At 44.7% G+C, this 136,269-nt stretch overlaps 1 protein-coding gene and 2 long non-coding RNA genes across 5 annotated transcripts; 2 read left to right on the forward strand and 1 right to left on the reverse strand.

The window, feature by feature from the left end:
- Window positions 1-25,855: 25,855 nt before the first annotated feature.
- On the forward strand, window positions 25,856-35,100 carry LOC144311855 (uncharacterized). Of its 3 annotated transcripts, XR_013377354.1 has the most exons (4): window positions 25,856-26,013; window positions 31,757-31,985; window positions 32,510-32,697; window positions 34,314-35,100. It is a non-coding gene; the product is annotated as an uncharacterized LOC144311855 (long non-coding RNA). The 3 variants fall into 3 exon arrangements; XR_013377353.1 differs by having other exon boundaries at window positions 31,757-32,697; XR_013377355.1 differs by having other exon boundaries at window positions 31,757-32,697; window positions 34,564-35,100.
- A 23,077-nt stretch (window positions 35,101-58,177) lies between these two features.
- Window positions 58,178-117,048, reverse strand: NSG2 (neuronal vesicle trafficking associated 2). Its single transcript, XM_077895500.1, has 5 exons — window positions 116,884-117,048; window positions 115,822-115,972; window positions 99,234-99,317; window positions 62,571-62,681; window positions 58,178-59,994 (listed from the first exon to the last, which is right to left on the reverse strand). The coding sequence occupies exons 2-5, from the start codon at window positions 115,948-115,950 to the stop codon at window positions 59,803-59,805; spliced, it is 516 nt and encodes a 171-aa protein (XP_077751626.1). The 5' UTR covers window positions 115,951-115,972; window positions 116,884-117,048; the 3' UTR covers window positions 58,178-59,802.
- LOC144311856 (uncharacterized) lies at window positions 108,959-109,796 on the forward strand. The gene is made up of 2 exons (XR_013377356.1): window positions 108,959-109,015; window positions 109,504-109,796. It is a non-coding gene; the product is annotated as an uncharacterized LOC144311856 (long non-coding RNA).
- Window positions 117,049-136,269: the final 19,221 nt, after the last annotated feature.

The raw sequence follows: 136,269 nt of genomic DNA on the forward strand, positions 1-136,269 counted from the left end.
CCCACTGCACTTCAACAGCTGAATGGCACTGGCATAATTAAGCCATGTTGGGCGTATTTCCAGAAGAGACCCAGCCAAGGCCAACGAAAACTGTGATTCTATTAGAGTCTCAGATTTCTTTCAGACTCAGAAATTCTACTTTTCCTCATTTTCGCCTAAGAAACAAAACACAGTCCGCCTGTAATTACGCTCCGTGGGATGTGGGGTGTGGGGTATTCGTGGGCTACAGTGATCTCTCTGGCACACCAATGGGGCTTCCTTGGAGGATGCTATCTGAATGCCCTAAAGAGAGGGTGCCACCCTGGCTGCCCTTCTTGATACAGGAAGACTCTGGACAGAGGAGAAGCAAGGAGTGGACAGATGGGGAGCATGACGCCAGGACAGACTGCTCTCAAGGCAAACTGTCTTCATCCGCATCTTACTGGTACACATCCTGCCTGCCGAGAGGTTCAGGGTTCAGTCCCCTGATCTGACCTTGGGCCAAAGGCCCGGTCTCATCCTGGCTTCTGTGGGTGGAGGAGGCTATCAGTTGTGAGACCCTCTGCCAGGCCCTCTGAGGGTGTTAGGATAACCCCAGACTCTTTGAACATAAAGTCTGCAAACAGATGCTTAGGAATTATCTGGGACGTGTCGTGGTGGCAAAGCCTGGAGCAGGGTAGTAATGCATGGTTACCCTAAGTCCCCACTAGCCCCCACACTTGCTCTCGTCCACCCCTGCTCCACCCTGACCCCTAGCAGGTCCACTGTCCTCTCCACCAGCTCACTGTGCTGCACCTGTCCCGAGCCTGCCGTGGTCCACACGCCGGCTGGACTGGGAGCCCACGTGGCTGCTGGCCCCAGGAAGGAAACTACCCACGATGCTGGGGCCAAGGCAGCACTGGGGGCTCGGAGATGGGGCAGGAGGGTTGAGGGAAGCTTCCAGTCCAAACGGACAAACCTGGTTGCCCTACTGTTTGCTCAGCTTACTGTTCCCTCTGCCCCAAACCATTCTTCCCCGAGAAATCCAGACGCTCCCTCCTCCTCCTCCTCCTCCTCCTCATTCCTTCTGCTCCACTTCCTCTTCTCTTCTCCTCTCTCAGATCATGACTCAAATGTTCCCTTCTCTGTAAAACACTCCCTGACCACCCTATTCAAAAATGAACACCCCCTCCCTGAAAATGAGCACCCCCGTCACTTGCGCACACACCCACGCACCCACAAGCATGCACACGCTCCCAAGAACTCCTCCTTATCACTGCCTTTCCTGCTTTATTTGTCTCCTTAGCATTTGCCGGCGATATATAAACACACATACATCATGTATACACACATTTTTTTTTTTATGACGACAACTGCTCTTTATTTGTCGCTCACAGTGTTCTAGCACCTTCACTGGTCACTGTGCTTGCAGACTGATCCCCCTGACGACCTCAGGAGACAGCTGCCATAGCTGCATGAGCTGTTCCCTGCCACATCACTAAGGACCAACAAGTCTACAGGGCAGAGGTTAGGCCCAACTTAGCTGGAGCTTCTGCTCAAGATCTCCAGAGACTGAGCTTAAGAGTGTCAGCTGGGGTCTTGTCGGAGGCCTGTGGCTGTTAATAGAATCCATTTCATGGTGATGGTAGCACTGAGGTCCTTATTGGTCTGCTGGCTATTGGCTGGGAGCTGCTCTCAGTTCCTGGGGGTCATTCTCATGTCCTTGCCACATGACCCCTCCCCAGACGCTCTCACAACACATACAGAGATATTCTCAGACTCACTCATTCATGCTACCTCCCCACTGCTCCCCTAGAACACAGATTCTGGGTGGGCAAGGATTTGTGTTGGTTCTGTTCACTGCCATATTCCCTAGGGCCTGAAACAGCACCTGATACATAGTAGCTGCTTAACACATGTTGATTGAATAAATGGCTATAGTGATGAAGAACGTAGACACTAGAGATAGGCAGAGAGAGTTCAAATTTTAGCATTAGCGTCTACTGGTTGCATGGCATGTTGTTTGACCTCTCTGGGCTCAGCTCTCTTATCTACAAACAGCGGTGGTTGTCATCATAGTCCCTTCCTCATAGTTCCCCCCAGAGTAGTTGAGCAGATTCAGTGAGATCATGCTTGAAAAGTGGGTGACATGTGCATGGCTCTGTGAGCACAGAGTACATGTTAACCACTGGTGTCATAATTTCCTTCTAAGTGTTGGGTAAGTGGCCACTTTCTTACTGGAGCTGTCCACACGTAAACAAAGAAAGTAGCATTTTAGAAAGGTCCAGCAGTTTTCTCAAGGTCAACAGTACGGGGCCAACAGAGCTAGAACCCAGGACTGTGTTACTCAGGGACAGACACCAGTAGGGAGGGAGGAATGTGAGGGGCAATGGGAAGTGTGAGGCTGCCATGGGACATTGAGGAGGAGAGGTGACCTTTTGTCCCATAGGCATACTTCAGGCGATCATGTGTGGCACAAGGTTGGAAGATGGGCTCTTCCTTCACAGGCTCAGTGGGAGAAAGCACACACCAGGATGTTCTTTTTTTTTTTTTTAAGATTTTACTTATTTATTCATGAGACACACACACACAGAGGCAGAGACACAAGCAGAGGGAGAAGCAGGCTCCCTGTGGGGAGCCTGATGTGGGACTCGATCCCAGGTCCCCAGGATCACACCCTGAACTGAAGGCAGACGTTCAACCACTGAGCCACCCAGACGTCCCTAGGATGTTCTTGTACAAGTGTCTACACATGTAACTAACTGCACACTGATTCTGCTTCTATCTACCGTGTATACATCTGATTCTGCCCACCTAGCATCCATTCCTACTCCTCTGGTTCCAGCACCCTGATTTTGCTTTGGAAAGCAATTGTGGCCCATCCTCAGTCCCTGTGGTTCTAGTGAGACTGACCATACCTCTCTGCCTCCAAAGTGCATCTTGACAGTGATTGGGTCATGTGACCCAGGCAGTGGCAGTGAAAGTCAGTCCTAGGGCTATTGGCTAGAGGTTTTGAAAAACATACTGTCTTAGGGTTGCTAAGAGATGTAAGCAAGATCTGAGCAGTGTTCCAATATGGAAAGAGTACAAATGGGAAACCGAAAAAGCTAAAACAGAAGAAAAACAATGGGTAGACATGAAGATAAAGGACAAGCAGGAGAAAGAAAACAATTAGTTGACATCATTTGAGTCTCTGGATCCAGCCATACCTGAGGCTAGTCCTATCCCTGGACTAGCTTCATTTCATTTCATTTCATTTCATTTCATTTCATTTCATTTCATTTCATTTCATTTGTATGATTCAATACATTTCTTATTTGCTGTGTCAGTTGGCACTGAGTTGCTGTCACCTACCACCAAAAAACTTCTGGTTAATGTACCTATTCTCACCCTCATGTAGCTATTAAGCATCTTATAGTCTGTTCAGAGGCTTAAGAACTCTAGGGAGAAGGAAAGTTTACTAGTCTACCATCTACTGAGGGCTAATCATGTCTCAAGCTTTTGCTGGAATCATCTAATCCTTCCCAAACCCTAGGAGCTAGAAGCTATTACCCTGACATTACTGATGGAGAAACTGTAGCTCAAGAAAATGATTTCCAGAGCCAGCTTGCAAAGCAGAGCTTCAAATCCATCACCTTCCTCTTTCTAATGCAGGCTTCCATGGATTAGGGAGGAAGATCCTTTAAGAGATGGGACTTTAGGGGATGGCCATAAAGAATGAACATGGTCCTGTTAGGCCAAGATTGGGTAGGAAAGGAGATCTAAGCAGAGGGAGCAACACAAACTGAACTCAATAGCAAGACTACCAAGAACTGTTTTAGAAAACAGCATGGAGTCCAAATGGACCAGAGGCTAGAGCTCACGGAGGGGCCAGGAGGAAGGAAAGATCTGAGAGATGGGCGGTGACCAGACTGCAGAGGCCTGAAGGCCTTGACTGTAACCTCTGACTTCAGGGAGCTTTGAAAGGTTCAGCATTTTGGTAAGATCCTTCTGAAGCCGCTGGGTGGGGTGAGATGGGGATCAGGAGGCCTGGGCCAGGCAAGGTGACGAGGATGCCTATGGGGAAAAGAGTGTAAAGGAAAAAAATATCAGTATAACCTAACAATGAATGGATAGAAAGAGGAGTCAGAGAGACCTCAAGTTTGGAGCTATTTACAGGAAACACGATGAGGTTTTCCAGACCTCAGGAAGTCAGGTGAGGTACGATCAGGCAACAAAGATGGTGATTCCCTCAAGCAGCACTAAGAGTCTGGTGAGGGGAGGTGCAGACTGTCAGGTAAGCTGTGGGATGCGCAGCTGTTGAACAGATGGACTCAGGAAGGAAGGTCAGGGCCGTGGAGACAGCCCTGGAAAGCCAATGACCTGAAAGTGGTCCCATGACTCCTGCCCCCTCCCACATCACTGGCAGATTGAAGAAGACAGCGTGGAGAAAGGAACGAGGGGTACCCTGTCTTTAGGGTCAGGTAGCAGGGCAAAGGCTTCAGCCTTCCCACTAATGAGTTTCAGTCCCGATCCTGCTATATGATCTTGGATGAGTCACTTCCCCTCTGTGAGTCTGTTTCCTCCTCCACAAAATGGGAGATCGAAGCCCTCACCTCCAAGGGTTGCTATGAGAAGAGAGGAGCACATCGTACAATCACAGCTCTTGGAAGACCGTTCCTCTCAGCTTTGCCCCCGAGGAAAGAAGAGATGTTTATTCGAGGACTGAAACTTACCTGCCGACTCAGTCCCGTCAAAACAGCATTTTTATGGCCTCATTCCTCTTACCGCCAGGACAGGAAAGGCATTTTATGGTGCAAGAACATTTTTGCTCAGTTCTTTTAAATCTTCCTTGCAAGGCTCTGCACAAAATCACTCAGACCATAAACAGAATTGAACAAATGGCTGAGGCAATTTCCCCCGACATCCTGAGCCTCCCACTCACCTTTGCACAGTGTTCACATTTCTCCAACAGCCCATGGAAGAGTGCTTCCGGAAGCCTGAGGTCCTGGATGGTCCAGCCCATGAGGACTGATGCAGACATACATGGTTAAAAAAAATCGCCAGTTATCTGCACAGGGTTTGTTTCTGACCAGTTATCAGCCGATGGCTTTGACCTTCCAAGGAGTTTGCTGTACTTTGCCAGCTAAGCCCATTTAATATGCCAATTTCAAAATATATTTCTCATTGTTGCAATGTGAGCCCTAGAGCAAGGGTCACAAATTCTAATTTCTGCAGGGACCAAATGGAGACGTGAATAGTGCTTGCTGGGCATGGAACAATAGGGCACAGCGAGGCCTCCGGTAAGTACTGAGCTGCTCAAAAGGACACAGCTGCCCCTTGACCACCCCCCCCCACCCCCCGCAACCATGTGCACAGTGATTCTAGCACTGACAGAGCATTCCCGTTCAAGAGAGACTGGAAACCAGTATTTTCACTTGACCATGTGCTATTGGGTAGGTGCTGTGTTGTTAAATTAATGCTTGTAACAGCCCTTTGAAGTAATTGCTATTATTAGGACCGTTTGATAGGTAAAGAAATTGAGGCTCAAAGAGGTAAAGTGACCCACCCACCAGGAAGCAGAGGGACCAGGATTCAAACCTAGGATGTCTGATTCAATGGGGCATTCTCAGCCACCACATTTGACAGACTCCGGGGACCAAAGCCCGAGCCGAAGGAGATCACAGTGGTCCTCCTGGGAAGCCTGCAGAACGGCAGCAGTGCGGCACTGATGTCAGCTGACCTATGTTTGAACCCCCGGTGTGTGACCTTGAGCAAGTCACCGCACCTCTCTGATGTTCCGGTTTCTCACCTATGAGAAGAGAAAATAATGGCCAATTGCTCTTTTAGAGACCCAGCCAGTCCATGTGCACGTCGTCCAGTTTCTGGAACATATGTGGCCCTCAGAAAGCGGCAGCCCTTGTCACACATTGTGAGAATGTAGCCATTCGGCCGGGCATCGGAGGGTCCCGAGATCACCAGAGTCACCTGTGTGACTTAAGTAAGGGCTTCCTTAAGTAAGGGTAGGAAGTCACCCCCCCGATCTTTCACTAATAGCCATCCAGATCTTTTATAACCTTGGAAGAGTATCAGACAGGTCCATCTTCTACCAATAGATTGTCGCCCCTCAATCGTGAAAGGACTTCCCTTCCCCGAGACTTGGTGCTTGCAGGTGCACAGCTGGTGAGGAGCTGGATCTGTTAGCCATAAGAAATCAAAGGGAAAGGCTCATCTACCCTAAACCCAGGTCCCCTGCCCCCATCTGGGGATGCCTTAGCAAGAGAGATACCAAAAGTGAATTCGTAAAACACATTTTCTGTGCTTCCTTTTGGCTTCGGTTGGAGTGAGCAGAACCACCTTGGGTTTCCAGCCAGAATCAGGAAGCAGCCATCACCCGGGAGCGGGAGCGCACGCACAGAGGGCCGCAGCTTAACCACTCGGCCTATAAATGCCCCTCCTCTAACTTGGTACCGCCGGCTCCCTCCCTACCCGCAAGCAAACTCTGAACCCAGTTCAACAGACCCTCCCTGCGCACCTGTCCAAACCCTGGCCTCTGCCTGCCGTACGGCCTTTCAGGGGCAGTTCTGAACAGCCAGGCCTGCCCTCGAGGAGTGCACAGGCTCAGGCAGGTCAGATCTGGTCGGTCCTCCACTGAAAACCTCGCAGGGTGTCACGGAGCCTGCTGACTGTTCACCCAGTAGGTCTCCTCGTCTTGCTGGCACACGCCTGAACCACATTTCCCACCCCCTTTGCAGTGAGGTATTACTCTGTGCTAAGTGATGAACTATATCCCATAAAAATTCATAGGTCGACGAGTTGAGACTTACCCCCAATACCTCAGAGTGTGACCTGATTTGGAAATAGGGTCATCATGGGCACAAGCAGTTGTGAGGAAGCAGGGTGGGTCCATGATCCCATGTGACAGGTGTCCTTAGGGAAAGGAGAAATTTGGGCACAGACACCATGCAAGGAGGACACCACATGGGGATGAAGGCAGGGACTGGTGGCAACGCCAAAGGTTGTGGGCAAATCACCGAAAGCTAGGACATGGGAGACATGGCACACAAACATAGAATGTGGACGGGAGCACGGAACACACTCCGTCACAGCCCTGGGAAACAGCCAACATGCCAGCACCTTGGTCATGTACTTCCAGGCTCCAGACTGTGAGACAGTCCATTTCTGTCACGTGAGCCACCGGGTCTGTGGCACTCGGTCACGGCAACCCCGGCAAACTGACCATGTGACTGCGTGGGACCCCATGAACGTGATGTGATGCCAAACTCTGTGGGCCCTGGAGAGGGCGTGCCCAGGGACACGTCCACCCTCTGTCCTTCTCCCCGAAGCGGACACACAGACGACTTGGAATCTGCCTGTTGGAAGGTGTCGAGGCCTCTGCTGGCCTGGGTCTCTGCATGATCACATGGAGCACAGCCACCACCCCCCGTGGTGACTGGATCTGATGTAATAGAGAATCGGACTTGGGGGTTGTCTCACAGCCCTATTTAAAGTAGCCGCCCTCATTTCCCTTCCCAGAATTCAGCACAATTTCTGTGATGCTCTTGGTTTGCTGACTTGCCTATTTTCCGCCTCTGCCACCAGATCCTAAGTTTTACGGAGGCAGAGGGTCTGCTTGTTACGTGCTGTTCGGCCGGTGCCCGGCCAGCTGCCTGGTGCCCAGCGAGCCCTGCTTCCATACTTCTGGATGGAATTAAGTCTGGTGGGACAAAAGGGCAGGGTCGCACAGACAAGTGCTGCTCACAGTGACATAAAATGATCAGCGTGTGAACAGGTCTGGGGAAACAATGTCTTTAGCAGAAGGAAGAGAAGGACAGAAAAACTTCAGAGTGGGCCCTTTAGGAGACAGTGGTGCGGTAGAGGGGGGGCATGTGTGGCCACGGGTAGACAGAGAAGCTCTGCAGGATGAGGCACAGCTCAGACGATGGTGGGGGGAGCCAGGACCCCTGAAGTTTCTGTAGCTGAACAAGTGGTGCCCCGGCCGCCTGTGTGGCAGTGATTCCAGGGGGTGCAGCTGGACAAGTCGGCAGGAGCTGGACCAGGAAAGCTGGGATGAATTTTCATTTAATCCACCAACTTTCAAACCTCTCAGACCACATGCCAGAGAAGGAAATGCATCTTACACCACCATCTAGGACCCACACCTTCATGTCTGAATATAACAGAAATAAGTGTCTCGATAAATAATACTGGCCCTTAAATTTTAAAAAAATGTCTTTAATTTCCTATTCTATTCCATGTTATCTATTTTTAAAATACTGATCTCTTATGCTAAATGGATTTCATAGTAACTGTTGTGTTGTGACCCAGAATTCGAACATCTCTGTTGCTAGTGTGAGGAACTCTTTTAGGGGGACTCAGAACCAGGGAGGGGGCTGATGAGAGGATGGAGGGGGGTGGGGAGACAGGATGGACAGCCCTACAGCAGAGAGGCAGCAACCCAGGCCAGGGGGCTCTGCACAGAGCGGGGCTATAGCAGGCAGGACGATGGATGAGATCCCACAAGCAGGTGGGTGCCTGGGGATTGGCAGGAACCCAAGTACAGGAAATGGCTCTAACTCTTTCTGAGGGCTTGGCTGAGCACTGTGGAGTGAGTCTCAGGCCAGGGTGGGGAACCCATGTGCCCTGAAGAGGACTTGCTGGCTGACACTTGAATAGCTTCTTTGGAGAGGAGGGTCTACAGAGGGACTGGGAGTTGGAGCCGGAGATGCAAGGAGGAGGGAGGGTGTCGAGGGGACATGGGCACATTTGTGTCTCGAGAGTGGCCAGCAAACCCTCAACACGAAACAGGGCTGGGGGTGTGAGTGAGTGTGCATGGATGAGTGTGTGAGTGAATTGTGCATGAGAGTAAGTATGTACGTGCAAGAGTGCTGTGAGAGTTGCATGTGCATGCGTAAGAGTGCGTGTGTATGAATGTGAGTGTGGGAGTGTGTGTACGAGTGTGCATGCATGAGAGAGTGTGAGAAAGTACGAGAGTGTGCATGAGAGCCAGACTGCATGTATGCAGGGGTTCTCCTCTAGCCACGGGATGTCAGCCTCAGGTCACCCCTCATCACCCCTCAGCTGGTGGCCTAACCCAGCATGGAGAGTCAGATAGGGTCCTTAGTCAAATTCTGACTGTGCCATCCTCACACGTGACTTGAGCCATGTTGCTTCTCTCTGGGCCTCAGTTCCCACCCCTAGGAAGTGGGTATAGAAATCCCACCCCAGCAAGGGGGCTTTGTGAAGCTTTTCAAAGTAAGGTGTGGCATGTGGCTGGCATCTTCAAAGCAGATGGAGAAAGGTTCTGGGTTTTATTTTTTTTCCGCTGGGACCTCTCAGTCCCATACCTGAGGCAATTTGCCTCCTCTGGAACCTCTCTCACCGTGAAGGCTGCTGGGTTAACTATATGCAACCTTCGGAGCCTTTCCTCACTCTCGCTGGCGGCCCCGCCCCCATTCTGGAGACTGATGCATCCTTAAGTGACAGACTTCAGGACAAAGGGTTCACCTCTGCCTTCCTGAGCAAGCCTTCTGGTCTGCATCTGTGCAATGGGTGCAAGCCTCAACCCTCCCTCTGCAGGGCTGTTTTGAAGAGCTGATGAATTACACATTTGGAAAGGTTTGTCAACTGTGAAGCAGCTTGGGTGGTGACGAGATAATCGGAGATGTTGGCATCTCAGACGAGCCCCTGGCACAGTCCCTGCAGAGAGCTGGGAGCCCAGAACAACTTGGGTCCGCTCACGGTGCTGGGTGTGGGTGCAGGCTGCCAGAGGCTGCAGAGAGAATTCCCTCCTTCCTCACTGCTCCCTGCTCCTCCCCCATCTCCTTGTTATATTTGGGTTTGGATGTGATTCAAAGGAAGGGGAACAGAGATGGCTCTGAAGAGGGCCCTGGGTCCCCCCTGACAACAGCTTAGGCCCCCTAGTACCTTCTTCGCCTCCCAGGGCTGGGGCCTTGGAAAGACATAGAGCAGCATCTCCGCCACCCCCACCCCCAATCTTTGCAGCCAGCCCTGCTTCCTGAGCAACGGGGGATAAATCTGCAGCCTTCCAAGGGCTAGAATTCTCGGTTCTCGCTGGCACCCGGTTCCCATGGCAACCCGAAGCTCTCCTTTGCCACCTTCGGGAATGTCATTAGGATGCATGCAAGGGGGAGCAGCAAACAAAGGGAGACTTGTCGGGCTGAGGCAGTGTCTGCTCAGAGCAGAAGTCCCGTGTGTAGCAGGGGCTTTTTCTTTCCTCGTAAAGAAAATAATACAAACCATTTCATTACATCAGATCCACCAAGGCTTTTCTTTCTTAAGCAGAAAAAAAAAAAAAAAACCAAAAAACAACAACAACAAAACTAATAAAATGTACCTCTGAGCCCAGTCTGAGAACTGGAAAATACATGCTGATATATCAACCACAACAGCAATACAGACACAATAAGGACTTTACATGAAACCTACCCAACCTCCTCCTCACAGACGAGGAAACTGAGCTCAGGAAGGGCCAACAGCCCCCTGGGGCACAGAACCAGGGAGGGGAGGGCAGGGATGCCAGCCCAGCTCCGGGCCTGCTCCATCAGCACCAGCTGCCTCGCCAGCACGCCCTCCTGGGACCCTGTGATGATGTCATCAGTGCCTGATTTAGGAGCCAGTGGCCATGGAGGAAAGGAAGGGATGTTGAATGTCTTCTTGGCCCTCCACCCACAGGTGTGCCGATGCAAACCTGGACATAGACCAGATTCCAGATATCTCTGGAATCCACCCTCATGCCGTCTTCCAGCTGGATGCCTTGAGTTTCCTTCACTTTGGTCTCCCTAACTTCTACCTCTTCATTCCAAGCCCCCCTTCACCGAGGCCTCAGAATCTGTGCAAACATACTCTGGTCATATCCTCCCACCTCTGCCTAGACAGCACAAGGTGAAGTCCAGTCTCCTTAGCATCAGCCTCTGGGTACCCCAGCGCATTCACCACAGACCTCCCGGTATCACACTCCCACCCCCCATCCCCCCCAAGAAATGAGCACATTGCTCCAGCCACACTGAGCTCCATGTGGCTAACCAAATGGTTCCTGTTCCTTTTGACCTCTTTTCCTTTTATTTAAGTTGATTCCTCTGCCTGGAACAGTACCCTTCCCTATGAGCCACATATACTCCTGGTTGAACATCTAGTTTGCTTATGCAAGCCTATGCCATTTTCCTGGGGAGATCTTCCCTAATTTCTGGTCTCCTCTACCTCCATACAGACTTAAGTCCATCTTTCCTCTCAGCCCTTAAAATATTTTGACTCCTAGCACCTTCTTCATTTACTGAGATTACCTACTTAGATATCTACCCTGCCCCATGACTGAACAATTTGAGGCCAGGGACTACAGCTGCTGCACGACTGGCATTTATTTCGGCATGCTGTACACACTGAGGGATTTGTAAATGCCCGACTGGCACCTCCCTGGACACGAACATGCAGACAGACAGTAGAGAAAGGCAAGCACGCAAACATGACTAAAACCAACAAGAGGTAGGGCTGGAATGAGCTACTTTGTGATTTGAAACTCTCTTTGCAGTTGTTGGAACATGATTTGCATGATATAAACAAGTCTGATCTAATGCCGACCAACCACTCAGCTCACGGCATGGTTATCCAGGCAAGTGCAAAAATTAGCAGAATTAATTTTATCTTGTTCAGCATCGTTAACATCTCTGGCCAGTCAAACCAATGAGAGAAAAATCTATGGCCTTAAATGCATTTATGAAGAATTGCAAAGTTGGACAAGTAAAGGACTTAGCTTGCATCTAAGAAAGGCAGAAAAGAACAAAACAACTCACTCCCTAAACTGAAGGAAACAATTAAGAAAGATGACAGCAGAAATTAATAAAGCAGAATACAAGCAAAATGAAATTAGTATATTCGATCAATACAAGTTGACATGTTTTTTTGAAAGGACCAGTATAATAAACAAATTTCTGGCAACTCTTATCAAGACAATCAGAGAGAAGATACTAAAAAATGACTTTGGAAATGAAAGAAGTCAAAGAACTGTAGATAAGAGTGATAAAAAAATACATTTAGGAATGCTAGGAACAAGTTCATATCCATGAATGTGAGTCTCTCCATGAAATGAATGATGTTTTAAGAAAATATAAATTATTAAAATTGATTCAAGAAGAGGTAGAAAATCTAAATAGATCAACCAACAGAAGAAAAGCTTAAAGTAACCTAAGGCCTGTCCCTTAAAAAAAAAATAAACTCAAGTGGTTTATGATGAGTTCCACCAAATTAAAAAAAATGTTATCTATGATAGACAAACTGTTCTAGAACATAGACTAAGAGGCAAATTATTTCTCCTTAGTCTCTAAACAAACCCTGATATTAATATTTTGAAAAGGAAATAGTAGGCCATACTCATTCCGAAATGTACATATAAATGTACTGAATAAAATATTAGCAAATCAAATCTGGCATATTAATAATTCCAAAGATATTTTACTATTCACTATCTATTCAATACTAGAAAATCTATTAATATATTTTATCAGCTTAACAGATAAGAGAAGAAAATCGTATATGATTGTTTTAATAGATGCTACAAAAGCACAATAAAATTAAACACCTGTTTCTGCTGAAATAAAGTAATGATGTAATAGTTGATGTTTCACAAACATCAAAACTCTAAACAAAGAAACTTGTCATTATTTGTAGGCAATATTATTATCTCCCTAGAAAATCAGCTAATAAAATAACAGAACAAGAGACATCAATAGGGGAATAGGTAGATATTACACAGCATTTAGAAATTAACAATTTCCTTTACTACATAATAATCAACTCTAAGATGTAATTAAGCTTCCCATTCATAACAAAAAACAAAGACATAAAATATCTAGGAATAAACCTGATAAGAGCTGTGCAAAACCTACATAAAGAACATTATTAAACCTAATTAATTAAGTGCTAACAACAATGAAAAGCCCTATATAATGGAGATTCATGCCATGATCCTGGATAAAAGACAAATCTAAAGATGTCAATTCTCTCCATATAATCTTCATATTTAATGTAATCCCAACATAATTTCAGCATGATGTTTAATGAAACTTGTAGGTAGATTCTGAACTTGACATAGAAAATGCATAAGACTATAAGGAAACTTTTCAAAAAGAACAATGATACAGAATTTGCTATACCACAGATTAAAACACTCTGTAAAGTTATACTTTTTAAAACAGTGTGTTTAGTGGCTCTGAAATAGACAATAAATAGAACAAAATAGAAAATATGAAGACCAACCTATACACACTTGTCCATATGATAACATGTGGATTACTCAACAAACAAGTTGTCTTTCACAGTAGGAAAAAGTGAGGATGATATTTAAAAATTTATGGAATGTAATCATTAAAAAATAATGAAAAAGATACTTATGGATATGGAGGATTTCCAATACATATTGTAAAGCAAAACAAGGTAAGTTATGGAACAATATACCTGCTTTAATTGAATTTCTGATTTAAGATGCAGGTCATGTTGGAACATAAAAGCACAGAAGAGTCTAGAAGATGGATGCGAGCCTGTTCACAGCAGAGACTTTGAGGGAGGGAATTGGATTGGGGAAGGGGAGTGTGAAATAATTTCCCATTTTGTTCTGTTTTCTAGATTATTTTAATCTTTCGTGATGAAAATGTATTCATGCATTTCTTGATTCTATGCATTCAATAATAAGTGTTCAGGAAATTCTTTTTAAAAGAACAACTCCATCATACACCATAGAAAAAACCCTAGAGCCAGCAAAATAGATCTGGAACTCTGGGGAGCTCAGGAAGCTCTCCCCCAAGCCTGCCAGCTGTCTGCTGCGCAATAGGCATGGCCTATTGCCTCTGGAGACAGTTCCAAGTCTCTGCCTGGCATTCTTAAATTTGGGCCTCACACAGACCACCACCCCGTTCCTGGAACTGCCTTCACCCCTGGGCTCCATTCTTCTGGCATCCCTTAGGTTTATTTCCCACTCCTAAGCTGCTCCTACCTCATCCAGCCTAAGAGGGGGAATGCAGAGCCTCTCAACTGAAGTGTGTGTAAAGTGGATGCCAAAGCCACTGAGCCTCAGACACTGTCCCTTGAGGAGAAGCAAGAAGCCACACAGCAACCTCGGAGCATCCATCTACTGCGTGCTTCCCTTCCCCCTCCTCGACTTTTATGGCACCATTATTTAATACACCAAACTCTATGTTGCCTGCTGGAGTGAGGGAGTGCAAGGACTGCATTTTGTTCACTGTCTGCCCTCTCTCCAGCACCCAGAAGTGTGCCCGGCCCCGTAGGCACTCAATAAATAGCCACTGGATGACTGTTCCTGTTAACTTGCCTGTTCGGGACACTTCCTTCCAATTGGTGACTTCCCAGGGTCAGAGGCAGACTCCCTTCTCTCCCCTGCAAGGCAAGGCTCATCTCTTCCTCCCAGAAGTTCTCAGCAATTCTTGAACCACCTAACGTGTGAGCCTGGGGCCATTTTTTTCCCTCTGGGTCTCAGTTTCTACTTCCTGAATAATGTAATCCCCAAATCCCCGCATCAAGAACAAGTCAGGACTGTGCAGCCAGCACCGTTCATGGCTTCTGGGACAGCAGTGATGGAATTTGCATTGTTCTGCAAGCTTGATCTCATAAATTCCCCCCGCACTCCCTGGCTGAAGATTCTTCAGACTAAAGATTTTCTATATCTCCTTTCCACAACCAAACTCAAGGAGAATTTCTAATTTTCTGCAGAGTGCCAGTGCTCAGTGGGGTTCTTCCCCAGGGTTTGGTCTCACCAAAAATATTGATTCTGATTTCTTGAGGAAAAGCCAAAGTTGATCCAGCCTTCCCAAAGGCATTAATGAGAAGTGCTTCTGTCAACCTGAGCCGCTGTCGTTCTATGTCCCTGCAGGAATTTAGGAGAACTTTGTCACAGGATATGGCCAAACACAGTCTCCCAGGTGAGAGACTGGTTAACTGGCTCTCTGGTTAACTGGTTCCCTTTGCGCTGAGGTGACAAGGGAGGTGGGTAAACATGGAGAGAAGGCCAGGCATTTAGACTAGAGAATAGAATAAGGAAACTGAGGCACGCACCCAGCCCTCAGGCAAGGAGGCACTGCTGGCTGTAATCCTCAGAGGGATTTGCAAGGACCTGCATGCATTTAACTCCACTGCTTAAAGATTAGGACCATAATTTCATAAACCATGACCAGCAGTGATAATCATGATCACAGCTAACATTTCGGAGCATTTGCAGCATGCCAGCCATTCATGGGTTTTATCGTCTTTAACCCTTCCTGCAGTTCTGTTGTCGCAGGCATGATCACTTTGCCTACTGCACAGATTCGGAAGTGAGGTCAGCTCGAGTGCCCAGATCACCTGCCATGCCCCAGGTTCCACTCTTTACACCCAAAGGACTTCGAATGGGGGAGGCATGTGCCTCCACATGAAGCTCTCTCACCTGAAGAAGGAAGAGAACGTGCCAGGGAGACCAGCACCCAGGCCCACAGTTGAGTGTACACTGAGACACATTGGAATCAAACGCTTGCCTTCAGCACCAACTGTATTCAGTGAAATCCAATCTAAAATTTAGCCTTGCCTAGGCTTTTCTGTGTTTAGTTATAGTCACTAAAAGTAAGAACAAAACAAAACAAAACAAAACAAAAACCTAGCTGGAAAGCCATTGGCCATACGCTCCACATCCCCCAGGCCCTGAAGGCATGTTTTTGCATTTTGCATTTTCCCCAGTTCAGTTAAAATAGTTGTTTCCGACAGTTGGTAAAGAACTTTCCCTCATCCTCAGAAATCCATTTTTTCCCCTTTGTATCTCCATGAAAACAGGGTGTGTAATTATAAGAATCTAATTATCCGCTTTTTCAAAAGAGTCAAGCTGCTCAGGCTGTTTGCAATGTTGGACTTCACTGCCCTGAAAACTCTACTTGCGCAATATTATAATTTTCATAATCAATCCCGCTACCCTCAAGGCACTAAGTGGGAACTTTTTTCTGGAAGAAGACAGATGAAACCCTTTCTCAATGACAAATAAGTAGCAGAACAGGAGGCAGTTAGCTCAGTGGTCTGACTCCCCCAGATGACAGTTCCAGTCCCGGTCCTGTCCTGACCAGCTTTGTGACCTTGGACAAGTCATGTGACTTTTGAGTCTGTTTCCTTATCTGTAGAATGGGGACCAAACAGCTTCTTTCGTACCATCCTAGGAGGTTAACCAAATAACTCATGACAAAGCACGTCCTGGCATGTCTGGCACAAGATAAACATTCACTCAATGGTAGCATTATTTCTACCTCACATCTTTGTGTTTGTATTAGCCCATCAAATTAAGATGATAAATTATGCATGCTCTGGGTACATTGTCAACTCCTCTCCACATGCTCTCCCCCAGGGTCCAGATAAGGTCACGTCTTGGACTTGGAAGTCACTCCCTTTGCCTGGGAGAGACTCAGATTATAAAGCACGAAGAGGCACGGAAAGACCATCAGCCTAGACTCCCAGACCTCAGATTTCCGTCTGTAAAATTGGCTGGTCACCTCTAGCTACCTCACCGCTTTGTTGCGGCTATAGTGAAAATATATGAAATGTCCTCCTCAGTTGCCAGCACGTGGTAACTGTGGCATAAATGAGTTTTCTTCCTTCTGGCACCCACTAAGCAGTGTACTCTGCACTTCTGGGAGGGAAGCAGGCAAGGATCTGCGTTCCCACTGGAGCACAGAGAGACGCTGGCCCATCTGTGGTCACTCGGCTGGAAAAGGCTGGAACGTGAACTCTGTCTCTGGGTTTCACTCCTGTGCTCTTTCCACTGCTCCACTCACTGACTCAGTAGAAGTCCACTGAGTGCCTCCTCCATGTCAGGCCTTGGACTGGGCTACTGCAAAGGTCCAGGCTTGATGTAAAGAGGGCCTGACCAAGGCCAGTGCAGGAGAGAAGGGCAGGGGGGCAGCTTCTGTGCCTCCTCCTCTCTCTTCCCTCTTCATGCCTCCTCTCATTTTCTTCTCTCCAGGGCTTCACCACCCACACAGCCAGCCCCATTCTCATGAAGTTAATAATCAGGGTGTCAGCTTTAAATACCAGTTAACTCAAGGGAGAAATCCTAATGCCAAAAAAAAAAAAACTTAAGAAGAAAATTCCAATTGAGCTAACCCATTACCACAGCTCACGCTGCCAGGTCTATATTACATGGTTACGTGCCATTCATTCACTCATTCATTCGTTCACTTATTCTTAAAACAAGTAGTTACCAGCATCTAGCACTGTTCTAGGACAGGAGTCAGCAAACTTTTTCTGTAAATGGCAAGATAGTGAATTTTGAAGGCTTTGTGGGTCATATGGTTTCTTGGCAACCACTCACGGCTGCAGTCATAGTGCAGACACTACAGAAACACAGGGGGGTGGCTGCGTCCCAGTCGGACTTTATTTACAGAAACGAGAGGAGGTGGGAGTGTGCACACCCCCCCTCCACGCACTGGGAGGCAACGCGGAAGACCCGGGTGCCCTCACAGAGGTGTGAGCGAGGACATGAGGACAGACCGTGGTGCACTGTGGTAAGAGGGAGCGTAAAGGAGGGAAGCATGGTGATGAGGAGTAGCTTGTTATGTACGGAGCACCTACTATGTGCCAGAAACTTTACCTAAGCCATTCAATGTATCCCCCAACAGCCCTGAGAAGGAGGTATGGTCCTTGCAAAAAGCGAGGCTCCGATGGAGGAAACGCCTGCCCGGACCACACGGCAGTGGCCAGGCACAGGGCCAAGACTGAAGACAGGCACATCTGACTCCAAGGTCACCCTCCTGGGCACTGCCTCTCTTGGGGGCTTCATGGAGGAAGGAGTCTGCTGATTTGGGCAGGTCATGGGAAGCTTGCCCAGGTAGGTGATACTTAACATCTTCAAAGACTTGTTGAATGTTCCCAGACAGGAGGGCACAAGGAGTGGAGAGAGTAGACCAAGCCTCCAATGGTGAGGTACTTTTTTAATGTTACCTACCATGTACCAGGCTCTATTCAGAGAACAATATAGCAGTGAACAAAACAAAGTACCTGCCCTTGTGGAGCTAATACTCTTGTGGTGAGGGACATACAACAAATGAGTACAAATAAAATAGGTGAGAGGGTGGCACGTGCTTGTCAAAGGCAAAATAAAACTGGTAAGGAGGCAGAAAGTAATCAGAGAGAGCCTCTAGGAAGGGCTGACACTGGAGACACAACATGAGAAGGAGACACCTAATCCAGGCAGTGAAAACAGCATGTGTGAAGGTCCTGAGGTAGAAGCATGCTTGAGTACTTGAGCAGCCAGGAAGGGTCAGAGATGAGCCTGACCTTCCACTGCCCAGAGTTTAATCACGAAACCATGCTGCCTCCACCTCCAATACCCAAGGATACGCCAGCTGAGTTGGGCACAGCCAGGAATGGCAAGTGGCCCCAGCACTTCCCTGGACATCCCTCCACTACCCACAGGGTGCTGAGAGGGGAGCAGCCTTCATGGAAGCCCAAGGCAGAGGAGAGGCAGACGTGTGGGCCCTGCCCTCAGGACTAAAGGCTGTATCTTGGTTCCCCTTGAGAGGGGCCAGGAGCAGGGCAAGTAGCCTGCATCAGTCTCTGCAGCCTTAGCACAGCTGTCAGAAGAGAGGGCTAGGGAGGGAAAGGAGACACACACACACACGCACACATGAACACACACACCAGAACATTCATTTCCTAGTAAATCCTAACTGGTAAAAGCCAAGTCAGCCAACACTTCCGTAAATAAAACATCACATTTGTCTTCTGTGGATCCATTCTGGCTTCACTCTTCCCCAGGACTACACACAGATTTGCATATAGTAGAAATAACCTTCTAGGTCTGCTTATTCCCTTACTTTAAAAAAATGTGCAAGGCACCTGGGTGGCTCAGTGGTTGAACGTCTACTTTTGGTTCAGGGCATGATCCTGGGGTCCTGGGATCGAGTCCCGCATCGGGCCCCCTGCAGGGAGCCTGCTTCTCCCTCTGCCTGTGTCTCTGCCTCTCTCTGTGTGTCTCTCATGAATAAATAAATAAAATCTTCAACAAAAATATGCAGAAACACAGGAGCCTGGGAGGCTCAGTTGGTTAAGCATCCCACTCTTGATTTCAGCTCAGGTCCTGATCTCAGGGTCATGGGATCAAGCCCTGCATGTAACTCTGCCTCAAGCCTGTTGTTGGGCTCCACACTCAGCAAGTCGGCTTGTCCCTTTCCCTCTGCTTCAGCCCTGCCCTAAAATAAATAAATAAAATCTTTTTTAAAAAAAATGAGCAGAAACAGTAATCAATTTTTTTACCAATTAGAAATTTAGCCTTCAAAAATTATCTTCACTAAGGTCAGAAATGAATGAGTCAGGTGAAATTACTTGTTTTTTTGTTTGTTTGTTTGTTTTTTCTGTTTTTCACCCTGCAAGGGCACATTTGTGAGTTTCCTAGGCATGAAATGGAGTACCCTCGGGTCCCATTTCCAGCCCACGGCATTGATTATGGCGGAGACTGCTTTCCTGAGGCATGTGCCGTGTTGGGGTGAGTAGAGAGATATGCAGGAAGGGGGGGCGGTGTCTAAAGAGGGACACATTTTAAATCATTGACTTTGAGCTTGCTGCCAATCTGTTTCTGGATAAATTCATGTATATGTCACAGAAATCTGCAAGGAATTTTAAGAAGATAGAAGATGCTATATTCCTTTTGACAGTATCTGAATGCCAGAAATAAGTTTCTGGACCTTGTCTCAAGCAATGGGCCCGAAATATATCATTACCCTTCAGGACTCTTAGCTAAAGGGCTGTGTGCAAGAGCATGTGTGTGGTAGGATTTGGTCTGTATTCAGAAAGAAGAATGTAATGCATTCATTATCTCAATTCTTCTCTCTAGGGGAAAAGCAGGCTGTAGGGATGCCAAAAACTGGAGCTGTATCTGCTTGCGAGCCTTTTCTCTTGCATATTTATCCACGGAAAGCTATCGTGAAGGAGCCCTGAGCTTATCACATTTTCTCCCTCATTCTTTTGTACCCGGGGATGCTTTTCCCTCCAATGCTCTTTCCCTCCATTTGTACATAAAGATCTTTTCCTTTTCTTAGAAAATCCAGCTCAGAATTCTGTCTAGATTACAGTGAGTTAATTCCTAGTGGACATCAGTCCCCACAGAAATAGTAACTTTAGGCTGTGGACACAATACAAAAGCTATTCGACACTGAAGATCCTGGGGGTGGTCAAAGCAGCCAGTTTGGGAGAGGAGCCAAAGTGTAGCAAGGACAGGCACAGGGTGAGATCCTCGTGTTTGCAGCTTTGGTCTGAGGATAGGCTGGAATCTTAGAGTGGTCTGGGGCAACTGTAGCTCTGATTTAAAAACAAAAAACAAAAAACAACAACAACAACAAAAAACACAGGTACCCGGGTGGCTCAGCGGTTGAGTGTATGCCTTTGGCCCAGGGCGTGATCCTGGGGTACTGGGATCGAGTCCCATGTCGGACTCCCTGCATGGAGCCTGCTTCTCCCTCTGCCTGTGTCTCTGCCTCTCTCTGTGTGCCTCTCATGAATAAATAAATAAAATATTTTTGAAAACAAATAAACATAAGCACCATCTTTATGGCCTGAGGAACAAGAAGACAGAGCCTAGGGTGGCCACAGCCACCAGAATGTGAGGGGAAAGTCAGGAAAGCAGGGAGCTAGGGAAGGGGAGCCCCCAGTTCTGTGTTTAACTGGAACCAACCAGGTGTCTGACCAACCCACGTGGACGAGACTTGAAGCAGCTCAGATGAGGCTTTGATATGGATGTGAGGATGGAGCAGCCACTGCCACAGACAAGCCCCCCTCTGCCTCCCCCCGCCCCCCCCATGTGTGCAGGCATGTGTGTGTGTGTGTGTGTGGCGATCACCCCGTCCACCATGGTCAGAACCCTGTCCTTGGCTTAGCAACCAGAAACATGAGCCATTGAGAGTACCTGCAGCCCTGGGCTCGAATCCATCAGACCCACCAGGGCTGGAGGTGTAGACCACCAGTACTCTGTCATCTCCTGAGACAGAGGGGCTGGGCCACTTGTGAAGAGACTCTTGAGGGTCATCAGAAGCCAACTTAAGGCACAGCAGGGCCAGAGAATGGACCGATCTCAGCAGTAGAGCAAGAGGAGAAAAAGGGCGAGCCGCACAGTGAACATGTGTGGAAGCCCTCCTAGGGCAGGAGCCCTTTCCACAGATTTCCTCACTGTTCCCTCACTCCAACTTTAGGAGGTGAGTGCTATTCTTTTTTTTTTTTTTTAATTTTATTTATTTATTCATGAGAGGCACACAGAGAGAGGCAGAGACACAGGCAGAGGGAGAAGCAGGCTCCCTGCAGGGAGCCCGAGGTGGGACTCGATCCCGGACCCCAGGATCACGCCCTGAGCTGAAGGCAGCCGCTCAACCACTGAGCCCCCCAGGTGTCCCTGTGAGTGCTATTCTTATCAACATCCAGGAGCACAGATGAGGAGTCTGGGGGCTCCGAGGGGTGTGTCCTGCTTCCCGCCGAGTGCCCCTCGTGGGTTCAGAGTGTGCTGAGATCGTCATGATGCCCTCCGTGCAGGCGATAGTCCGAGTCCACGCCTGGGCGCAAACTCATCTGTCCTCCCCAGGGTGACAAACAGATCTGAATTTTCTCCGTGGGGCCTTGATATGGGAATTGGCGGGAAGCAGCAGGGCAGTTTGTTCCCTTGAGGTCACTCACCAGCCGCGGTGGAGGGGATTCAAAGCACAGCGGGGCTCCCAGGCCCACCCTCCAGGGCTGTGTGCGCACAAGCCCGGCCCCAGGCTCTCTCCATGACTACTCAAGTCTCCTTGCCTCCGGCGGGAGAGGATAGTCAGCCACGACCCCCTCAGCCTTCGCACAGGCCCGGTGGGCCAGACGGGATCCCACTTGCTATGCAGACCAGGACACTGGGATGAGGGCACCCCCTCTCCCCACACACAGAACTTTGTTCTATGCTTTCTCTGCCTACCTGGGGCAGGGCGGTAGGGTTGAGTAGCTGATCCTTGATTCCAGAACCTCCTGGGGCCTTCAGTCAGAAGCTACCCCCTCACCCAGTCTCCCAGGTGAGGCTCAAATGTCAGACCCCTTTGTCTCACCATGGAAAGAGCTAGTGATTCTCTCCTCGCACCCATGCTCCTTCGCAGCAGCTCCCCCTGGAATTACACCTGGCTATGTGCCAGCAGCATCACCTCTTAGAAGGAGCGCAAGACCTGCAGGATGGGGGCCAGGCACAGGGCCGGGCCTCACTGGGAGCAGGATGCACAGAATGCGGAGATGAAGTAGACGTGGGATGCTGGAGGAAAGAGGCCTGAATGCTCCCAGCTGCGTGGTATAAGTTAAGGTGCAAGAAGCTGCCATTTGCTGAGATGAGGTGAAAAAAGGCAGCTGAGAAGGGGACAACTTGAAGCCCCCTAAAGGCAGGAGTCCTGGCATCAGTGACTGCCGACAATCTCACAGCAGAGAGATCTGGACAAGTACGCAAAACCTTTGGAGGCGGAGTCACCCCCCTGTCCCCTTGCGCTCATGTCCAGGCTATTACGTTTCCAGGACCCTCACTGAGATGGTGGAAGCACCTGGAAAGAAGTGGAAACAAGGCTTATGGGAGCCCTCAGCTGGCCTCAGATGGCTGGGAAATCACCCTCCTTTTTGATCCCAGCCAATGTCTAGTGAGAGCCCAGGAAGGCGGAGAGATGAATATTTCAAACACCCGGGGCCCTGGACAAAGCAAGGCCATCCTCGAAGTCAGGGGTCTGGGCTCTGGTCCAGAGCCACCCCTAATGATCCTGGAGTCACCTTCTCTAGGCCCGTCCCCCAGAGTGCCCCCAGCCTGCCTGGAATCTCTGCTTGTTCCAAGGCCATTTTCTGTGACTCCCGTCCTGCTCTCAGCAGAGGTAGATGTTTTCGGCCTCATTCTTCAGCATCCTGCTCGTTCCTCAGTTACAGCAACTGCCCCACTTAGTTATGGTCATTCCCGGTCATTGTCACAAAGGAGAGAAAAGCAGATGAGATGGTTTGGGGCTCCCTTTCCTAGCGCTACACTACCTCTCAGTACGCATGACCTTGGGCAAGTCCCCTTTCTTCCTTGAGTCTCTGTCCCCAATTGTTGTGAGGTTTCAGATGTGAGAAGAAAATATACATAAACTGCTTGTCATCATGACTGACACATGTGGACTGCACAGATCAGGCCCCTGCCCCAAGAAGATGGCGAGCTCTGTGAGGACAGGGGCCCTCTCTCTTGTGCATCTCTAAGGACTTGGACTTTGTCATCAGACCAACGTGTGCTCATCTCCTAGCTCTGCCCCTGACTAGACAGGTGACCTTAAGAGAGACCATTTTACTTCTCTGAGCCTCCATTTCCTAATTTGTAAAAGGGTGGCTTTTGTTAGGAAAAATGTGGATTATATATATGTGAAGTGTCTGTTAGTGTCTGGTACTTGGTATCATAAAAGGCTCAGATTGTTGAATTTGGCCCATTAAACTGTACGGTGTGTGACATCAGGAATTGTTTCTTTCTTTTTCAGTAACGTATGCCCAGGCCTGCCAAATACAGTTGTATAAGTTGTGCACTGCACTATGCCAGAGCATCTTTCATACAGACTTTGATGTGAATCATGCTCCCTGGAGTTATACAGTCTATCAGCCCTGCCTGCGTAGTGCCTGGCATTGTTCTAAATGCTGTAAACAGGGCCAATTCCTGCTCTCATGGAGCTTATATCACAGTAGAGAAGGGGACTAATAAAGACAATAAGTAAATTCCCAATAAATAAAATAGGTCTATGTAATAGTTCCTAGGATAGGAATGCCCTCATGGCTACAGTGATACGAGCTGAGACATCAGTGTCAGCTGTGCGAAGATTGGGTGGTGTGTTACAGGAAGAACACAAAAGCACGGGCTCTGGGGCAGGCATGAGTGTGCCAGGAGGTAGTCAGAAGGCAAGGCATCAGGGCACGCAGGCCTGGATGAGGACAGCACGCCTTTCTAAGTGCTTCCTGGAGCCATGGAAGATTTCCACCAGTGGCTGGACATGATTTGTGATCTCTAAAGGGGTGGGAGGAGGCAGAGGCCAATCGGGGGACCGATGCAGTCCCCTTGGCTGGGGATAGAAGCCACCGAGTGCAGGGAGGGGGTTTTGGATTCAGGGAGAATGAATCCAGGCCTTCAGGATATCAGACGTAGAGGGAGCCGTAGAGGCGAAGGGGCTGAGTGTGGAAGAATGACGAGCGGCCCTCAATCCTGGGGTTCAGATGGAGAGCTATGTGCGGAGCCCAGAAGACTGGCAGTGGGACAGGTTGGGGGAAGAGTCTGCAGTGAGCAGAAGGCACCTGAGTGGAGATGCCCAGTTGTCAACTCATGTTCAGTAGACTTGTCAGATGCATGAATGAGTGATCAGATGAGGCTCCGGGTCCTCTGCAAATAGGAATAATAGGGTTTCTTTGGCGAAATTAAATGAGCTCATGGAGATGTTGGAGAGAGGAGTTGCCTCTTGATGCTGCCCTGAAGAGGCACAAAAGGTCCCTGTGGTCTGACCCATCCCCCTCTCCTCGTCCACCCACCCCTCCCCCCGCAGAGCCCCCTGGCCATCCCAGAGCCCCCCACCCCGAAACACACATAGACATGCTTCCCAGGCACCAGGCATCTCTGGCCCCACTTTCTGAGAACAGCTCCTGCAGCCCAGGGATGGCTTCTCAGCCGGGGTGGCCCTTCTCCATTCCTGGGGTGCAGGGTCAGAGGGCCTGAGGCTGCACAAGCAAAAACAGTGGCGCCAGGCCCGTTGATGGATCGTTGTGTGGCACATTTTCGTTGGGGTCCCACTGAGTGTGCTGGGTGGGAGGAGGAGGGTGCTCCTGGGATCTTGGGGAGGGCCAGCCCCATGCAGGGCCAAGCTGCACTTGCCACGCTTTTCCCAGAATCCCTCACCCTGCTCTTCTCCACACTCCCCTGCTCCCACCCTCAGCTGGCCTTTTCATTCCTGGCAGGTGTTGTCTCTAAATGGAAGGTGTCTGGGAATACCAGGGAGATATGAATATGTCAAGGCTCTTATTTCTGCACCGTTGCATTTTAAATGCTCTTCAGAGGCCTGGAACTTCACAGCCGAGCTATGGGACCAGATCCACTGGAGCTTGGATCCCCGGCTCTTTTAATCAAAAGCTGTGCTGTCTTGGGCAAGTGGCTTCCAGTCTCTGAGCCTCAGGTTCCTTGCCTGCAAAATGGGCTATTTGTGAGGCGTGAGTGCTTATCTAGGGATGTGCCCAGCACAAAGCCTGGCTCTAAACAGAGGCAGATTAACATTAATGCTCTGCTTTTTCCCAAAGGAAGATAAGACCAAAGACAGAGGTTGGGGTGGGGGCGGGGGCGGGGGTGGAGAGTCATTTCAGAATCAAATATCCACTTTTCATGTGTTAATTCTTTCTGAAAGGACTTTATTGGGTCAGGTGTCAGTAGATAAAGTAGAAATCAAGGTGGGGAATCCCAGTGCCTGGTGGAGCAGAATTGCGCATGGCAGAGAGGGTAAGAGGGGAGCAGATGTCCCCAGGCCTGGCCACAGGGAAGGCTGCTGGAGGAGAGAAGGGGGTCCAAGCTACAACCTGAGGAATGATTCCCAAGGTCAAGGTGGGGGATGTCACCTGCTTTGAGACAATAGAGTTTGAAGCCTAGAGGAAAGACACGTACAAGAAGGAAGGAGCAAAGAACACCCGGTGGCTCACGCAATTTCACGCATCTGCCTTCTGCTCAGGTCATGATCCCGTGGTCCTGGGATCGAGCCCCTCATCGGGCTCCCTGCTTCTCCCTCTCCCTCTGCCTCTGCTGCTCCCCTGCTTGTGTGCGCTCTCTCTCTGTTAAATAAATAAAATCTTAAAAAAAAAAAAAAAAAAAGGAAGGAACAGGAAGCATGGTGGGGAGGGGAAGCGATGCCACGGGGTGGCTGGGCTGCGTCAGGCAGCTGAAGGAGTGCGCTGAGGGCACCGGGCAGCATGGGTGGGCTGTAGCAGAAGCACGTGATCTGATTTCTGGTGGCTTTGCAGAGAATGAATTGCAGTGGACAATGGATGAAACAGGCGATGCTGAAATCAAATCAGGTGAGAAATCAAAGCCGAATCCCACTTCCTCTCTTGGGCCTGGATCAGAGAGGCCCGGGTTCAAGTCTCAGCCACACCGCTTAGCATTTGGGTGGACTCGGATACGCCACTTTCCCTCTTTAGGTTTTGAGTTTCTCATCTATAAAGTGGGAGTAGTTAGAACATGCATCTTGGGGTTATTATAAAAATTAAATGAGCTAATTCATGGACAGAGGGTAGCATAGAGCAAGCACCCAATAAATGCAAACCATCACCGCTGCTGCCTTTTCACCCCTATCGTACAGGAAAACGCCCATAGCCCTAATATACCCTTGGACTTGCAGATTAACCCCTCCCTGTTTTTATAGCCCATTTCAAATCAACCACCGTCAGCAGCTCTGGGTGGAGGGGTGAGTGGCATAGAGGCCTCGGAGGATTTGTGCTGTAGCTCGGTTGCCTAGCAACAGCATCAGCATCTGCATCACTGCAGAGCCAGGCCACATCAGGCACTAGTCAAAACAAAGGCAGCAGCGATGACTCACAGCCAGTCCTGGGAACTGGTGGCAGAGGGGCCTTGTTTTGGCAGGGATCAGGGATACCCAGAATCTAGCTCTAGGCCGGGCCTAGCCCCCTCCTTCTCTCCTGCGAGGCCCAGCCCCTCACAATCCCCAGGGCCTTCTGGGGCAAGGAGGGGACCTGGGGTTGATTGTGTGCCCACTGTATGCCAGAGACACTTTGCAACATGCCAAGCATTCCTGCCCCCTCCCCTCAGCTGAGCCGTGGGCCCCTCCCTCAGGATGACCAGAGCTGGCCTCCTCATTCCCCCCTCATCCAGGTCCTCCTCCACCTGGGCCTTCTTCTCTGTAGTGGCACCGACACTACCACGTGGTGCCTAGTGAAGAAGCTGCTATTCTGGGCCCTTCCCATCCTCCTCGGCCTCAAAGCCAAATGGTCACGAAATCTCAGCAACTGAAGGCACCTGGGTGGCTCAGTGGTTGAGCGTCTGCCTTTGACTCAGATCATGATCCGGGGGTCCTGGGATCGAGTCCCACATCGGGCTCTGCATGGAGCCTGCTTCTCCCTTTGCCTTTCTCTGTGTGCCTCTCATGAATAAATAAGTAAACCTTTAGAAAAAAATCCCAGCAACCGTCCCCTTCCCTTGCTCTCCTACCAGGCCTTCTGTGCAACTCAGGCCTGAGCTGTGGCTTTCCAGGCAGAGTGCACTTGCCCCAGCCTCACCCACTGTCCTCCATGCAGTAACTTCCAAATGCTACACGAGACCTCAGTGCAGGACTCCTGGCTTCGACCCCTATGTGGCTCCACCTACCACAACCCAAAGCCTGATTTTTTCCAGGGCCTTACAAGGCCTCACACAACCCAGTCCCCATGGCTATCGCTCATCACATGCACACACACACACACACACACACACTCACACAGACACACAGCACAACCTCACCCTCAAAGACACACGTGCACACACACACACACCTTTCCCTCTTGACAGCAGGTGACAGAGCTTCTCTTTGCTCCCTGGTGATAGAAGAGCTGAGCATAGCGGGGAAGCCTAGTGGCCACAGCCCAGCAGTCTTACAGTGAAAACATGTCCTAGGTTCCAGATCAGGGGCAGCTCCTCCCTGATTCTGGACCCTCCTGTCACACTCAGAGCAATCATTACCCTACTTACCCCAGTGAGACTGGCCACCAGTGTCACATATGTTCTGTGGGGGTGGAGGTGAAGAAGGACCTCAGGCTTGGGGGCCCGTGATGACTTAGGCTTGAGTCCCAGTGAAGCAACTTGCAGGTACTGAGGACACTGTTGGTTTTAACATTCTTTGATAGTCCTTCAGAAGTGGGAACCGAATGCCCCTCCCCTAGTATGTGGGCTGGACTTAGTGATCTGCTCTAAGAAACAGAAGAATAAAAATAAAGAGGAAATGACAAGATGTGACTTCTGGGACTAGGGCATCAGAGGTGCTCCAGTTTTGCCCCATCCTTGGTCTTGGGTCACTTATGCCAGAGAAAGATAGCTGCCATGTCATGAGCACAGTCAGTGTCCTGAGAAGAAGTCCCTTGAGCAGACGCTGAGGCCTCCTGCCAACAGCCATGTGAGTGAGCCACCCTGGAAGCGGCTCCTCTGCTCCATCAATCCTTCAGATGATGAACGTTGATGACCGCCTTAGGAGAGACCCAGCTCAGACCCACCACCCAGCTTAAGCCAGTCTGGGACTCTTGACCCAAAGAAACTGTGGGATAGTAGACGTTTGTTGTCAGCTGTCAAGTGAGGGGCAAGGCGGGGCGATTGGTCTCGCAGCAGCAGATAACTCACTCCTACGGTGTCTGAGAGTAAATCTCTTAACCTCACCCTAGTTCCATTTCCTCAGCTGGAAGATGGTTCAGTAAGAACATGTGTTCAGTGTCATTGAAAAGATGAAATGCGTTAACAATCAAGAAGTGGTTAGCACGGTGCCTGGCATGTATTAAATATTCAATAAATATCAGCTATTATTATTATTATTTCCTATAAATAATAATTTATTTTTTCTTTTTCATTTTCAAGTTTTTTCAAGTTTCTTTTTCATTTCCAGAAACTTGAAATTCAACCAAAACATCAAGGGCTTGCCCTGTATCAGCTGATTACGCCTGCTGCAAGAAGCTAGGTGCTGTGATCACTGCAAGTCAATGTGCTTGCTTTGTTAGTGAAGAATTTCAGCCTCATGATTCCCAAAGCTGTAGAGTCCAGAATCACAGTACTCCCCAATAACAACAGCAATAATCACAGGTAGCCACTACCAGGCACCACGCTCCTATGCTGCTGAGAGCCCAATGTACACGGATCCTCGCATACAGGAACATCGGGTCTGGTGACAGATGCGGAACAGGAGCCCAGAAGGCAGAGCGCTATGGCCAAGGTCCCCAGTGAGTAAGCAATGGAGCCAGGGCACAAACCTGCTCTGTCGCAGCCACTGCTAGGAATTGCTTGGAGAGTGAATACCCTCCTCTCACCTCCCACCTCAGGGATGTCCAGAAAGGCGAGTGCTGGCTGTGGCAGGAGCTGAAAGCCTGCCCTAAGGGTCCCACATCTGTAGAACACTCTCCTACCTGCATTTCAGGGTCATGGAGACTCAGGGACCCCCAGACGCCAGGGGTCCTGTGTTGCTGTAGGGTGCCAGCACATGGGGGTGCTGCAGTCTCCCCGATCCCCATGCCACCCACTGCCCTGTATTCATGGGAAGGCCTCCAGATCTGAGTAAGGCCAAAGGCCCCGAAGTGAGTGAGAGCACCATTCGGTTATCTCTGGGTGACGCTGGTGCCTACCTCACTGAGATGTCACGATGGCCCGTGGAAGAGGGAAGCACCAGAGGGGCCTGCCTTCGTGGCTCTGTTCTTCCCATTCAGAGCACTACAGTGGCCACCCTCCCTGAACATACTTGTGTGACCAGTTCCACTACCCACCCCACCCCCCAGACGTCCCCAGAGGTGGCAGTCTGTAGCTGGGACTCAAATGGTGGCCAAGAAATCTGTCTCTTCTGGCCCTTTGTCCTGGGTCTTACCAGTGCAAGGATGATGGGATATGCTAGATTAACATGCCATCATCTGTGTGAGGCACATCAAACTCGAAAATTCAAAGGCTTCGGGTCCAGCTGCCAAAATGTGGATTGGTTTTCATAGACGTTATTAGTCCCAGCAGAAGGCCCGAGTGCCCCTCCGCCAGAGGTTGGCAAGGGGCAGGCTCGCTTTTTGGTTGATCTCCAGAAAGCAAGGGAAGGGTGGGGGGGTGCATTTTATGCACCTGGTGATACATTCTTTGCAGTGTCTTGGGATGAAAAAGCCAGCATCTGAGCAGGGTCAGAGAGGGCACAAGTCCCACCTCCTCTGTCTCCTTGGTGAAGGGATGCTCAGCCTCTCCTTACATACTTTTACTGATGGAAGTGATTACTCACCTCCCAAGACAAACCTTTCTAGAACCAGATTCTGGAATTTGAGCCCTGGGTTGGCCATCCAGTATAGTGTGTGACCCTGGAAATTCTGCTTCCCTCCTGTGAGCTTCAGCTTCCTTTTCCATAAATAGAGCTCATGATCTCACAGGTCCACAGGGAGATTCAAATAGGATATTGGCTGTGGATGTAATTTTTAGATGGCAAGCTGCATGCGGATGGTGAGGGTTATTTTTGTCATAATTGCCATTATTATGAGGTTGTCACACTAATTGTTCCGGAGCTTTCTCTGAAATTGAATCCATATTTGCTCCCCTCCGGTGCCTGCCTGTGCACTAGGTCTTCCCACCCATGGGCTAATCACAGTGGTTGTGGTGAGAAGGAGAAGCCTTTGTCAGCTTTATTAAGACTCAAATCCACACTGAGAAAAATATTGACCAAGGGCGCACTCAGCACCCATGACTCCCCACTAATGAACTTGCTGCTGGTCTCAGGGCCATGGGCATCAAAAAGAGGGACGTGCTCCCATCCTCCCTCCCCCTCCTCTTGCTTTCTGTCCACAAGCATTCCAGTGCCTTCTATGGAGGATGCAGAGAGGCTTTACCAGCTTGCCCAACACCCCTCTCTACTCTATCTCCTACCGGCATATTTCTATCTCCGGTGCCTATCACCATCAGACACTTCTTACTCAGTCATTTGTTTACTATCTGCACTTCCCTGCTAGAACAGGGGCCTTCTCCATTCACCCAGTGCCAGCGCCAGCCCAGGGCCATGAGATGTTGAATCCATGTCTATTGAATGAATTTATAAATAAATGGTGAGCAAAGTGCAGCTTCCACCCCAAAGAACTTCTGCCTGACGGGGAACAACAGTCAAGTCTAAGGATGGTATCCATTCCCTGTGATCAGTGCTGTGATAACAGATGAACAAGGAATGGTAGGAACAAAACAAAAAGAGGTAGGAATGCTGCTTCAGTGGGGTCCAGGAAGGCTTCCCTCGGGAAGAAGTTGAAATGGGCCTTGAGGGGTGCATAGGAGTTAGCCAGGTGGATGAGGAAGCTGTGTGTACAGAGGAGCAGTGTTGAATGGCAAATGCATTTGTGGTAGGACACATTCTGGAGCATAGGGTTCCCAGGATCCCACTGGGAGAGGAGAGGCTGGAGGGCTCATCTGAAATCAGGTCAGCACTTCAGCATGAGAGCCATAGGGAGCTCTGAGAGCTGGGCAGGAGCGTGGTGGGGTCAGATGGCCGGAAGACCACTTCCGGGAAAAAACTGTCCAAGTTTTTACACGTAGGCCAGGACTCAAACCCGGTTCTTTCTGACTCCAAAACTCAATTTCCTTACCATAGATCACCTCCCTCCCAGAAGACTCAAGAGGGACGGGTGTGAAAAGGAGGGAAAGAGAAGAGAATAGCAAGGGGGCAAAAACACGCTGCCTCCTATGGTCAGGATGTGTTCCCCCAAATTCATGTGCTGAGTTCCTAATGTCAACAGTAAAGAGAACAGGTTATCTTTTTTCTTCCATGCTGATTATGGTAACATCAAAGATTTTAAATTCTTCATTCCTGGGTTCAGGCACTATTTTCCTTTTTGTGCCTGTAAAATGAGTTCGTGAAGACCTAAGCTTTGACTGGCTTTGATCCCTCCCTTCTGGCTCCAATTGTTAGAAAAAGCTTTGGATTTAAAATGAGGATTGCAGAGCAGAGGTCCACACTTCTTAGGAAGGAAAAGCCCAGTAACTGAACCCCCAAGAGAGCGCTACCTCTCGAGGTGCCTTCTGTGCAAGATTGCTGAATTGTGACGTATAATCATCTTCATTTTACAGACGAGAAAGCTGAGAGTCAGAGGTGGACTTTTTCACACAAGCATCACACTAGGAAGTGAAGACCTAGCGGATCAGATCCATCATTTGGGTCCATGTCACCATGTGGCACAGCCCATGGCAATTTCTTCATCACTGGGCCCAGCATGGGTACTCAACAAATGTTTGCAAAACACGTGTTGAGAGATGGATGAGCGTGATCCTGTTCACTGTGACATCAGCTTCTATGCCTGTATGTTCATTCCAAGTATTGTGTCTGATTGCCCAACGCTTACCCCATAGAAGTTGATCGAGAAGACTGAACAATCCTGCCCTCGCAGTGCAGAGTGGCAGTACCCTCTCATGCTTGCCCCCACTGACAGACCCAGAAATGAATTGTCCCAGTCCAGCAGGACACAATTGACAGAGGGTCAGTGTTGTCAAGGTAGGCTGCATAGTGCCACTGTGGAGAAGACAGGCTGGGGGCTCCCCAGACCCTTTTCTCCCTTGTCCCAGGGTATGTAGGGAGGCCATTTGCACCCAAGCAGCATTATGTGACTGGAAGGGGGCACGACAGGGACAAAGATCGCAGAAATTAGCAGTATGGGTGTTTGAGGTACAATAAGAAGGACAGTGTGGCTGGAGTCTATATAGAAGTATCATGATTTTTTTTTTTTTTTAACCTGACAAGGCTTTTGTGAGGGTGAGACAAGGGCAGAAAAGAAAGAAACTTCAGGCATCAGGCTTCTCTTTGCTTCCCTCTTGGACCTCTCACAGAAGGATGGACTGCCTAAAAGGATGGGCAAGAGCTTGAGCCCAATGGGAAGTTGAGGATGATGACATTGGACATGACTCTCAACAAGCACCCCACTGAGTGGCTTCCAGCTGAAGTGACAGAAAGCCGTATTGGCCGTGGCTCCCACACTGAGGACATTGATATCTCTCTCATTAGAGGAAGTCGGAAGGTAAGTGGCTCGGGGTTGATGCATCAGCTCCACAATGTTAGTGAGCTACTACACCAATATCCCTTTGTTTCTCTTGTCCTCCTCATGGTTGCAAAACAACTGCCATGTACTAAGCATCATGGCCTCAGTTGACCATAGACAGAAGGCAGAGAGCAGTGGCGGCAGGGGCCAAAGAGTTTACCCCCACGTGCCTCCTTCTTGTTATGGAGAATATACTCTGCAGGAGCTCCCCAGCAGATTGACCAGACCTGGGTCTGGTCAGACATAGGGAAGGGAAAAGGTGAAGCAGCGGTGGTCACGATGCCTGTGAGGTCACTGCTCAGCCTCTAGAGTGATTGGTTGATGGAGGAGAAGCAAACAAAAGACACATTTTTGAACTAATCAATCAGCTCTCAGGAGTGACAACTCACCTTTGAATGACACCTCACGATTACAGAAAGATTTACGTGCACTGGCTCATTATACTCTCCCAGCTGACTTCCAAGGAGAGAGTATCATCCGCCTTTTGTAGATGAGAATAGGGAGGCTCAGGGAGGCAGTGACTAGCACGTGGCAGAGCTAGGGTAGCCTGTTTTAAAATTCCCCCACCGCACCTACTCTTCTTCCTCCAGCCAAGCCCACAGCCCTACTGACTGAAAGAAGTGCTTGGTTCATGGTCCCCAGAAATCTCGGAAGCACGGGGAGGGGGTCACAGGTTGTTGATCCCCTACTGTGTGCAGACAGCAGGGACACAGGGAGCAACCAAGTGATGTGTCTGAACAGCCATTCGGGGTGAGCTGACGCTCTGGACACCACAGGCCTTCCCCCAGACAGTGAGACGCCTCCACGTTGTCTCAAGGGGAACTGGGCTTGTTGGAGCAGGACACCCCAGAGAGCACCATGCTCCATGTGCACTTGATTCCCTCCCCAAATGGGCACCCAGGAACCAGCAGAAGAGGCCCTGTAGGAAGCTTGGTGCAGAGTTTATGGACTGAGATTTGGGACAGAGCAAGGAGGGACATCTAAGCCTCACCTGCCCCTGCCTGGGCCCCCAGCCCAGTGGGAGGGTCTGGAAGGGCGTGGAAGGTAAGGCGGAGTGCAGCCCTTAAACGGCTCAAAATGGAGGAAGATGCTGAGGCCCATCTGTTAAATTTTCTTCCCTTGGAAAGACTATTCTGAAATCACAGCATGCTCTTCTCATATCATCCATTTTACTTATTTATCATTATTTTCATCAATTATATATCATTGTGACTATATCTTCTTCACTTTACAGAGTAGTGGTCTTCCTTCAGGAATTAGGATATGCCAAAAAGCAAAGATACAGAGGAGAATAATCCAGTTTGCCTTCCTTTTCCCTAAATAGACTCTCAATCCTCAAACTCTTGAGGAAAGACCCAGAAGCCTGGGGGCGGGGACCACCTTCGTCTACAGCTGCCACGGCTGGATTCCTGCCCTTTGCAGCCTCCTCCCCTGGGGGAATGGCATTAATAATCTACTTTCTTTCAAATAAGAAAAACACACCAGCCTTGTGGCCAAACAGCGAAGTGTATTTTATCTGACAACCAAGTGGGTGAGCAAGATGGCCTCCGACTGCGCGCGCAGATCCAAAACACCCTCCGCCTCTTGCTTTTCAGGAGATGATCTTTGGACATCGAAGCTGACACCAGCCTCCCGTTCCTTTCCCTGCTCCCTGCCCTCAGACCCTGGTCGGCCTCAGGGACCAAACCCAGTGCCTAAGACAGAGAAAAGGAGCTTCCTTCTGGTCTTTAGCTTCCAACTTTCAAAAACCTAAACCCCCAGGGGAAGGGAAATCTCACAGCGCGGACCAAGTATTTAGGAGGAAACTTGAGGCTGTAATGAACAAGGTGTCCCATTTCTTTGTAGCTTGCCACCCCTCAGAGCTGAAGAACTGATTTCTTCAGACTGGGGTTGTCTCTCCCCCAGAGGGAAGATCTCAGAGGAGGAACACAATGCTTTGGCTGGGTCCTAAAGAAAGAGCCCTGATACCTCTCCAGGCTGAGCACCGCATCCCAACCAGGGTGGCAAAATCCCTACGGGATTTGCAGAGAGACAACACCTGCCCTGGCTTCGCATCAGAAACCCTAGAGAGGTCAGAGAAGCCACAGGACGGGATGCGGGCATGTCTTAGAAACAAGGCTGTGGACTCCTCACATGGACATGCCAGTGACCAGGAGCTGTGGAAGCAATGAGATGACCTCCAAGCATCCAAAGACATAAGGCTGAGCCAGGAGCCCAGCAGATCTGGCACAACTGAAAGAAAGCAGCCTTAACTCCCCTTCTCCCTCCCCATCTCTACCTCTCTGTCTGTCTGTCTCTCTCTTATACACACACACACACACACACACACACAATCAGTAAATCTTGCCTTGATCCTTAAAAACATAAATAAAAAAAGGATTGTCCCACCAGTATTATAATTTCTCTGTTGCTTTTCTCGCCATCCTCACACCCCGGACCCTACCACCATCTCTCACCTGACCTGCTACAGTAGTCTCCTAACTTACTTCCACCCTTACACTACTCCAGTTCTTTCTACCCACAACAGTCAGGGTGATTTTTTCGAAACACAGTTTAGATCATGACAGCCCTCTCCTGCTCAGGATCCTACAGCAAATACTCAGTTCACTCAGTACAAAATGCAGATTCCCTCCTCTGTAACATGCAAGGTCTTACCTGGCCACCCCTTGGACCTCATCCCCTAGTCATCTCCTTCTGGGGAATGAGGATCATGTCCTTCTTTCAACACACTGAGCTTATAGCCCACCTCAGGGCCTTTGCACATGAGTGAGAATATTTCCAGCTGACATGGGGCTTGCTCCTTTAATTCATTCCTTCTCAAACCCTACCTGAGCACCTGATCAGAGAGTATGACTTTATCTTTCTTCCATATCTGTATCCCCGATACTTAGGACAGCACTTGACATTCCATCCATGTGACTGATGGATATTGATGGAATGAATACATTTCCCACGTTGACAGCTAACCAAGGGCTCATCGAGTGGAGTCCTGAGTCTTGATGGATGTTATCAAAGACCAGAGGAGCAGCTCCTCCACCCCTATATTTGAGTTCTCCAGACTTTGAGTACCATTCGAGGAAAAAGTCGGGGAACACTGATTGTGGCCACCATCCTAGAAAGGGAGCTAAAAATAGAATTAATACAAATGATAAAAAGTGAAATTATGTTTTGTGCACCGAGTTTGTGGCCTGGCATTCACAGTCGGCCCACCTTCCTTGAAACAGAAACCCCCAGCTCGTTTGAGGTGACCCATCCACATCTTCAATGACTTTGCTGCTGGACAAGCTCACCTGCTTCCTTCAGCCCTGGGCATTCTTAAATAGCAGTCCATCCTTTCTCTGTGCTGCACCTGGGCTGGTGGTCACTCGGTTACAATGAATAATAACCGTTAATATTTATGGGGCATTTACAGTTCCAGAAATTGTGCTTAAGTCTTTATCTGGATGATCTCCTTAATCTTCCCAATGACCAGGTGAGGTTTGCAAGGTTTGCACTATTACCAACCGCATGTTACAGATGGTCCCTGACCTAGAGGCACTGCGAGGCCTGTGGGGGAGCCAAAGACATGAATCAATAATTACCATATGGCACAAACTGGAACAGAAGCAAGCACAGTGCTGTGGGAACACAGATGGGAAGCTGGTTCGTTCTCTACAGGGTGGGGCTCAGGGAATTCGGCCTTCTACAGCTACCAGGACCCTCTCAGACTCTTCCTTTTTGGGATCTCCCAACCTATAGTTCTCCTCTCTGGACACCCTGCCCTTGGCTCTTCACGCAGCTGGCCCTTCCTCCTTCAGCTCCAGGCACCCTCCAACACCTCCCAACAAAGTAGGGTCCCCGTTGCCCTGCTGGAATGTCAGCTCCCCGAGAGCAGGAATCCTGCCGCTCTTGCCCATCGCTGCATGCCCAGCCCCGGAGGGGCGTTTGACACAGCAGAGCTGCTAGATAAATATTTGTCGAACAAATGCCTGTAGGAGCATGTGAGTTAAGTCATTGAAATCAAGAAAGGCAGGATGCCTGGGTGGCTTAGCAGTGGAGCGTCTGCCTTCCACTCAGGGTGTGATCTTAGGGTCCTGGGATCGAGTCCCACATTGGGCTCCCTGCAGGGAGCCTGCTTCTTCCTTTGCCTGTGTCTCTACCTCACTCTCTCTCTGTCTCTCATGAAAGAATAAATAAAATATTTTTTAATCCCCTTATTTAAAGAAAAAAGAAAAGAAATCAAGAGAGCAAGAGAGGCTCGGTATGCTGGAAGGGAGGAAGGGAGGAAAAAGAGCAGTCCAGACAAAAGAGATGTCATGGGCAGAGCAAAAAGTTTGCCAGAACTGGTGGCAGCAGGGAGCACAGGGACCGTCGGAGACATCCTCTGCCTCGCTCTGCTTAGAGAACCTCCTGCTCTGCATCTCCCCGCAGCTCTCCCCCAGGTCACCCCCCAGCAGAGTTCTTAGGACACACTAGGTTCTCCTGGATGTCTGATGAATGAGCGAACGACTGGGCATCACCCCAGCTGAGCAAATATGTAGCTGAATGAGGTGGTGCTGGCTGTCCCTCGTGTTCCCTCCTCAGCGAGTAGCGGTCGCTCCACTGTTTATCTGCATGGCTCCTTCACTGGAGGTGTTCGTGTCAAGCAGATCTGGACTGGAACCCTACCTCCACCACGCTGCCCGAACCCCTGCGCTCCCCAATCCGAGTGCGAGCACCTGTACTGAAAATGACAACATCTCCGTGCTGGCTGCCAGGATTGCAGGAGAGGGGTCTGCATAGTGGCTGCTACAGAGTATGGGCTCCGCAAATAACCTGTCAATGAATGAGTAAATCAGCGGATGAATGAATGAATGACAAAATAAATAGGTATTTTTGGTGAGATCTTGGAACTTGATAAATTTAGTGAATTTGAGACTTCCAGATGCAAGATAGGCTGCAAATTCTCTTCTCCAAACATCCAGAGAATTCACAGACATGAGCCCTGCTAGAGCTTTACCCCTACACCTATCCCCGCAGTGGTTTAGAGGGTGTGGGCCAGGGAAGCTTGTGTGATGGTCACCACACACGACCTGAGCTGTCCTGTCCCCATGCCCATGAGGGAATAGCCAGTACAGCCAGAAGGGCCCCTTGGCACATGGGAAAGGGGCCCCCCACAGGGGCTGGGAGCTTGAGGCAGGTCCCAGAGAGCTTGTTGGACCTTTCCAGACACAGCTTAGTAGCTGATATTACTATGAACCCAGCTGTCTAGGTTCAAAAGTCAACCTGCTTCTTATTAATTGAGCGGCCCTAGTCAAGTCCCACGAGCTCTGTCCGCCTGGGCTTCCGAATCTATAGACTAAAAATGGTAACAGCATCTGCCCCACTGACTTATGGGGGTTACAGAATCGCTGGGTAGGAAACATGAGAGCAGTACCTGGCCCACAGTGGGTTCCCAGTAGAGGTTGCCGGGAAGTGGAAATAAAGAAATTCTAGCTTTATCACCCTTACTTAATGTCTGCCCTGTTCTGGGTTCTGGACAGGGAGGACATAGAGATGAACAGGGTGTGACCCCAGCCTCCCTGGTGCTCCTAGTCTGGTGAGGGAGGCAGCTGTGTCAGCAGGCAGTGGCTCCCAGTGACATCACTGCTGTGACAGAAGCATAGGTGACAGGCTGAGTCCCCACAGCAAGGACACCCAAGCCAACCTGGGACGCCAGAGAGCCCTTCTTGGAGGACGGGATGAACTTCTAGGGGCAAGGGAGACTGAGCCAGGGGGAGGGGAGGCAAAAGGCTGTGTGTGGCGCGGCCCAGGGGCAAGTGAGCCCGGGACAGCCCGGGTACCGGAGGCTGAGAAACCCACGGGCTAGGTGAGAAAGGATCACCGTCAGAGATTTGCAAGGCTCACCCTGTGCGCCGGGCCCCAGGCCCAGCACTGAAGGTAGGAAAAGCAGACAGGAGCAGCTCTCAAGGGGCAGACATTCTGGGAAGAGAGACGGAGACCTAGATAAGCAGTGACCCGGTGATGCTAGTAGTGCCGCGGAGGGTGCCCGGCCTGCCCGGGGGTGGAGGAAGCCCCGGGTGAGCGCTGGAGGCGTGTTTTGAAAGACTGTCAAAGGACACAGTGACTGCCACAATGTTCCTTCTCCCCTGCCTTCCACCAAGACGTAGTATGGGGTGGTGGGTGAGAGGGCCAGCTCTCGGCTCAAATCCCCTCTCTGCCACTGAGCCGCTGTGTGACCTTCGGCCAAGCCTCTTAACGTCTCTGCGTCCTCACGGGGTTGCTATGAGGATTAAACAAGCTAACACATTTATTTATTTATTTATTTTATTTTATTTATTTATTTATTTTTTAAGGTAACACATTTAAAGCACTTGCAACCATGCTTCACACAGAAATAAATGCTCTATGTGTTGGATACGGTAGACCCACTTATTCAGTAAATGGATTAAGTGTCTTAAGCTCCCCTGGGTGCCAGGCATTGTTCTAGTCCCTGGAGACATCACAGTGGCCTAAGCAGCAGTGCCTTCACTTGCCTTCCCAGGATGTGGGGTTCTCAGGGTTAAAGCTGGAACAGTCCTGGACAAACAGAGGCAGCTGGTCACCCTACTGTGAGCTGTGGAGCCTCAGGAGATGATTTTCCCTTTCTGAGCCTTCTCCTAAAAGCCCTTCCTGAGCCCATTGTCCGAGTCACCCTTTCCTGCCTACTGGCCACCTTCCTACTTTTTAAAAATTTCTGTCCTAGCACTTACTGCTAGCACACTCTGCATTGCCTCATTCGTTTGTTTGTCTGCCCACGCTGGAAGGCAAGCTGCATGCCTTATACTTTCTTCACTTAGAAAGCGAGCCATCGCCCTGTACGCGCGACCTTACAGATGTGACAAGTGATCAAGGGAGACCATAACAGGGAAATTCTTTGTAAAGGACAGCACGCATGTGAGTCAATTTCGGACACAATTTTAGCACAGAAGGTTAGGGTACAGCAGAAAGAACTGGAGTCAAGTTGGGGGAAATCCCGGACACCTTAGTGTTGAACAGGCATATCCTGTAAATGAGGAAACAGGAAACTCAGGGGACTGCAGGGAGGAGGTGACTTGCCATGAACACTGGAGGTTCACAGCAGACCTGGAACCTAAACCTCTTAGCAGTGAGCTCAGAGCCCTTCCCCTGCTTCTCATGCAACTTCCCCTTTGCTACCCACCATCCAGCAAGACCCTTGTGGGGTCCAGGATATCATCAAAAGATGAGTCCTCCTTGTGGGGGAGGCCATTCTTATGGGGGGATTCCTTGCAAATGGTCAAGTTCATGTCCCCCAGGCTCTCAGCCCTAGCTGTCACCAACTGCTACAGGGATTGAGAATTTGGGCAATGAACTTCTGATCACTGTCATGAGTATTTATTTCCTTCAGTAAACTCTGGCTTTATAATAGGAAAGCTCTAAAATATTGATATTCCTCATGATTTGGAGTCAACGGGGAATAAAATACTTTGCACAAATCACAAACTCTGAGATTTAAAGATCAACCCCAGCATCTCTGTTTACACTTGAAATGAAAATCTCTTACTCGTCCTGGCCTGCCCAATTTCTAACCTTCACTGGAGTATAAATACTATTTGGTTTCTTCTTGAGTCCAGAAATTTGTTTTACTAAGTCGTCCTAACCAGTTCTTTAAAAGGCTAATTTAGCACGGCAACATGTGTAGTATTAGACAGGGAATCTGCTCCAATGTGCTGCCCAAATGTTTACCCGCAATAAAACATTTAGGCACTTCGTCATGGACCATCATGTATTGACAACCAAAAGGGAATTCATTCTTTCCACTCCAAACCTGGTTCTCCTTCTGGTTTCCTGTCCTCATCATGCCAGGATAGTTCCCTTTGGTGTCCAGAAACCAAAAACTATTCTAGACTCTTCCCTCCCCCTCACCCACCACATCCAATTTGTTCTGTGTCCCATCATTTCTACTTTTTCCCATATACCTCTTGAATCAATTGCCATCGCTCCAACCTTACTATTTACTTAGTTGGAGTCTTCTTTTCCTTCATCTGGACTATTGTCATGGCACCCTGACTGGCTTCTCTGTCCCAGCCCCTGTCCATACACCACTTAATTCATACACCGCCCAGGCCAGGGGTTGGACATCTTGCTGATTGTCTACTTTTTCTTGATTTTCCTTTTCTCTCTTTCTTCCTGATTCTTTATGAACATTACTTATCTTGGCACCAGCCTGATGTTTCTCATATACGGCCTTAACTATGCATCAATTCTTATCAGCTAAGTAATGTTGCTCTGTAGGGAAAGTGTTTTAACTTAAATAAATAGTATTATGCTATTAACACCACTGGGCTTCCCTTCTCTCCCTCAGTTTTGTTGCACAGAGATCTTTCGATGCAGCTGTATATGCACCTGTTCTGTGGCATCTGGCTCCCATATCATATGCCACAGTACACATCCACCACACTTTCTATTTGCACTGGCCCCTCATGGGCACTCAAGATCCTCTCCTCCCCTTCTGCACAGAGCCTAGCAATGACTATCTTAGTACATGTTCCCCTGCAGACCTTGGAAAGAACCCATCTGAGCCATACACCGAGGAACCTACTAACTGGAACATATGGCACATGCAGTCCTTAATTTTGCTCCATGCTGCAGATCACTTTCCAGGACTCTGCCAACATACGCTCTTGCTTCCAAACACAAGTGTTCTGGTCTCCCCACATCCTCACGGGCACATGGAATTACTCACTTACCAACGCCTGCTGCACTAATACACACACTGATTCTCACAGTGTTCTTCTCACTTCCATTTCCCTCATTGCTAGTGAGGTAGAGTGGAGCCCTCCTTCACATACTGCTCAGCCATTTGGATTCCCGTTCTATGAAGGAAATGTTCATCTTTGTCCTATGTCCTCAGTTCTGTATTTTCACTTTAATGGGTTTGTAGGAGTTCTTTGCATAACACAGGTACAGTAATTTGTTGACATGGGATACTGCAAAAATCTTTACTCAGCCTGTCATCAGTGACATTTCTGGTGAAATTCTTCATTGAGGGAGCAGCCTCCATTTTAAACCCAAATTCATCCACTTTTGCCCTTGGTTTGTTAGGACCTCCTTTGAGCCCCTCAACTAACTCCTGGCCCCATGTGACTTCAGCTGAGACAGCCACATGCCTCCAGCATCATCCTGCCTAGGGAACATAAGTGATTGGCACACAGACTGGCAGGCACCTGACCCCCCTGCACCAAAGATCCCATTCCCGGGGAAGGTGATGTGCGCCTGAGCACAAATTAACCAGTGGTGGTCAGATTTGGGAGCTGTTGATGACTACCTTCTATTGTGAGAGAGCTGGCCTGCAGGCAGACACCAACAGAAGGAGAGACAGACAGGGGGAGAGCAGCAGAAAGAGGACAGAACCTGAGGCTGTCAAGATTTCCCTTCTTATCCTCTGGCTCCTGAAGCTCAGCCCCTCCCCCCGCACCCCTGCCCCCCTCCAACACAGCTCAGCAGCTGCCAGACCTGGTTCCCCAATTACCTTACAAAAGGCAATGTTGTTGGGCATTCAAACACTATCTTTATCTTGCCGTATCCTTCGACCCCGTCCACTACTGCATACTTAATACTTCACATTCAGTGGAGCAGATAGTTCGGCTTACAACTTTGCCATTTCAAGGGAAAACTTTGTATAGAGACTGTGAACAAAAAATAAGCACCACTCACTGTACCTTGAGTTTCTCTGGGAGCATATTTCTTTTTTTTTTTTAAGATTTTATTTATTTATTCATGAAAGACACAGAGAGAGAGAGGCAGAGACACAGGCAGAGGGAGAAGCAGGCCCCATGCAGGGAGCCTGACGCAGGACTCGATCCCGAGTCTCCAGGATCACATCGTGGCCTGAAGGCGGCGCTAAACCACTGAGCCACCCGGGCTGCCCTGGGAGCATATTTCTAAGCCATATCATCTTCAAGAGCTCAACTAAACATCCGGTATCACACACTGGGGTGTGCGTGTGAGCTGGTTATCAAAACCAGTCACAGAATAAAATGGCCTGGCACTGAGAATTACTTGGATGTGGTCTGAGTTTCCGAAGGCTGCTGTAACAAAGTACCACACACTGGTGGGGACTTACACAACAGAGATATATTGTCTTATAGTTCTGGAGGTCGGAAGTCTGAGACCAAGATGTTGGTGGGGCTCATTCCATCTGTCGGCTCGAGGAAGAACCTGTTCTTTTCATATGCCTCTCTCCTGGCTTCTGGGTGTTTTGCTGATAATCTTTGGCATTCCTTGATCTCTATGTACATCCTTCTGATTACTGCTTCATGTTCACATGGCATGCTCCCTAGGGACATGTCTGTCTCTGTGTCCAAATTCTCCTTTTTATTGGGACAACCAGTCATATTGGATTAAGCCCACTCTAATGACCTCATTTTAACTTGATCATCTGTAGAGAGCCTATTTCCAAATAAGGTCACATTCCAAGATTCTAGAGTTTAGGGCTGCAACACACGAGCTTGTGGGCAACACAGTTTAACCCTTAAGAGTCATTGTCTCAAAATCAGAATGTTCAAAAGAGAAACAGCAGGGGCCATGTTAGGGAACATAATGCATGCACCAAAGTCAACCAGCCTCTGTGAAGTCCTCACAGTCCATAGCTAGAGAGCAGGAAACACGTTTTGATTTATCCAACTTTCTTTCCCAGAACTTAAAATAGCTACTGACCTCTAAAAGAATGGGCTTAGTGAGATGACTAGAACATGGGTGCCAGAGGCAGAGCCCCGCACTGCAATCCAGGCTTACATCTGACCAACTCTATGACTTGATACATGAACCTCTGTGTTCTCATCTGTAACCTCAGGTGGTACATGCCTTATAAGATGGTTAGGATGACTCAATGAGCAAAATGCCAGATAAGTAGCTCATAGCAGGCATCGTGCTAAGCCCTGGCTATAGAATGATAGACAAGTGTACCTTAAAGGAGTTGCATGGGATCCCTGGGTGGCACAGCGGTTTGGCGCCTGCCTTTGGCCCAGGGCGCGATCCTGGAGACCCGGGATCGAATCCCACGTTGGGCTCCCAGTGCATGGAGCCTGCTTCTCCCTCTGCCTATTTCTCTGCCTCTCTCTCTCTCTGTGTGACAATCAAAAATAAATAAAAATTAAAAAAAAAAAAGGAGTTGCATGGTAGACAGCCACACACCCACTCTCTAGAGGTAACCAGCCCTTTGCTACATTTCCTTTCTCACGTATCTCTCCAGCCAGCCATCCTCTCCATCCAGTCATTATTCCATCTTGTTTTTTATGCATTTTGAAGTACACTTCCTCCTAAACATTTCAGTGTGCATATCAATAACCAGTGTTCAGTATCTATTTATACTCATTTTTTTTTATTGCGAGGTAAATTTTCATATGGTGAAATGTACAGGTCTGAAAAGTCCCTGTTGATGGGTTTTGACAAATGGTACTGTCGTGAAACTTAAGCAACTGTCACGACACAGAACATGTCCATCACCCCAGAAGCTTCCATTATTCTCCTTCCCAGTCAGTCTCCATTTCCACACACCCACCCACCCTCCAAGGCAGCCATTATCCTAAATTTTCATTAGGGACTAGTTTGAGCTCTTGAAAAACTTTATATAAATAGATGAGGCAAGTTACTTTGATTCAGCGTAATGCTTCTGTGATTCCTCCATGTTATCATGTAGGCCAATGTTCCCTCCTTTGGCTTCCTGGAAGTGTCCCACCGTGTTCCTCCACCAGCTATCCCACTGATACACACCTGGGCTCTTCCTTGTGTCTTGGTTACTGTGAAAGGTGCTGCTGTGGAGAATCTTGCATGGCTCTTTGTGTGGATGTGTGGCTTTGTATTTCTTAAGAGCACCATTGCTTGCCCTAGGGTAGGGTTATGTTTAGTTTCATTTAAAAAGTTCCAGAACTTTTTCCAAAGTAGTTATATTATTCTATAGTCCCACCAAGAATTTCCTGGAAAAAAAAAAAAAAAAAAAGGAAGATCACTCTGGTGGCCTCTGAGGAAGATGGACTGGAAGAAGAGAGAGTCCAGACCAGGCAGATGACCAGCTGGGAAGATTTTGCGATGTTCTGGGGCAGGGTGACAGAGGCTGGACAAGTGCTGGTTAAGGGACAGGTGGGGCTTGGTAGGGAGAGATAGATAGGGGGCTATGGGATCAGGCTCACAGAAATCCCAAAAATGCTGAGGTGTAAGGAAACCAGAGATAAGGGAACAAACCCAATCACCCTGCCCTAGGTGTGGGTGGGGAGTATGTCTTTTTTTATGACAGACATTTGTGGCCAACAAAGAGTAATCAGACCCTAAAAAGAAGGAAGCCATTAAAGATGTTATCACCAGTCCTTACTCAAACCAAGACAGCCCAAGAATGATAAGGCCACAAGCATCCTGGTCAGGTCTAAATAAAAGGCTGTCAGTGGGGGCCTGAGTTGGCAACCCTGTCGGGACCCCTCTCACTCCTGACAGCTTTTTCTGTTTCCTTGCTTAATAAACTTCTATCGCTTACTCACTCCTCTGTCTTCAAGATTCATTCTTCGACTCTGTGAGACAAGAACCAAGCTCTCCAGCTTCAGTACCTCCCAAATCACCAAACCTATGTTAAAAAAAAAATTAAGATTTTATTTATATTCATGAGAGACACAGAGAGAGAGAGGCAGGGACACAGACAGAGGAAGAAGCAGGCCCCATGCAGGGAGCCCGACACAGGACTCGATCCCAGGACTCCGGGATCATGCCCTGAGCCAAAGGCAGATGCCCAATTGCTGAGTCACCCAGGTGTCCCTGTTTAAAAAAAAAAAGAGTATAAGGCAGCATAACCTTGATCTTCCGTGTATGTTCTAAATAACCCCAAACTACTACCAGAACACCAGACACAGCCCAGAGAGAGAAAGCTCCATTCTTGCTTTAGACAGTAATTTCTTGGAACAAAAAAAAAAAAAAAAGGCTTACAAATGTGGAATATTTTAACATCCATGCCAGCACATTCTTTTATTAACTCTAAAAATGTTTGACCTATTTAATACGGGGTCGGAACAGTCCAGGCTGAGAGCTGAAGGTCTTTCACTGCTGTTTCTGCATCCCCCCTGCCTTGCAGCTGTCACAGTGAACTGAGTCCCTGGCATCTGGCCTCCCTATCGGTGCCCCCACCAGTAGCATGATTTTGAGTGCTGTCCAGAGAGCTAAGCCTGGAGTTGGGGTCTCCAGGTCTCTCAATGAATCTGTGAACCTCTTAGCAAATGGTAAGCAATCCCTTTTTTCAAACTCCTTTTACTATCTGGGAACCTTCAAACTGGGGTAGCAGGCCCTGGGTGGGTGCACAAAGACTTGAGTGTGTTGGAGGGAATCAGTTGCCAGATCTTCTGTTTGCAAAAGCCCGTGCTTCTAAATTGGGCCCTCTGCCAGCCTCTAGGGTCTCTGCTCCCCTTTTCTGAACACAGTCCTGCGCCTTGCAGAAGAAAGGCTCGCTTCCCCTCCAGCCTGTTACTGTTAGTGCTTTGCCACAAGGGGCCAAGGTTCCCAGGCCCAAAGAAAGGGATAGATTGGAGAAGGAACAGCTGCAGAGGGAGAGTCCCTTAGTGAAGAACACTGGAACAAATTCCTTACAGAGCTCCCTTCTGACTTCATGCAACGGTCTCTCTGTCTATTTGGTCTATCTTTCTGGCTGGCTGGCTGGCTGGCTGTCCAACTTAGAATTGGAGTTCAGAAGGGGGATAGTTGTGTCCAGGTCAAGTTTTTTTAACTAAGTCATGAAGTCAGGTGTTTTCTGATAGTTTGATTTGGCCGAGAGTTTAAATAAGTGGCCTTGCCGTTTAAGCAAGGTGGCAGATATTTTCAAACCTGGAAGAGCATAAATGTGCCGCTTCAAGGTACCGAAGAAAATATATTTTAAAGTGTGTACTTAGCATACAATAAACAGTAAGCTGCATCTTTTGCAATCATTCAAATTTGTGATTTACATATCAACCTAAAAAGTTACAAGGGAACATCAAGTTTTTAAAATTATTATTGTCCTAGGGGGACTTGGAGTAAAATACTTTGAAACCCTCTGCCTTGGGATGTCACCCTTCATCCATCTGAGCTGTTTGCTCAAGGTGTTTCTTCCAAATAAATACAGCGCTCTTCTTAGAAGGAAATCTGGCAAATTGACTTCTCCCTATCTCATTGTAGTTGGAGAGAAAAAAATAACAAAACTGTCCCTTTGCTTTTGGAAAAAGAAATTCATTTGCAAAAGATTCAATCAGCCACAGCAAAGCTGCCTGACAGGCCAGATGAAAGACAGACCTATCACAGAGGCACAGACTCACAGGGCTCACCTCTGGGCTATACGTCTTTTCCAGGCCTCAGTTGAAAGAGGCTTTCTTCCCAGCACCGCAGGAAGGGGCTACAGGCTGAAGCCCAAGCCAAAAGCAGATACAGAGTCTCAAGCCCCTGGCCATCTTCCCTTGGAGAGCCCGCTCTTCCTTCCTCCTCCCCAGGTGACAGCCCCTGCACCTGCTAGGGAAGCTCAGAGGAGATGGGGCTGCCGGGGTTAGGGGAGCTGGCTTGAGCCCAGCCCCACCAGGTTGCTGAGGACAGAGCCAAAGAACAGCTAATTAAAAGCATCACTACTCATGCTGGAGAAAATGCAATAATGACTTTAAAAGATTTTCCTGTGTTTTCTTTCCAAGCGCAATTAGATGCCAACTACCTTTGCTGATTTCAAGCCCAAATTGCTGATGCTATTTTATCTAACTCATGATTGCCAAGGCATCAGAGAGCTAACGGCAAATATGTGAAAGAGAGGGTTCGTTTTCAGCTCATCTAGTCCAAATGAAGTTTCGCTATTTTTTCCCCCCGGCCAGCGGCGGGTTGGCTGCTGTGGGTGTGCCTGCCGGCACGATAACAGTTGCTGTCATCTGGGGGCTGTGTTCCCTGTCACGACACTGTGAAGCCCCTGGCACCGGAGGGCGTGGTGGAGGCCGGGTCCTCCCCTCCATGAGTTCCCAGCAGCTGCTCCAGGCAGCATGGGCACTGCTTCAGTGGTTGTGGGGGATCGAAAAGAATGCGGGCATCACTGGGGAGCTGGACGTGGGGTGATACATTTTTAGGAGGGGTGGGGTATGCATTTTTAGGAGGCCCTGCCTCCCCAGTTCCTAGCAGAGGTCCGGCACGTGGTTCGGCGGACTGAATAGACTCACTCAAGCCTACATTTGTTTATTAGAACAGCCACCCAAGGAGGAGCTGTTGCACCCCGCTCAGAGAAAGGGCACAGCCTTGAGGTCTGTGTTAGTTGGCTAGGGCTGCTGTCCACAATTCCGCAGACAAAGTGGCTGGAAATAACAGGAGTGCGTCTCACAGCTCTGGAGCAGGAGTGTGGGGTCAAGGTGCTGGCGAGGCGGTCGCCTTGGGAGGGCCCGCGGGGAGGGTGCCCAGGCCTCTCCCCGGCTTCCGCTGGCTTGTAGGTGCTCCAAACCTGTGCCTTCGCGACGTGCTCGCCCTCTGCCTGTGCTTCTGTATCTAAATTCCCCCTTTTTAGAAGGACACTAGTCACACTGGAGTAGGGTCCCCTTTAATGACCTCATTTTAACTTGATTATCTCTGTACAGACCGGATTTCCCAAAAGGATCACATTCTGAGGGCCAGGGGCTGAGGTTTCAGCATATCATTTTGGTGGGGGACACACTTCAAGCCACAACATAGTCTAAGAGACCCGCGTGAGGTCATGACTCTGAGTTTCTAGCAGCGTGACCATAAGCTCTAGAGTCTTTATGAGGAGGCACAGACCATGTGTAGGTTTTTCTGCAATTTAACATGAGGGGCTCTTCTCCTTGAACTTCTACTTCCATAGTGTCTTGGAGTCCCCAAAACATTTGCACCATACTTTCTCAAATAACCTTCCCAGCAACCCCAAGAAGTAGGGATTAAACCCTCTCTCCATAGGTAAGGAAAGTGAGACTGGTGCTGTTCAAGGTCCCAAGGGCAGGAATCACTAGAGCGGGGATTCACACCCAAGCCCAGGACTGTCTGGATGCCACCGATTTGCTGACCGCTCCTTCATTTTCTCTTTTCAAGAGCTCACTGGTGTGAATTGTGTTGGTTTTTTTTTTTCTTTATTAGTTAGTTGGACAATTTGCAGAGAAGGGAATACATGCTAACATGGAGAGACACATTCTCCTAATTAAATGTGTTTGTTTAAAGCTGCCGGGGCGGGGGGGGGGGGGGGGGGGCGGGGATCCCAGCCCCTGACAAGGTCAGGGGATGCACTCCATCCTGCAGGAGAGCAGGACCAGGGGGCCTCCAAGCCAGATGGCAGAGGGCCATGAGGAGGATGGATGATGGCACGGGTGGGCACCAACGACACCCCACAAGGGTGCCAAGGCCCGCACCCATGAGCTGAAGCAGCAGTGCAGTTCAAACCCCACACTTTACCTCTCTGAGCCTCCATTTCTTCATCTATAAACTGAAATCCTAATGATAATAGCTACCGCATATTCTGTTAAGTGAATAAACAATTATAAAATAAGGAATACACTAGAAGGATAGATGAGATGCAGTGGGGACACAGAGGAGGGGCTCACACAGAAAACACCTGTCCCCAGTGGGCCCTGCAGAGTGAGCATGGAAGCGATGAAGAGCTGGAAGAAGTGAGATGGCCCAAAAGAGTGTGAGCCTCACTCTGGACATTCAGGTGGGCAACATCGCTCTTTTTTGTCCTCCAACCCAATTAAATCCCTATCCAAGCCCCCATTCTGCTAAGCCAACAGGAGAGGTAATGTCAGTCCTTTGAGGAATTTGGTTCTGGAATCTCAGGTATCTCTAGGGCCTCTTCCAGTCTGCTTCTGAGCCACCAGTGGGCGCCTAGAGTCTTCAGGAGCCCATCCATTCTCACCGACATGCTGTAGCCATTTCTCTCTGGGGCCTGCTGCTCCTTGGTGGGGGTCCTCCCTTGGCTGGGGTGAGCAGCACACCCAGCTCTCTCCTCTCCATGACCCACAGAACTGTCTGTTCTATCCCCTGCTCCCTTCAGCCCAGAGGATCCTTTCTGGAATAAGGTAAATCTTTCTCCGTGTTTCTTCAAGACACTTCATCTGTATGCAGTAATTATCTCCCCTCTGTGGTAGAGATTTTGGAAACAAAAGCAAGAAGGCCAGGAAGGCACTTTCTGCTTTACGCCAGGCTATATCTCTTTCTCATACAGTGAACACAAAGGCCATTATCTATTTCCATCAGGCATGGTGAGGAGGTTGGAGAAAGGGGACAAAATGAAACCTTAATCTCCAAAACATGATCCCAGCTCTTAGGGCATTTGAAGCTGTGGGTGGGAAAGGCCAGCTTGGTGGGACTGAGTATGGGTGGGAGGGGGGCTTGTCCATGGAAAACATGAGAGAGTAGGAGGAGACAGGGTTCACACTGCGATGGGATTCTGATGACAAGGCAAAGAGGCTGGATTTAATCCTGAGAGCCAGGAGAAGCCAATGAGACACCGTAGCCAGGAGAATGACAGGATCGATGTGAACCCTTGAGAAGGGCAGAGGGAGACTGGGAGGCTGTGCCAGGGAGAGGTAAGCAGGACCTGAATGCAGGTTGCATCAGAAGAAGGGGCATACCTGAGTCACACTTTGAAAGTGGAATGGGAAGAACTTAGCAGCGACCAGATATTGGCTGATCTGGGTGTGGGGGCGTGGAATCTAAAATGACACGCAGGTTTTCAGCCTGGAAAACTTAGTAGTCGATGAAGTCATCACTCAATTTAAGAGACATGAAGAATGAATAATTTTGTAAAATATGATGAAGGTTTTAGGGGGGCATGTTGAGTTTGAGGTGCAGGCAAGGGTATTCAGTTAGAGATGGGCAACAGGAAGAGGCATACATGGGTGTGATTCTCAGGGGGAAGATCTGAACTGGAGTTGGACATTTAGGAGTTACTGACATGGAGACTTTTTTCATCCATTGATTTAACCATCCCCTCCCCCCCCCAGGAGCTCACAGACAAGTAATCTGATGATAAAAATAGATTGTGTACCTCTGTGATACAGGCATGCACGGGATTTGGCGGCATTGCAGTGGAGGATCCAACCCATTTGGGGAGGGATAGGAAGACTTCACAGAACAAGTAGGTCTGAAATGCTTCCTGAAGCATAAACTAGAATGTGCCTGATGGGTGAGAGAGCTTGGAGGCTGAGGAGCTTTCTGGAGAGAGCTCACCTGAGGGATCATGGAGCTGGTATTAGGAGCCTAGCCCAGTGTAAGGCTCAGCCACTGTTGCAATTAATCCTAAACAAGGTATGGTGTGCAGGTGGAAAATTGATTTCATTTGTGTATTGGTCTGGGCAATTCTTTCTATCATAACAAATAAAACCTAGAACTTTATTAATATCACCATAAAACTTGTTTTTCATATGTAATAACCCAATGTAGGCAGGTGGCTCTCCTCCACATGGAGATACAGGAATCCAAGCCTTAAGACGTTCCAGAGTAGAGAAGAGTGCGAAGGAAGAGAGTAGAGAAGCCCTGTCACTTGCTTCAAAGTGCCAACTTAGGGGCACCTGGATGGCTCAGTGGTTGAGCGCCTGTCTTTGGCTCAGGATATGGTCCTGGAGTCCCAGGATCGAGTGCCACATTGGGCTGCCCCTCTGCCTAAGGTCTTTGCCTCTCTCTGTGTGTCTCTCATGAATAAACTAATAAAATCTTTTTTAAAAAGTGCCAACCTAGAAGTGACACACATCACTTCTACTTATATTTGAATGGTGAAAACTAGTATGTAATCAAGCTTGGATATGAAAAGGGCTGGGAAAGATGATCCCTGACCAGTCAATCCCCTCTCCCCCCCGCCCAGTGATAACTCCATGCTCTGGGAGGGGATCATGGGACGTTTTAGAAAGCCAGCAATCTCTGTCACTAACAACATCAAGTCAAGCAGTAGAGGTAGTGTAGAACCACTGCAGGGAAAGATTCCTTAGCTGCAGCAGAGTCCCATGAGAAAGAGCAACACAAATGATTCACAGTCTGCCATGGGTGCAGACAGGAGCAGCTATGGTGGTGGCCATCCACCTAGCACCCAAGCACACTACTCCCATTTGTCTTTCAGTGCAGATACAGTGGATTCACATAGTGGTCCCACATAGAGCACAGAAGAGGTGGGAGTGCTGAGATTACAATAAAAGAATAAAAAGAATTGTTTTGGTTAAAGCTCTGTAGGGCTTTGGAGGCACAAGCAGTCCTGCAGTAGGCCCCTGATAATAGGGTGAAATTCAAAGTCAGAGAACACTGTCTCCCCTTACTTCACCAGAGCCTGAGGAAACAAAACCACATGGACTCTAGGGTGTGTGTGACACTGCCCATCAATGTCTCAGAACATCTGGGGCATCCATGGAGCTCAGCAGAGCAGCAGAACCCAGCAGGTTCACATCTGTCCTTAAGCACACAGGAGGCTCCACCTGGGTTGAGGAGGAAGGTCTTGAGAAGGACCTGAATCCTCCATGAGAAGATGGAGGCATGTGTTTATGACATTTAAGGTACTGTTGTTAATAAGATCCCATTATTCCTCTCAGTGGTGAGGCCTTGGGAAACTCAGCTTAAATATAACACAATGCATTGACCTCCAAAAGTGCTAACCTTCAGAAAACAAATAGCTCTACCTGTGAGTCTTTATAAATAAAGCACAAAAGAAAGTGATATACTCTAAAACACAAAGTTAATGATTCAAAAATTGTCTTTAGTGATGTCAGAAATTCCAAACCTCAAAAAAATGCATGTACCTGAAACACCTTTACCTGTATACTAGAGACAAATCAGTAAATATATGGTAGATAATGGAGTCATATTTCCCACTGTCGGAGATAGAGGTTACAAGCAACTAAAGAAGGGACACTAGCATGAACCCTTTGGTTTTGCGTTGGAAAGACAGGTATCAAAATAAATTCATGTTTGTTTTATTTTTATAGATGGACAGATGACAGATGATAGGTAGATGGTAGATAGACGAAAGGAGACAGAGAGAGAGAGATACACATGAGTTACTATACATTTATAGTTTCCTGACTCTGCCCACTGAGAGGGTCTGAAAGGAATGGCACCCCCACCCCCCCAGCAATACACACACCTAATACACAGACCTTGGCTTCTAAATATCATTCCTCAAGAGGGGAACCAGGACTCCTTGGCAACATGGTTGATTCCAGGTCTAGGAAAGGGAATACAAGATGGGTGTGGAATATCCCGTGGTGCCAGAAAACAAGGAAGTGCTCCCACCCCCAAAAGGACATGTGTAAAAGAACGCAGGAGCTAACCTGAAAGCACTCCCAATGACAAAAACTGAAACAGTTAGAGAAACAAAATAATGACAGTATTGGATTCTAACAAGTACAAATAAATATACCATTATAGTATATACTAATATATACTATATTAACATATAAATGATTGAATCAGCAAATAAATGAGGAGAAGGGACAACTCTTCTTTACAGAAGAATTCCAATTAATAAACATAGAAGAAATGGGGGAAATAGAAAATGACTATGAGAACACTACAGTAGTAATTGCTGCAGGCGAGATCTACTGATGAATGCTAAAATTAGTCTATGCAAATGTAAGGAGAAATGGGTATTTGTACATTCTCAAAGTACCTTCCCTAAATTTTTACTAATTAGTAAAACAGAAAAATAGTAATATCGCAATGGAGAAACCTGGCAAACAAATACCACCTAATGTGAAGGTCAGGGTTAACATCACCAAGAACAAGATCAGTGTCATGCACCCTCTGATGTGATGCTCTGAGAACAGTAAATCACCCCGGTGCAATTCTTCCCCCAAATCCATATTCTCAGTGTAATCATGGGAAACGTTAGACAAACCCACACAGAGGGACAATCTACCAAACACCTGACCTACACTCTTCAGAAAGGTCAAAGTTGTGAAAGGCAGGGGTAAGACTGAGGAACTGTCACAAATCAAAGGAGACTATGGAGACATTGAATGCAATGTGGGGTCCTGGGACAGACCCTGAAACAGAAAAAGAATATTCATAAAAAACTGGTGAAATCTGAATAAAGTCTGTAGTATGGTATTGTTTTAAAAATACGTATAAAGAGTTTGATCAAAGTTGCCAAAATGAATGTTATCATTAAAAATGACACATTTGTGTGACTACATTTACAAATGAAAAATTGTTGGAAGACATGAGGAAAATGGGCACCTGTGGTCTGTGTTAGGGCACCTGGGGTGACAAGGTAAGGGATGTCAGGAATGAAGGGGCGGGGCCCAAGGGCTTCCTAAGGGCAGGTGGGAGGTAACCAATTTCTGTGTCATGGGCACTTCACAGCACTGCCTCATTTTTTTTCCTATTTTCTGAAATATTATTTATTTATTTATTTATTTTTATTGGAGTTCAATTTGCCAACATATAGCATAACACCCAGTGCTCATCCCATCAAGTGCCCCCCTCAGTGCCCACCACCCAGTCACCCCCACCCCTTGCCCACCTCCCCTTCCACCACCCCTAGTTCATTTCCCAGAGTTAGGAGTCTTTATGTTCTGTCTCCCTTTCTGATATTTCCCACTCATTTTTCTCTCCTTTCCCCTTTATTCCCTTTCACTATTTTTTATATTCCCCAAATGAATGAGACCATATAATGTTTGTCCTTCTCCGACTGACTTACTTCACTCAGCATAATACCCTCCAGTTCCATCCATGTCGAAGCAAATGGTGGGTATTTGTCGTTTCTAATGGCTGAGGAATATTCCATTGTATACATATACCACATCTTCTTTATCCATCATCTGTCGATGGACACCGAGGGTCCTCCCACAGTTGGCTATTGTGGACATTGCTGCTAGAAACATTGGGGTGCAGGTGTCCCGCACTGCCTCATTTTAAACCACATCAATCCTATGGGGGGGGGTTAAATAAATAATTCCAATTGATAAATAAGGAAACTGAGCCTGAGGAAGCCATATTCAAGATATGGTAGCTATAATTTGTTGAATGCTGCCCACAGGTAAATCTTTAAATACTATTTCATTGAATTCTGACAAAATAAGGTAGGTACAATTATTGTCCCCATGTTAAAGATGGGGAGGCTGAAGCTGAGAGTGGGGAAAGGGAGTTAGCCAAGGCCACAGATCCAGGAGGGGCGGTTCCAGGAGAGTGTGCCCCCCAGGGACTCGGTCTCCCAGTCTGCCACATGCTCACCCACGCTCAGCACTGTGCTCACCTGGGGCCTTGGATTGATACAAAAATTACATCAATTCAGTCCACAGCCTCCAGACATCCTTTCCTTGGATGGAGACTAAGAGGCAGAGACAGAGAAAGACAAAGACAGAGAGAAGAGAGAGATGCAGAGTGTCCAGAGAGGGGATGGCCACCTTGGAGGGCAACTTTGACTAATGAACTCTGGGTCTGGGTTCTCAGAAGCAGATCACTTCTGACAAAAGGACAGAATCAGATGAACACCCTGCTGTGCCAGATTTGAGTCTGATCTATGGGGAATGACATTGATGTTGCCATGGAAACCAGTCTTGTTCCCTCTACTGTTCAGGAGTGCAGTTTTTTTCTCAAGAGATGGTGATGGGCACTTCTTGGGAAAATTATCGGGAACTTATTTCTCCTCCTCCTCCTCCTCCTCCTCCTTCTCCTCCTTCTCCTCCTCCTTCTCCTCCTCCTCCTCCTCCTTCTTCTTCCACATGACTTCCCAGTCAGATTAGAACACAATGTAGGGTGAGGGGGGCAGGATAAATTGATCAACAGCAGCTCTGGCGGGTAGTCTTTTGATTTTCCAAGGAAAATGTACATCTCGCTAAATATCTCCGGACCTGCTTGCCTGCTGGGGTAACCCTGGGGCCAGCAGGACATCTCCGAGGAGCAGCAATGGTGTCTCCAGGCCTCTCCCTCCCCACACCCCCTGGACCCAGAGCCCCAGGGGGACAGCAGCTGCATCCTGTGCGTGTTTGATCTTTGCACCCCGCACAGGCCCAGAGAGGACATCCCAGGAGCATGTGTGAGGAGCAGCCCTGGGTCCTCTCCCCTCCGCACCTCGGTGATGCTGTTCCGCTCACCTGGGAGTGCTATCTGCTCTGAGCTATCTTTTCTCCACCCCCGAATTCTCCCTTTCCAAACACAAGCTGTTTTTAAAGGCCCAGCTCTAAGGCCCGGTCCTCCAAGGACCCGGCGCTGGCCCCCATACGCCATGCCTTCCATCTGTCTTATCTCCCTATCTACTGTGAGCCCCTCAAGAAAGCCGTTCCCAGTGTCTGCAAGTATGTTTTAAAAGGGTGGGAACCAAGGTGCTGTTTTATAATGATTTCCTGCCTTCCCCTGACTCTCCATCAGCCAGCAGTGCTCTGCAAAACCCTATCCTCCAAAACCAGAGCAGCTTTTCCCTGACCAAACCCTCTCTGGTTAAGCTCTTCTAGAACTAATCTTCCACTCCTTGGGTATTGTGGGAAGAGTTAGGTATCCTCTTCTTTTCTGCTGGGAGAGATTTGACTCTACCAAGAAGAGCACATGGCCCCAGGGGTGCCCCTGAAAACAGAGGTGTCCGTTGTCCATCACCTATTCCCTACCACTTCCTTCTTTCTGGTCGCACTCCCATAGCCTGTTCATTCCAGAGAAAAGATGACTTTGGTCTATTTTTTGAGGCAATGGAGTGGCAAATCCATTTATGACAGAATGTTTGAACATGTGTTCATTAAGCCTTTAGTGGACTTTGTGTAATTGAAAAAAATAGTGGGTGTTTACACGTTGGCCATATGGATCAGTCTGTCTCAACGAGTGGGCTGCCAGCCCAGATCCCTGCCCTGGCTTCACCGCGCCCTGAAGAGAGGCTGAATTCCTGGGCTCTGTGGGTATGGGTGGGATTGCCTAATGCCAGAGCTCAGCAGCATGGGTCTCCCCAAAGGACCGGAGCTATCTTCCTTCTCCTTCCCACCAGGCGTACATGAATGGCCACAATCCCCAGAGCAGCAACAAACCTGGAGCCTCAGCCTCCAACTCTGTCCAAAGTCAATCCCAGTCTTTCCCTCAAACATTCTGTCATCTAAGTTTGAGAAGAACTGTGAACACAACCCATAAACTACCAAGCAAAATATAGGGATGAGCAGTTACTGCTGAATGGAACCATGGTTGGGACACTGATACCAAAACCTATGGGTTGGAATCATGGGTCGGCCACTGCCTAACCACGTGACCTTTGTACAGGCTGCTGCACTGCTCCATGCCTCTGTTCCTCCATTCCAAAGTGGGGGTGAGGATGACAGCATGACGGCAGTGACACTGATGATGATACTTATCTTATGGAGCTGATGGAGGGTTATACATCACGCTTAGTACTCGGCACATAGCAAGGGGCATTCACGTGTTTGCTATTCTTTTTTGGGACAGGGCTCAAAATCACAACCCCAAGATCAAGAGTCGCATGCTCTTCCGACTTTCGCCAGCCAGGCACCCCACATGTTTGCTATTATTAACATTAACAATTGATACTGAGTTCTGGTGGGGAATAAGCTAGTTTGCTTTTATGACAATTGACTTGACTTTAGGGTGGAATGAACTATAACCTTGACAGGGTTGCCCAGGGTCTTAGAGAAGCAGACTGGGAGGCAAGGAGCCATACGTACCTGGGTTTGAACCCCAGCTCATCTGCTATGGCCCTAGGGCCCCTCTCCATCCCTCTGGGCCTCAGTCTCCTTACCTATAAAACGGAGTCAGTTAATACCCCCTGCCATGGCTATAATAAACCTTAAAGCTACTTACGAAGGGAATCCCACTGATCACTCATCACCTTCCTCCTCAAGCTTTTGGCTAACAGCCAATTGTATTATACCGGTGGCATCCTCACACTCTTCTTTGCCAACATCTGTGTCCACGTCCAACTCCATCTCCAGATGTCAGGATGGTGACTATGCATCATTCATCACTGAATGCTGTGTGCCCAGCACCTCCTGGCCCTCCATGGCTGCTCAGGAAATACTCATGGTATTAAGGACATTGCACTGCAAGATAAATGGCTAGGTGTATCTCTTAGTCCTTGATTTTTTTAAATTAATTTTATTTATTTATTTATTTATTTATTTATTTATTTATTTATTTATTTATTTGAGAGATAAAGACTGCAAGAGAGAACACAAGTGGGAAGGAGAGGAGAAAAACAGGCTCCCCTCTGAGCAGGGAGCCTGACACAGGGCTCAATCCTAGGACCCCAGGATCATGACCTGAGCCGAAGGGAGACGCTCTACTGATTGAGCCACCCAGGCGCCCCCTTAGTCCTTGTTTCTGACCCTCCCCACACCCCCGACCGGGAGCCCCAGGGGGTGGGGCATCGTTTCAGGCCCCACCTGCCTAAGGATGGAGGTCTCCCAACAGCCCAATTCCAGCCCTGGCCTAATGAGACCCTCTGTCCCCAGAGCCCACCCTATGCTCAGGAACCAATCCCGGCCCCCAGCATCTTCCCACCAAGCTCACTGAGCAAAAGATCAGGAAAGTTGCAAAGGAAGGTCAAGAATTTCAGACACATCTATCTTTATTTGTTTCCTGTCAGAAAAATTCAAGAATTACACCAAAAAATACTTCAGCCTCTGCTACCTACTGACAAAAATACACCACAAAATTATAAAGCGCTCAGCAGTTTTGCTAGGGACAATTTGTTATTCCGCTTCGGATGACAAATGAATTTACAGGTGACTCGAGGTGGTGGGGTGGGAGGAGGAAAGTCAGATGATAGCATTTGGCAGGATAGTTTGAGCTATGATAGTCTTATTACCCAGCTGTTGTGTATGATAATTTCGGCAACATAGCAAGCCAGGAGAAAATGTCCTTTAAACAGCCTGTCTCAGCTTTGTGGGGAAACGGTACTACATATCAAATAACCAACTTTCCCAGCCAGTTCTGGCCTGCAGGCCTGGAGCCACATCCCACAGAGTGGGCCTCCTGGGCACCTTTGCAGGAGAGCCGTGTGGGAGTACCTGGTGTGGTCCCAGGACAGCAGGAGCCCTGGTCAATGCCAGATGCTGCCCCCTAGTCAGGGGCTTCTAGAACTAGATTGGGGACTTTGGGTGCTTGGCTGACAGCTGTCAGTACAACAGGTGGGCAAAAGACCATCACGTTTTTCAGCTTCCTTTAGGAGTGATTTGGCATTGTTGCAGCTCCAATCTTAAAGTCTCCCTGGCTGTCACCTGAGGTTCCTGGTTATGGCCCTTATCACTCTTCCAATTGTTATTAGTACTTTAGGAAACAAACAAACAAGAATTTTAAAAAGTGGTGCCTGTGCTTATAGCTTGGCCACATGTGATATGCCTGTCCTGTGCCTTGCTTCGTCCTGCATCCTGTCCTCTCCTCTCTCCCTTCCTACTCCTGTTGTCTCTTAAATACAGGCAGTATCCAGGTGTAGATCTAGAAACTCAGGAGAAAGTCTGCCTGCTGCTCAGTGTTTGCTTGTACCTATACATCCCCAGGCAGCCACATGGGTCGGCCCAAGCCCCAGCTCAGATTCTCATATGAATAATTTGTGCTAACTTGGTAAAACACACCCGTGGTGGGTGCTCTTCACTTTGGGTTGTGTGTGTCCAGGCTTCACAATGCCAAAATCAGCCCTCCTCTCCAACTATGCTGGTTCTGACTTCTTGTCTTTCTCTCCTGCAGGGCAGAGGCCAACCACATAGCCCCAGCCTGCCTCACTCACATTTCCTGTACCTTCCAAACCCCCCAACTGAAGCTACAGCTTCTCATCTAAGAAGTCCAGAGTCTGTGTTCTCTACTGCCTGTCAACGTCTTCCAGGTGCAGCCAGTTTAATCCTTCTTTGTTCATTTTGTTTCTTTTCCATTTTTAAATTTTCCTAACAAGTAATAAGCAGTGGCTTTGAAAATATCTTACATGGGAACAATCAACACGAAACATGCCTTTGTACATAATCCTGACTTGGGGACGAATCAACAATACCAAAGGACAAAAAGAAATATCAATTCAGACAACTCCAGTGCACAATATTTTCGGTGAGTTCCCCACCCACCCACCCCGGCCCCACCCCCACCCCCATATCCCAGGAGTACAGTGGTGTCTTATAACTGGAGCTTGGCTTAGCCAACAGGGGGTCCCCCTGTGTGCCCCCCATTCTGGCTGGGGGTGGGCCTCTAATGGCCCTGGGTCTTGGGAGGCTTGGGCTCATGGATGACAGCAGCCGCCGACAGCCATGGCCCAATGGCCCGAGCAGTGCTCTGCTTGGCCACGCTGTAGTGGCTGATGACCGTGTAGAAGCGGCTTCTGGAGTTGGGGTCCTGGGATGAGTAGTAAGCATCCAGGGAGGCCGGGATACAACGCTTGTGCTGAGGAAGAGAAAGACATAGTCAGGGGAGCTCAACAGACTACTTCCAACCCAACCTGTACCACGGCCACCCCATCTGGGGGCCACAGCCACAAGAGGCTCTCAGCCAAAGGGCAGGTGATGTCACCTGGCCTGGGCCTGGTACTCAGCACTCTTTGCCCAACATCATCATTATCACCATATCAAAGCTGCCACCTACTCAAAATCAGAAAAAAACAATGCTAGACTGGTGGTTGCTAGAGGCTGGGGGATGGGGTGAGGGTGAAGGTCGTAAAAGTGGTTAAAAGGCACAAACTTCCAGTTATAAAATAAATAAGCCCTGTGGATGTAATAGACAATGATGACTCTAACTAATAACACTGTATTGTATATTTGAAAGTTGCTAAGAGAGTTGATCTTAAACATGCTTCTCATAAGAAAAAAGACTTTTGTAACTGTGTAGTGATGGATGTTACCTAGACTTTTTAAAAAAGATTTTATTTATTTGAGAGAGAGAAAGAGCAAGAAAGCGGGAGAGCATGAGCAGGGGTGGGGGCCATGGGGAGAAGCAGACTCCCCACTGAGCAGGGAGCTGGATGATGGGCTCAGTCTCAAGAACCTGGGATCATTACCTGAGCTGAAGGGTTGACGTTTAACCAAGTGAGCCACCAAGGAGCCCCTGATGTTACCTAGACTTACATTCAAAAATATATGCAAATATTGAATCATCATGCTGATTCTTGAAACTAACCTAATGTTATTACATCAGTTATCCCTCCATTTACAAAAAGAAAGAGAAAGAAACCTGATGCTGATACCAATCCAAGGTCCTCTGTTCACTGACTGAGGCTATAGAGGCCACTACTAACAGCCCACCAGACCTCTCAATCCACTCATTCACCCATCTCCTGGTTGCTGCTCTGGGTCATTACTCCAGCCTATGGCTGTCTATTTTATTTCTTTGATTTTATATTTGTAACTCCTCTCTCTTTTATCAAAATCTTTCATGCCCAACATTGATTGAATTTCCTATTTGCATTATCCTATAATATATATCAAATGGTCACAAAATAACACTAATACTATGCCCAAAAGTTAGATTATTGAATAAACTTTAAGATATCTCTTCAACTTTCTGTATCCTTAGAATATATTCCACTGAGGGTGTACAGTCAATACACTGTACTCATTTGGAATATTTTCTTTTGTACGTTTATGCCCCCAAATTGATATAGAGCTAAGTTTCTTGTTAAACTTGTTTTTAATTTTCAGGAATGACTTCTTCTTCTTTATTTTTTAGATCTGTCAGACATTTACAGATACCAAGGATAAATGGATACATCTTGCTCCTCTTCCCTGTCCCCTCTACTCCCTTCCCTTCCACCCATTTTCCTAGTTTTTTCATTTATCCTTCTAGAATTCCTTTCTGAAAATATAAGCAAATATCTTTCCCCTCCCCTTTTCTCACACAAAGGCAGTGCCTTTTTTTCTTCATTACTATCCTGGGGGATATTCCAGATCCAGGTCTGGAGACCTCCCTCGCCTGTTTTCATGGTTGCACAGAAATCCCTTGTGTGAGCGCGGCATCATTCATTCAACTGTTCCCTCCTGAGACTTTTGCCTTTTTGAGAATCTCAGTTTTTAACTACTAGGAATGTAGTCTGAGAAAGTCACATTGTAGACTGAAGGACATGTGTTTCCAAGGCAGAACATTCCCCATTTGACTCCTTCACTTAGGAATGTAATGTGATGATATAGAAAACTCTCTTACCCTACACATTCTTACCCTATTTCCTCATATGTAAAATGGGAGCAAGAAAACCTATTTTTCAGAATGCATGTGCAGCTCAATTGAGATAATATTTATGAAAATATCTAGGAAAGGGTGTGACTTAGATGCTCAGTAATGCTCAGTAATGGCAATTTATAAATACTTGTATCACCTGTTTTTGCTGTAGAATAGATTCTGTCTTTATTACAACTAATATTCATTGAGAGCCCATTGTCTAGTAGGTCCTCTGCTAACTTAAATTCTCTCCCTAAGGCCTCACAAAAATCCTGCAGGAAGGTATTACCAGTGCCCATTTTGCAGGTAAGAGAACTGAGGTTCAGAGGGATAAGGAGATGCCCCAAAGTCATGCAGCTGGTTGGGTTCTTCAAGGGAAGGAGATCCGAGCAGAGTTCAGTAGAAAAGGCCCAACAGAAGGACTCAGGACACCTCTAAAGCACACACTCCTACCACAGGAGCTGGGAATCAGACATCAAGCCAGGAAGAATGGTGCCAAAGCAGAGCCTTGTGAAGATGGACCCACCTATGTCAAGCAGAGGCAAGCTCTCCCTGACTCCTGACCTCCAGCCTGAAGCTGGACAACCTCCTGACTCCTGACTCTGGAGGGCACCATTTGGGAGGAGGAACTCTACTGCCTACTGGAAGGACACCAAGTCCTTTGTGAAAGTCCTTGCCTGACACATACTACATCTTAAATAGTCTGCAGGAGGTTGCCTGAATTTGGATTCCAGTGAAAAGAAGACACTGATAAACCCTTCAATTGAAGTTGGCCATCACCTGGGGCCACTCACCTGCCAGAAGCCCCTTACCTTATAGACAAATCCCTCTGGGCAGCTGTGGTCATAGGTGAAGGCTTTGTAAACCACCAGAAACACGATGCAGGCAAGGAAAGCGAGGGCCAGGCTGACAAGAATGGTGACCTGGAGGAAAACAGAGTTGAGAGTCATCCAGCCTCAGCCCTACCTGCCTTCAGCCTGGCACACAGGCAGGCTTGGAATTGTGGAGCTGGTAGGCAATGTGGTAGGTCAGAAAGAACAGGAGCAGCCTGGGGCCAGAAAAACTGGCTGTCTCACTCTGTCACTAACTTGGGGTATGACCTGGAGCAAAGCACCTGTACTCTTTAGGCCTCAGTTTCCCCCTTCTGCTACATACTTTCTGAAGCTCTCTCTTGGCCAATGTGTGATTTCCCCCCTCGTTTAGTTTTCCTGATTTTGTTTTCCTGATTTTGTTCACTTTTCCTGTTAAGTGTGTGTGTGCTCAGGTGCAAAGGCTGCGGGGGTGGGGTTGGGGTGGGGGGAAATCATTAATCTGTCACTGTAATCATCTGTCACTTCCAGAGTTTCTGCCTTCCATCACCACCTCCCTCCCTACACTACTGAATTCCAATCTCAGATGCAACTGCCTCTTTCACCTCCACTTGGACATGCAGTAGTTACCTTAGACACATTACCAAACCAATCCCCTGCTCCTCGCCATCCCACATCTGTTCCATCTACATTTTTTACCCACCTCCACCTTTACAGTCACTCAGGCCAAAAATCTTGGAGTCATCCTTGACTCTTTTTCTCATATTCTACACCCAATCTGCAGTGGATGCTATGGTTTCTGCCTTCAAATACATCCACAGCTCCCGGCCATCTTCAACCCAGCCGAGTCATCCCCACCTCTCACCTGCAGTCCCAAAGCAGCCTCTGACTAGCAGCCTTCTCAACCCCTACAATGTGGTCACATGCAGCAGCGACCCAGGAGGTTCTTTCAAAATCTAAGTCAGGGCATGTCTCTTCTCCCCTCAAAAGCACCTCATGGTCTTCAAATTGCTCACAGTGAAAGCCTGGCTCCTAACCATTATCTACAAGCAAGATTTAAAGAAAATAATACAACACTAAACAGACAAGATTTACCAGAAAGGAGTAAATGGCTAATTTCAGAGGCACCTCCAGGCTTGCACTGGCCCCTTCCCACTCCCCATGTAGAAAGTGGTAGTGTAGTCACCATGACATGGAGCACCTAGTGTAACAAGCAGGATTTTTTTCATGCTGTTTTTAAAAGCTGGTGGCTTTTTGAACAAGTTGGCCCAGAAATATGGGAGAATTACCTCTCATGGAGAGGTTTCTTCTGATTCAGAAGAAAAATAAAATCAACCTTGAGGATCCCCACCCTCTCCTTCCCATCCCAGGGCATGTTTATAAGACCAGAGGAGACAGAAGTCTATGTTGTTCTAAATGAATGGAGTTGTTTGTTGGCAGCATTATTTTTTAATTTTTATTTATTTATTCATGAGAGACAGAGAGAGAGAGAAGCAGAGACACAGGCAGAGGGAGAAGCAGGCTCCATGCGGGGAGCCCAATGTGGGACTCGATCCCAGGACCCTAGGATCACAACCTGAGCCAAAGGCAGGCACTCAACCACTGAACCACCCAGGCGTCCCTGACGGCAGCATTAAATATTGGGTGGGAGGCATTTGAAAAGGACAAGTGGAAGATGGAGATGGGAGGTGTCCCTCCAAACCCGATGGGCAGACCCTGTCTGTGAGAAGTACCCTATGCATATATGTATGAAGTTCTAGGACAATGTGCTATTATGATATAAGAAACATATATATTTGGGTCTTGTTCACAATTCCTGGCACACAGCTCCTAAAAAGCTTATAATTTCCTAAATTATAGGAGCACTAGAAGCATCTTTTGTTCTAATATTTGGGTTTTATGCCCAGTCCCTGAAATAGCCCAGATCCAAAGAGATGAAAGGAGTGTCTTTTATTATTCATAAGGAGCCCCTTGCAACCACATCTGAATTTGTTAGCGACATGACTTTTGGAAAGCCTCTAAGGATGGGGGCCATTTGTAAGGGAGCCAGCCATATGATTAGGGGGTTGGAACTTTCGACCCCACCTCTTCACCCATGGGGAGAGGAGAGATTGAGTTCAATCACTAATGGCCAATGATTTCATCAATTATGGCAATGATTTCATCAATCATGTAATGAAGCCTATACAAAAACCTTAACTGAAGGGATTTACAGAGTTTCCAGGCTGGTGAACAAGAATGCGTCCATATTCCGGGAGTGTGGCTCATTCTGTTACTCTACACAGGGACAGAAGCTCTCGTGCTTCCTTCCACACTTGGCCATGTGTATCTCCTCAGGGGGCTCTTCATTTGTATCCTTCGTAATAAATCAATAATACTAAGTAAAACGCTTTCCTGAGTTCTGTGACCTGTTCCAACAAACTATTAAAACTGAGGAGGAGGTGGTAGGAGCTCCCGGTGAAGAGCCACTTGTTCAGGAACACAGATACAGCCTGGGACTTGGAACTGGCATCTGAATCAGGCAGTCTGTTGGGACTGAGCCCTTAACTTGTGGGGTGGGCACTCACTCCAGCACCTAGTGTCAGAGTTGAGTTAAACTACAGAACATCTAGTCACTGTCCACTGAGAATTGCAGAATTACCTGGTGTGGGAAAAACCTCACACGTTTGATGTCAGAAGTGTGGTGGAAGGATGGAGAAAAAGTACTTTTTCCTTTCAGATGGTGACATGGAAAATTCACTTCTTTTTTTAAGATTTTTTATTTATTCATTTGAGAAAGAGAGAGAGAAAGCACAAACAGGGGGAGAAGCAGAGGGAGAGAGAGAAGCAGACTCCCCACTAAGCTGGGAGCCCAATATGGGGCTCCACCCCAGAACCTGGAGATCATGACCTGAGCTGAAAGCGGACACCCAACCATCTGAGCCACCCCAGTGCCCCTGCAATATTCACTTCTAAACTCTTGTCAGCACAGTGCGATGTTTGCTCTCTCCATTTGCACATTGAACTCTCAGTCTGTTGCACACTCATCAGCCTCCTGCGCAAGATTGGGGTGGTGGTGGGGTGGGATGGGGGAGTGCAGAGATCAGACTGGAATCACCCATGTAGGATGTGGAGAGAGATAAAGATGTCAGAGGAGCCTGGAACCTGAAGCAAGAGATGCCCCAAATATGCATACACCCCCCTAGGGACCTTGAAAATAGTATCTGATTAGTAGAGGGAAGGGCGCCACCACAGACCACTAGCTATGCTAAGGACTAGGAATACTTAGTCAGCAGATGTTTGGAGTATAGAAGTAAAGAATCTTAAATGCCCAGATTTCCCAATAGCCAAGGGTAGAAACAGCCCAAATGTCCATCAACTAATAAATGAATAAGTACATTGTCCATCCATATAACAGAATATTATTCATCCATAAAAAGGAATGAGGTACTGGTAGATAGTACAAATGTAAACATGGACCTTGGACCTTGCAAACATGCCAAATGAAAGACACCAGACATAAAAAGCCACATATTGTATGATTCCATTTATAGAAATATCCAGAATAGGTCAGTTTGTAGAGACAGAATGCTGATTGGTGGTTGCCAGGGGTTGGGGGTGAGGGGAAGGGGGAATGACAGCCATGGAAACAGTTTCTGTTTGGGGTGATGTTTTGGAATTAGGTAGGGGTGGTACTTGCACACTATTGTGAATGCACTAAATGGCATTGAATTTTTCACTTTAGTTAATTCATATGTGAAATTTACCTCAATTTTTAAAAAGTTCCCAGAGCCCAGGTTGATTCTTTCCATCAAAAGGGCCTTAAAGTCCTGCTGGTATGCCCTACCAGAGCCATGTATGAGACTGAGACACAGACATGCTTGTAGGCATGTCCATGGACAAAGGACAGCTGCATACCTCACCTGTGCCAAGGAGAGAATAGAGGCCTGCAGCCCCACCCTACCACCACCACCAGTTTGATTCAGGGACTGGGGCAGCCCCTGGAAAGCCCCCATCCTAATGTGACCTGAGTGAGCAGAGACCCAGTCTCTTGCCTGACCCAGCAGGGGCGTCCCCGGGTCAGCAGCGTGTTGGTGAAGAGGAGGAGACACTGAGATCTGGAGCAGGGCCCAGCACCCCTGTCCATGGGGCACATTCCCCTTAAGGGTAGGGGGGGCTCTTCCCTTCCTAACACCCCTGAGTTAAGCCCTGTTATGCCCCCACCTAGTAGGGGTAGGGTCTGATTCACCACAGTACTCCCAGAGCTCAACAGGTAACCACAGTAAATGTTTCTGGAACAAGAAAAAAGAGGGAGGGAGTCAAGGAGAGAGGGAGGGAAGGAAGATCTTGTAAGATTCAATGCTGAAATGCCAAGCTTGCAACCACTATGGTAGACTCCGATTTATTGGCTCAGGGATGGTAGGTCCAGGACATGGGCAGTCTTATGAACTCTCAGAGTATGATTATAATATACAATCAAGGACGAGGACCACCGCTCTAGTATGACTAGGTATGAGTGGTTCTCAAGCTGGCTACACTTTCTTAGAATATCCTGGGCAGAACAATGACACCAAAGTCTCTTATGGGAGAGTCCAAGCCCCAAGGTGGTCGTCATGCACAGGCAGTGCTGAGAAGAGTGTAGTACATAGACACCGGGCACGGTGCCCTATATCACTGCCAGAGACAAGCGTCTGGTACTGGAGGAGGATGCCAGGAACACAGCCCACCCAAGGGATTATGCTGAGTGAGGCTAACTCCTGCCATGTGTTTCAGAGCCCCGCAATAAGGCTGAGCAGAGACCATTTAAAGGAAAGTGGGCTTTGCCTCCCTGTCCTGAATCTTGATAACTTCTGCAGCAGGAGGTCCTAAGAGCCTGTGGAGGTCAGAAAATACAGGGCTGTGACCAAGCACAGGCCCTCCCTTGGAGCCTCACAGACCACAGGGTGAGGGAAAGGTGGACAGATGGATGTGGGCACATGCAGCACATGGGGTGGCACCATGAGTGAGGGCATCTGCAAAGGGGAGCCTGGAGGTAAGGGATCCTGGGAGGCCTCCTGGGGGAGGCAATGTTGGAAGTAACTTCAGGGAAGAATGCTACGATAGGAAAGGAAAAAGGTTCTGAGCAGAGGAGAAAAAAACATCATATGGTTTGACATGGCTGGCCAGAGGATGCAAGAGAGCAGGAGAGAGGTCTGGGGCAATGAGTAGGTGGCAAGAGGACAGAGAAGGAGGGACAAGGCTAAAACTTGGACTTTATCCCCAGGGTAACAGGGAGCCCCTGAAGGTGTTTTTTTTTTTTAAGATTTTACTTATTTATTCATGAGAGACACAGAGAGAGAGGCAGAGAGACACAGGCAGAGGGAGAAGCAGGCTCCCTAAGGGGATCCTGGTGCAGGACTCGATCCCAGGATCCCAGGATCACCACCTGAGCCAAAGGCAGATGTTCTACCACTGAGCCACCAGGTTGCCCCCCCCACCCCCACCCCTGGAAGGTTTTGAGGAGGGAAGTGAGAGGATATAAATTATGCTTTGGAAATATGTCTCTGGAGGCAACATGGAGGCAGGCTTGCAGGAGTGTGGCTAGAGGCAGAGAGGCCAGTGGGAAGGCTGATGCACTAGGGCATGCCTCAAATGCTGAAGCTGAACTTGAGGCAGGGGGAATGGAAGGGGTGCATGGTTTGAGAAGCTCCTAGGAGGTGAGCAGAGTGATGTGAGAGGGGAGGGGGGGGATGCTGACTTTGGGGACAAAGGGTGACATTTGCGCTGGTCTAGATTCTTGGAAACAGCATTGTTGGAAGAGAAGCAGGGAGTAGACCAAGGTTTCTAATTGGGTACCTGGGTGAGATACTCCCTGAGGAGGGCTCCCAATGGGGCCTCCTGTGGAACTGGCCATCCTCAGCTGGCCTCTCCCTTTCTGACAGATAATTAGTGCTTTGGTCCCTACAGTAAAACTCCCAGCACAGAGAGGGGAGCCTCGGAGAGGACCCCAGAGAGAGGCTCCTACTTCCCCACAAAGCATCTTGCAATGTGAAAGCCTGGCTGCAGATCAGTATTGACTGGATTTGTACAACCTCAGAGAGGTCCTACAGCCCTCAGCTTCACTTCCTGATGTAACAGCCTGGATCTAGAAATGGGTCCCGTGCTAAATTTGGGTTTCTTGAGAGGTGCGGTCCTCATCACTGGACATAGCTCCTTCTCCCTGACTCCAGGCCCACCCTTCACACACTCATCCATGCATCCACTCAGCACACTTTTATGAAGGGTGCACAGGAAGCCAGATGCTGCTATATAGTCCTAAATTGGGGAACTTATGGCAGAAACAGGGTCAGACTCTGAACAAGCAAAATCACAAAGAAATAATTATAAAACAAGCCCTGAGTGGGATCTGGAACAGCACATACCAGGGGTAGGGTGGTCCAAGGTGAGAGAAGGAGCCCTGCACAAGAAGTCTCTGGCCAGAGTGGTTCAGGATGAGGCACCAGTCCAAAGACCCATAAAAGGAGTAGGTGGGTCCTAGTGGATCTGGAAGGAGCAGTGTAGCTGAGACAGGGAACAAGGGGAGAGAATGCCGGGATGAGGTGCCACTGGGCTTTGAGACCTAAGTCACCTTTGTCCCGCCCAGGAGACCCACTTTCCACAACATCCATCCCATGCTTTCAGGTAACATTCTGCTCAGCCTGGCCTTTTAGGGTCAACCTGGCCTATCTCTGCCACCTCCAGCCACTTGGGCCACCACTCCCTGGCTCGCATGGTCCTCTCCAGCCATGTCCAGCCCACCGAACACTCTAGCACTTGTGCTTCTCAGCCTGGGACTCCTGCGTGTCCTTTCTCATCATGGTGGATGGCTCCTCAAGCCTTCCAATCTAGTCCTGCTATCCTTTCCTGGCCCAGCTCTGAACCAGCACCTGCTTCGGCTGCTCTGAGGGTGCTCCTTCTGTTATCATGACCTTTTCATACCTCTGAATCCTCCCTTTGCTGGAGAATGCCTTGGGCAGCAAGCATATCTCATCCTTTACTCTGTGCTCGGCACCAGGACTCCTACAGAGTGGGGCCAGTAAACATCTCCTGAACTGAAATGCTGAATCAAAGTAAGGCCACACAGTGTGTGTGTGCACACACATACACAAACACTCTTCCCCAGATATGCACAAGCAGATGGATGTGCGACCGGTCCAAACCACATTGTGTTTATCTAGGATGGAGCACTGAGATACCTGCACTTGGCCTTCTGTTCTTTTCCATCTCCTATTCTCAATCCCACCCACCACAAACCCTAATACATGTTCAAACAAGAGCATCTTACCCTTGGGGCCAGAATCTAGGCTGGGATCTGCTAAGGCCTGTCTAAGATTTCTCCTTATGTTTTTGAGCACAAGTCAGAGAGAAAACAGAGAAAGAGCTCAACACAGAGTACGCAGTTCACAACTCCAGCAAATCTGTGCCAGGACAGGAGCCATAATGACCACCCACCATGGGCTGTACATTCATACAGTGATAGTAGCAACAGTAGTAAGAATGATATTAATCATATAAATAATAGTGAAAGGGAATATAAGGGAAGGGAGAAGAAATGTATGGGAAATATCAGAAAAGGAGACAGAACATAAAGACTCCTAACTCTGAGAAACGAACTAGGGGTGGTGGAAGGGGAGGAGGGCGGGGGGTGGGGGTGAGTGGGTGACGGGCACTGAGGGGGACACTTGACGGGATGAGCACTGGGTGTTATTCTGTATGTTGGTAAATTGAACACCAATAAAAATTATTTTATTAAAAAACAAACAAACAAACAAACAAACAGAATGGTATTAATCATAGGTGCTGGGGCACCTGGGTCGCTCAGTTGGTTGAACATCTGCCTTTGGCTCAGGTCACGATCACAGGTCCTGGGATTGAGCCCCACGTTGGGCTCCTTGGTCAGCAGGGAGTCTGCTTCTCCCTCTCCCTTTGTCCCTCCCCCTCACTTGTACGCTCTCTCTCTCTTTCTCAAATAAATAAATAATATCTTTTTAAAAAATCATAGGTGTTAAGAGTTATTGGGAACTTACTGTATACTAATATTGGCACAATCACATACTGTAAGTAGAATTATTATGCCCACTTTGCTGGTGGAGAAACTGAGGCTCTGACAGGTTAAGTGACTTGCCCAAGGTCCCACAGTGATTGGTAAAAGATAGGTTCAGACAATACATAGAGGCATCTCAGTAACACTGTGAATGCTTCATTCCAGGACCAGTCCTGGTGTCTTCTACTTCAGTCAGATGTGCGTTCAGCAAACCTGCCCCCCACCCCCACCACCCGGGCCTCAGCCCTTGCCTCCACTGTCTGGATGCACCCTTGTTTCCCCACTCCCACGCCCTTGTACTTGCTGGTCCTGCTGCTCATTCTAGGCCCAGATCAAGCATCTCCTCTTCCAGGGAAGTCTTCCCCAAAAGTCTTCAGGCAGTATTCAGCACCTCCCCTGTCTGCTCTCAGCTCCCTGACACTTTTCTCAGTGCACCATAATAAACCACCATGGTCTGCTTTCCCTCTTGAGAGGTAGTATGGAATAATATGGCACATTTCCATTTACTAAGCACTGTTTATGTGCCAGACACCATTCTTGGCACCGGACATGGATTTATTCTTGTAAACCTCACAACAGCCCTTCATCTTCATTGTTTTATTTTTTTAAGATTTTATTTATTTATTCATGAGAGACACAGAGAGAGAGGCAGAGGCAAGGCAGAAGGAGAAGCAGGCTCCATACAGGGAGCCTGATGCAGGACTCCAACCCGGGTCTCCAGGATCACGCTCTGGGCTGAAGGCAGATGTTAAACCGCTGGGCTACCCAGAGATTCCCCATCTTCATTGTTTTAGATGAGGTGATGAAGGTACAGAATGGTTACCCAATTTTCTCAGAATCACACAGCTAATTAAATAATATAGTCCAGAGTCTAATTCAGTGAAGTATTAATGTGGGCTCTTAGCCCATGCTGTATTCCTTGTTAAGCATTTATTCACTAAATATTAGCTGAGCCCCTACAATATGCCAGAAATAATTCTACACATTGGCATAAGCTGAGGAAGACAGAGAAAGACCCTGCTTTCATAAAGTTTACCTCTCATCCCTTTGAGTGAGGCTCCTTTTCTGTAAAAGGGAATAATAATAGTATCTGCCTGTCAAGAGTTCTAAGATTAAATCAGATAATGCATGTGAAACTTTGTTATGAGTTGAATAGTGGTCCCCCAAGACATACGTCCATGTCGTTACCTCTGGAACCTGTAAATATGGCCTTATTTGGACATGAAGTCTTTGTAAATGCAATTAAGTTAAAGATCTTAAGATGAAATCATCCTGGATTACGCAGGTGGGCTCTAAATCCAAGAACAAGTGCCCTTAAAAGAGACATCCAGAGGAAGACAAACACACAGAACAGGGGGCCATTTGAAGGAAGAGGCAGAAATTGGAATACAAGCTGAGGAGCACCTGGAGTCACCAGAATGTGGAAGCAAGGAAAGACTCTTCAGAGAGTGCAGTACCCTGTCTGGATTTTGGACTTCTGGTCTCCAGAGCTGTGAGAATAAGTTTCTATTGCATTAAGTCACATGGTCTGTGGCTATTTGTTATGCCAGCCCTAGGAAACTGATATAGTGCCCTCCCACAGCCTGGCAGTGATACAAATGAGGGCTCCTTGATTTCTCCATATCATCTGCCATGTTCCTCCACATGCACTCCAAAAGCTCCAACCCCTCAGGAAGACTGCCATTTTCCTCAACATGTGTTGCTCTTGTGCACCTTTTCAGCCTTTCCTCTCTTAGTGAGCTCCTAGTCATGCTTCAAAACCCAACCCAACAACAATAGCAACCAACCCAACCCAACTCACAGCATGTTGCCTTCCCTGACAAGCCTTCCATTGCCTACTTGTGCTCTCACCACACTGTTTTTCCTCTACCACTTAGCACTCAGCCTGCATATCATGATGGTCTATTCTATTGTGTGTATCGTGGAGCAGGAACCATATCTTGTTTGCCTCTGTGGTCCCAGCTATTGGCTCATGAGCTGGCACTGGGTAGAGAGGATGCTAATGCATATCCCACATTCCCTACCCCACATCCCCTTTCTCATCTTTGGCACAAAGCACTCCAAGTAGTGAATTTTTCAGGGCCCTTCTTAACTATTTCACAGCTTGCAGGATGACTGGATAAAATCACTGCCTAAGGTTATCTGGAGTAGTTCATCTGGTGCGGGAAGAATTATTGGTCGCCCCTGAAGCGATCTCCTTGTCTTTCTGCTGTGCCCATCAAAGATGAGAGGCTTCTCTCTGATGGCTAGGAGGACTGGCCCTGCATTCTCGGCAATATCCATGAAGTTCTTTACAGTAGTGGTGGCCTCATCTAAATAGGGCTGTCCGCCTACATCTGCCTCTGATGAACTGTGGGATCTTGGGCACGATGCTTCACCCCTCTGAGCCCATTTCCTTATCTGTTAAATAGGAACAAAACTCTTAGCCTACAGAACTGCTGTGAGGATTAATTGAGATGATGCCTGTAAAATTGCCCAGGGTTGTCCTGGTGTACAGACTCAACCAACAATAGCAACCACTTACTGATCATTCAGTAAATGCACCAGGTACTATGTCCAGCACTTTGTATGTATTATCTTTTTAAAATCTTTCATGAGAAACCTATAAGCCCAGTTATTGCCCCCATTTTACAGCTGTGTAAACAAAGGCACAGGTACACAGTGTAGCCTGCCTGAAGCTGCAGAGCTTGATTGGAACTCTGGAATATCTGATTCTGAAGTTCTCAGTACTAACCACTGCTTTAAACACACTTTTGGTAAATATTTCTCTGTCCTGCTGCTGCCTTTGCTTGCAATAATGCAATGAAACATGACAATATGTACTATAAATTCATTCTAGGGGGTATGTCACCTACATGTTGAAATCCCAGGAGTTAGGAAGACAGAAGAGAAGAACAAAACCCTCTCACTGTCTGCCAAGCTAGGATCCTCCTGATGGCAGGAAATAAAAATTTCATTCACATTCATGTACTGCAGCCTCATGGCATCACAATGCCCAGTAAACCACCCTTTTTATGAAGAATGCAAACCCTGGAAACCTCAAAGCAATTGAACCACTCACATCAGGGGAATTAAACTTTGTGGGGAGATAAAAACAGAGCTGTCTGACAGGCATTCATCTTTTGTATGTGACAGCTGGAACCTCCAGAGACAGAATTAGGCCACCCAGTGCCTTGCTCCTGGCTTGGTCCCAAAGATCCTGACAGTAGGGCTTGAGTGGAAAGTGCAAGGGGATGGTAAATTCTCCATCAATTCTGCCCCAATGACATCTTGGTTTCCCTAGTCCTGTCCCTAGCATTAAGCACTTAATGGAGTAGAGCTTTAGACCCCAATTGTCTAGACTGAAAACCCTGTTTCCTCACTAACTTGTTGTGTGACCCTGGGTGAGTTGCTTGGCCTTTGAGATCCCTGACCTACTTCTCTCTAAAATGGGGGTGATACTGATGGCTACCTCACACTGACAATGCATGAAGCCTTCAGGATAGGCCTGACCCATGGTAATGACCTTACTTAGCATGACGGTGCACATATATGGGTTACATCATTTCATGTCCTCGAAACCCTATGGGAAAGTTACTAGTGATGTGTCCATTTTACAGATGTCAATGACTTTACATATATGAAGGCAGAGTGAAGATTTAAACTCACTCTATGAATAAATAAATAAATAAATAAAAATAAACTCAGGTCTAACTCAGAAATACAGCTGCCTTGTCATATGTTATACTGCTGATAAATCTATAACTGTGTCACAGTTTATTTTTATTCAAAGTGTGCTGCACCATTATAATAAGAACAACACTGGAAATCCGAGAGGAAAACACCCATTATAATCCTGCCATCATCTGAAGTCTGTTTTTACACACTTTCTATTTATTCTTATCCACATGTATCCCTGCATAAATCTTGATTCCTTCCGCTTCTTCCCATTTTACCCATTCGTGGCCCATCCAACTTTCTATGATCACATAGAAAGTACCTCCACATACCAAGTCTGGCTCCTCCCAGCACAAAACAGATCTCTACTTTGCCACCTGCCAAATGGCTCTAAGTCATTACACTAATCTATGCAAAACTGTCACGAACCACAACCAAGATGAATAATGCAAAAAGCCAAAGTGCCACATAAATGTGAAAGTGATAAACTAATACTTCTTGCGGCCATCTCTGTTATTGTTACAATTGTGCATCCTTTCAGCTGAATTTGGTCTAAGTGTTTCTGCAACACGAGGACTATCACGTGTTACACTGTGTTGCCATCACCTGTCCTCCCTGACTGACAGCCCCTCAAAGGAAGTGCCATTTGCCTTTGGGCTTCCAAGGGCCTAAAGGTCCCATGGGTGATTCTTGTTGATGGGACAGAAAGGCACCTCTCATGGGGGTCATCTTGTCTCTGGTTTCTCCTGCCTTCCCCTCCCAATCTATTATCTCTGCTGGCCTCCAGAAGGATCTTCCTAAATTATTCCTCAGCACATTTTGTGAGAGCAGCTGCAGATCCCATCTCAGCCCACTACGGGGCTGACCTCACATCCAGACACAGTACATCTATGATTTACTAAGCATCAGAGCCATCTGAGGAGACTGATCAGATATGGGGTCCTGGACCTTACACCTAGAGATTTTCATTCCCTCAGTGTTCACAGACACCCAGAAACCAGCATTTACACACAAGTCCAACAGTTTCCATGTTTCAAGTGACCTGGAAACTATAGTTAGATCAAGGCAAAGACCAAAACTCTTTGCCTGGCTTCTAAGAGAAGAAAGCAAGGAGCTCACATCTTTGATTGGCAGATACTCAGCACTTTACAAATGCTAGCTCATTCAGTTCTACCCAGTATCTCAGAAGGTGGGTATGGGGGATAGTCCTGCCTTCCAGATAAATTGCTCAGCTTTTCCAGCCCATCAGTAGTGGAGCAAGACCTAGAAGTCAGATCTGTTTGGAACAAAAACACATTTTTTTCCCCTCAGCACTGCACTGCCTTTGTTACCTGCTTACCTGTCCCACATTGCCAACGACTACTGTTCCAGGAACCCTCACACACATGTGCACACACACACACACACACACACATACCAACATACTGACACACACACACACACTCTCCTTCCCTGTCTCTCATTCTCCCTGTCTCCCTCCCTCCCTCCCAATCTCTCTCTCCTTAGTTCCTGAAAGTTTTAGATTTCCTGCCACTGGCATGCCTTTCCACTGCCTTCCTCCTGCAAGCTGTCTCCTGGCTAGCCTTCCCAGACCTTTCCCTCAGGAATGAGGCCTCTGGTGAAGCCCCAATTTGCCGCGCTGGGTTCTGGCCATGGTCACTTAGCATTCTGCGTTTTCATGACTTCTTGCCCCATCAGCCTACCCCACCAGACCATGAGCTTTTCAAGGGCAGGGGATATGCCTCACAGTGACCTGCCCAATTCTCATCCTGCCCCTGCTGCAAAGAACATAGGAGTGAGCTATGAGGGACTCACACCCATTTGGTTCAGCCACACCTGGAGCCAGGCCCCAGAGCAAGGCAGTTCTCCTCCATCCAAGGGGCCCTCCATGCACTTCACAGCTACAGTGGGAGGCACAAAGCTGTTTCTCTGCATCCCAGCCAATCCCTGTCTAGACTCTGCCTGCAACCCCATCTCCATGGAGACACCAGCCCTGCAGCCCAAATAGCTGGTTCCATTAAGCTACTTCATTCCTCAATCCCCTTTCTTGGCAGAAAAGTTGATTTAAAAAAAAGAGAGAGAGAGAATTAGGTCAGCAAAATTGGTTTGGAAAATTAGAAATCATCCTCCAAGTTCCAATGAGTGGCACTGCTAGGAATGCCTGTGGGATTTCTGAGCCAGATAAGCTATACCACATCTTCCTATAAATCTTACAAGGGTGAGAAATTGTGCCTGCCTTTGCCACAACTGCCACCCAGCAGAGGGTCCTTAGATAGAAGTCAGCTATGCTTGATGGAGGTAGTTTTCTGCTCCTCTCCTCAATTTGCTGCCTTTGTCCGTGAGGAGGAAGGAATCTGTATCCCATCTTCTACTTCCTCTCCTCTCCCGCCCCACACACATACACACAGACAGCACAGACACATGTACCATCCCCACCTGGAGGAGTCTTGGAAAACAGACTTACAGGAAAGAGTTAACACCCAAGCCTTAGACCTGTACCTTTAGAAAGGTCTACTTGCAAGGTTGGCACTTGGCTGGTGCCTGGGAACTTGCACAATTCCAGATAATAAGAGTGGTTCACTGTACCTAAAATATGTAAACAGTACAGGTGATATTGAACACCTGCCACCCTTCTGGGGGTCTGGAACATGTGTACGTACTGGTCAGGGGGTGCCTATGTGACCAGATCCCAGTAAAAACCCTGGGTGTTGAGTCTCTAATGAGTTGCCTAGAAGACACCATTTCATGCATGTCACAACTCATTGCCGGGGGACTTGTGTCCAGCGTGACTCCACGAAGAGAGAAGTCTGGAAGCCTGTGCCTGACTTTGGACCCTTTTCTTTTGCTGACTGTGTCCTGTATCCTTTCACTGTAATAAGCAGAGTGTGCTCAATACAGCTATAGACTGGGTCCTGTGAGTCCTTCTAGAGAATCGCCAGTGGGAGGGTGGTCTCAGGGACCTTCAGCACGTCTCCCCTCACTATCTGCCTTTCTGGTTCCCCTAAAGGAGAGGCATCGTGGGCACTATTTTCCAGAGCCTGGCAGGAATGTCTGCTTTATTATGGACCCTCTACCTTAAAGACAGGCACCAATATCCAAGCTTTAACCTTTCCCTTCCTGCCCGCCCCCCATTTCAGACCCCATGAATATCTCTTCTTTACTTCTTGCTTCATGGATCAGGACAGGGTGGGGGTCTTCTTCTTCCTGCCCAGGAGGAGCCTGTGCCATCTCTTTTCGGGTCTATACCTCCTCTCCTTGTTGCATCCTGACTCAGGTGATCATGGGGTGAGTGTGATGTTAGGATCTGGGAACAAACACTCTCTCTCATATCTTCCAGCTCGTATCTTTTCGCTCCAGTGGTGGCAAATGTGATTTGGATTGCCCTTTTCTCAAATTGAAGTAGAAGATCCCTCTTTGGGGTGAGGGTGAGCAAGCCAAGATGAGAAGCCAGAGACTCTCCGAGGCCTCCCACCCACAGCCTCACACTCCCTTTGCTCACAGAAGCAGCTGTCTCTCAGGTTTGCAGGGATTCACCAGCTACTTTGCCTCCTTATGTACTGACATCCTTGGCAGGGAGCTTCAGAAGGAAAGAGTGAAAGGATTCTGGCACCAGAACGTCTTCCAGCTCTTGGCCACACAAAAATGTGGATATGTAAGCTGGCTCTACAACCACATGGCCCAATGAAGATGCTCACTATTTCACCTTTACATCACACCTAGGAGCTGAGTCCACCCTCAAGGTCCAAATATTCTCTGGTCAGCCATGTATGTTTCGGTGTGACCTCAGGCAGAACATTTTCCAGCTGTCTGTTCTGTCCTGATAAGGAGAGAAAAATGCAGTGGTCCCATTTAGATTTCCCAGGCCTCAGCTTTCTCATCTGGAAATTGGGACCATAATAACTACCTCAAAGCACTGAGATGAGGACAAGATGAGATCACTGTGTGGAAATACTGAGTACAATGCCTGGTGCAGGGTCAGTGCCTGAGCTGTCCAGCCCATTCTTGAGTTCTCACCAAAGATCTGGAAAGAACGAAGACGTCTCAGGATTCAAAATCTGATTTCCTCTGACTGTCCCACAGTTTCATGTTTTGAATTATTTTTTTTCATGCCAAACTACATTCATTGAACACTAATGAATTCATTCTCCTGTTTTGGATTCCTCAAGGACATCTTGTGAATGAGAGATAATCTGAGTGACCAAAACAAAGACCCCTGATATTTTTGTGGGTCTGTTTGGCCTAGTCAGAAGAAAAGAAATTGTTTGGGTTTTATGAAATATCTGGACAAGATGGAAGACAGTCATCACTATTGACCAGGGCTGGTCTGAAGCCAGTGCAGACTCAGAATAGACATGCTCTCCACTTTCAGCTCCTCCCCCTGTTTTCTGTGTGACTTTAGACAAGTTCTGCAATGTCTCTAAGCCTCATTTCTTCCATCTAAAGATGGGAGTTACAATGATTCTAGCTCCTCAAAGTACTGGAAGATTCCAGGAGATCATATAGATCGCCAGCCCAGCTTTGCTCCGAAGCAGTACACATTCAACAAACAGCAGAACAATTTCTGTCCTGTTTCTTCTTGGATAGAAACATTAACCTAAAATGGCAGGAGTCTGAGGAGTGAGCATTTGTTTTGTTCACTCCCATAATCTGTTCAATTCCTCCGTTGGAGTGGGAGTTGGCTTTGCTTATGGGCTGTGCTTCCATATCCAAGATGACTTCATTGGAAAGATTTAAGATGGACAGTAAGAATTATTAAACATTGTATAGTTGTTTTAACTTTATTTCTTACCAATGACTTCTAAAACCAACCCTATAAGGTGGGTCTTATCATTTTTCCGTTTTATAAATGAGGAACATAATATCCTAACTTAAACTCAAATAATGACCTAGGAAGCAGAATTTGAACTCAGGTCTGATCCCAAAGGCTGTGAGTATCCTCCACTCATGCTACTTCCTCTGGAATGGCTGCTTGTAGCATGGTTATTTGGAATACAAAGGTTCTCTCCATCCCTAAACCAAAAAGATTGGTATTTCATTGTTTGGCTAGCTCCCTGTGGAAGCCCCTAGAAACCCATTAAAGAAGCCTATCCTCTAGGGCGCCAAATGAATCCCACTAAGTAAATTGCCTTTTGAAAGGAAAAGGAAAATGAAACATCTGTGGCCTCAAACTTTGTATGAGCAATAATTCAAGAGTCTCTTTCAGAACCCAGGAAGAGAAACTCCCCACAGAAGGAAGAGTGGTATAGAAACGTGGATCCAGCTAGAGTCAGGAATTCATTAATATTTGTGGAACCCTTGAAAGAGAAAAAGCACAATTTAAACTGGAACATTCCAAAGCAATAGTTTATTTCTCAATGTAATTTGCTATTGGCATAATCATTAGAAAGAAGAAATGAGGGTCTGGGGGGCCTAGCTTATGTGGGAGACAAATCTCTGGTCCCCTGAAGTATTTTTCATTTCAAAAGTTCAAAGCATTGGTCGACCTGGACCAGAGGACAATAAGACAGCGCTCTTACAAGATGGAGAGGTGGAGGCCTTAACTCAAAGGTTTGTCTTTCTAAGCTGATAAATTAAAGACAAATGCAGAACAGAGATATAAACAAGTATGACTTGATCTATAAATGACCTATCAAGGGGGAGGGAGTCAACATTCTCTAGTCTCCCACTATGTGCAAGCTCAGAGCAGACAAGCCACATAAATGAGGGAAGAGGGCCAGGGGTGAGGCACTGGAGGGAAGGCAGCCCATCCACAGGCAACAGCAGCTGCTCAGCCCCAGGAAGTTGCTGTCAAGGACAGGAAAGAGGGCCTATAACAGCTGGTCTTCTGCTTTCTCAAGACAAGACAGAGGTTCTGAGCTTTAAGTGAACTTTCCCAATGTTTAAATTGGGAGCAGCAGATACAAAACTATGTTTTCTTTCATTATTCATTTTAAATGTTCCAAAGACCTTATCAAATTGGCCTTTTAAATTCTATTTTATAGACAATCAGGTTCCAAAAAGTAGCTGGTTCAGGGTCAGAGAGCAGCAAAGGTTGAAACAGGCACTTGCTCCCAATCAGTTGTAGGAGGAAGGTGATGAGATCCAAGGTGAGGCAGGGAGTGTGACTGGTTTGGGGCTGAATGGAAAGCCAGGTCCCAGGTGGCCCCATAAGCATCTATGACCAATTACTGCACAGCACAGGGTAGGGGACTCCAGTGGTCTGGAGCATGTGCCCACAAGACATCTCCAAAGAGGCCCAGCATCTTCCATCACTGGGGAGGGAGGGGATGTGGGGGCATGGAGAAGGACCTAACATTTATTGAGCTTCTGCTATAAGCCAGGCACTGGGTTTTACACACATTGCTTTACTGAGTTCACACAATAACTGTTTGATGAAGATGTTATTGTCACTGTCTTACTGAGGTCAAGCTAAGGAACTTCCCAGGGTCACACAGCAAGACCAGGTAAAGGATTCCTTTCTAACATTTGCTCAGCACACCGGGACCTTCCTCCTGCCTGAGCTGCTGAGAAAGGGTAGCCCTGGGACTTTCCCTGAAACCTTGTTACTCACCAGCATTTTGTAAATATGGTCCAGATAAGAAGATCCTCATAAATCTTGCCAGGGTTCTTTTGCACCAAGAGAAACTCAGTAAATTAAGATGTCATACAAACTTTTCTGCTTCCTCAAGGAGTGATTATAACTACAAATCTGTCCCAACATGCAGGAAAATGGGCTTTGAGAAGATAGGTCATGAAGTTGATTTACTGCTGCCATGATTATAATTTTAATTTATTATGAAGAAAACAAAAGGCTTCCAAGTCACTAGGGTACAAGGGTATAGTAGTTATAGTTTCAGCTTTACAGAGACTGGGATGCAAGGGTTTAAAAGGGAAGCAGTGGGAGGCGGGAGAAGGAGCCAGTCTCTGCTCCACCATTTTCTGGCTGTGTGACCTTAAGCAAGTAGTGCCACCTCTCTGAGACTAAATCTCCTATCTGCAAAAATGGAATTATCATAACAGCTACCAACCAGGCATGTTGGAAGCACTCCCAAAGACTCCCAAAGCTTCCAACAATGCTGGATATCATTTCTGTCATTATTACTGAAATACATTTCTTAAGCAGTGGCCTGTACAGCCAACTGCTTGACTTCCTGTCACTGAAATAGTTGATGCTTAGCTGAACCTCTTAATTTCATCAAAATGGTCTGCTGAGTCAGAGCCTTAATTAACTTTTGCATGGTGCTCTTGGGGCAGGAATCAGACCCTTGCATCTTGCCCACTCTCTCTGGTTCCAAATAATAGAAGTGTATGTCCCTTATAAATTGTTCTGACTCTACAAAGACAAGCAAATCACCCAGTAGACACACAAGGTTGAGCACACAACCAGCCTGCAGAGCCACGGAGAGACCTCTCTGCAGAACACTAACACAAGGGCTTGTAACCTAATGAAATTACCCTCCCTCTGCTGAGTTCCCCACAGGGATTGCAATCTGGGTCCCCATTGGTGTGCTTATTCAACAGTGACTTGAAATAAGTCAATCGGAGAAGGACAAACATTGTATGGTCTCATTCATTTAGGGAATATAAATGATAGTGAAAGGGAATAGAAGGAAGGGAGAAGAAATGGGTGGGAAATATCAGAAAGGGAGACAGAACATGAGAGACTCCTAACTCTGGGAAATGAACTAGGGGTGGTGGAAGGGGAGGAGAGCGGGGGGTGGGGGTGAATGGGTGATGGGCACTGAGGGGGGCACTTGACGTGATGAGCTCTGGGTGTTATTCTGTATGTTGGCAAATTGAACACCAATAAAAAAATAAATTTATTATTTAAAAAAATTCTTCAAAACAAAACAAAACAAAAAAACCAGTTACCTGAGTCCTACCCCTCCCAGCAGTCCCAGTAGGATGAGTTGGGAATCATGACCCAGAGTGAAGGGTCAGTGTTATTTCCTATATGCCACTCTTTGCAGGATTACAGAAAACTAAAGGAGTGAGGTTCAGGTCAGGGCTGCTTCCTGGAAACAGAAATCAAGCAGGGCAGAAAATGCAGAGTGTAGAATGTTCTTAGTGACAGTCTCCGTGGCTAAAAAAGTCAGTTTGACATTTGTGCCATTTGTTTCTTGAGGCTCCCCAGCCTTGAGGATTCATCTAGACAGCCCCTGAATCAGGCCAAGGCTTGACTACAGTAAGTGTTTAATAAATCTATGCTGAGTAAATAAATGCCATCTAACTAGTTTTATTCATCTGATTTTTATTTCACCCTCTATCTTTTTCCAGAAATGATTTAAGGGAACTTACGAGCTACATGTTTTAGCAATCACAACCATTCATTGAGTGCTCACAATGTGCCAAAGTTTGCTTTGAGAACATTACCTGGTTTCTCCAGTGAGTCTTCATGACAATCCTTTGTGATAGGTATTATTATGATTATCCCCATTTTACAGATGAAGAAAATGGTAATGACATAGTGGAAGGAACAAAGATGGGCATAAATTGGAAGCAGGTGTTATAACAGTGCCCATACTCAGAACACGGGGGCAAAAATCGGCTCAATGTTTACTAGCAGCCTGACTAAAGAAAGGAACTGGATCTGTTAGAACATTCAGAGTCCGAAAGATAAAAACAAGCTGATTGCTCAGAAGATGCACAGATGTTTCCTATCTGATTTGTGTGGCCTTGGGCAAGTCACCTTTCTCTCACCCTCAGTTATTTCCTCTGTACAAAGAGAGTGATGACAGTAATGTCCCCATCACAGGGTAGTTGGGAAGGTCCTGGAGATGTTAAGACAGCAAGCACAGTGCCCGGAACCCAGAAGACACTCCATCAATATTTGCCCTCCTGTCTCTTCTCTGGCCTTTTTGCCCCATCCACTTATTAAAAGAGGAATCTTGGAGGATGGGTGTTTAACTGTAAAGTCATTGGTAAGTTTGCCCAGCCAGCTCATTATTACTTAAAAAGAAGAAAGGAGCTGTGCAAGGCGTCTCAGGGCTTTTCAAGCACGCCTGCTTCTGAATTTAATGAGCTGTGGGTGGCTGAATGGTTTGTGAGTTCCAGCTTGGGCCCTGCTTGAAATCCACGTTAAATGAAAGGTGCCTCCAACTCCCCATTATAGTGCCATGCCCTGGGAGGCTCGCGAAAGTCATTCTTTTCCGTCATCTCCTGCAGCCGAGAAATGCAATTGATTTTCCTGGCCTCATTTTCATGTCTTAGAGAACTATTTCCTCAGGGCTCTTCTGAGAAATGAAATGGGGAAAATCTCATTCATATTTTAGCATGTAACCCAAAGACTAATCATGCACCTAACAACAGATACTGGCAAAACACCTAGTCCATAGCAGACCCAGGGCCAGGTAGATGGGACATAAGGATGACAGATATGTAGTCTCTACCCACAGGAGAGCCCTTTAGAAGACAAGCCATGATAAAGACAGCACCAGGCAAGAGGGCTCCTGAGCCAGTCTGGAAGGAGAGGGGAAAGGGTGATGTGGGCAGAGAGAACAGCCAGTGCAAAGGTATGGGGGTCTGGATGCTACATGACGCTGAAAGGGGAAGCTTGAAAGGTAAATACTCCAGAAGGAGCATGGTGTCAGACTAGAGTTTATTGGGAGAACCAGAGAGCTAATATGTGTTTAATATCCAGTATTCACTGATGTGGTTCTATTTGAGCATTAAATATTACTCTGGCAGTTTGGATGGAAATTGAATTGGAGGTGATGAAATCGGGAGGTAGGAAGACCAGTCAAGGGCTCTAAAATTAATCCAGACCTGAACATATATTCCACGAGTGGCTTCTTCACAGCCTCCTAGTGAGCTAGGTATTTGGGGAAATATCAAAATAAGGAGATAAACCCAGGTTTACTGGGTGCCCATTTCATTTTGATGTTTTACAAATGTTTTTCCCATCTAAGTATTGTAAAACAAGATTGGTATCTCCATTTTACAAGGAAAAAAAAAACCTAGCTCAGGGAAGTAAAGAGAAGTAACACCAAGAGCTCCACCCACTGAAGATCATGCCGCCCTACTATGCAGACCAGCATCAGAGATGGCAGCAGGCTCCAACACAAAAAGGAGAGACAATTTGCTGTATGATGGAGTGAGATGTTGCACTCCAAGGCCAAAAATAATTCATGTATGCCTACAGGGTAAACTGTAAATACAGAGCTCTGAGCTCTATATACAGCTCTGAGCTGTATATTAATACTCAATGATAAATGATGTTGCTTTAAAAATCAAATAAATGAAAAAAAAAAGAAAAAAATCAAATATATGCCCATGAATGGAGGTTTTAGCTGTATGCTGAGAACATCAGATTGTGGGCCACGTCTGGTACTTCCATGAATCATCCATATCACCTACCTCAAAGCCTGGGTCATGGTGGTTATTCTGTAAATATTTATTTACTGAATAGGGCCACTTAGAGAAAAATTGTTGAAGTGAGTTACAATCAAGAGAATGACAATGGGCACATTTCAAAAGATAAGTTTTCAAAGCTTTATAGAGGAATCTGGGTACAAATGAAATTTGTGTATTAGTTCTTCATATATTTACTGAAAACTACCCATACCCTCCCAATGAACACTAAGCCAGATGACTTTATGTGTTAATTCTTTAAGAAAAAAAAAAACACCTCAAAGAAACAGAATATTTCTCTATTCTTTCAAATTTTCTAGAGCACTGAGAAAGAAAAAGGCATGTACATTTTCTTTACAAGGCAGCATGATAATACCATACCTGAGAAAGATAGCACACACACAAAATTACTCAATACAACCTCACAACATTACTAAAGCAAAATTTCCAAAGAACATAGTATCAAACAGAATTCAGCAGTACACCATGACCAAATGTGAATAAGTAAGAATGGCTTGGTATTTAAAAATCTACTCATATAATTTACCATAATATCAGGCCAAAGAAGATAAACCATATGATCCTCACCATACATGCAGAAAAGGCATTTGGGGATAAAAGAAATCCCTCAAAATAAAAATGACAAAGGGGTACCTGGGTGTCACAGTTGGTTAAGCATCTGACTCTTGGTTTCAGCTCAGGTCGTGATCTCAGGGTCGTGAGATTGAGCCCTTTTTGGTTCCTCTTATAATATCAACAAAAAAGTAGATAAAATGCTTTGGAATAAATTTAATAAGAACTGTAAAGATGATTTTAAAGTTCAACGAGAACCTCTAAAAATGACTTCAGCAGACGTAAAGTAAAATTTGTGTATCTACATAGACTCAATGTTTTAAAGATGTAGCTTCTCTTCAAATTAATCTACAAATTCTTAAACCCAAAATGAAAAAGTAGCATGAGTTTTTAGAACCTAAAATATATATTTGTATTTATCTGGAAAAGCACACATGCTAGAATGGATAAAGGATTTCTGAAAAGTCAAAGGAATAAGAGAAGAACAGTTTACACAGGTTGTAAGATACATTATAAAAATATGTCATTGAGGGGCACCTGGGTTGCTCAGTCAGTTAAGCGTCTGACTCTTGATTTCAGCTCAGGTCTTGATCTCAGGGTTGTGAGTTCAAGCTCCACATTGGGCTCTATGCCCAGGGAGGAGCCTACTAAAAATAATAATAATAAATTAAAAATAAATAAATCTATGTAATGAGGCAATTTGGTATTGTCTCAATTTTCAATATCAAATAATTGTCAGATCAATGGAAGAAAAGAGAATCCAGAAGTAAACTAAAATACAAATGGGAATGCAGTATATAAAAATGGTGGCATGTCAAGTCAGAGAGAGGAAGGATTAACCAATGTAGAACAAGTGGCAAACCACCATTCATAAAGAAAGAAAGTTGGAGTCTTACCTTACTCTTTGCAAATTCCAGATGGATCAAAACTATAACATAGAAAATAAAATCATAAAAGTACCAGAAGAAAACACGAGTTTAGGGTAGGAGAAGGTCTCGATTTTTTTTTAGAGTCAAATGTATCAATATTTTCCTTTATGCCTTCTGGAGTTGGTGATTAAGATAAAGCAAAAGAAAAAGAAAAAGATAAAGCAAAAGTAGGAAATCTTGCAGCCTTAAAAAAAAAAAAAAAAGAGTTATACCATAAACAAAACCAAAAGGCAAAGGGCAACTAAGAAAGTACCGAATAAGTGAGAATGACTGAGTTCTTAACTTTGGGAAGAGGCCACACAAATCAGTAAGAAGGTCCAACCAAATAGGATGTTTTCCAGGAAGGAAGTAAAGGTCAATCAATTAGTACACAGAAAGGGCCTCCATCTCACTGATAATGAAAGACACACAAACTTAAACAAAGGTGAGGTGCCATTTTCTATATATCAGATTGGTAAAGCTTTTAAAGATTGTTAAGACTAGCAATGTGGGGAAGAACACACTTGTAGGCATGACGGAGGAAGTATAGGTTGGTGGGAAAAGTATGGGTAGTTAATTTGGCCAAATCTATTAAAGCTGAAGATCCACAGACTCTCTGGTAAAGCGTGTAAAATGAAGCTTCTTGCAGCCTACAGATATACTTGTAAAATATATGAAAGATGTGTGTGTATGTGTATGGAGATACACACACTAGGAAGTTCACTGCAGCAGGGTTTTTAACAACAAAAGACCGAAAGCTAGAAGAACAATAAGAGACTGATTAAGAAAGATTATGAACACCCTCAGTCTACAGTAATTAACAAGAACAAAAAAGGATCTCAATGTGCTGATGTGGAAAGATCTCTGAGCTATATATTTTTTTAAAGATTTTATTTATTTATTCATGAGACACACACACACACACAGAGAGAAAGAGAGAGAGAGAGAGAAAGAGAGAGAGAGGCAGAGACACAGGCAGAGGGAGAAGCAGGCTCCATGCAGGGAGCCAAACGTGGGACTCAATCCCAGGACCCCAGGATCACACCCTGGGCTGAAGGTGGTGCTAAACCACCGAGCCACCTGGGCTGCCCTCTGAGCTATATTATTAAGAGAAAAAAAAAAAGCAAGGCACAGAAGAATATATATAAAATGATCCCATTTGAGAAAACAAAAAAGATATCAAATGTATAGATGCGTATATATATCTATATATGCTGACATGTATAAAATGTCTCTAGATGGGAACACAAACTATTCCTGGGCCATCCAATGGAGCTGTCTGCAATGATGGAAACAGTCCTGAAAATCTGAGCTATCCAATATGTAGTCACTGGACTCCTGTGGCTATTGAACACTCGAAATGTAGTTTGTGAGACTGAGGAATTAAATTCTGAATTTTATTTCATTTTGATAAATTTAAATGACTATAGCCACATCTGGCTGGAGGCTTCCAACTGGACAACACAGACATAGATGATGGGTATTTGAGGTCAGAAGGATTACGAAAGGAGAGAAAAGGAGACATTTTTCAGTTTATGCCTTTTCTACATTGTGGGAATTTTGCACATGTAGGTGTGTTACTCTTATTTAAGAAGAAAACTTACTGGCCACCTATTGTTTTCAAGGTCCCAGGGTCAATAGCCATAGGGGATGTAGCACTCAGCCAGGGGTGGCATCTGTCTCCAAGAGCCCAGGCTTTCACAAGGCCATGGAAAATCGCAGGTAAGGAAATAACTGCATGAGGAGGTCAAGTTGACAGGCTCTCTCTAGTGAGGAAGACCTCAGAGGAAACAGTTCTACATCTGAAGGTGGGGAAGAGAGGATGGGCTACTAGGACGGGCTTCACCCACAAGGTGATGTTTGAACAGGCCAATGAGATTAACAAGTGTGCACTAGACCGTGGGGGAGAGGAAGTATTCAGGGTGCAGGAAACAGCTAAGCTGAGGAGTGGAGGAGATAGGGTAGAGTATGCCCAGGATTCCTTGGGTAATGTAAGTTGGTGGGAGGAGTGTGGAGGCAGGAAGGAGGGGAAATTGAAGAGATGAGCAAAAGATAGGTTCGGAGAACCAGGTACAAAAACTAAGGGGTTCAGATGTCACTCTGAAAGCAAGGGAAAGCCCCAAAATGATTTTAAGCAGGAGTAACAAGTGATCACAATGGCTCTGAGAAGAGACACACAATGGCTGTGACTTAGAATGTCAAAATCAAAGGCTGAACCTGGAAATGGGGGTGCAGTTGAAATATATACAAGACTTATTTTTATCCTCTATAGAGAAATAATAATAAAACTATTTATGAGTCTAAAATTACACTCTGCTCATAAAACAATCACATTTGGTCTGTTTAGAGTTATGCAGTACCCAGGAAAAAGAAAATTCAACAGGACCATATTTTTCCCACCTCCCAAGGCCATCTCATTATTTATTGAGCCCCAGGGACCTTGAGAATTCTTTGTCTTTACCTTAATTAACTTTTCTAGGGCTTCAAATCTCCAGGAGATGGCTAGGATAAGAAACTGAATACTCTACAAAGCTGACACACCTCAATGGGGCAACAGTGGCATGATTCTTGTTTTTAGACCAAAAAACATGGTAAGTCCTAGACTAATGTTTCTGTCTTGGCACTCATGACATTTGGGGCAGGATAATTCTTCATTGTAGGGGGTCATCCAGTGCATTACAGGATGTGTAGCAGCATCTCTGGCCTCTACTTACTAAATGTCAATAGTATGCACAAACATGTGTGCACACACACCACAGTTGTGACAATTGTAAATGTCCCCATACATTGCCAAATGTCCCCTGGTTGCAAAACCATCCCTACTTGAGAACCACTGTAAGAACATCAAAGACGGGAGAGCCCTTGGGGGCCATCCCACCCAACTGCCTCATTTTACAGATGGGAAAACTGAGGTCCAGAGACTAAGACTAGAAGCTAGGTTTCCTCACACAGGTTAGAGATTTTTGGAGACTAGAAGTCTTTTTCTTAGCTTCAAAAAAATGTAGTTAAAAAAATTGGTAAAAGTTTCATTTTGTCAATTTCACCTAGCTGCATATTCATTTGTCTTTTCTCTCCCTTCTCTCTCTTTCCATCTCTTTCTTTCCCTCATATACACAGAGCATCCTAGAATTTCTATTTACTAATTTGGTTTTCTAGCCACAAATGCTACCAAAACTATTATTATTATAATTCTGTTACTAGCAAAACAACCACCCTCTCTAATTCAGCATTTTTCATTTGTTCACAGTGAAGAGGTTAAGGGGAACATGTCTAATTTATATCAGGGACTACTGTGTGCCAATCCCCCTGACAGGCAGTTCACAAACATAATTATTGTAACAATCTCCTGAAGTGGACATTAAGATCCCCATTTTGCAAAAGAGGAAACTTAGGCTCATGGAGGTGAGGTGACCTGCCCAAGGTCAAACAGCCTGTGAGTTCTAGAACCAGATTCGAACCCACATTTGTCAAACTGCATAACATGACTGAGTTCAAGTTGTGGAGAATTAGAATGAGCTCACGATTAACACCCAAGTAAGAGTTGAATGTCCTCAGAGAACCAAATTCCCTCCCAATTTCTCGGATCACGGAGCTGAGGAGCTTGTCAGCATCGCCAGGAGGAAGCTAGGCCTCTATGGCAGTTGCTATGACAACTAGTTTTCTTATAATTATAGAACATGGTGGTGACACACAAGCTGCACATACAGTCACTTTGTGAGGACCTGTCTGCCTCTGACAGTTCCAGGAGCTTAAACACCATAATTTTTTTTAAATCACATTTAATATAATCATGCATTGCAGCAGTGGAGGCCCAGAGAGCGAGAAAGTCAGGAGATTAACCCTCCCACCATGTGATGGGACCATGAGGCAAGCCACATGACAAAGGGTGAGGAAAATGGCATTTCTCCCTTGGGAGATTTTGCTTCTCTTTTTTTCTTTTTTGGATCAACGTACTTCAGGGCTTGGCCAGAGTATTCAAAGAAAAGAAAGAAGAAAAGAGCCAAAGCAAAATTAGCCTAATTCTTGGCAAATAGCAAGGAGAGGCAAAATTTAGAATTTTAACAACCATTTTTCAGTTTAGCTTAATTTCGCCAATTCCCAAAATGTGCAGGTTTTCCCAATTTGGAAGATGGATATAGACAAAAGAGTACATACACACACTCACATATACATTCAAAAACACCCAGAGTCACACATACCATTCTGGGTCAAAAAAGCCTGATTCTGCCCCTTATTGGCTGTGTGATCTTGAATACCTCAACTAACCTCTCTGATCCTCAGTTTTCTCCTCTGTCCATCAAAAATGATGCTTACTTCATGAGCTACAGTAAAAATGAGATGGAAAATGACTACAAACTAGTTATTGTTATTTATTAATTACAAATAATAATTTGTAAATACTATTGTACTTTCCATGAACATCTTCCTCTTATTACCCCCCTCTTGGGATTTGAGAAAACATTACGAAGCCCTGCCTTCAATGCTACCTTCAGCAACCCAGCCAGGCAGCAGAGGAACCCTGCCCAAGCAGTGACAGGTATAGGTACTGAAGGTTATGCTGGGACTGTGGGACTCCCAGATGAGAACTGACTTGGGGAATCAAGGACTGGTTTCCACTGGAGCTGATATTTGAGCTGGGTCACAAGGCAGAGAACATGGGATACAGGAGAGAGGAAACTGCATAGGCAAAGACCTGGAGATGAGAAAAGGCATGTTAACTTTAAAGGACCATGAGAAGGCTGAAGTCCTGGGGGTACAGAAGATCAGTGGCAGAGGTACTGGACCTAGCAGCAAGGCCCAGCTTTGGCCAAGCCTGCAATGCCATGCTAAGGACCTCATGTTTTGCCTGTAGGAAGTGGGGAGACACTGAAGATTTTTCAAGCAAGATCAATGATCCAATCTGATGTTGTTCATCATGAGTGGAAGTAGGTGGGATAGAGATGGAAGGTCAAATGCTGATACCATGGAAAGGGTGAGTGAGAAGGGACAGATGTGCCAGGGCAATGTCAGTTGAGATGGAGGTCCTATGGAGATGGAATGAGGCAGGGCTGCCCACTGGAGGTCCCACCTAGGTGGATACATTCCATCCGGTCAAATGACCAGCTCCCCGGATATGAAACTGTTATGCAAGTACAAAAGGAAGCTCACATTTACACAAGCTCCCATGGGACAGTGCTGGTTTATATTATCTCACTCAGTCTTCACACCAGGTTTATAATGTAGACAACACTATATTTTACAGATGGAGAAACACAGGTTCAGACCAGTGAAATGACCTGTTCTAGTTCACACAAATTCCTGACCCATGTATCCGCCTTCTTCCATGTTGCCTTACATGTCATTCTTGGGGTGCAGGGGGCTGATTTGTCCTGTTTGCCCATTTTCATGGGGTAAATACTCCCACTATGGTTGGCTATAACTATAGCCAACCATAGCCATAGGTTGCGACAGTTTAACAATGGTTTGCAGACTTTTAGTAACCTGCCCTCAAGACAAGGTGGAAGGCAGCTCTAGCCCTCAGCTGCAGGAGCCCCAAGGGAAAAAGAATATTCACTAAATTCTAGCAGACTTCTGGTACAACAAATATATTAACAAGTCACTTGCTTTACTGCAGCATTTACTTACCAGTGTTTGTTTGAATCAACAAAAATGAGAAGCCACCAATAAGAGCAGCTTTAGTTATTGGGCTATGGAGTGGTCATGGAGCCACCCAGGATCTCCCTGAAATCCTGAGCACATTCCTTCTGACACAGCGCCATGGAGGTTTTTGTTAGAAAAAAAAAATTAAAAACAAAAAACACAACAACCCACATTTGCTTTTCAATGACCAATTGATAGCTATATATATATATATATATATATATATATATATATATATATATATAACAATTTTATCATTCTTGTAGAAAGTGCCCAGAGAAAAACATAGGCCAGCATCTTTATTCTGATTTTCAATAAAACCCTAGCCAGAAATACAATAATAAACATCAAATACTATCATGGCCTTCTCCACCAAGTACTCATAATGCAGATTCTTTCCATGCCGGATAATGACTCTGCTCTTACCCCAGCAGGCAATGTTTTTAATAACTCACCTAAACTGTTTCTTAGAATAAAAAAATTTTAAAAAATAGGAGAGCAATAAAAAACCAAGACAACAGATAATGAAGTAAAATGTCTTATCTCCATTTGCTGCTGTCAGTAAAGATTAGAATCCCACCCAAGGAAGGCTGCCCCAGGGGTTTTGATGAAAAACTGGCAGAAGCAAATGGCAAAGGTATAAATGGGGTCTCACCTCCCTCGGAATGTGGCATCAAGAGGAAGACATTTATGAGAATGTGTCATAATCAAGAAAGGAACAGAGATAAGGTCCCGATTTTAAATAAAGATATTGAAAATGAGACAGCCAGAGCTCTGGTGTTATTTAAATGTAGAGTTTCTAGGCCAGCCAGGCGGATTTTTTGTTTGTTTATTCATCCACCTGTTCATTCAGCTATTAAAGGCATCTTTTGGTTCTTAATGTGGCCAGGTGCAAAGGCTCTTGAGGTGCAAAGATGAAGAAGATATCATCCAGTCCCAAGTCAGTGAGAGACATGGCAGGTAAGTCGATGATGCCAACACCACATAACTGGTCCTAGAACGGAAGCTAGTACAGCAGGTGCAGGAAACCCAAGGAGGAAGGACAGACGGCTTGAGCAAGCCAGCAAGACGGCACAGGCCAGGGGCCATTTGGGTTGGATGTTGAGAGATGAGGGAACATGTCCAGTGGTGAAGGCAGGAAAGGCATTCCATCTGGAAGGGACAGCACAAACAGAGAGAGGGAGGCATACAGTATATAATAAGGGAAGTGCTTTGGGCAGTCAGAAAACTCGTGGGAGAGGCAGGTGAGTAGTGGAGCTTTAAAGGTGGCAAAGCCCTCAGGGGATATGCACTTTACGGAGAGTACTCTTCTGAAGTGGTGAGAAGAATGGACAGGAGCTTGAGAAAGGAGGCAGAGGTACCCAGAACAAGGCTGGGCCATGAGAGGATGGGTGAACAGAGAGGAATGTACAGTTATTGGAGACTTGCTGTATGGAGAGAGGCCTGGACTCTGCGAGCTCTTAGACACGGCAACTGACCCTGTCAAGGTTGGTTCTGGCACTGCACTGTGTCTTTTCCCATGTTGGTGTGGGAGAGAATGCTAGTAGAGCAGAGGCCTGAGACAGAGTGCCAAGGTCCTGTCCGTTGGCCAGACAGAAGACAAGGAGAAGGAGGAAGGGAACAACTGGCAGGTAGGCTGGTGCAGCAGCATCCCCAGGAACCTACTCACTGGTAGTCTAGCTCCCATTCCACTGTAAGCAGGCTTTTCTGCTCTTTACACCCTCCTTAGGGCCTGGGAGTGCAGCCCAGCCCCATAACCTCCTAGCGTGGATCTTGGGGAAATCACCAGCTTCTCTGAGCCCTCACCTGTTTCCCTCACCTGTACACAGGGTGATGAGCTCACCAGCCCCGTGTGCTGGGATCTTTCAGGTACATAACATACAAAAGGCACTAATCACAGGTCTAGAGCAGAGCAGAAATCCAAAGAACTGAGTGATAGATGAAATAGTGAAAAATCAACACCATATAAGTTTCAACTGGACTTTTGTTTATTTTGGGTTTGTTCATCGTTGCTTGTTTTTAGTAATAATGCACAGACCTCTGTTCTCTAAGAATTACCAGCTCTTCCACTTCCAGCCCTCCCCCTTACCCCCTACCTGGCTTCTTGTTAATGTGTCCATTTGCCTGACAGGAATAGTGAGTTCTGGCCCCTTGGCACTAATGCACCCCTCCCATTCTGGCTTCTCCCACTGATTGTGTTCTGGGTCTGATCTTCAGACATCCCCAGGATCTTTCCCCATGCACTTGGACAGCCCCCATTTGAGTTTGCCCAAGCCATAGCCTCCAGAGCCAAATTTTCTGGACTCTGAATAGGAATATGGTCAGAGACAAATACTGAAGCAGTCCTAAATGACTGGGCCTCCAGTGGCCACACACCAGACACTCACTCTATACCATGCCCTCAGCTGGGAAACTGGAGATGTGGGTAGGTCAGAAGTGACCTTGCCCTGCAGGCATCACAGACTAGGGGCAGGGCTGCATGCAGCAGCAGCCAGGTACAGTATAGCAGCATTCAAGGCCTCCGTGTGACCTGCAGAGCCAACAGGAGGCACCAAACCCAACTAAGAGGATCAGGGGAAGCATTCCAGAGGAGCTGATCCTACAGGAACAGTATAGCTGAGAAGGTGGCCAGAATGTCCTTGACTAATCCACATTTAGTCAAGCAAGCTCCTCCAAAGCATTTAGTCAAGTGAGCTCCTCCAAAGCATTTAGTCAAGTGAGCTCCTCCAAAGCAAGGGTTTTGTCCTTGCAAAGCATTTGTCCAAGCAAGCTCCTCCAAAGCATTTAGTCAAGCAAGCTCCTCCAAAGCATTTAGTCAAGTGAGCTCCTCCAAAGCAAGGGTTTTGTCTTATGCATGTTTGTGTCTCCCAGGAATAGGCATTTGGCCTAACCCAGAAAAAATATTAATAAAGACAAAATAGAAAGGGGAAGAAAAAAAGGAAGGAAAGAAGGCAAGCTAGCCATAGAATGGCAGCGTGGCATCGAGGTGTGACAGAGAGAATGGGATATAGTTAGGTTCTCATCTTGTCCTAACACATCCAGGCTGAATGGCCCTGACAGCCACTTCACTTCCCTGAGCATCAGGCTTCTTACCTATAAGATGAGGATGACAATAGGTATACCTATTGGTTGTTATTAAAAAGTGGATTAAAAGCATTTTTTAAAAGAGTTTATTTATTTGACAGAGAGAGAGAGAGAGAGTACAAGCAGGGGAAGTGGCAGGCAGAGGGAGAGGGAGAAGCAGATTCCCTGCTGAGCTGAGCAGTGGTGAGTCCTGACTCCATCCCAGGACTCTGGGATCATGACCTGAGCCAAAGAGAGACGCTTAATGGACTGAGCCAGCCAGGCACACTAAAAGCATTTTTTAACAGATACCAGGATTATTCATGTTATAACTGATGTGTTGAGAAATAGCCTACCAAAAAAATTGCCTACACTCCCCAGGAGGCAAAGAGGTGAGTCCAGAGGTCACTGTAGACAGCTAGGGGTTGTCCATGAATCCTGACATTGAACTGGCTACCCTCGAACAATTCTGCATGTTTCCCCAGCCACATTCTCAAGGGGGAAAGCCAGAAGGGAAGGCCCAAGTTTGTCTCAACCAACAGTCAAAAGCTGGCTAATTACGCAAGAAGCTAAGAACCCAGGAAGAAGGAAGACTCTGAACAGGAAAGAAATAAAATGATCATTCTTTAAGATCTAGAGTGTGCCAAGGACTTACACTATTTGTTATGACAACAGTGTGTCCTGGTTTATGGATGAGGAATCAGGAGTTCAGAATGGTGAAGGGACCTTCCCAAGGTCATGGAGCTAGGAGGTAACAGAGCTGTGATCTTAGTTTCCCAGGTCACTCTGGCCCCAAAATCCTAAAACACCTGTCATAAACTAACACACTGTCCTCTAAATGCAACACTCAGTTCCTTCTCATACCAGCCTGGGGAACAACCAGGTCTGCCAGTGTGGCCAGATGCACCAGCACCCTGTACGGCACCTTCCATGGCAAAATCAGCTTTAGAGGAACACCCAGCTTCCAAGACCAAGAAAGAAGGAGGGGATCCTTTCTGCATGCTCCTGTGTTCTCAAACAGCCTGCTGAACACCTTCTCAAGTCTGTGACCTCTCACAGGAGTCTTCTTAGTTTTAGAAAAGACAGAAATTTCAGGCAACTCTTTTAGCTAATCTTTCTCAATTCATCTCCCCCTGCCCTTTCTCTCCTCTCATTCTCTCTCACATTGCTTTGAGCTGCTCTGTCCAGGTCAGTTCTGAAATATGAAGTAATGAGCTGTACCACTTCTGTGAGGGTATTAGAATGAGGGGCAGGTGCATCTCTGCCATCCCCATTGCTACCTCTGCCATGAGCAATATCCTCAGGAGGCAGCCCAGCTACTGTTTCCTAAGCATCACACTCTTAAAGACTAACTGGGAATTCTCTGACTTCCACTCTGGTTTCACCAGCACAGAGCTCAACCCTGAGCCCCAGGCCATTCACATACAAGGGTGACTAGACCATCATGCAGGGCCCATATGCCCCAGGCACCTCTCACTCAATGCATGCCCCCAGCCTACGTTCTCCAGTTCCTACTAGAGTGGACAGTATCCACCAGCCCAGCTAGCCAAGCCACATACCAAGGATTCCCCTAACTGTCCCTCTTCTTCCTACCAGGAACAAGTCCTATAAATTCTATCTTCAAAACAGCCCACCTAGGACCCCCAAGACCTGCTGCAGCCAACAGCTCAGACCCTCAGACTCTCCTCCAAAGCCTCCTCCCAGGCCCTCAAGCTACCCTCACCCCAACAGATACATCCTACACACAACCCAGAGGCAGCTCTCTTTAAGAAAGCAGAAAGAGGCTAATGCATCCTCACATCTTTACATAGACAGATTTGCTCCCTTCCTCTCATTTTGTTCCTTGAGGCAGGGCTCTCGGCCCACATCTGACCGTCAGTGCTGACAAAGGATTACTGCCCCCAAACCCAATGCCCTTCCTTCCTGACCCCCAGGATTACTTGAGTCAAGATGCATGGAGGGCTTCTGCAGCCCCAGAACCTGACTGAGCCCCTCCTTTCTTCTTAGCTGACTCACTTCTGTCAGAATGGGTAGTGACCACCACAGGCGGTGTGGCTAAGAAAGAAAGGCTGCTTTGGCTCAGCTCTGAGTGCTGGCCCTGCTGCTTGTTGGCTAGAGGAGCAGATCACGTCACTGCTCTGAGCCGTGGCTCCCCTTCGAGAAATGGAGGGTTATGTCAGTCTTGGGGGCTTTTGGGCGTTAAATATGATTAAATAGCAACATCACCAAAAGTGGTCAAAGGATAAAAAAAAAAAATTATCCAACACTACTTCTGTAACATGGCCACAGATGGCATATGCTGATACATTTTTGCCATGTCGTTTTTCCTATGTTTACTTGTGGTTTTTTGCATAGTTCCAATCCTGTAAAATACTATTTTAATCCTGGCTTTCTTCACTCAACTTTCCCTCTGAAGTATTTGCCCAAATTATTCTGTGTCTTCATAACCATCATTGGAAAGCGACTGATAAATAAGAAATAATTCCATCAGAAGCTTGTAACACTCTATTTGATTTAAAAAAATTATTTTAATAATTCTACTTTTTTTCTGATTATCAAAATCCTGCATGGTCATAGCAAATTTGGAAAGCACAGGACAGTAAAAAAAAGATGAAAATATCTCAGAAGCCCATAATTCAGAGTAAAAGAAATGCTTTCTTTTAAAGAAAGGAAACCTTGAGAAACTGCTAAAATAGTCCATCATTTGGATGTGCTTTTATTTACAGAATCATGAAGAAGTTCTTGAAAGTGTAGCATTATTTCCAATACCTTGATTTTCTAAATAACACTGCAGCAAACCTTGTTGTACGTAAATCTGGGCATATTCTTGACGGTCTCCATTGCCAGGAGCACAAGTCAGCTTACATATACTTTATGCACCAAGGTACTCTCGACCTCCTCTTGAAGCTCTGAGTACATTCTTGCAGGGATGCAGTTCAGGCCAGGTCCATATTTATTGGGCCCACACTGTGAGCCAGACACGGAAGCTATAGCTAACAATAAGAGGAACCCCTGTCCTCAAAGAGGGTGGCAGTGTCCAGGGATCACCCATTCTCTGAGGCATGCATACAGAGGGGCCACAGTCCCTCTCAGGCTCACACACGCAGCTGCTCAAACCCAGATTTAGCAGGGAGATAGGGAAGGACAGGAACAGACCAACATGTTTATTCATGTACACCCTCCAGTTCCCAGATACCCAACCAAAGGCTGTTTTCACTTTCAAAGCCCCCAGTCATGGCTGACACTAAAGAGCTACTATTTGTTGTGTACTTACCATGTACAGATCGAAGTGCTTTGCATGACTTCTGTACTGCACCCTCACAGCCACCCTTCTACTACCTCCATCTGATAAATGAGGTTTGCAGACTTGTGGTGGCCACTTGGCTGGTATGAGGTGGAAAGAGAGCTCATACCCAGTCAGACTGCTCCAATATCCATCTAAGGAACCACTTGTTCTAGTAAAACCATGGCTGATTGGCTGATTTTGCCTCCTAAGTATCTTTTAGGTCTTCCCATGTCTCTCCATCTGTTCACCATCCTTGTTCAAGCCACCGTCTCTACTTAGACTATTGCAGTAACCTAATAGTCTCCCCACATTCCCTCTTGCCTGCTACAGTCCACTGGCCACATAAAATCCAACATGCTTTATTTAAAACCCAATTAAGTCATCTCTCTCCCCTTCTTGAAGTCCTTCAGAGGCTTCCTTTATGCTTCTAGCATACAACTCAAATTCCTCCATATAGTCTACAAAGCCTAGAACTGTCTGTTTTCTGCCTACTTCTATGGTTTCATATTTGCCTACTCTCTATCCCCTTCTAGAGCCTAGCCTCACTGCCTTTATTCTTATTCAGAGTTGAGATCAGCCTCAGGGCCTTTGCACAAGCCGTGCTCTTCTCAGCCACCTAAGTGACTTTTCCAGGGTACTTCCTTGAGGTTTCTCCTTTTGTTCTTGTAGAGCATGTTTCATGACTCCTTCATGAGACTTACCACAGTGATACATATTTATCAGTTCTCCTAATGACCCCTCCACCAAGAAATAGATGGTCAGCCGTTTGGGTTTTTTCCATTAAGAAGTCAGGTTTTTTCCCCCTTTGTCTTTTTTATATTTTGTTACAATCATCCACTGACTAAAATTTGAGGGTTTTAAAAATACATTTCTGTCATATTTCCTGGAGATTTTGATGGAAATGTAGAGAGATAAGGACAAGAGAAAAAGAAGAAAGGAGGCACATTTATCAATCATCAAATTATCTGAGCATTCCAGAGCAGAAGTAGTACTCAAGAGGCAGAGCTTTTGTTATCTGATTAGACTCAGTGACCCAGACAGTGTGACCTCAAGAAATCCTCTAGAAATATCCTAAATAGAAATAGCAGTAGCACCTGCTCTACTAGTGCCAGGAGTCTTGAGCTGGCTGAAGCCAGCCTTATCTTTACAATTTGCATAAAGACACTGACCGTAAATTCGGCGATTTTCGGCACCCGGAACTTCCCTTTGTTCTTCTGTTCAGGCTGATACTCTGTTCTTGTCTTCACAATCACCTGAAATGTTCAACCAGTGTTAGCGCAAATGGAAACTTGAAACACTTCTTGTTTTCTTTTCTTTTTTCTCAGTAACTGGAATTTTTGTACATTGCATAAGGATCAGAAAACAAAGAACTTCCCTCTCAAACACACAAGAAAGCAGAGAGTTCAAATTACCCATACTTCCCCATTCCAACAGAGATAAACACAGGTGACAATTTGGGTCACACTTGTCCAGATGTTTTTATATGCATATAGATGCATATATTAGATATGTGTGTGATATTTATATAAATGTATTTTCTTTTTATACAACAGATTCATACTCCATGAATTACAACCTACTTTTTAAAAAGATTTTATTTATTTATTCATGAAAGACACAGAGAGACATAGGCAGAGACACAGGCAGAGGGAGAAGCAGGCTTCCTGGGAGCCCAATGTGGGACTTGATCCCCAGACCCTGGGATCACGCCCTGAGCCAAAGGCAGAGGCTCAACGACTGACACCCAGGTGTCTCAAACTACTCTTAACATATAACAACATACTAGCATTTTTTATGTAGACAAATACACAATTGTATTTTGCCTTTTAATGTAGCATATTTCACCCTATGCATATGCTACAATTAATCCAGTAACTGTGTTGTTGAACATTTAGGTTGTTTCCACAGTTTGGGTTATGTAAACAAGTTATGATGAACACCTTGTAGCTCAACCTTTATACATATACTTAATTCCAATTTGACTTAGAGACTTGCACAGATAAAAGCATAAAGGTCTTTGAATCTTTTGTATCATCTTACTTTTTCTAAACTTTTCTAAAGTCTGAATATTTTGCAGAGGTGGTTAATATCTTATCAAGATACTCTGTCAACCTGCCAAGACATTTATGGAACTCCAGCCCACTGTGTAGGCAAAGTGGAAGAAAAAAGAACCTGACAGATAATCAATAACCATGGCCAAGTGCCACAGTGTCGGGGTAACACAGAAGCTGTCTGAGACTCAGGGACTCACCTGTAAAATATGGGCAATAATCATAATCATAATCCCTATTTAACAAGGTTGTTTTGAGGGTTAAATGAGATGACAATTGGTAATATTTTTGTAGTTACTTATTATGTGCCAGAACTAGATCAAGCACTTCATATGCTTTTATCTATATACCACTACTATTTCCATTCTTCTGACAAGGAAACTGAAGCTTGGAGATACTAAAATACTTGTCCAAGGTCACAGCTAAAAGGAAGCGGTCTTCTAACCATGATCACTCTTACTTTTCACTGAAGTTTAATTTAACTGAATCTTCACTGAAAACTCCCACCACGTGTTCCTGGAGATAGCAGTCAAGTGTACTGACTCAAGCAAAAAGTTCTCCAATGAAGAATATTCTTTATGTCTTTGAGGCATGCCATTGACTAAATGTAGCTCAAAAAGGAAAGGGTTAGGGAAAGGACTACTATTACTGAACATCTCCCATGTGGCATTTAAATATGTTGGTTCAGGAGGCTTGGGGATCAGCCCATCTAGCTGATCCCTTCTCTCCTGCCCCATCATCTAGAACCCATTTGCAGATGTAAGGTCTGCTCTTGTGTCCTACCCCTCTCTGTCATCTGCTCCTCCTAAACAACAGAAGTGAGCCCTGGCTCCTTCAAATAGGGAAGTGGGGGGTAGCCAATTAAGGGTGAGGTTTTATGGGAGGTGAGGTGGGTTGTTCTGTTATTTTTATTTTCTTTCTATCTCCTATTCCAAAGAATAGGAAAGCAGAAGCCTCTTTGCCACAAGTAATAAAAATAAGTCTCATGCTTTGCAAACTTACCACATAGCAGGCACTGAACGTTTGACATGCAGATCCCACTTAATTATATCTTATGCGGCAGACACTGATACTGTTAGTACTGTAGGAAGGTGTAAGGGTATGTACTGGGTTTGAACAGTAGTTTCACTATAAAGCCTTCTGTGTCTTTGTTTTCCCATCTATAAAGTGGGACAATAAACACAAATACCTCGTTGCATTGCTGTAAGGCTTAAATGAGTTCATACAAGATAAGCACTCAGACCATTCAATAACAAATGCTTATTTGAACACTGCCTCTTAGTGCTGCCAAATTTTCTTCCATGGATATTCAAAGCAGATGTGGAATGGAGCCTGGCCTGCACCTGTCAGCCTGTAGGTCCTCCCTACTCAGTCCATCAAGAGCAACACGAGAACTTCTCAAGAATAATGCTGTTCAAGCATGCTCCTGACCTCCTTGTCTGGGGAAAAAAAAAGGTAGGGAGTGATGGATGAACAAAAGTTAACTGAGTGAAGGGAGCTAGGGTGGCTCAGTCAGTTAATTGTCCTACTCTTGGTTTCCGGTCAGGTCATGATCTCAGGGCCCTAAGATTGAGTCCTACATTGGGCTCTGCACTCATTGGAGATTCTACTTGAGATTCTCTCCCTCTCTCCCTAAGCCTGCCACTTCTAAAATAAAAGTTTACTGGGTAAGAAAGCCAAGGAAAGACATTTTCTGCAAAGTGAACCACATGGCCAAAGAAAGAAAAGTGTGACATAACGTAGTCTACAAGGTTTGCTATTTGCTGTCATGTAAACTTCCATGGGTATGCAAGAATCAGGAATTAATGTAGCTAAGTAAGCAATACTTACAGCATAGCCCACAGGCTAGATATTTATATTACTGCCTAAGTAAACATTCTGGGAAGGGCCAAATGGAGTAACGTATGTATAGATATGTTGTGAACTTAAAGGCTATTCTACAAATTTTAAGGATTCAAAATATTTTGGATAGCACTAGATCAACTGTCAGGTTATAAAGTGGTACAGAGGGGATCCCTGGGTGGCTCAGCAGTTTAGCACCTGCCTTCGGCCCAGGGCATGATCCTGGAGTTCCGGGATCGAGTCCCACATCAGGCTCCCTGAGTGGAGCCTGCTTCTCCCTCTGCCCGTGTCTCTGCCTCTGTGTGTGTGTGTCTCTCTCATGAATAAATAAATAAAATATTTTAAATAAATAAATAAGGTAGTATAGAAAATGTAGATGTCTGATCATTCTGAATCCACATTTTTAGAAAATATTCACAAGTTGAGAATTATAATTTCTTTTCCCTATTTCTCCATGTTGTATGTATGTATATATTTGATAGGTATGTGCGTGTATATATTACAATGCATCTCAGTATCCATTTCTATGCAGAGGTAATTTCCTGATCAGTGTGTCATGTGATCCTAAGCCTTGGGGCAATAACTGCCTTTGCCTTTTATGGTAAGTAGCATTCTCAGATAGCCCCCCAAGCTCCCACCCCAGTGCAAATGTCCAGCATAGTCTTCTCCGTCAAGACTGTGGACAGGATAATTGTATATGATGGCATAGTCACCCCCACAATTACATTAAGCTATTATAAAACTCTATCATAGCAGACTGGAGAAGGATTCTCCTGATGGCCTTGAAGAAGTAAGCTGACATGTTACAGGAGGGCCATGTAGCTGGAACCTGAGGGCCGACTCTAGATGCTGAAAGTAACTTCAGCTGAGCCAGGTCATTCAGGACGATGGGGACTTCAGTACTACAACCACAAATAACTGAATTCTGCCAACAACCTCAGTGGGCTTGGAAGAGGACACTGAGTGCCAGATGAGAGGGCAGCCTGGCCAATGCCTTGACTTCAGACCCCTGAGACCCCAAGCAGAGAAAACAGCTAACCTGTTCCTGGACTTCTGACTACAGAAACTACAAGGTAATATATTTGTGCTGTTTTAAGACATCACATTTTTGGAAATTTGTTGTACCATGACAGAAAACTGATATTCCTTCCCACATTGTCAAGTCCATCTTGACCATCAACCGTCTCTGTGATTGATCCTTTTGCCACTAGATCTTTAGCCACCAGATCTCAGGCATCAACACACCACACAACAAATGTTAAGAAGCATTTGCTTCTTAGTCCTTCCCTCTGCCCCTCAATTTCTATAAACATTTTTTCTAAAGCTTCCCCAAAAACTCAAAAACATCTTCATCATTCCACATAAATTGAAAAGACCCTATGCATAGCTGACATTTTGAGACAGGTGACAGAACTTTTAAAATATGACTGTCAGAATGAGACAATGAATAATCATTACAGGCAACATCATTCTAATTATCCTATTAAACATTTTGTGGTTGCTTCCCTAACATCCATTTAGATCAAAAGTCCCCAGATATTCCTTTTGGGAAATCACCACCGCCCTTTGTGTGGCAGCCATGTGGTTTGGTGAGATTGATGCCTCCCTTCATGATAGGAATGGTCCCTAATTAGGTTAAGCCAATCAGGGCATACTATCCTTTTGATCACAAAATTTAATTAACTCAAAGTTTGGACCAATTAGATACAAGACAATATTGACTAAGAACATGGGGAAAGAAGCCTCCTTGCTCTTTATGGGGGTTCCCAAAGAGCATGTTCTTCCTCTGCTTGGTGTGGTGAGGACTTGAGTTCTAAAACGTCTGTAGAAATTTCTGACACAATAAGGAGGAGCCAAGATGAAGACAAATGTGGCATATGAAAGAGGGTAGAGCCAAGAGAAACCGAGAGAAATGGAGATGGACCCTGATGACACACTGCCCTCTGGATCACACCTTGCCTGAAGTCCACATTGAACTCTGCAGTTTTAGGGTCAAATACATATTTTGGGGGCCCTACTCCAATTTGGGTTAGGTTTTCTGTTATATGAGGTAAAAAGTTCTATCTGATAAAAATGTGGTCCAAGAAAAATGAACTAAAAAGCTATTAGACTTTAGTAAGATGGCCAAATACTAAATAAGCTTAAAAAAATCAGTAGATTCTTTGGTGCCAGAAAAACAACAACAAAAACAAAAACAAAAACAAAAACCTCAAATATTGTAGGTCCACCAAAAAATACAAATAAAAATATTCATAGCCATTTTTTTCATAATATCCCAGAACTGAGAACAATCCAAATGTCCATTAATAGAATGCATAAATTGTGGTTTATTCATAAAATGGAATGCCACGCACAAGTGTGAATCTTACAAACATTACCTTGAAAAAAAGAAATATGACACAAAATTTTTTGTATATGATTTCATTTAAATCAAGTTCCAAATATATACAGAAAAATTTACATATTAATTATTTATATAATTTATATACAATATTTATAATAAATACACAAATAACTGTAATATGTGTGTGTGTGTACTTACTATTTCTTTTTAAAGTATCTCATTTACCACTTGCAGTAATGGAGGGCTGATGAGTTTAGGCAGAATTAGGGTCACAGCCTTCCTTTGAATCCATGTCCTGCTTTGCCTGAACCCTTATGGCAGGCTGCTTATGCCCTGAGTGACTTTCTAATGGTTATTTTTATTTTAGAACCCCACTCCTCAAACCACCAGTTCAAACACAGGCCACAGGTCAAGTGGGTACCTGACCCAAGTTGGTCCTCAGTCTTTTCCTCCTCTCTTTAGCTAAGCCACATTTTCCCCCAAAGCAACCCAAGTTGCTACCCAATATCTTCCCTTCCCTCCTAAGGACATGTTAGCTCATTAGAACCCTATCTCCACATCAAAAGCAGGTCTTTGCCCATTGCCTAGAGCAAGTAGACAGTCCTCTGGTATCTTCTTTGATCTCTCAGTAGTAGGCTTGTTTGCTCCCTACCCCTTTAGATGTCCTTCTCCCTTGGGTCCATAGCCATATCTCTCTTGGTTCTCCTGTTCACTGACCAGCTCTCTTCAATTTCCCTTTCAAGATCCTCCCTTTCTGCTTGACCTCTCAATGTTAGAATTTCTCAGGGTGAGGTCATTGGCACACTTCCCTCCTACATGTACCCTCTGAGTATTCACACTCCCATTACTTCTAAGTCCATCCTTATCCTTTTAACTTAATTCAGACCTCAGCCAGCATTCAGATTACCCTACTGGACATTTGCCCTTGGACCAACCTCCCTAAATATACCACATCTGCAGCAAAGCTCTTGGGTTCCCAGATCCATCTGCCCCTCAACATTTCTTCCCCAAGTCACCCCCCCCCCAAATAGCAGCATTATCTATGCCAGTGCTTATGTCAAATCAAATATAGGAATTCTTCCATGACTCCTCCCCTCCCTTCACTCTCCAAATCCACATCAGTACCAGCTCCTGTTTCTCAGAAACTTCTCTCAAATCAACCCATCTGTCCAGTCACACTGCCACCACGCTAATTCAGAACACTGTGATGTTTCCATGAATGGTTTCTCTGGCCAGCTTCTTGTTTCCATTCTTGCCTCCCCAAATTCAGGGAAAAGAATTTTCTAGACCAAGGGAACCGCATATACCAGCACACATTCAGAAAACACTCAGGAGGCTGGCATGTGGAGGAGCCACAATGAGTGATTTTGAGTGGCCACAGCACAGGGCGGGTGAAGTGAGGGGGTAAACAGAGGCTCTGAATGCCATACCAAGCATCCTAAAAGATGAACCAGAAAGCAGTGAAAAGCCAAGGAAGGATTATAAACCACAGAGTGGCTTTCCAGATGTATATTACAGGTAATGGTTAAGCCTCTGGCCACAGTGAGATACACTGAAAAGATGTAGAGAACTGGAGAAATACTGTAGAAATACTGAGAACTGTAGAAATAACTACAGAGTTACTGGAATCAACCAGATATTGGGCATGTCATGAAATTTGGTGTTCTGTTCCCATGGAGGGGAGCCAGAAACATTTCCCTTCTATAAAAGAAGATATGGCAATAGTCACTTTTTTTTTAGTACTATGAAGGGAAAGCATGAGAAATGTTAGCCAATCATTAATTATACCTTGGAGGAATCAGCTTACATAAGCAAAGAAAGAGAGAAGAGAAAATATATTTGCAATGAAAGGCTCTATTCTCTGCAGTTGGAAAAAAAAAAAAAAAAGTAGGGAAAAATGGAGTCCTAAGCTCTTACTAACAGAAATGAGGGAGGAGTGGAGAGAGAAGAGGAAAAATTTGTTTCTACTCTTTTTATCATTTAAAGTGGAGTTTTACAAATATTTGGAAAAATGAACCTCCAGATTTTCAAATACCATTGTGGATGTGGGCAAAGATATAAATTTGTTTTCTTTTCGTATTTTGACATCAGTCCCCATTGTCCTGTCAGTGGCTGATATGAAGAACATAATTTAACATAATTGGCATTGTGAAAATGGGATAAATTATTCATCCCAAAAGGACCCCTCATCTGGATATATTCCCCCTTCACTGGCAAGGCCAGATAATACATGGTGGTTCAGATGGCACAAAGTACAGATCATAAAAATTTAAAATACTACTTCCCAGGATTATCAATAATGAAGAGGTTCCCACATGGAGAGGCCCCAGGATTGGCAAGAACAATAAATAAAAGTGCAGAAGTGCTGACAAGGAGCAAGATTGTATTTTTATGAGCTGGACTTGCACAGGCCAAAAATAGATCTAAGCTGTATTCTGCAGCTCATCCCTGCAGCTAAGAGAGAAGTTCAGAGCAGGACAATGAATCTGCTGAGCACCTACTATGTGCCAGGCACTGTTCTCAGGGCCCCCCTGATCTGTTCTCAGTTAATTCTCATAATTCTCCTCACAATGTTTCCAGTCTTTATGTATCTCCTTTAAAATCATTATTACTCCATTTCTCAAATGAGACAATTTAGGCTCAGAAAATTCAGTCACTTGCCTATGATCAAATGACTTATAAGCGGTTGAACTGGCAGTTCAAACTCAAGATTACCCTGCTCTTTCCTATCATTGTTTTAAAATTGGTACCCAGGAGCACCTGGGTGGCTCAGTCCGTTAAGCATCCAGTGCTTGATTTCAGCTCAGGTCATGATCTCAGGGTCATGAGACTGAGCCCACCATCAGGCTCTGTGCTCAGCATGGAATCTGCTTGAGATTCTCTTTCTCCCTCTGACCCTCTTCTTTCTCTCCCCCCACCCCAGAACAAATAAAATCTCTAAAAAAAATTAAAATAAGATAAAATAAAAATGAATACCCACTATCACTGTGCCAAGTTTTATATCCTATATCACTGGAAACCTCTCAATCACTCGGAATGGGAATGATTACCCTCATTCTACAGATGAGGAATCTGAGTCTTAGAGAGCAGAAATGACCTCGTAACCTCAACACAGCTACTAAGAAGCAGAGCCAAATCTTGAATCTAAGCTTCTGGCTCAGATCCAAGTGCCACCCACAAGGAATGTCACCATTCAAGAATTATCACACTCAAACCCTGATCTTGTGGCACCTGGCACATAAGAAGGGATCCATAAATACTGTTGAATGAATGAATCCTATCTCTAAAGAGACAAGTTGGCCAGATGGAGTCTGAATACTTAGTTGGGAACCTTCTCCCATTTCCCCTGCTTACCTCTCAACCCATACTCCACCTTTTTTGGGTTTGAGTCTTTCTCTGGGCCCTCAAAGTTTGGTAAGGGCCCAAACATAGGGTAAAATGTCAGTGCTCATAGGACATTAGTGGTAGTATTGTCCAATCCCATTAACTCACAGATGGGGAGATGGGAGCCCAGAGAGCAGAAGGGATTTGCTACAGATCACACAGCAAGATTGGGTCAAAAGCAGGACTCTAGTAAGGAACTGCTCACTCCCAGACGAGGGCTCCTTCCACAGGATCAGATATCTTTTCCTTGTTGGGCATTTACTCTTCAGCAGCAGAATGGAAGGTGGACCAGTATGGCCTTAAATGCACCAGCCAGCCCACTAAGTCTATGATTGTCCAACTGCATGGCAGAGCATAGTGTGTGGAGAGATGAGAGACTCTCTGTATGGTCCTCTACAGGGGAGAGGGAGTTCTAGCTTCTGCTCTGAGTGGAAACTAGACACCTAGGCTGGAATCTTTATAGTAGAGCTCCACACATCTGCCTCTGGGCCTGTCCTCTGTGGTCCAGAGGCCCAGCCCACTTCACTGCTCAGCACTCCTCATGACCTATACTCTCCACAAACAATGATCCTGATTCTGGGACCGAACTGATGAGAATGGTGATAAGCAACAACAGTAATAACAACAGTCTTGCACTATCATCTACTCTGTCCTAGACACTGGGGTGAACACTCGACATACATTTTCTCATTTCACCCTTAAAACAGTTCTTAGTAGAAGAGATTATTGTCCTCATTTTAACAGTGAGGAAACAGAGGGACAGTGGTTAATAAACCTGCCCAGGGTCACACAGCAAGTAGTGGTAGAGTTAGGGTTCAAATTCAAGGTGCAGTACTATAATGCTTTCCCTTACATGCAGGGACACCAGCTTGCTTTGTTTGAGTGTGAGCAAGTCATTTCCGTGCTTTAAGACTGTCTCACCATCTGTGAGAATGGGCGTGATTTACTTTGAAGTAGAAAATTTGATACATGCTCATGGTAAAAAAAAAAAAAAAAAGGTATGAAAAATATGGAATGGAAATCTTCAAACAGGCTATCCCCCAACTCCTATCCCCCTACTTCCTCAACATTTAATGATTTCTTGTGCAGGTCCAAAATTGTTTTATGAATGATAAGTACAAAACATACACACAGACATGTTTCCACAAATGGGATGACTCCATGCCATGCTCTTTAAAGCTGTTTTAACAGAGCGGTGTGTCTGTTGCTCCTCCCACATTAGCATAAGCAAGAATGCTTCATTCTCCTAGCAACCACTTAGTATTCCACATCCGTGCGCTAGAGTTCATCTAACCAGCCCAGTCGCATGGAACATTCCAGTTGTTCACAGGTTTTCTTTATATATAAGCCTTTGCATACTTGAAAAATATACCCATCGGGTAACTTCTTACCAATAGGAAACATACCAATTGATGGTACATATAGTTTAAGTTCTATAAACAATGTCAAAACACCCTCTGCAAAACATTGCACCAAATTATATAACCAATAAGAGTGTATTGAGAAGATCTGCTTTGCCTCGGTGCTAGCAACACTAGGCATTATCAAATGTTGTGCGGTGGGTTTGCTTGGTTGTTTTTTACCAATCTAATAGGTAAAAAGTTATCTTTTATTTAAAATTATATTTTTAAATTAAAAAGAGTTTGAAATAGGCTTAGTGGCCATTTTTATATCTATTTGTTGGAATTGCCTGGTCAAAGTCTTTGCCCCAATTTGTGGTGATTTATAATCTGTCTCTTGAGAGTGTCTGAAGAGCAGAACAAGGGGGCTCTGTGAACCTCAAATCTGCAGAGATGTGCATTTTCTGCTTCTCCCTAGGGAATGGCTGAAAGTTCTCTGATCCTGTGCTTTAGGGAGGAAAAGAACCCTCTGATAAAGCCACAAGAGAAGCCAAGAAGGTACACAGGATGTGATGACAAGAGAGGCATCTCCTCTGGCCACACCTGTCCAGGTTCACCCTGTCAAATCCCTGTACCTTAGAAACCTCATTTCTGGCATGTTTCATTTTTACAGTCATCTTCTGAAATGCGAACTTCTGGACACATATTCTGGATGCCCAGTGAAATACAGAAACTATATCAATAAAGCACCATCTGTGTTCCATAAGACAATTTTCATGCTTTTTCCTCACAATAGCCTGATAGGTAGATATTATGCTCATTTTACTGCTGGGAAAAAAACAAAGCCCAAAGATGCTAAGTGACTTGCCTAAAGTCACACAGTAAGTAAATAGCTTAGCTGAGATCTGAACCCAGGCCTCTAGGACTGCAAAGCACATGTGGTTTACCATGCAAAATACAAAGTGTATCAAACCTCAATACTGGATACCCAAACATCTGCAATCTTTTCTTCCCACAGGCAGGTAAGCCAATCTTATCCAGGACATGTAAAGACTTAGTAATCAGTAAAAAGGAAAGGGATATTTTCCCAGAGCTAGGTTGCTGGCTTGCCAAATACATGATTCATCTGGGGCTTTGCCAAGGTGGGGTTGTGCCCATTTGTGGCTTGCTTTCCGCAGACCTGCCACCCATTAGTTGGCATCTCCCAGCACACCTGTGTGCAGATCTTGGCTGCACTGTTTTCTTTTAGGTGTCCTGGGACAGCATTTCACCTCTCTGAGTCTGTTTCTGCATCTGTAAAATGGCAATAATTGGTTGTAAGGTTGCAACCTTACAGATGGGTTGTAGGACATCTGGGTTACTGCAATCACTTAGATACACCAAAGGAAACAAGGCCCCAAAAGCATGTCCCTGAATTTGGTATCTGTAGGATGATATTCTGGCTTTTCAAGAGCTTATGTTCATGGGCTGAAAAAGTAACCCAACTTCTTAGATTCAAGTCTATTCCCACATCTGTCAAGTGGAGAAACTAAGCTCAGCTTTAGGCTCTGCAAGGGACAGGGAGCCTTGTTCAGCCAGCATTTCCCACTGCCCACTGCATGCCAGCCAGGATGCACAATGAGGCAGAGCCAGGGCCTTCAGGTCTAGTGGGCAAATCTCCTCACACCCAACCAGACACCAAGTCAGCCTAAATTCACCCACCTCCCCATTCCCACTGCCACTGCCCTAGTGCCCACCACCACCACCTCCTTCATGAGTGTGGCAGTGGTCTTCTAGGTGACTTCCCGCCTTTCAGTCTTTTCCCTTCTTCTACCACTCATGGTGGGCATGCTGCAGGAAATACAGTCACTTCTGTCTTGGAGAAACTACTCTGGTGCTGCAAGGGGGCTACACTAGAAGGAATGAGGAAGAGGAGACCAGGAGATTCAGCATGAGTCCTTCATCGCTAGGGTGGCCCACAGCAGCCAGAGGAATCTTCCTTAAATAGAAATTTGATCCCATCACTCCTGCTTTAAACCACTTCAAAAATATACACTGAGTCCCCCATGAACTGGTGCCCACCTCACTTCATCATCTCTGTCCTTCACTCAGGGTGACCAGCCCACCTGCTTTCCTGCTATTCCTCCAACTCCCTCAATGCCTGTCCACATCCTGGACCCTATGTTCCTATTCCCTTTATCACCCATCTTCCAGGTCTCAAGCAGGGCTCCTTCCTCAGGATGACCTCCCCAACTAGTCTCCAACATAATTAGGCCTCTTGAGTCTTATCCTCTCTCACATCACAGCTCTGTATTCTTTCCTAATAGCCTTTCTCGCAGCTTGTGTCTCTATATGGCTGTCTGTATAATGGATAATTTGAAGTCTCTCCTCCCCATTGGACTGAAAGCTTCATGAAAGCAGTGGCCACATCTGACTTTTTATGTCTGGATATGGATAGCCTGGTACAGTGCCTCACGCATAGAAGGTGCCCAACAAGATGTGCTGGATGAGTGAGTGAGTAGATACCTTCCATGGTGATAAGTAAACCATAGGTATAATTATAGGTGGCCAGGGAAGGTGCTGCCATCTGAGCTAGGTTTTAGGAAGATCAGTACTGGCTTAACAGACAGGCAAGGGGTGACAAGGACATTCTAGGAAGAAGGAATAGCATGTTCAAGGAGGAGGGAGCATGAACCACCCTGGAAAGTGTGGAAAATTCTAAGGCAGAATTTCTCAACCTTGACACTGTTGACATTTGGGGCAGGATAATTCTTTCAGTTTGGAGGGGGGATGTGTCCTATGCACTGTGGGATATTTAGCAGCATTCCTAGCCTCTACCCACTAGATGCCAATAGTGCCCCCCCCCCTAAAGTTTTCACAACCAAAAATGTCTCCAGACATTGTCAAATGTCCCTTGAAGGAAAAAAATCATCCTCCACTTCTCTGGGTAGGTTTGACATGCTAGTGTTCAAGGTATAAGTGGGAGCAGTGGGAATAGAAGCCAATAGGGCAGATAAGGATTTCCCAAGGTAAATATTTGGGATTGTAGCCTGTGGAGATGACTGAAAAGGGTTTCCATGGGAGAGAGACCCGGTCCCAACTCTGGGGATGCTCCCTCACAGGATGCAATGTGGAGGATTTGATTAGAATGATAGCAGAGGTGGGCGGCAGGCCCATCTCCTCTCCTGAGGCAGCCACCAACCCCTCCAATACTGGACAGGGAGGGAGCATTGGAGGTTAGGATGTTCTCTCTGGAGTATCATACCCAGACCCCACCAACTGGTCCAGGGAGTCCAAGGAGGAGTGTGGCCACAGATGAGGGGTATAGAGTTTGAGAAAGCACTCTTAGAGGTGGGAGGCTTCTTGTTATTGAGGGCAACACAGTGCAGTGGGGAAAACTGGGGTTTCAGGTGCACTGGGATTCCAATGTTAGCTCTCTCATTTCATCTGTGAAGCTGGGGCAAGTCACTCCATTGATCTGAGAGCCTCAATTTCCCTATTAGTGAAATGGGTGCACTAAACTCCCTTCACAGGGCCATTGGGAAGATTAAGTGAAACAACAGCCATGAATGCCTTGTGTGGCCCATTCCCAGGCCAGCACAAGGACTTCAGACTTGCTCATTTCTCCATTTGGCCTCCAAAAAGGTTTTCCCCCTAAGGCTCACAGACTCCATACTAAAGCACATTTGGTGATCAAATCTAAAGATGATTAACAGTATCACACACTAAGCATACTCTGTATTTTACATTATGAAAAAACCCATAATTTAACATTGGGGTCAAATATACTTCTTTCTGATGAACACTTTGGCTTCAAACACTCACCACCTGACTGGAACCTAACCCAAAAACTGATGACTGTGTCAGGACTCACATCACCTTCCCTATGACCTGTGATCTGAGTCCCAATATTCTTATCCCCACTTTATAATGAGGAGACTGAGGCAATTTAGGAAACTCATTTCAAGTCATTAGCCAAGGTAAAAACAGTAAAAGTTGGGGCAGAGATGTGAACCCTCCTAGAGAGGTAGCTTCAGCGTCTCTGCTGCTAACTATGCATTTGGAGGACCCATTTGGCTGCTTGAGTGGAATTCACTTCTAACACATCTGTTCTAATGTCAGGGTAAAATTTGTTTACTCTTGTAAATATTATACAATCAAAATACTAGTACAGAAAATCACTACTAGAGTTTCCCACTCAGAGAAGAGAAGACAGAGGACTGAGGGAGAAGAAACAAGTCACACAAGTCTCACCATGGGTTGGCAACTGAGCTCAAGCTAAAGCCCAAGTCTGTGGACTCCCAGGCCAGCTGGCTCCTTGTTCCTGCTGAAGTGGAAGTTTCTGGAACAACACTGCCTGGGTTCTGTGTTCTCTAGGGATTGCCAGAATGCTTACTATGTGCTTTGGGAAGTTACTTTTACCACTCCATGCCTGAGTTTTGTCATTTTTAAAAATTGGATTAAAATAGCAATTCCCTTATTGGGTCTTAATAACTACTGAAAGGGTGAAAAAACGCATGCACACACATGTGCACGCATGTACATATGGCTTAGAACAGAATCTAATACTTAGGAAGCACTTGAAAATGATCATCATTATTCTTTTATAGTTACTTTTGTGCCAGGCACTTTACATATGAGGCCATATCTAACTTTGTTCAGACCACTGTTGAGGCAGGGATGATCATCCCTACTTCACAAGGGAGGAAATGGTGGTGCCTAGTAGGACGACTTTGTCATGAACATCAGAAAGAGTCTGTAATGTACCCTTGTGAGGATGTGTCCCTGTAGGGATTTGCATCTTTTGGGATGCGTTGCTTTCCCTTTCCATGCATGCAGGTCCTCAATATATTTGTCTTTCAGGCTTTGGGATAGCTTTTTGGTACATCTGGACTGGGAACTCAGTGGTTATTATGTCTTTTCCTCTCTAAAGAAGAGGAAGTCCTCGAAGGCAAAAGGATGGGATGGGGGGAGTAAGGGGAGATACATCTGGATGACTTGCAGTGTGTCTAAGGATAGGGGAGGGGTGATCTCACCACAATCCCTTTTCCTTGCACACCTTTTAGGAACATAAAGATCTTCCAGGCTGTAGCTGTTGGCAGAAGGATAAAGAATCTTCCTGAAACCTCACAAAACCTCAAGAAAATATCCTCCTGCTCCTCCTCAATTTCTGTTATACCTGGGTTCAAATTCCAGCATTGCCACTTACTCCTTCTGTAAGCTTGAATAACTAACCAAATTTCTCTGATCCTTCGCCTTTTCACCTATAAATTTGAGTGCATAATCCCTGACTCCCCTGTGGAAATGTGCATCCAGCGCAGTGGTTCTCAACTTTGCACACATGAGTCACCTGGGGGGATTTAATTAATACTGATGCCTGGGTGTCACCCCCAGAGCTCTGACATAATTGTTCTGGGGAGTAGCCTAGATATCAGGATTTTCAAAGGCCCCCTCAGGTGATTCTAATATGCAACCAAAAACTAAGAGCATCTGCTATATGCATAGCAGATACCTAATTAATACATTAATACTGGTTTTTTTCACATTTCTTTAGTGTTAGGTCCTGTTCACATTTTATTTTTAAAAGCTTTATCAGTCTCACAGGATGGCTCAAAGATTCTTTATTTCTGCCACCCCCATACACATTCTCATATTGACAATCTCCGCACTTTCAAAACAGATGACTCAATCCCCAGCCAATCATCCAGGCCCTTTATCTAGCTTTGGCTCCTCTTCTGTTCATTGGATAGAGCCAATTGGTTAAGACACACAATGCCCTCCTGGAGATGCCAATGAGAAAATCAAATAGATGGAATGATCCATTGTTTGCTCTTCAGCCAGGGAACTCCATCATTTACCTCCAAATCTATCTCTTGCCGTATGCAAAAGCTCACATTATAAAATCTCAAGTTCTTTCAACTGGATCTCACACAATAATGTTTCTCCCAGCTCTGTCCATGGGATAACTTTTGTATCCGTGCCCACCTTTATATAAATGCCCACCTCCATTCTTCATGGACTACTCCCATGTCAGGAGATGTGCCATCAGCCAGTCATTCATTTCCAGCCACGCCTCCCTAAAAACGCTCTACTCTAGTCACGCTATTTCTCAAAAGCTCTCCATGCTTTGCATATGTCTTAAATGTCTTTTCCTCCTATGGTCTATCTGGAAGGTTTTTACTCACCTTTACAAGCCAAATTCAAATGTTCTTTTCTGCAGGTTACCTAACCTGTTCCTTCCAGTCCCCTCCCACCCCAACAGAATGTAATTGTTTTCACTCTTATGCTCTCATAACCTGTGAAATTCTCAGGTATAACATTTACCCTGATGCATTATATTATGCATTATACAGAGTAGGGATTTTGTAATTTGTCTTTTCATAACTTGTAGCACAGGGATATGGCCTTAGCAGGTGCAAACTAAATGCTTGTTGGACTGCATCCAATTCTCTGTCCTCAAATCTATACCACTGAATTCCTGAAACACCTCCCCCAAATAATCAAGACAATTATCTCTGTCATCATCTACAAGCTTATTAGTATTCATCTGCTATGATAAAACTTTAACAAAGAAAGGTGAATTGTCTTGCCCATGTATGTATATGTGAACAAAAATTGAGTAAACACTTACCATAAACCTGAAATAACACAAGAGATGTCATGTCTCTGAAAGGAATGACTACATTTTATAGGAAAGGAGACATATTTGGCTGAGGGTATGAGAGGATTTGGGGAGGTGGAATTTTTGCTGCTTTATTTCCTGAGATGGGAGGTGGGGAGCATGAGGGTCTGATGGGGAAAAGAGCAACTGCTTTACCTTTTCCGGAGCAGGCAGCTGTAAGTGGTTAACCTCCAAAGGAGTGATGAGAGGGACGGTCTGGAAGCCATCCTCAACCGAAGGCGGCTTGGTTCCCTTCTCACTGGGGTTACTGTTCAGCTTCACCATCCTTATGCCTTTCTTCCCAGACCTAAGACAAGCAGTGGAGTTCTAGTTACAGTGGGAGGTGAGGCAGGGAAAGAGAAGGCTGATGACAGAGAAAACAGCAGCGTTCTCAACGGGTCCACTCGGCTTTCAGTGTAGAGATCAGTCATCTATCTATCCTCTGCTAGATTTCTTGACATGAAACTCATTATCCAGTGAAACTTCTTTCATCATCAAAATATGCCACCTTCCCATGGGGTTCAATAGCCCTCAAATTCAGGAAACTCAAGGAAAATCCCAGACTTACACAAACAATATACAAGCTTTCAAAAAAAAAAAAAGACATTAGAGCTAATACAGTTATATAACCTCAGTGAAAAGCTAATTCTTACTGAAAAATTAAATCCTATTATTCTGGGTCACCCTGCTGTACGATAAATTTCACCTTACCACCACACCTTACCCCCTTGCTATTTTATTATGCTAGCTTTTCTTCAGCCATCTCCCTAAAACACAATAAATACATTAAATGTCTCTATGTGTACTGTACCCTTTCACATGAAATGTAAGTGGTACAGGAGAGACAATTTCATAAAACAAAACAAAACAAAAAGGTTGTCTTGAACCTGATTCTGTTATTCAGCCATGGAATGCCTCCATTTCCTCAATAGTGAAGGGCCTTTTTTTTTTTTTTTTTCTTCCATGGAAAGTTAGCAACCCCCATATTGCAAGATTGCCAACTAAATAAACAAATCACATTTATTTCTCTCAAGCTCCTTTGGAAGTCAAACGGTGCTCCCACCCCACCCTTATGAAGCCCATACAACTGAATTTCTCTTGTCAATCCTGCTGATGGAACATTATTAGGCAAAATAGGATTGTTGTGGAGGTGAAAGGGATGGTAAAGGGTCGGAGGATATTAAGGAGTGATTATAGCAAAAACAAATGCCTACTTACTGTGCTGCACTCTTGGGGGGTCAGAGCAGATTCAAGCCAATTTGAGGAGGAGGAGGACGACCAGGAGTCCTCCCTCCTCAGCCCGAGCTTGTGGTGCTGAAAGGACAGCGCCTTGCCTGTGTCTGGATTGGGAGTTTCTGAGAGCGAGGCGCGAGCGAGAGGAAGAGCTCCTGGCAGCTGCCTGCCTGCTCCCTCGCTCGCACCCCCTCCCACCGGGGAACGGGCTCCCACACCATCTGTCATCTGGCACCACCTGCTGTTTCTCATGCATGGCCACAACCAGGGCATGAGACAAAATGGTTTCAAGAAAGTGGGAGGGATTCTGGCAATAATAATAATAATAACAACAACAACAACAACCATATAATAAGCAATCTTTCAGTCTTTAGAAAAAAAGAGGAAGGAGACATATTCATTAGGAGAAGGGACCACCTTTTAAAATCTTCCAGAGCAATATTATAAAACCCAAAATGGTTCAGGACCTGCACTGTGCTCTGACCTGAAGTAAAGGGGAAACTATATTTATTGAGTATATCCCATGAAGCGGGCACTTTTCCAGGCTCTTTCAGACTATTTCCTTCATTTGCAAAATGTGATAGGGTTAGTGTGAGGTGTGAATGTGGTAACAGCTCAGAGGCACATGGCTAGCACTGCATGTGAGAAGCTACTATTCTCACAATACCACCATAATCACACAGGTCAGCTAAGGTTGCACAGCTGGTATAGCACCATGAGCTGGAATTTGAGCCTGGATCCATAGCCACTGATGTTTTCATGCAGTTCACAACTTTTTATGGCTTCCAAGTTGGTGTCTGGAATCAGGGGAGGAGAAGTCCTAGTGTCAGCTCTATGAAGTTCTGACTGTGGAGATCTTGGACATTTTATATTCCCTCTCCAAGCCTCCATTTCTTTATCTCTGATATGGGAATAATAATACCTTCCTTGCAGAGTGGTTGTGAATAAGATGAGACTGTGCTCAGGGAAACCTCTTTTAACTCAGAGACAGGGTTCTGAATGGCTGAATTATTTCACCTCTGGGGATTGCCCTTACACTCTTGGAATCCTTTGAGATTAAGACTACTGCCACAGGTTTCTCCTCACTGTGATTCAAATCACTGTTGGTCACTTATCCCCAGCTGCAGTGATGTTTATGATGCACGTCATAAGATCCAGTGGTTTTGGTATTAGTAATAGCATTCTCTTTCACTTTCAAAAATATCCTGGTTCCCATGATAAATTGTTTGGTCACCTAAATTAGTGCTCACATGATGAGCATACATTCTACTGGCTAAAAAGCCAGAAGAAAACATGCTTTTATCTGTATTGTTCAGTAATGAAATGGACATGTATGTGCATGTATGCGTGTGTGTGTATGTATGTATGTGTGTGTGAGTGTGTGTAAACAGAAATGCTTCTGAGACAGTAAAGTCTATAACATATCAGACCTGTACAGGGTACTATCAATAGAGGTATGTATATATATGAGAGGAAGTTACTCTAATATTAGTTTCTCATTTTCTCCTTTCCAAAGACCAAGATGATTTTCAGGTGCAAGCATAATCTAAGGACAACACAATGTAGACACCTACATGGAGTCAATTGTGAACATTTTTGTTCAATTTAATTATTTCTGCCTCCAGAGGGGGAAAAAAAACCTTCACACAGCTATGGGTAATTCACAAGCAGAAATCAACACTTTAATAACTCCGAGCCAGAGATCCTGATAGTTTAGTAAAAAAAAAAAAAAAAAAAAAAAAAGGTCCAGGAGAAGTGTCTGTCTCATGGCAATAAGGAATCCAAGCTTTTGGGTAAGTGAAGCCAGGAGAGAGGCTGCAGGAAGAAACAGGGGGCTGGAGTGATGTGAGAAAATCCCTTATGGGAGAATATGATATTGAAAGGTGCTTAATATAATAGACTATTATTCTCCTATTGAGTTCTGGGAAACATGCTTGACAGTGAAAACACAAATAGGACATTTTTATGAGGTTTTCCATGTGTAGATGTAATATATAGCATAACTGCAACAAAAAGAAGAGAATATAAAGGGGCCACTACAGTAGTAATGTATCTGTACTCTACACGGTAAATTACTGATTCCCACTGAACAGTGAAAAATTAGTTATGTCTATTCCCCATAATAACCAAAAATATACAAAGATAAGGTCAAAACTGCAATAAAGAAATATAAATGGAATACTAAAAAAAATAAATAAATCCAAAAAAGGCAGAAAGGAAAAACAACAACAACAAAAACAAAGGAAATAAGCAGAAAACAAATAATGAAACAGTAGACTAAATCCAAACTTAACATTATCATTCAGAGTTCATAGTCTGCATTAGAGCTCACTCTTGGTGTTGTACATTCTATGGATTTAGACAAATGTGTAATGTCTCCACCATCAGACTATCACACAGAATAGGTCACACTGCTGTAAAATCCTCTGTTCTTCACCTGTTTATCCTTCCCACTCCCCTAATCCTTAGCAACCACCGATCTTTTTATTGTCTCCATAGTTTTGTCTTTCCAGAATGTCATGTGGTTGGAATCATATCATAAGTTGCATTTTATTATGTGAAAGAACCAATCTTTCACATAGTAAAATGCATTTATGTGTCTTCCATGTCTTTTCATGGCCTGCTAGATCATCTTTTTTTTAGCACTGAATAAGATTCCATTGTCTGGGTGTTCCACAGTTTATCCACTCGCCTACTAAAGGACATTGTAGTTGCCTCCACATTTTGGGAATTATGAATGTGGCTGCTAAAAACATTTGTGTGCAGGTTTTTGTGTGGACATAAATTCCCGACTCCTTTACGGAAAAACAAAGGAGTCCAATTCCTGTATCATATGATAAGAGTATGTTCAGTTTTATAAGAAACTGCCAGACTCTGTTCCAAAGTGTACCATTATGCATTATGCATTCTCATTCACGCAATGAATGAGAATTCCTATTACTCCATATCCTTGCCAACATTTTGCATTGCCAAGTCTCTTGAATTTGGCCATTTTAATAGGTACAGAGTAGCATCTCATTGTTGTTTAATTTTCATCTCCATGATGACATATGATGTGGAACATCTCATTTGCTTATTTGCCATCTATATATCCTCTTTAGTTAAGTGTCTATTAAGGTCTTTGGCTCATTTTTAAAAATAGGTTTTCTTATTGTTGAGTTTTAAGAATTCTTGTATATTTGGGGTAATAGTCCCTTATAAAAAAACATATCTTTTGCAAATACTTTCTCCCAGTCTGTGGCTAATCTTTTCATCCTTTCGAGAGTATCTTCTGCAGAGCAGAATTTTTTTTAATATTGATAAAGTCCAGCTTATCAATTATTTCTTCCGTGGTTCATGCCTTTGCTGTTGAATCTAAAACACCACCACCAAACACAAGGTCATCTAGATTTTCTCTTATGTTATCTTCCAGGAATTTTATAGTTTTACATTTTACATTTAGGTCTGTGATCCATTTTGAGTTAATCTTTGTAAAGTATGGAAGGTCTGCATCTAGATTATTTTGCATGTGGACATTCAATTGTTCCAGCATCATTTGTTGAAAAGACTCTCTTCTGTCCATTGAATTGTCTTTGCTCTTTATCAAAGATTGATTGACTATATTTAGGCTTATTTCTGGGTTCTCTATTTTGTTCTCTTGGTCTATTCTTTCTCCAATAACACATTGTCTTGATTATTGAAGATTTATAATAAGTCTTGAAGTCAGATAGTGTCAGTCTTCCAACTTTGTTCTTCTTTTTCAATATTGTATTGACTATTCTGGATCTTTTGCCTCTCTATACAAACTTAAGCATTAATTAGTTGATATCCATAAAATAACTTGCTAGGATTTTTATTGAAATTACATTGGTCCTATAGATCAATAGAAAATCTGGCATCTTGGGAAAAATTGACACATTTACAATATTGAGTCTTTTCTATCCATGAACATGGAATATCTCTCCATTTTTGAGATCTTCTTTGATTTCTTTCATCATATTCTTGTTTTCCTCATATATTTGATATATTTTGTTAGATTATTCTCTAGTATTTAATTTTTTTGGTGGTACAGTAAATGGTATTGTATTTTTAATTACAAATTCTACTTACTCATTGCTGGTGTATAGGAAAGCATCTGACCTTTGTATATTAACCTTGTATCTTGCAACTTTGCTATAACTACTTATATTAGTTCCAAGAGTTTTGTTGTTGATTCTTTCAGATTTTCTACAGAGACTCTCATGTCATCTATGAACAATTTTATTTCTTCCTTCCCAATACGTATTCCTTTTATTTCCTTTCCATACCTTTATTGAATTTTATAGGACTTCCTATAAAGTCCTATGTTTAGTTTCAGTGTGACACTGAAACATAGTTATAAGATATCCTTGCCTTGTTCTTGATTTTAGTAGGCAAATTTCCAGTTTGTTGCCATTAAGTATGATGTTAGCTGTTGGGTTTTTTTTTTTTTTTACAATGTTCTTTATCAAGTTAAGAAGTTCCCCTCTTGTCAAAAGTTTTTAATCATAAATGGGTGTTGAATCTTGTCAGATGCTTTTTCTGTACCTATTGAAGTGAATATGCAATTTTTCTTCTTTAGCCTATTAATGTGATGGATTACATTAAGTGATTTCCAAATGTTGAAGCAGCCTTGCATACCTGGGATAAATGATTGCATATATAATTAGTTGTGTGTATAATTGTTTTTATACATTATTGGATTCATTTTGCTAATATTTTGTTGAGGAGTTTTGCATCTATAATCATGAAAGATATTAGTCTGTAGTTTTCTTTTGTAATTTCTTTGTCTGATTTTGCTATTACGGTAATGCTGGACTTACAGAATGAGTTAGGATGTTTACCCTTTGCTCCTATCTTCTGAAAAGATAGATAATTGACATGATTTCTTCCTTTAATGTTTGGTAGAAATCATCATTGAATCCATCTGGGCCTGGTGCTTTCTGTTTTGAAAGGTTATTAATTATTGATTCCATTTCTTTAGGAAATACAGATTTATTCAGATTGTCTATTTCCTTTTGCATGAATTTTGGCAGAGTGTGTCTTATATGGAATTGGTCCATTTTATTTACATTATTAAATGTGTGGGCATAATATTTGTTCATAGTACTCCTGTATTATCCTTTTAATGTATATGGAATTATGGTGATGTCTCCTCTTTCTTTTATGATATTAATAATTTATGTCCTCCCTCTTCTTTTTTTTCAGTTAGCCTGGTCAAAATCTTTTCAAAAACCACCTCTTAGTTTTATTGATTTTCCTTACTGATTTCCTTTCACTTTACCTCTCCAGATATGTATTGGTCCTGTTTTCGCTCTTCTTTTCTGGGATGCTAATTACATGTATGTCAGACCTTTCCCCAACATCTCCTATGGCCTTTTCTGTATTGTCCACCTGTTTTCCTTTTTCCTCTTTATGCTTTAACCTAGATATTTTCTATATGAACTACCTTTCAATTCTCTAATCTATTATGAGAGGGTTTTTTGTTGTTGTTGTTTAACTTGTACAATTTACTGGTAAATTGTCTATTGAGTTAGTTAATTTTAGTTATTTAGAGATAGTCTTAATAGTTCTTCTTGTAGGTTTCAGGTTTTTGGTGATATTTTGCATTTTGTCACTGCTTCCTTAATAATACCATTCACAAATATTTTAAAGTTTGTGTTTGATAATTCTAGTATCCAGATCACATATAGATCTGGGTCTATTACCTTTTTCTTCTCCCTTAGTTGACTCTGACATGCCTGTTATTTTTTTATTAATTATTTTACACTATGTATGAAAAAATTATAGAGGCTCTAGATTACATGATCTTCCTAAAAAGATAATTTAATTTTATTCAGACAGGTAGTTAAATAGGGGCAAATTCATTTTGATCCAATTAGGGATTGAGGTAATTAGAGGCCAGGTTTCAGTTCTTGTAAGATCTGGTCTATTTTGGGTTTTAACAGTCCCTTGGGGCTCTCAAATGAAAACCTAGGGTGTTAATCAGCCCTTCCTCCATGCCAAACACTGACCTCCAGTTGTTTCTCTGTAGCACCATGAGGCTTCAAAGGTTCAATTTAGTTTCTTAGCCTCTTCATATCCATTTTCTATTTGGGTCATCAGCTTCTAGGACAGATTAGAAATCAGAAAATATCTTGAAGGAAAATATGGAAGAAAACACTGGGCTCTCTCCCCAGCAGTTCCCTTTTCTCTAGGATCTTATTCCTTCCAGTCCTGGATATTTTTGTAGCAAACAACTCCAAAGTTTGTCTCCCCAGCTCCAAGAGACTGATGAAAGCTCTTGACCATTGCTTTCTGCTAAACTTCTAAGTATTTCATTAAGAATTAGTAGTTTGAAGGGGGAAAGCACTGAAAATTTGGGGTTTGCCCCAATCTATTATTAATTCTCTTAGAACCCTAGCACCTCAAGTCCTTGCTTCACTGGTCCCTTTCCTTCAAACAGCTGTTTTATTTGTCTTATTTTTAATCAACACACTTTATTTTTTTAAAGCAGTTTCAGGTTTACAGAAAAACTGAAAGTGCAAAGTTCCCAAATACTCCTGCCATCACCCACCCTATGCAAACACACATACAGTTTCTCTTATTATTAACATCTCACATTAGTGTGGAACACTTATTTCAATTGATGAGCCAGTATTGATATATTATAATTAAGTAAAATCCATAGTTTACACATTAGGGTTTACTTTGTATCGTACACTATTAATTTTGGCGAATGTATAATGTATCCATTAATAATATGCATATAATACATTTATCATTACAATATCACACAGAATAATTTCAAAGCCCTAAAAATCCCTTGTGCTCTACCTATTCATCCTTCCCTCCTTCTCTCCAAACCCCTGCCAACCATTGATTATAAATTTGCCTTTTTCAGAATGTCATATAGTTGGAATCATACATTATATTGCCTTTCAGATAGGCTCCTTTCACTTAGCAATATGCACTTGAGGGTCCTTCATGTCTTTTCATGACTTAATTGCTCATTAGTTTTTACCATTGAATAGTATTCCATTGTTTGGATGTACCACAATTTATTTATTCACTTACTCAATGAAAGACATCTTGATTGCTTTCAAGTTTTAGCAATTATGAATAAGACTACTTTAAACATGTGTGTAGGGGCTGGGCTGGCTGCGCAGGCATGGTCCCCAGCTCCAGTAAAAAAAAAATAAAATAAAATAAAAAATAAACATGTGTGTACATGTTTTTATGTAAACATGTTTTCAATTCATTTGGGTAAATACCAAGGAAAGGGAATGAAGAGTATGATCAGTTTTGTAAAAAACTCTCAAGTTCTTCCAATGTATTTGTATTATTTTGCAACCCCAGTAGTAATGAATCAGAGTTCTTGTTGCTCCACAACCTTACTAGCATTTAGAGTTGTCCGTGTTTTGGCTTTTTTTCAAAGCTGTAGAGTAGTATTTCATTGTTTCAAATAGCTGTTTTCTATTTTAGCCAAAATTTTAGTTGTTCTCAGTTTAGAAGTATTGCTAAAATAAGCTTCTCCATCATACCAAACAAGAATTTGAGACTTTCCCTCTCAGGTCCTAAGTTCAAAATTCCCAGAGCCCACTCCTAACAAGGAAAATGAAATTTGAAAGAGATGACTACTTCCATCCAAACCACTGGTTAATGTGGACAAAAGTACTTCTTAGAAGAAAGAAGGGAGCATTTCCAAAAAGTGAGAACAAGTGCTGATCACTCAAAACAACAATTTCATGCTGAAGAGGTTAAACTTTAACAACTTCACCCTTAACCTACTAATGTACCCTTAAGACAGTGTATTGACATTGTCCTGGATGAAACAAAGAAATAATTATTCTTTTGAACATTATGTGACAATTCTAGGTGTCTTGCACCATAAGTTACTTATAAAGAATATTTTTAAATCATCCATATTTTTAGTATAATGTCATAGGCATTTTTTTCACCTATAAATGTCTTGGTATTTATTGTTTCTATGAGTTTGCAAATATTTTCCTTAATAATTGTGGAAATTAAGGACACAGTCTTTAGAGCCAGACTGCCTGGGGTCAAATCTCAGCTTTGTCACTTGCTAGATTTCTGGTCTTGGGTAAGTTACTTAATTTCTCTGTGCCTCAGTTTCCTCATCATAAATTCAGGATACTGCTAATACTTACTACATAGTGTCATTATAAGGAGTTAATATATGCAAAGTGCTTAAAACTATACCTGTAAGTGCAAAACAAATATTTATTCATATTATTCAATTATTAGATACATTTTTTTAAAATCTAGCTCCTATGTTAATCAATTTTTAGTTTCCTCATTTATACTTTTAATTTTTTTTCTTCTTTCTGATTTCCTTAAATATGTCGCATTTGTCTCTTTTGAACTTCCTGGAACAAATATCTAGTTTATTGATTTGCTTTCTTCCTGTTTGAAGAATGGGGAATTAATGCTATTATTTTAATTTTCCTCTGATACTGGAGCTTTTTCATTATTATTCTTCAAATATCTTTTAACTGAATAGTTGTTTCTCTGACTCAAGAGTTATTCAGTGAAATAGATTTGTTTTATTTTAATTTCTATATGCTTAACTTTTCATTGTTACAAATTTGTATCTTTTGAGACCTGTTTCTAGTTTTATTGTATGTAGTTCAAGAGCGGCTTATGTAAATTTTCTATTATGCAGAATGTAGTAAATTTTCTTTGTGGCCTAACATATGAACTCTTTTAAATTTTCTGAGTCTAAGGAAATAAGTCATTTTCTATATAAATACATACAATTTTTACACATAACTATTAAGTCAAATCTGTTGCTTAAGATATTTAAATCTTCTATGCCCTGATTTTTCACTTGCTTGATCTGTCAAGAAATGAAAGATAAGGGCACCTGGCTGGCTCAGTCAGTTGGGCATCTGACTCTTGGTTTCAGCTCAGGTCATAATCTCAGACTCATAGAATTGAACCTCAGTGAGGCTCCATGCTCAGCAGGGAGTCTGCCTTTAGATTCCCTCTCTCCCTCCACCCTCCCTTCATTCTCTCACCCTCTCTCTCTCAAATAAATAAATCTTTTTTAAAAAAAGACATGAAAGATAAGTGTTGCTATTTTCTATTACTGTTGTGACATTCCTCCTTGCATTAAAGCTATGTTATTTGATATATAGCTTCATTATGTCACATCTTGTTGTGAATTTTGCTTTTATGGAAAAAAATGATCTTTAAGTCCTTTTTAGTGCCTTGTAGTTTGAATTCCTCTCTATCTAAAATACAAATGCAAACTCTTTTCTATTATTTGTATTTGCTCTTCTCAGCCTGTTATAATTGGACTTTATTTCTTAAGTAGGTCATTATAAGTAACCTTTTTAATATGGAATTTATCTCCTTAAAATTAAGTCCTATGATAACATGTATTGTCTTACACTTGTCATGTTTATTGTTTCTTGTTATTTTCTTCATTTCCTTCATTGCTTTTTACATAAATTTTTTCTCCAATAAATTGGAAAGCACATATAATGTTTTAAAATTGTGTCTTCAGTTATTTTTTAATATACCAAAAACATATTTGAGTCAACATTCATCTCTTGGCCTCAAGAATAGAACAACATATTTTGATATTTTCCCATATAAAATGAAATGATTAGCACACATCATTTTTTTCACATCACATCTTTTCTCCTCCTTTTCCTGGTGCTTATTTTTCCCATATTTATCAGATATTAAACCCCTCTTTATTTTCACTGATGTACATTTTCCCATTTTATTTCCATTTCCTGAGACACTATTGTCAGGATTCATAGTGGGAGAAAAGTGAATACAGTGAGAGTCTTTTCCCAAAGGGCTCAATGATACTTTATCTGAAAATAATTACTTTACATACATAAGTTTCAAAGGATCTGTGATGCTTCTGTGATAGGTTTTCATTATATCTTAGCATTTAATGTTTTGTTTTCTTTCCATGCATAAGATATACCTCCAATCAAAGAGATGATAAAAGCACTTTAAACGTCTCATTATAAATCTTCTTAAGTTGTCAGTTTAAGAATGTTATTCAAAATGTAATGGTGTGATAGAAATATAAGCTTTTTAGAAATCTGTTCTAAGAATCTCCCAGAGGCCAACATAAAAGGAAGCTATGCTCATACTATTGCTAGAAGCTCTATATTTAAATTTCAAACAACAGCAGTCAGAAAGCTATGAAAAGCATGAGATCCTTTCTTCTTAAAAAGGGAAGACGATGTTGCCTACTTTTAATTTAAAGGATAAATGAACACTAGAGAGGCCAAAAGGCAAATGACAGAAAGGCCAGCCCACATTTCTCCCCGGATTGGCTAGAAACACATGAAGAAGACTTTCTAAATAAAGGAGGCAAGCTCTGGGGGTTAAAATTGACATCAGCTTAATTCAAGCAGGATGACTTATGAAGAATCCTTCCAATTAAGTCTGAGATCCACTTAGAAATAAGTTGATAAGAATAAAGCCTTTTTTAAAAAAAAGTTTTAAGTTTGCCTAGAAGTATTTGTCCTTAAAATGCATTCCAAGGGACTTTTTCCTGTTAAATGATCCATTCATCTGTCTTTTCCAACAAAAGTTTTCGCAGTCTATGTTGTAAAATGTTTCACAATTGAGTGGAAAGTTTTGGTTGTAGAACTGGTTCCCCCAGAAGCTGATTCTGAGTGTTCTGAATGCAGGAAACTCATTAAAGAATTCTTGGGATGAAGAAAGGAAAGGAAGGAAGCAGGATTGACCAGAGGGAGAACTTGAACTGTGATACAATCTCAACAAAGCCCTCAGACAATCTCACAAGTACCTGTGAAGCTGGGATGGCCTCTCTTAGTTGTCCTGAGTTCAGATGCAGGTGGACACCCTGCTCCAAGACGGCAAGATCTTTCTTGGGCAAGGTGGCTGTCTTCAGCCAAGGGCAATTCCTGGCTAATAGATAGCTATGGCTGCCAGCCAAAACTCGAGGGGCAAAAGTCTTTGAGTCCTATAGGAGGATCTAATTGGGCAGCACAGCACCCAGCATAGGCTCTATCCTAGGTTGTCCTCAGGCTTGCTCACTTGACAGTCACATTCTGTGACTTCAAATACCATTCATATATCGATAACTCCTAAATTTATATCTTGAGCAACAGAAGTTTCTTCTGGACTCCAGACCCATATATACAACTGTGGTCTTGACATCTTGACACCTTGACATCTCCATTCAATGGTTCACAGGCACTTGAATCTCAACATATCCAAAACTGAACTCCTGACTCAAATGTGCTCCCCTGTGTTGCCTCTTGGTGAATTATACCATCATCCATCCATCCATTATCCAACTAGAAAACTGAGAAGAATTCTTGACATCTTATTCCCCACTTCTATATCTAATCACCAGGTCCTCATCATTCTCCCTCCTAAATATCTCTCACATCAGTTCACTCCTCTGCATGACTCCTGAGTCCACTCTGTCTCCTCATCTAACAAGTCTCCTGGCTTGTTTTCCTCCCCACTAATATATTCTTTATACTGTAGTCCAAGCAGTTTCTGTAAAATGAAAGTCTAGTAATGTTATTTCCTTGCTTGAATTCTTCAGAAGCTTTTTTTTCTTCTTCTCCTTCTTTTTCACCCCCCACTCCTCCTCCTATCCTCTTCCTCCTTCCCCTTTTTAAAGATAAACGCCAAAATCTAAAACTTAGTCTGAAAGGGTCTTTATGATTTGTCCCCTGACTGTTCCACAAGCTTTACCTCCTGCCACCATTCCCTTATAGCTATGCTCCAGCTTCCCTGACCTCCCAAACACACTCCTTCCCATCCCAGAGACTTTCCACATGATGTTTCCTCTGTGACTCCCTCTTCAGGGAGTGCTCTTTCCTATTCCTGTAATTAATTTCTTATTCTTCTTCAGAGTCACTTAAATATTACTTTCTCAGAGAAGTCTCCCCTGAGAGACCTCAGACTACATTTGACTCCCATTGTATTCCCTTAGGATCCTGTTTTTCTATGTTGAAATACCTATCATTCTTTAAAAATTATATGATTATTTGTGTAGTTATGGTTTAATGAGAGTAGGGATTGAGTTCTTCCAACCTAAATATCAACAAACAGGGGGTAGATGGATAAATTGTGGCTCATGTCATATGATGAAATATTATGCAGTCATTAAAAATGATCTCAGAATTTTTGGTGACATGAGAAACGTTTATAATGTTGAATAAAAAGAGGAATCTGAATTGTAGAGACATTATGATTTTTGACTATGTGAAACTATAAAGACTGAATACCAACTGTGAAAGAAAAAGAACAGGGAACCTGGGTTGCTCTGTCAGTTAAGTATCTGACTCTTGATTCCAGCTCAGGTCATGATCTGACCTGAGGTTGTGAGATTAAGCCCCATGTCAAACTCCATACTAGGCACAGAGCCTGCTTAAGATTCTATCTCCCTCTCTCTTTGCTCCTCACCCTCCCTTTCTAAAAATTAAAAGAAAGAATAATTATGAAATCTGACAGAGGTGCTAATTATTGCTACAATGACAATCATATTACAATATATAAATGTATCAAATTAACATGTTGTATAATGTAAATTTTTGCAATGTTATATGCCAAATATATTTCAATAAAAAAGACTGAAAATTATAAAAACTTTTATAGGTTTTTCTTCTGGGTTTTCATTCTTTTCTTAACACTTCCTTGCTCATCTCCCCAAAACATTTATTTTTAAATCAGTGAGGAAAAATGAATAATTTTATGCTAGAGGGAAAAATCCACTGAGTTCTAAAAAACAAGCTTTTTTAAAAAACAGTAGTGTATGAGAGATAAGTTAGCCAATATGGTGAAATCAAATAGTTGAATATAAGTTTACTGGATGTTATGGAACACCTTGCAGAAAATTCCTTTTATTCATCTCTAAAACACCAGAAAGGATTATTGGGCTGTAACCATCTATTGTTATTTTTCTTCCAACCTTACTGAGATATAATTAATACGCATTATAAATGTTTAAGACATACACTGTGCTAATATGCATATACATTGTAAAATGATCACCACAATCAAACTAACATATCCATCACCTCAACCATTTTTTTGTATATGTGATGAAGATATTTAAGATTTACTCTCAGGGAGCCTGGGTGGCCCAGTTGCTTAAATGTCTGCCTTCAGCTCAGATCATAAGCCTAGGGTCGTGGGATTGAGCCCCTCGTTGGGCTCGCTGCTCAGTAGGGCATCTGCTTCTCCCTCTCCCTCTGGCCCTCCCCTCCACTCATGCTCTCTCTCTCAAATAAATAAAATATTTTTTAAAAGACTTATTCTCAATTAATTTCAAATGCATAGTACAACATGATTAACTATAGTCACCACCATGCTGTACATTAAGTTTCCAGAATATGTTCATTTTGCATAACTGCAAACTGCATCATTTTACAAACTTTGTATCCTTTGACCAGCATCTCTCCATTTCCCCCACTCCCCTGCCCCGGACACCATCATTCTACTCTCTGCTTCTATGATTCAACTCCTTTAGATTTCACATATAAATGAGACCATGCAGTGTCTTTCTGAACCTGGCTTAATCACTTAGCATAATGTTGTCCAGGTTTGATCAGGTTGCTATATATGCCAGGATTTCCTTCTTAAGACTGAGTAATATTCCATGAATGTGCATACATACATATAGCTGACCCTTGGACAATACAGGGATTAGGGGCACTGATCCTCCCAACAGTCAAAAATCTATGTATAGCTTTTGACTCTCCCAAAATTTAGCTACTGTACTAATAGTTTACTCTTGACCAGAAGCCTTACTGATAACATTAAGTCAATTAACACATATTTTGTATGTTATATGTGTTATATAATGTATTCTCACCATAAAGTAAATTGGAAAAAAGAACATTTTAGGAAAATCATAAGGAAAACAAAATACATTTATAGTACTATCCTGTATTAATAAAAAAAAATTGTGTAAGTGGACCTATGAAGTTCAAACCCATGTTGTTAAAGGGTCAACTCTATGTGTGTATTCTACATCTTAGCTATAGTGAATAATGCTGCAGTGATCATGGGAGAGCAGATATCTATTTGAAACACTGATTTCATTTCCTTTGGATATATACCAAGAAGTGGAATTGCTGGATCTTACAGTAGTTCTATTTTTAATGTTTTGAGGAATCTCCATACTGTTTTCCATAATGGCTGTACCAATTTACATTCCCACCAATAGTGCACAAGGGTACTTTTTCCTCCATATGCTCACTGACTTGTTATATTTTGTCCTTTTGCTTTTAGCTATTCTAACAGATGTGAAGTGATATTTCATTGTGGTTTTTATTTGCATTTCCCTGACGATGATGTTTAGCATTTTTTTACATATCTGTTGTTTTTAAACGAAGTGTAAAAAGGATGTGAGTGTCCCTTCTAAAAATATGGACTATTGCCAAAAAAATGAAAACTTACAGTATTTGAAAATTTCCCATGAAAATTTCCTTTTTGTAGAGAAGTCCTACTTGCTTGATTTTTATATGTTTATATTAAAGAACTGAGGAAAAATCATCCCTCACCAACTCATAAGGTAAGAAGGCCCTTGCTTCCCCTCAATCCATGCTCAAAACAGTTGCCAAGATTGTTCCATTCAATGTTAGCTGGTTCATGTCAATCCTTTGCTCAAAATCATCCAGTAGTTTTTCATCTAACTCTGAAGAAAAGCAAAATCCTCAAAGTGGGCACAATATAACCTGGTCTCTGTTACCCTCTCACCTCATTTCCTAATACTCTATCCTCACTCCTCTGGACCTCTTTCCCCCCCATCCCCACCCCCAATCTTCAGGCCTAAAACATTGGCCTCTATGCAGAATGCTCGTATGGTCTTTCCTCATATATCTGCATGTCCAGCTTTCTTACTTCAAATTTTTACTTAAACGTTACGTTCTGTGTGAGGCCTTCCCTTCACCTGCCTACTTAACACTGCATCCCTTGACACACTTTCATCTCCTCTATTTTTCTCTGTACTATTTTTTTTAACGTTTATTTATTTTATTACCTGTCTCCCCTTGAAGACAGAGATTTTTGCCTGTTTTGTTCACTTCTGGTCCCCCAGGGCCTAGAACAGAATCTGGAACATAGGTACTCAATAATTATTACATAAGTAAATATTGAATGAGTGAAATGAATGCCCTACCAGAACCTGACTCACAAAGGCAGGAAACTTGACTGCAGGTCACTGCTCCTCCACAACCTCTGCCCTGGACTGCTATATAATTGAAGACTCCCACCTTCAGGCAGGAGTGGGTAGTACACATTTGCTAACTATATGGCACTGTCTTTTCTGGGATAATTTCAATTTTCAGCTGGTCTCTCCAGAAGATCCCATTTCATGGTGATTGTTTAAAAAGAAAACAAAAAATTACATAACTTGTATACTAAAATATTGGGACTAATAGTCACCCAAAGTTAGTGAAGCTATTTCAAGTTGTTTGAAAAATTTATCTAAACTTCACAAGATTCCTGGAATAATAGGGTCCAATGAGGACACATTAGGGTCACAGAGAGACTGACATGATAACTGACAATTACATGGAGCCATTTTAGATTCTATTGGAGCACTTCCATAAATATAAAAAATCTTCCTCGTACTCAGATTCTTAGAAAGCATATATTAAGTAAAATGTGTATATTTCATGAAGCAACAAGTCAGGTCCTTCAAGTAGGAGTCTACAGTTTAATTTTATTTCATTCTGTAGCTTTTCTAGGAATATAAAGTATTTCTATATATACAATCAGATTTCTAAAGGTATAGAAACCAGAGAACTAATTTAGGTTTATTATAATTTATCATCAATAAAATTAAGCAGATTAAGCAAGTGGTCAGTGAGTTTATAATAAGGAAAAGTCAGAAAATCTAGGCTCAATTTGTGTTATTCCAAGAAATGTGGATATTCTCCCATGCTTTACTTAACTTTAAAATGTACAGAATAAAATAAACCACAATGAAAGTCAATAATATGTATGAATGTTCGCAATATAATATGTAACATTAATGTAATATTAAAAGTCCGAAAAGATTACATCCTGCATGTCCCTATTAGAAAATTAACACCTAGATTTATAATGTAAGTTTTAAGGGACATATGAAAACAATAAAACTACATAAAAAGGAAAGGAAAGGAAAGAAATCATATGCATAGCATCAGTAGGATGGTTCTCTTGAATAGGAAAGGCAGGGAGGTGGGCAGCCCAGGTGGCTTACTGGTTTAGCACTGCCTTCAGCCTGGGGCCTGATCCTGGACACCTAGGACACCTAGGATTGAGTCCCCTGTCAGGCTCCCTGCATGGAGCCTGCTTCTGCCTGTGTCTCTGCCTCTTTCTCTCTCTGTCTCTCATGAATAAATAAAATCTTTAAAAAAAAAAAGAAAGGAAAGGAAAGGAAAGGAAAGGAAAGGAAAGGAAAGGAAAGGAAAGGAAAGGAAAGGAAAGGAAAGAAAAGGAAAGGAAAGGAAAGGAAAGGAAAGGGAAGGAGGATGGTTTGAAGGTATTGAACAATGTGATTGGATATAACTTATTTTCAAGATAGTGTTTTAGGGGCAAGTTCACAGTTGCTTATTGCATATTAAAAATAACTAAATAAAAGCAGGCCATGCACTGATCAATGAAAATGTCATGAACCAAAGACTAATGATTGATGAAATCTCTATCCTTGAGATCCATAAATTTGACAGAGGAGAGACATGGTGATCAAAATTTCATGATGACATGAAATTAAGTACAGTCAAGAAACAGTCAATTGCCCAAATTCCTGGATTCAGTGTAGTATGTACCAAGCTGGAAAAAGCATCACTCCCATCTTAACAAAAAAAAAGCTGAGTATCTGCAAAAACTGTAATTTTTTTAACCCATCAAAGTGCTATGGTTACAGTACAATCAACTTACTTGAAAGCTAAGGAAAGATAGGCATGTCAGCACTTGCTTACCTGGGATAGATACCAGACACTGTACAAGTTGGTGAGAATAATTCAGCTAAAAATTTAATGGATTGCTAAAAGTTGAATTTGAGGCAGTGTGAGAGTACAGAATGCCCAGAAACAACAGATGTGAGAATTTTCATTTACTCACAATTCTCCATATATTTTACCAGGTGCTCACAATAAAGATTGTGGGCAGAGCAAAAAGCCAGAGAAAGCCTCCTTCATGGTATAAAACTTGGATATGAAAATAAGAGCACTACAGGAAAGGCACATAGTTCTGTTCAGATCTTTCTTCCCTATTTCTAGTGGAAAAGATTGACAATATGCATGACCAGATGAGAAATTTCATCAGAAAAATTAAAGGTATAAGAAAGAATCAAGTGAAAATATTAGTTACCATACAGTTGTGAGCCCATTTCTTGTTTCTCTATTCTGTTCCATCAATCTATGTGTGTTTTTGTGCAAGTACTATACTGTCTTGATGACTATAGCTTTGCAATATAGCTTGAAGTCCAGAATTGTCATGCCTCCAGCTTTGCTTTTCTTTTTCAGAATTGCTTTGACTATTTGGGGTCTTTTGTGGTTCCATGTAGGATTGTTTGCTCTAGCTCTGTGAAAAAAATCTGGCAGTATTTTGATAGGGATTGGATTCAATGTGTAGATTGCTTTGGGTAGTATAGACATTTTAAACACTATTTTTAAAATTTTATTTTATTTAAAGATTTTTCTTTTATTCATGAAAGACACAAGGGAGAGGCAGAGACACAGGCAGAGGGAGAAGCAGGCTCCCCATGGGTAGCCTGATGTGGGACTTGATCCCAGGACCCCAGGATCACAACCTAAACTGAAGGCAGACACTCAACCACTGAGCCACCCAGGTGCCCTATTTTATATGTTTTTTAAGATTTTATTTATTCATGAGAGACACAGGGAGAGAGGCAGAGACATAAGCAGAGGGAGAAGCAGGCTCCCTGCAAGGAGTCCGATGTGGGACTTGATCCCAGGACTCCAGGATCACATCCCAAGCTGAAGGCAGCTGGCTCAACCACTGAGCCACCCAGGCGTCCCAAAACACTAATTTTTTTTTAAGAGGTAATATAGAATAAGCTGTGGTAGACAGACTTCTAAGATGGCCCCTAATGATCTCTTCTATAATCACTTTTTCATGTAATTGCTTCCCCTTGAATACAGGAGGAAACTAGTGACATGCTTCAAACTAATTTGTCAACATATTATTTGACAAAAGTAATGGAATATTACTTTCTTGATTTGTCTATAAAAGACTATGATTTCCACATTGCTACAGACTCCCATTATTTTAGAGAGGCCCAAATGGCAAGAAACTGAGGGTTGCCGTGAGCCAATAGCTAGCAAGATACTAAATGTTGCCAATAGCCACTGAGTAAAATTGAAAGTAGATCTTTCTCCAGTTACAATTTCATATAAGACTTAGAGATACGAAGCTGATACTTTGAAGCCTTGGCAGAGACCATGAAGGAGAGGATTCAGTTTAGCTGGGTCTATATTCTTGACTCATAGAAACTATGAGACAATAAAGGTGTGTGGTTTTAAATAACTAAGTTTTGGTTGTGTAGCAATAGATAAATAATACCTAAGCTAATAGTTTAGATAAAATGGAGTAATAAAAAATACCCTATCCAAAAGAAAAATCAAACAAAAAGAACCAAAAGAGATAGAATCAACAGAAAATAGCAATCTAAGTGACAGACTTTAATCAACCATATCAATAATTGCATTTACTGTAAATAATCTAAACATAACAATTAAAAGGCAAAATTTGTCAAATAGGATTTTAAAAACAATATAGGCTTCTATAAGAAATAAACCGCGAATACAAACACAGACATGTTAAAATAGAATGGAAAAGGATATACCATGCAAGTGCTAATCAAAAAAGGCTGACATACTTATGTTAATACCAAAGTAGACCTCAGAACAAGGAATATTACCAAGAATACAGAAAGACATTACCTAATTATAAAGTTTTCAATTTGACCTTTATCATAGGTCACAACAATGACCTATATCTAACTGTGTATGCACCTAATAACATTGCATGAGAACAGCATTACCTTGATACTAAAACCAGGCAAAAATTACAATTAAAAACACTATAAATCAATATCCTTCACAAATATAAGGGTAAAAATCTTCTACAGAATACAGCAAATCAATCCCAATAATACATAAAAAATATATTACATCACAGACAAGCAGGGTTTATTTCAGGAAAGCAAGGCTTGCTTAAAGTTTTATAATCAATCAATATAATTCACCTTATTATAGCTTCATGCACTTTTTTCAAGCCCCACCCCCTCCTAAAACCCTGGAAACCACTAACCTGTTCTTTATTTCTAAAATTTTCCCATTTCAAGAATGCTACATAAATGGAACAATACAGTATTTTGTGATTGGCTTTTTTCACTCAACA

The sequence above is a fragment of the Canis aureus genome, chromosome 4 (assembly GCF_053574225.1).
Source record: "Canis aureus isolate CA01 chromosome 4, VMU_Caureus_v.1.0, whole genome shotgun sequence".
NCBI lineage: Eukaryota > Metazoa > Chordata > Mammalia > Carnivora > Canidae > Canis > Canis aureus.

Excerpts from the sequence above, each read along its gene's own strand:
- NSG2 (XM_077895500.1), bottom strand. The coding sequence starts at position 115,950 with ATGGTGAAGCTGAACAGTAACCCCAGTGAGAAGGGAACCAAGCCGCCT. Across the intron at positions 99,318-115,821 it reads AGCTGCCTGCTCCGGAAAAG|GTGATTGTGAAGACAAGAAC; the intron begins GTAAAGCAGTTG and ends TGAACATTTCAG. Across the intron at positions 62,682-99,233 it reads CGAAAATCGCCGAATTTACG|GTCACCATTCTTGTCAGCCT; the intron begins GTCAGTGTCTTT and ends GTTTTCCTCCAG.